At 46.5% G+C, this 144,179-nt stretch overlaps 1 protein-coding gene and 1 long non-coding RNA gene across 2 annotated transcripts; one reads left to right on the forward strand and one right to left on the reverse strand.

The window, feature by feature from the left end:
• The first annotated feature begins 36,071 nt into the window (after positions 1-36,071).
• LOC121004715 lies at positions 36,072-39,518 on the forward strand. The gene is made up of 3 exons (XR_005779818.1): positions 36,072-36,222; positions 38,554-38,577; positions 39,459-39,518. It is a non-coding gene; the product is annotated as an uncharacterized LOC121004715 (long non-coding RNA).
• Positions 39,519-44,325: 4,807 nt separating this feature from the next.
• Positions 44,326-114,040, reverse strand: LOC121003302 (ephrin type-B receptor 5-like). The gene is made up of 15 exons (XM_040435031.1): positions 113,978-114,040; positions 113,177-113,885; positions 82,337-82,495; positions 77,307-77,639; positions 71,093-71,217; positions 66,154-66,313; positions 64,885-65,002; positions 63,394-63,449; positions 61,065-61,184; positions 59,486-59,733; positions 56,619-56,792; positions 55,862-56,011; positions 54,203-54,396; positions 50,602-50,757; positions 44,326-44,877 (listed from the first exon to the last, which is right to left on the reverse strand). Exons 1-15 carry the CDS (start codon positions 114,038-114,040, stop codon positions 44,769-44,771), a joined length of 2,874 nt encoding a protein of 957 aa, XP_040290965.1. The 3' UTR covers positions 44,326-44,768.
• Positions 114,041-144,179: the final 30,139 nt, after the last annotated feature.

Below are 144,179 nucleotides of genomic sequence, written 5' to 3' on the forward strand. Positions count from 1 at the left end.
CGGATCCGTTTTTTTCCCAAAAGTGCATCCGCATCTTTTCCGTGTTTCCGCAAAAATCAGAAAAAGAAGGCGGAAAAGATGTTGCTAGGGTACCATAGAAAAAAAAAAAAGTCTATAAGAACAGAGGACATGTGCTTGTACAGTCGCCATTTTATTGTGCTTTTGGTGTCGTTCAGAGCTGTGTAAGAAACCTCTGCTTGGCTGGCATAGTTTTCTACTGATTTCTCAGCGATCATCATGGCAGAAGACATGGATAACGTACTATTTTACTGGCTTCTCTCTCGGCGATTCAGACGGCCGTCATCTATGCTGGATGAAGAACCGGGGAGGAAGAGGAGACGGCAGTGGGTCCATCCCATTGTTGCTCAGCGCCTTCAGAAAGGACAATTTCATAAGTTATACAACGATCTGCGACGTGACCCTATAAAGTTCAAAAGCTATTGCCGGATGTCCATGGAAGCATTCGATCATCTGCTGGTCTCTCTACATCCTGACCTTAATTTCCTGGACACCAGCATGAGGCGCTGCATATCTGCTGAACAACGCTTACTTGTCACCCTGAGGTAAGTGAATGTGCCATTTTTAGATACTATATATCAGTGATGGCGACCCTTTTAGAGATTGAGTGCCCAAAACCGCAACCGCAAAACCCTCTTATTTATCGCAAAGTGCCAACGTGGCAAGTTAACCTGAATCCTACAGTCCAATATAGTATATCTTTCATGTACTTTATCATGTAGTAGCTATAATAGCCTGTCTACAGTCAGTGCACTGCCTGTGCTGTTCATGGTGCGTCCTGTGCTGATGAATGGCAGGTAAGGTCATATTGGTACAGTCAGCCTTTTTCCAGGGTGTGGGTGCCCACAGAGAGGGCTCCGAGTGGCGCCTCTGGCACCCGTGCAATAGGTTCACCACCACTGATATATATTCAATATCAATATATTATAATGAAAGTTTGAACTTATTTTTCTTTCCTTTTTTGTATTTTTCAGATTCCTTGCTACTGGAAATTCATTCGCTTCGTTGCATTTTGAGTTTCTGCTTGGAATCTCTACAATCTCTGGGATCGTCTGTCATACCTGCAAAGTTATATGGCAGCGTCTCAGAGAAGCGGTGATGCCCACCCCCAAGGCGGAAGATTGGCTACGTATCGCCGAAGGATTTTACCAATCTGCACAGTTTCCTAACTGCATTGGGGCACTGGACGGTAAGCATATCCGTGTGAAGAAGCAGCCTCACTCAGGGTCCCGGTACTTCAATTACAAGCAATATTTTTCTGTAGTTCTGATGGCCCTTGCTGACAGTAACTACAGGTTTGTAATTGTGGATATCGGGGCCTATGGGAGCACTTCAGACAGCCGCATCTTTAGTGCTTCCAGAATGGGTGAACGGCTTCAGACAAACCAGCTTGCCCTGCCAGAGCCCAGTAGACTACCCGGATCTGCAGGTCCGCCGGCTCCATTTGTTATCGTGGCAGACGAAGGATTTGCATTGTCACCCCACCTGATGCGGCCCTTCCCTAGACGCGATCTGGATGACAGGAAGCACATTTTCAACTATCGATTGTCTCGTGCCCGTCGGTATGTGGAGTGCGCTTTCGGAATACTGTCCACTAAGTGGAGAGTATTCATGTCATCCATACAGATGAATCCGGACAATGCCACCCTGGTGATACAGGCTTGTGTACTGCTACACAACTTCACCAGGATCCACGATGCCTCAACAGATGCAGATTTGGGCCTAAATATGACATCTTCAGTCAGTTTAGACCTGAGCCGGCCTGGACGCCCTGGAACAGCTGGACTAGCTGTTTGGGAACTCTATGCCGACTACTTCTGCAGTCCTGAGGGGGCATTGTCGTGGCAGTTGGATGCCATCCGTGGAAGACGCTGATTTCAGCTGGAATCTGGTTTAAATTGTTGAAAAATGGAAATTACTTAGTTTAGTTAGATCCCCTGTTGTTAGTTTAGAATAGGGACTCGCAAGATAATGAGGACCCTCGACGTGGGCTTGCGGGCTGGGGTATTGTGCCAAATCCAAATTTTAAGTGAAATTTGGGGTAAATACCTTCTAATACCTCATTTCTAATTCCGTCTATAAAAAATTTTTTGACAACTTTTACATTTGTTCATGTCCTCACAGCTGAATACGAACATGTCCCATTTTTAATAATAAAATGGTATATGTATGTATGGTAAATGGTATATGTCTGCGTTTAGCTTTCAACAAGGACAACAACAGACGTAATCTGGCCCGCAATTCACAGAGCAAATCCTTCTACGCAGAAAAGGTAGGTATATTACATCATAATTAGGGATTCGTATAGTTCGGGTTCGGTGTTCGGCGCTTTCTTGGCGCTTTTTGAAAGGCTGAAAAGCAGCCAATCAACAAGCGTCATACAACTTGCCCCAAGAGGCCATCACAGCCTTGCCTACTATTGGCATGGCTGTGATTGGCCAGTGCAGCATGTGACCCAGCCTCTATATAAGCTTGGGTCACGTAGCGCTGCACGTCACTCTGCTGATTCAAGCATAGGGAGAGGTTGCAGCTGCGACGTTAGGGCGAGATTAGGCAGATTAACTCCTCCAAAAGACTTCATTCTGTGATCGATCTGCAGCTGTGGATCATTGAAGTGCTAATATCGACTTGCTCACTTTTTTGAGGCTGCCCAGAGCGTTTTTAGATCACTTTTTTCTGGGGTGATCGGCGGCCATTTTGTGACTTGTGGTGCGCCAGCACAAGCTATCACCAAGTGTATTTAACCATCAATAGTCTGGTTATTTTTTGTTATATCCTACATCAGCTGCAGGCTGAGCCTGTGTCACCGAAGTGCATTTAACCATCAACAGTCTGGTTATTTTTTGGCCATATACTACATCAGCTGCAGGCTGAGCCTGTGTCACCGAAGTGCATTTAACCATCAACAGTCTGATTATTTTTTGGCCATATACTACATCAGCTGCAGGCTGAGCCTGTGTCACCCAAGTGCATTTAACCATCAACAGTCTGGTTATTTTTTGGCCATATACTACATCTGGTGCAGGCTCAGCCTGTGTCACCCAAGTGCATTTAACCATCAACAGTGTGGTTATTTTTTGGCCATATACTACATCAGCTGCAGGCTGAGCCTGTGTCACCCAAGTGCATTTAACCATCAACAGTCTGGTTATTTTTTGGCCATATACTACATCTGGTGCAGGCTGAGCCTGTGTCACCCAAGTGCATTTAACCATCAATAGTGTGGTTATTTTTTGGCCATATACTACATCAGGTGCAAGTTGAGCCTGTCACCCAGTGCCTAAAAAATAGACCTGACATTTCTATTCAACCAAATTTGTACTGTTTTAGCTGGTCAAGTTATTTGTAGTGACCGTAAAAGCACACTTTTTGTTCTGGGTTGAAAAACTATTCCCAAATTTGCCATTCTCAAAATAACTAGTTTATGCTATATGAGGCCTACTTGAAATCTTACATTGAAGGTGCTGATAGTGTCATTCAGAAAAACCTAACACACACGCTACCGTGCAGATACAAGTCTAATTCTGTGATTAAACCTATACCTGTCACACAGCGCAAAAAAAAACAGGCCTCACATTTCTATTCAACCAAATCTGTACTGTTTTAGCTGGTCAAGTTATTTGTAGTGACCGTAAAAGCACATTTTTTGTTCTGGGTTGAAAAACTATTCCCAAATTTGCCATTCTCAAAATTGTGGTGAACGGGAACAATGAGGAAAACATCTAATAAGGGACGCGGACGCGGTGGTGTTAGTGGACCCTCTGGTGCTGGGAGAGGACGTGGCCGTTCTGCCACAGCCACACGTCCTAGTGAACCAACTACCTCAGGTCCCAGTAGCCAGCAGAATTTACAGCGATATTTGGTGGGGCCCAATGCCGTTCTAAGGATGGTAAGGCCTGAGCAGGTACAGGCATTAGTCAATTGGGTGGCCGACAGTGGATCCAGCACGTTCACATTATCTCCCACCCAGTCTTCTGCAGAAAGCGCACAGATGGCGCATGAAAACCAAGCCCATCGGTCTGTCACATCACCCCCATGCATATCAGGGAAACTGTCTGAGCCTCAAGTTATGCAGCAGTCTCTTATGCTGTTTGAAGACTCTGCTGCCAAGGTTTCCCAAGGGCATCCACCTAGCCCTTCCCCAGGGGTGGAAGAGATAGAATGCACTAACGCACAACCACTTATTTTTCCTAATGATGAGGACATGGGAATACCACCTCAGCACGTCTCTGATGATGACGAAACACAGGTGCCAACTGCTGCGTCTTTCTGCAGTGTGCAGACTGAACAGGAGGTCAGGGATCAAGACTGGGTGGAAGACGATGCAGGGGACGATGAGGTCCTAGACCCCACATGGAATGAAGGTCGTGCCACTGACTTTCACAGTTCGGAGGAAGAGGCAGTGGTGAGACCGAGCCAACAGCGTAGCAAAAGAGGGAGCAGTGGGCAAAATCAGAACACCCGCTGCCATCTGGGACCGAGCACCCCAAAGGCAGCTTCAAGGAGTTCCCTGACATGGCACTTCTTCAAACAATGTGCTGACGACAAGACCCGAGTGGTTTGCACGCTGTGCCATCAGAGCCTGAAGCGAGGCATTAACGTTCTGAACCTTAGCACAAACTGCATGACCAGGCACCTGCATGCAATGCATGAACTGCAGTGGAGTAAACACCTTAAAAACAAGGAACTCACTCAGGCTCCCCCTGCTACCTCTTCTGCTGCTGCCGCCGCCTCGGCCTCTTCTGCTGCTGCCGCCGCCTCGGCCTCTTCCTCCGCCTCTGGAGGAACGTTGGCACCTGCCGCCCAGCAAACATGGGATGTACCACCAACACCACCACCTGCGTCACCAAGCATCTCAACCATGTCACACGTACAGTGTTCATTTTAGGACATGGTCAGATATCATAGTCAAGTATCAAAATAATGCCAATGTGACACCTGACCCTGATACCTGACTCTGACACCTGACCCTGATACCTGACTCTGACACCTGACCCTGACACCTGACCCTGACACCTGACTCTGACACCTGACCCTGATACCTGACTCTGACACCTGACCCTGACTCCTGACCCTGACTCCTGACCCTGATACCTGACCCTGATACCTGACCCTGACACCTGACTCTGACACCTGACCCTGACACCTGACCCTGACACCTGACCCTGACACCTGACTCTCATATCTGAGTTTGACTTATGCTCTTCATAGGTCAGGGTCAAAGTGAGAATGAGTTATAGATATATATTATGTATTTGTATGCTAAATCACACAACCAAAGTATGTCTATTGCTGAGCTTATAGCTCTGTGCCTAAAATTCTGTAAGCTAACACATTACAGTGTTATGAGCGCATAGCTGATAGCTCAGTGGTAAGGAAGGGAGCAAAGGATTTTAGGTTTACTGTGGTTTTGAATGCTACATCACATAGATGAACAAAAAGCCAAAGCTCATACAAGGCAAGCTGGTAGCTCAGAGGTAATGCTGTTGCCCCATGTCCAGGCTTTCTGAGTTCAAAGCCCCTTTCAGCCTCAAAAAAAATATTTACATTTTATTATGCCCTAGATAAGAGGCAAATTTAAATGATGTGTGACGCTGACGTGTGATGCTGATATCTCACGTCCTTCACTTCTCAGTGTCACAAAACATTTTAGGTTTACTGTGGTTTTGAATGCTACATCACATAGATGAACAAAAATCACAAGAATCACAAGCTCATACAAGGCAAGCTGGTAGCTCAGTGGTAATGCCGTTGCCCCATGTCTAGGCTTTCTGAGTTCAAAACCCCTTTCAGCCTCTAACAAGGGTTTATATTTTATTATGCCCTAGATAAGAGGCAAATTTAAATGATGTGTGACGATGATATCTCAGTCACGTCCTTCATTTGTCAGTGTCGCAAGGGATCTTAGGTTTACTGTTTTTTGCTATACTACATCTCATAGATCAAAACAATCACCACCTTTGGTGTCTAGAGCTATAGCTCAGTGGTAAAGACCCTTGCTTTGCATGCAGTGTTCATGAGTTCAAAACCCCTTCCAGGCTATTAATAAAATTTATGTTTTATATTTTATTGAGCTCTAGATCAGAGTCAAATTCAAGTGGTGTGTGATGTAAGTAGTCCTTTTTTTATTTTATTAAGAGTACATGGGCAGCACTATAGTAAAGGGGGCCCTGTATACAGAGCTGTATCCTGGATTTTACATATCTACTGTATATATGTGTATTATACACACTGTGTGCTATAGCTTCACCACACTGAGATCTGCTCAGAAAGCTGATATACATATTACTGGTTTATCCATAGACACGATATATGATCATACAGATGGCAGTACTATGTGATAGCTTCTAAGTATAGAAAAACCATGTGGTAATGTTATAGCTTGGAGGTTACATTACTGGCTTTGCAGGTTGAAGTCCCCAGAAAGACATATGTTTTTTTCTTTAATAGCATATACTATAATAAATAATATGTCATTAGCCCATAGGATACCAGCGCTGTACATGTAGGTCGCTGGAAACACTGTCACAAATCCCAGCGCCATACAGGTACAGCGCTCTGATCACAGGAGCTACTCCAGCCCGATCAGCTGCAGGGGTCCGGCAGGCACTAATAGTTGGACCCCTGCTGTATGCACCGGCATCTGTGAAAACACTGATGCCTGCTTATTAACCCTTGCACTGTCGCGGTCAGCGCTGACGGCTGCATGTGCGGTATCCCCGTGGTGCTGTGACGTCAGCCTGGTGTCTAGCCCTGTCAGTCAATGGGGGGAGGGGTGTGTGTGCAGAGCACAGGGGGTGTTAAAGAGCATTGCTCAGAATATTCAGCCCCGCCTCTGAGGGCTCAAATTGTTTATTTGCATATGAATCTCTGCAGCTATTTATCATACAAAGTCAGCATAATGAGCCCTACCAGGCAGTACGTATGGTCTAATAGGGTTGATTCTGGTGACAGAGCCTCTTTAACCTCTTATGGACACAGGGCGTACCTGTGTATTTCCGATCACCGCTGTGCGGCGGGCAGTGTTAGGAACGGTGCGCCTGCTGAAATCATTCAGAAGGCACCCTGTGACAATGCCGAGGGAGGGTCCTGTGACCCCCCCCCCCCCCCATACCGGCGATTGCTGCTAACCGCAGGTCAATTCAGACCTGCGGTTTGCAGCATTTCCAGGTTATTCAGGTCTCCGGTGACCCGGAATAGGAGGGTGATCAGTGGTGTAATATACACCACCAATCACCCTCCGCAGATCCTGTGAGGTGGAGGTGACGGAGGATGAGGGTGAGGATCGTCTGTGATTGGTTGGAGGGACTGACCTGGAGATAACGTCCTGGAGCTCCTCTCTCCCCACCCACAGAGGTGCGCTGAATGTGGCCGGCACTCTTAGCTGTAAAAGAGCGCCTGGCCACTGTTAGCGCATCGCCCACCCCACCGCGGATCAGCGAGTTTTTGGGCTGTGAGCAATCTTTCGGGGATTCTGTTAGGTTAGGGTGGGTTAGGGTAGGGTATACATAAAAACACACTGCCCCCCACACACACACTAAATAAAGTTTTACACACACACGCACTCCCCTTTAGCGTTCTAAGATGGCCCGCCGGATGTTCTCGGCTGAGGAGGCATATGCCCAGCTGCTCTCCGACTCCGAGAGCCCCAGTGAGGACGAGGATGACCCCACTTTCCTGTTGTCATCCGCATCCTCCTCATCATCTAGTGATGATGATGAGCCCCAAGGCGACGGAGACACCGCCATGCGGAGCCAGGAGCCCCCCGTGCCAGGAACCCTGTGGCCCACACTAGTATGAGCAGCCCTGGGGCTCGTACTAGTTTTCCGCTGGAGTACCCCAGAGGATTTTGAGCCCTTTATTCCTGACTTTGTTGGCCAACCAGGAATCCAGACACAGTGGGCTTCACTGAATATGACATTTTTTGTTTTTTTTCAGTGAACAATTTGTGAATCTGATGGTGGCGCAAACAAACTTGTTCACCCAACAGTTTATAGCCCAATTTCTCCCGAGTCAGAAAATACCTCATATGTGGATGTAGAGCGATCTGCGGGTGAACTACGCGGCTCAGAAGACAAAGAGCGCTATTGGGATTTTAGACAACCAAAATCGCAATGGCGCTACTTCTCTTCTGAGCCATGTAGTCAGGGCCATCTTTAATATTGATTGGACCCTGGGCAAGAATTTACTTGGGCCCCCTGGATCCCGCCTTACCACACCTTAAAAAAAAGCGAAAATTTTATACTCACCTGTTTCCTTTCACTGGCGCTCACTAGCTGCTGGTACGGCGAGGGATGGTGCAACGCAGACGCGCACACCTCACCGCGTCCTGGCACAGGCGGGCGTGATGACATCATCACGCCTGCCTGCGCTGGGATTTCACTACCAAATAGACCTCAGGCCTGTAGTCTATGACAAGACTTGTCGCCATCTGCAAATTTTAAGGCACATTGGCGACCATTTTGCTCGCCATCTGGAGCGCTGTATTGCATCAGTGACATGAACACTCTCCACATATAATGATATATTACATCAGTGACATCACCGCTGTCCACATATAATGTTATATTAAATCAGTGACATCACCGCTCTCCACATATAAGTGATATTTTACATCAGTGACATCACCGCTCTCCACATATAAGTGATATATTACATCAGTGACATCACCGCTCTCCACATATAATGATATATTACATCAGTGACATCACCGCTCTCCACATATAATGATATATTACATCAGTGACATCACCGCTCTCCACATATAAGTGATATATTACATCAGTGACATCACCGCTCTCCACATATATGTGATGAGCGGTGATGTCACTGATGTAATATATTACTTACCGGTATATGTGGACAGCAGTGATGTCACTGATGTAATATATTACTTATTTGTGGAGAGTGGTGATGTCACTGATGTAATATATCACTTATAAGTAATATATTACATCAGTGACATCACCGCTGTCCATATATAGGTGATATATTACATCTGTGACATCACCGCTCTCCACATATAAGAGGCATATTACATCAGTGACGTCATCCCTTGGTGCTGGGGTGCGCAGCCAGGGCCAGCCTTAGGTGTTCAGGCGCCCTGTGCGAGCTAACCTTGTGGTAGTGTTACCTGCAGTCCTATGTAAAACCACAGATAACACTAGTGCTAAATAATGTAGTAGTGTTACCTGCAGTCCTATGTAAAACCACAGATAACACTAGTGTAGATCATGTGGAAGTGTTACCTTCGTCCTTAGTGTGCCTCCCTGTGTCTATCGCACGGACTCCATGCTGGCGCTGCCTCCTCTTCCATCTTCTTCCTCTTGTCCCGCACAGAACGTTCTGAAGCAGCTGCGTCAAGACATAGGAACACTGTGGGCATGGTGATACACACAGGGAGAGACACACACACACAGGGACAGACACACACACACACAGGGACGGACACACACACAGGGACGGACACACACACACACACAGGGACGGACACACACACACACATGGACGGACACACACACACACACACACAAAGGGACAGACACACACACATACACAAAGGGACAGACACACACACACACACAAAGGGACAGACACACACACACAGGGACGGACACACACACAGGGACAGACACACACACACAGGGACGGACACACACACACACAAAGGGACAGACACACACACACACAGGGACGGACACACACACACACACAAAGGGACAGACACACACACACAGGGACGGACACACACACAGGGACGGACACACACAAAGGGACAGACACACACACACACAGGGACGGACACACACACAGGGACGGACACACACACACAGGGATGGACACACACACAAAGGGACAGACACACACACAAAGGGACAGACACGCACACACACAAAGGGACAGACACGCACACACACAAAGGGACAGACACACACACACAAAGGGACAGACACACACACACAAAGGGACAGACACACACACACACAAAGGGACAGACACACACACACACACAGGGACGGACACACACACAGGGACGGACACACACACACACAAAGGGACAGACACACACACACAGGGACAGACACACACACACACACAGGGACGGACAGTCACACACACAGGGACGGACACACACATCAGCAGCAAGGAGTTAAAGTCCAACCCTTAATGGCCCCCAAGATCCCTGGGGGGGGGGTTGGTGTAGTAGCAGGAAAGCACACACTGTCCCCCTGTCCTATATGAGCCCCCCCCTTTCCTATATGAGCCCCCCCCTGTCCTATATGAGCCCCCCCCCTGTCCTATATGAGAGCCCCCCCCTGTCCTATATGAGCCCCCCCCCCTGTCCTATATGAGAGCCCCCCCCTGTCCTATATGAGAGCCCCCCTGTCCTATATGAGCCCCCCCCTGTCCTATATGAGAGCCCCCCCCTGTCCTATATGAGCCCCCCCCTGTCCTATATGAGAGCCCCCCCCCTGTCCTATATGAGAGCCCCCCTGTCCTATATGAGCCCCCCCCCCTGTCCTATATGAGCCCCCCCCCCCTGTCCTATATGAGCCCCCCCCCTGTCCTATATGAGAGCCCCCCCCCTGTCCTATATGAGCCCCCCCCCCCCCCTGTCCTATATGAGCCCCCCCCCCCCATGGCTACCAAATACCTGTAAGTTCTGTTAGTTGAACTTGCTTGGCTGGCTCAGGCTGTGTCTGTTGTGGCTGCCGGCTGGGGCCCCGCCCCCTCCTCACTCAGTCTCTTTCTATAGTCCGGTCCGGACCGTGACTTTGTTATGTTACATGGCCGGCGGGCGGCGGCGGCAACAAAATATAGGGGGCCCAAGTAAAATCCAAGTAAAATGCTGCTTGGGCCCCCCAGGAGCAACTGGGCCCGGGGCAGCTGCCCCTTTTGCCCTGCGGTAAAGACGGCCCTGCATGTAGTTCCCCCGCAGAGCACTTTACGTCCACATATGGGGTATGTCCTTACTTGGGAGAAATTGGGCTACGAATTTTGGGGCGCGTTTTCTCCTATTACCCCTTGTAAAAATGAAATAAAAGGGGCTACAAGAACATGTTAGTGTAAAAAAAGGAGATTTTGAATTTTCTCCTCCACTTTGCAGCTATTCCTGTGAAGACGTTGAAATAAATTAAAATGGGGGAAGGGCAGGGGCGGACTGAGAACCCTCAGGGCCCCCGGGCAAAATAAATCAAGGGCCCCCTTACAGGCCCCACCCATGTTCTGCTGCAAGCCCCACCCTTGTCCCACCTCCATGCCCCGCCTCCAGCCACACCCTACACAATTATTAATAAGATTTCAAAGTTAAAGCAACACAAAAGGCACCCAGACCCCTTCAGCTCATTGACGTGGTCTGGGTACAGTGTCCCTTTTGCAAATCGAGCTGCAATGTTCTAGAGAAGCTGCATTGTTTACGTCCCAGCAATAAGTCCGCCTCTAGCCGCTGGCAGCCACCTGAGGGCTTCCTGGAGTAAAACAGACCTTTGGTCCGGTATCTGACGCTGGACGTCCTCACACTCTGCATGATGACCTCCAGGGTCAGATTTTTCCCCATAGGAAAGCATTGATTCAATGCTTTCATATGGGGTGATCTAATCTCAGCGTCCATTAGTGAGCCTCTGTTAGAAACAGTCCCCTCCACCTTGTACTTGTTCCACTGATCTGCTACTTGCGGGCTACGTGGGCATGAGTTCAGTCACTTCGGCGCGTGATCCCGCGAGACCCAGGACCTACAGCGGCGGGTCTCGCGGGATCACGCGCTGCAGGACGGGATAGCGCACCGAAGTGACTGAACTCATGCCCGCGCAGCCCACAAGCAGCGGAACAATTACAATAGGGGTGGGGAATAGCCAAATTTAAAAATATTTTGAACCAAAAGGTGTGCTTTTGGTGGGTTTTGAACTAATGGTGGTCTGTGGATGGCACTGTTATGGGGGCTCTGTGGTTGGCACTGTTGTGGGGGCTCTGTGGATGGCACTGTTGTGGGGGCTCTGTGGGTGGCACTGTTGTGGGGGCTCTGTGGATGGCACTGTTGTGGGGGCTCTGTGGATGGCACTGTTGTGGGGGCTCTGTGGATGGCACTGTTGTGGGGGCTCTGTGGATGGCACTGTTGTGGGGGCTCTGTGGATGGCACTGTTGTGGGGGCTCTGTGGATGGCACTGTTGTGGGGGCTCTGTGGATGGCACTGTTGTGGGGGCTCTGTGGATGGCACTGTTGTGGGGGCTCTGTGGATGGCACTGTTGTGGGGGCTCTGTGGATGGCACTGTTGTGGGGGCTCTGTGGATGGCACTGTGGGTGACACATTCATAGCACCTTATGCTATATATGTGTCATCCACAGATACCCCCATAACAGTGTCCTGTGAGTGAATGACCCCCAATACAGGGTCTGGGGGCCGGCATCTGGTGTTGTAATGGCAGCGGGGCCCGGTGCAGTCGCTGTATTCTATCGCACCGGGCCCCGCTCACTGTAATACTAATTTTCATATGTGAACAAGAACAAGAGAAATCCTCTGCGATCCTCTCCCTCTCTGTACTCACAAACTCAGTAGCAGGCAGGCCGGGCGGCAGCGCAACTCACTGACGTCACGCGCCTGCTCCTCCCACTTTATGAATGAAGCAGGCGGAGCAGGCGCGTGACGTCAGTGAGTTACGCTGCCGCCCGGCCTGCCTGCTACTGAGTTTGTGAGTACAGAGAGGGAGAGGATCGCAGAGGATTTCTCTTGTTCTTGTTCACATATGAAAATTAGTATTACAGTGAGCGGGGTCCGGTGCGATAGAATACAGTGACTGCACCGGGCCCCGCTGCCATTACCACCATTACCAGGCCAGCATAACATTCGGAATCGGGGCGCTGGGCATAATACATTATGCTATTCTGTGGCGGGCCCCCATCCCGGCCGGGCCCTCGGACCATGTCCGAAGTGCCCGACCGGTCAGTCCGCCCCTGGGGAAGGGGATTATAAATTTAGTACTCCATGGAAGTGTGGTACTCCCTGAAGCAACCGTCAATACAGAGGCCTGGATGATCGGGGCACGTGTCACACTGAGTGGTGGTGTCCTTCCGTTACCCCCTCCTGTTACACACGCTGCACTTTTTTTGGGACCGTCCCTTCTTTCCAGTATGGGGGAACCACACCTTGAAAGTGTTGGCCACTGACGATCCGGGCGCCTCCAATTCCCGAGGTACTCCGGCCTGCTCTTTCCCGGTCAGAAAAGATCAGGTCCTTGAGGACTGCCTCATAGAACTGAAGGAATTTCCCTGTGTTGCCAGCGCTCCGTGACAGCACAAAAGAGTTGTACAAGGCAACCTGCACCAAGTAGACCACAACTTCTTTGTACCATGCTCGGGTTTTGCGCATGGCGTTTAGGGTTGCCACCTTTTCTTCAAGCCAAACCCGAACAGAAGGGAGGGAGGGCCCCCTTCCAGGCCCCACCCATGTCCCGCCTCCAACCACGCCCACGTCCCACCTCCAGTCACACCCGTGTCCCGCCTCCAACCACGCCCATGTCCCACCTCCAGCCACACCCGTGTCCCGCCTCCACCCCTGGTCGCTGTCGCACCACGATCGTTACGCCCCTGATCCCGTCACTACAGAAATACAGCCCCACATACCTCTTACATCCAGTGACATCTCTTTGATGTAGATGTTCTCTTTCCCCATCTTCTCCCTTCAGACCAGACACCATTTTTCAGCCATTTCTCGTCTCTGCAGTTTGACAATAAAAATCTTAGTTTACTACTTTTCCATCATTCTCCCATCTTCTGGACAAATCATCCTACTACCCCCAATACTGTGCCGCTGTGCTCCCAATACTATACTGCAGAAACAGATAAACCCCCTGATAATAGTAGTACCACACAGAGCCCCCCATATAAAATACCCCTTCTTTGTGGCCTCAGTAGAAGCCCCCAAATAATGTGCCAGTAAGAAGTGCCCCCCATAGATGCCCCCATGTGTCAGTAAGAAGTGCCTCTTTTCTCCCGCCCAATATATGCCAGTATAAAGTGCCTCTTCCCCCCCCTTCCCTTATATGTGCCAGTATCAAGTGCCTCATTTCCCCCCCCAATATGTGCCAGTATAAAGTGCCTCTTTCCCTCCCTTCCCCCCCATATGTGGCAGTTTCAAGTGCCTCATTTCTCCTCCTCCCCAATATGTGCCAGTATAAGGTGCCTCTTTCCACCCCTTCCCCCATATGTGCCAATTTCAGGTGCCTCTCTTCTCTAAAAAAAAAAAAAAAAAACCTTCTACTTACCTCCAACGAAGCGATGCAGGCGTCTTCCCGGCCTGTGCACCGTGCTGTATGGCTCAGGCGGCGTGATGACATCATCGCGCCGCCTGCACCAGCCTCTGATAGGCTGCAGGCACAAGGTCCGCAGCCTATCAGAGGAACAGGGGAGGGAGACGCCTCTCCCTCCCCTGCCCCGCCGCAGCACAGTCATCTGTATCGCTGTCCTGAGGACGGCGATACAGATGACTATGGGGATGAGCGCTTCCACAATGGAAGCGCTCATCTCCCTGTGCCCAGCCGCCGCCATCATTCACAGCTGATCCTGTGCCCGGGTCTGACAAAGGCTTGTACCCGGGCACAGGATTGCAAACCCGGACTGTCCGGGTCATTCCCGTATGGGTGGCAACCCTATTCTGAGCAATGCTCTATAACACCCCCTGTGCTCTGCACACACACCCCTCCCCCCATTGACTGACAGGGCAAGACACCAGGCTGACGTCACAGCACCACGGGGATACCGCACATGCAGCCGTCAGCGCTGACCGCGGCAGTGCAAGGGTTAATGAGCAGGCATCAGTGTTTTCACCGATGCCGGTGCATACAGCAGGGGTCCAACTATTAGTGCCTGCCGGACCCCTGCAGCTGATCGGGCTGGAGTAGCTCCTGTGATCAGAGCGCTGTACCTGTATTGCGCTGGGATTTGTGACAGTGTTTCCAGCTATCCTACATGTACAGCGCTGGTATCCTATGGGTTAATGACATATTATTTATTATAGTATATGCTATTAAAGAAAAAAACATATGTCTTTCTGGGGACTTCAACCTGCAAGGCCAGTAATATAAAAAAATGACTACTTACATCACACACCACTTGAATTTGACTCTGATCTAGAGCTCAATAAAATATAAAACATAAATTTTATTAATAGTCTGGAAGGGGTTTTGAACTCATGAACACTGCATGCAAAGCAAGGGTCTTTACCACTGAGCTATAGCTCTAGACACCAAAGGTGGTGATTGTTTTGATCTATGAGATGTAGTATAGCAAAAAACAGTAAACCTAAGATCCCTTGCGACACTGACAAATGAAGGACGTGACTGAGATATCATCGTCACACATCATTTAAATTTGCCTCTTATCTAGGGCATAATAAAATATAAACACTTGTTAGAGGCTGAAAGGAGTTTTGAACTCAGAAAGCCTAGACATGGGGCAACAGCATTACCACTGAGCTACCAGCTTGCCTTGTATGAGCTTGTGATTTTTGTTCATCTATGTGATGTAGCATTCAAAACCACAGTAAACCTAAAATGTTTTGTGACACTGAGAAGTGAAGGACGTGAGATATCAGCGTCACACGTCAGCGTCACACATCATTTAAATTTGCCTCTTATCTAGGGCATAATAAAATGTAAATATTTTTTTTGAGGCTGAAAGGGGCTTTGAACTCAGAAAGCCTGGACATGGGGCAACAGAATTACCTCTGAGCTACCATCTGGCCTTGTATGAGCTTGGGCTTTTTGTTCATCTATGTGATGTAGCATACAAAACCACAGTAAACCTAAAATCCTTTGCTCCCTTCCTTACCACTGAGCTATCAGCTATGCGCTCATATAACACTGTAATGTGTTAGCTTACAGCATTTTAGGCACAGAGCTATAAGCTCAGCAATAGACATACTTTGGTTGTGTGATTTAGCATACAAATACATAATATATATCTATAACTCATTCTCACTTTGACCCTGACCTATAAAGAGCATAAGTAAAAATCACATATGAGAGTCAGGTGTCAGGGTCAGGGTCAGGTGTCAGGGTCAGGTGTCAGGGTCAGGTGTCAGAGTCAGGTGTCAGAGTCAGGTGTCAGAGTCAGGTGTCAGAGTCAGGTGTCAGGTGTCAGGGTCAGGTGTCAGGGTCAGGTGTCAGGGTCAGGGGTCAGGTGTCAGAGTCAGGTGTCAGAGTCAGGTGTCAGAGTCAGGTGTCAGAGTCAGGTGTCAGAGTCAGGTGTCAGAGTCAGGTGTCAGGGTCAGGTGTCAGAGTCAGGTGTCAGAGTCAGGTGTCAGGGTCAGGTGTCAGTGTCAGGGTCAGGTGTCAGGGTCAGGTGTCAGGTGTCAGAGTCAGGTATCAGGGTCAGGTGTCACATTGGCATTATTTTGATACTTGACTATGATATCTGACCATGTCCTAAAATGAACACTATACACACGGCAGCGTTCAGCTCTCCATCTCACAAACATTTGAGGGAAAGCGTAAATTCCCACCTAGCCACCCTCGATCCCTGGCCCTCAATGCCAGCATTTCTAAACTACTGGCCTATGAAATGCTGTCATTTAGGCTGGTGGACACACACAGCTTCAAACAGCTCATGTCGCTTGCTGTCCCACAGTATGTTGTTCCCAGCCGTACTACTTCTCCAAGAGAGCCGTGCCTTCCCTGCACAACCAAGTGTCGGATAAAATCAAGTGTGCACTGCGCAACGCCATCTGTGGCAAGGTCCACCTAACCACAGATACGTGGACCAGTAAGCACGGCCAGGGACGCTATATCTCCCTAACTGCACACTGGGTAAATGTAGTGGCGGCTGGGCCCCAGGCGGACAGCTGTTTGGCGCACGTCCTTCCGCCGCCAAGGATCGCAGGGCAACATTCTTTGCCTCCTGTCTCCTCCTCCTCCTACTCAGCTTCCTCCTCCTCTTCTTCCGCCTGCTCATCCAGTCAGCCACACACCTTCACCACCAACTTCAGCACAGCCCGGGGTAAACGTCAGCAGGCCGTTCTGAAACTCATATGTTTGGGGGACAGGCCCCACACCGCACAGGAGTTGTGGCGGGGTATAGAACAACAGACCGACGAGTGGTTGCTGCCGGTGAGCCTCAAGCCTGGCCTGATGGTGTGGGATAATGGGCGAAATCTCGTTGCAGCTCTGGGACTAGCCGGTTTGACGCACATCCCTTGCCTGGCGCATGTGCTGAATTTGGTGGTGCAGAAGTTCATTCGCAACTACCCCGACATGTCAGAGCTGCTGCATAAAGTGCGGGCCGTCTGTTTGCGCTTCCGGCGTTCACACCCTGCCGCTGCTCGCCTGTCTGCGCTACAGCGTAACTTCGGCCTTCCTGCTCACCGCCTCATATGCGACGTGCCCACCAGGTGGAACTCCACCTTGCATATGCTGGACAGACTGTGCGAGCAGCAGCAGGCCATAGTGAAGTTTCAGGTGCAGCACGCACGGGTCAGTCGCACTGCGGATCAGACCCACTTCACCACCAATGACTGGGCCTCCATGCGAGACCTGTGTGCCCTGTTGCGCTGTTTCGAGTACTCCACCAACATGGCCAGTGGCGATGACGCCGTTATCAGCGTTACAATACCACTTCTATGTCTCCTTGAGAAAACACTTAGGGCGATGATGGAAGAGGAGGTGGCCCAGGAGGAAGAGGAGGAAGAGGGGTCCTTTTTAGCACTTTCAGGCCAGTCTCTTCGAAGTGACTCAGAGGGAGGTTTTTTGCAACAGCAGAGGCCAGGTACAAATGTGGCCAGACAGGGCCCACTACTGGAGGACGAGGAGGACGAGGATGAGGAGGAGGTGGAGGAGGATGAGGATGAAGCATGTTCACAGCGGGGTGGCACCCAAAGCAGCTCGGGCCCATCACTGGTGCGTGGCTGGGGGGAAACACAGGACGATGACGATACGCCTCCCAAAGAGGACAGCTTGTCCTTACCTCTGGGCAGCCTGGCACACATGCTGCAGTGCCTGCGCAACGACAGCAGAGTTGCCCACATTTTAACGTGTGCGGACTACTGGGTTGCCACCCTGCTGGATCCCCGGTACAAAGACAATGTGCCCAACTTACTTCCTACACTGGAGCGTGATAGGAAGATGCGCGAGTACAAGCGCACGTTGGTAGACGCGCTACTGAGAGCATTCCCAAATGTCACAGGGGAACCAGTCGAAGCCCAAGGCGAAGGCAGAGGAGGAGCAAGAGGTCGCCAACGCAGCTGTGTCACGGCCAGCTCCTCTGAGGGCAGGGTTAGCATGGCAGAGAAGTGGAAAAGTTTTGTCACCACGCCACAGCTAACTGCACCACCACCTGATACGGAACGTGTTAGCAGGAGGCAACATTTCACTAACATGGTGGAACAGTACCTGTGCACACCCCTCCACGTACTGACTGATGGTTCGGCCTCATTCAACTTCTGGGTCTCCAAATTGTCCACGTGGCCAGAGCTAGCCTTTTATGCCTTGGAGGTGCTGGCCTGCCCGGCGGCCAGCGTTTTGTCTGAACGTGTATTCAGCACGGCAGGGGGCGTCATTACAGACAAACGCAGCCGCCTGTCTACAGCCAATGTGGACAAGCTGACGTTCATAAAAATGAACCAGGCATGGATCCCACAGGACCTGTCCATCCCTTGTGCAGATTAGATATTAACTACCTCCCCTTAGCAATATATTATTCTACTCCAGGGCACTTCCTCATTCAATCCTATTTTTATTTTCATTTTACCATTATATTGCGGGGCAACCCAAAGTTGAATGAACCTCTCCTTTGTCTGGGTGCCGGGGCCTAAATGTGTGAAAGTGGCCTGTTCCAGTGGTGGGTGACGTGAAGCCTGATTCTCTGCTATGACATGAAGACAGATTCTGTGCTGACATAAGGCCAGATTCTCTGTTACGGGACCTCTCTCCTCTGCCTGGGTGCCTGGGCCTAAATATGTGACAGTGGCCTGTTCCAGTGGTGGGTGACGTGAAGCCTGATTCTCTGCTATGACATGAAGACAGATTCTGTGCTGACATAAGGCCAGATTCTCTGTTACGGGACCTCTCTCCTCTGCCTGGGTGCCTGGGCCTAAATATGTGACAGTGGCCTGTTCCAGTGGTGGGTAACGTGAAGCCTGATTCTCTGCTATGACATGAAGACAGATTCTGTGCTGACATAAGGCCAGATTCTCTGTTACGGGACCTCTCTCCTCTGCCTGGGTGCCTGGGCCTAAATATGTGACAGTGGCCTGTTCCAGTGGTGGGTGACGTGAAGCCTGATTCTCTGCTATGACATGAAGACTGATTCTGCGCTGACATAAGGCCAGATTCTCTGTTACGGAACCTCTCTCCTCTGTCTGGATTCCGGGGCCTAAATATGTGACAGTGGCCTGTTCCAGTGGTGGGTGACGTGAAGCCTGATTCTCTGCTATGACATGAAGACTGATTCTGCGCTGACATAAGGCCAGATTCTCTGTTACGGGACCTCTCTCCTCTGTCTGGATGCCGGGGCCTAAATATGTGACAGTGGCCTGTTCCAGTGGTGGGTGACGTGAAGCCTGATTCTCTGCTATGACATGAAGACTGATTCTGCGCTGACATAAGGCCAGATTCTCTGTTACGGGACCTCTCTCCTCTGTCTGGGTGCCGGGGCCTAAATATGTGACAGTGGCCTGTTCCAGTGGTGGGTGACGTAAAGCCTGATTCTCTGCTATGACATGAAGACTGATTCTGTGCTGACATAAGGCCAGATTCTCTGTTACGGGACCTCTCTCCTCTGCCTGGGTGCCTGGGCCTAAATATGTGACAGTGGTCTGTTCCAGTGGTGGGTGACGTGAAGCCTGATTCTCTGCTATGACATGAAGACTGATTCTGCGCTGACATAAGGCCAGATTCTCTGTTACGGGACCTCTCTCCTCTGTCTGGGTGCCGGGGCCTAAATATGTGACAGTGGCCTGTTCCAGTGGTGGGTGACGTGAAGCCTGATTCTCTGCTATGACATGAAGACTGATTCTGCGCTGACATGAAGCCAGATTCTCTGCTATGGCATGAAGAGACTGATTCTCTGCTGACATGAAGCCAGATTCTTTGCTATGGCATGAAGAGACTGATTCTCTGCTGACGTGAAGCCAGATTCTCTGCTATGGGACCTCTGTCCAATTGATATTGGTTAATTTTTATTTTTTTAATTTTTATTTTAATTCATTTCCCTATCCACATTTGTTTGCAGGGGATTTACCTACATGTTGCTGCCTTTTTCAGCCCTCTAGCTCTTTCCTGGGCTGTTTTACAGCCTTTTTAGTGCCCAAAAGTTAGGGTCCCCATTGACTTCAATGGGGTTCGGGTTCGGGACGAAGTTTGGTTCGGGTTCGGATCCCGAACCCGAACATTTCCGTGAAGTTCGGCCGAACTTCTCGAACCCGAACATCCAGGTGTTCGCTCAACCCTACTTACCATCCTTAGAACGGCATTGGGCCCCACCAAATATCCCTGTAAATTCTGGCGGCTACTGGGACCTGAGGTAGTTGGTACACTAGGACGTGTAGCTGTGGCAGAACGGCCACGAACTCTCCCAGCACCAGAGGGTCCACTAACACCACCACGACCATGTCCGCCTCCGTTTCCCTTACTAGTTGTTTTCCTCATTGTTACCGTTCACCAACATAAGAAAAATATTATTTGGCCCAATGTATTGAATTCAAATTCAGGCCTTTTTTTACAGACACCTAACACTATCTGGCTATCTATTTAGGTACCGTATTACACTAATACAGGCACACCAGTAATGACAGATTTAGCTGAATATAAATTTGAGGCCTATTATTTAGGCGCTGGGTGACAGGTATACGTTTACGGACAGAATTAGACTTGGATATGCACTGTAGCGTGTGTGTGAAGTTATTGAGAATGACCCTATCAGCACCTTGAATCTAATATACCCTTTTATGGATAGATTTAAATAACCACACTATTGATAGTTAAATGGACTTTGTGGCAGCTTGCCCTTGATGTAGGATATAGCCAAAAAATAACCACACTATTGATGGTTAAATGGACTTGGTGACAGCTTGTGCTGGCGCACCACAAGCCACAAAATAGCCGCCGATCACCCCAGAAAAAAGTGACTGAAAAACGCTCTGGGCAGCCTAAAAACAGTGAGCCATTGAATAGCAGTTCAATGATCCACAGCTGTAGATCGATCACTGTCTTAAGTGTTTTGGAGGAGTTAATCACTGCCTAATCTCGCCCTAACGTCGCAGCTGCAACCTCTCCCTATGCTTCAATCAGCAGAGTGATGTGCAGCGCAACGTGACCCAAGCTTATATAGAGGCTGGGTCACATGCTGCACTGGCCAATCACAGCCATGCCAATAGTAGGCATGGCTGTGATGGCCTCTTGGGGCAAGTAGTATGATGCTTGTTGATTGGCTGCTTTGCAGTCTTTCAAAAAGCGCCAAGAAAGCGCCGAACACCGAACCCGAACACTTTTTTTTTTTAAATGTTCGGGTTCGGGTCCGTGTCACGGACACCCCAAAATTCGGTACGAACCAGAACTATACAGTTCGGGTTCGCTCATCCCTAGTGTTGACCTAACAACAACCTCAGTTATTGACAACTTTGTCTCATCCTCATCATCAACCTTTTGAGACACTAATTGCGGTTGACTTATTAGCAACTGTGTCTCATCATCATCATCCACCTCGTGAAACACTAATTGCCTTTCCCACCATCATCTTCTTGTGACTGTGGATGCTCAAGAGTTTGGGAATCAGGACACAAGATTTCCTCATGTCCCTCTTCAAGCGGCCTTGGCGAGAGGGCCAAATCAAGGAATGGCGCTGAAAAGAGCTCCTCGGAATATCCAAGTGTGGGATCACTTGTTTGCCAAGACTCTACATGGTGGGAGGAAGGAGGATCAGGGTGATTATTCTGTTGACCAGACTCTTGGCTACAGGGACTGGACTTTGTGGAAGACAGGGTGGTGCTTAACCAACTGGAAGCATTATCTGCTGCGATCCAACCGACCACCTGGTCGCACTGGACTGACTTCAAAAGTGGTGTCCTGCACCCCCCTGCAAACTGGGACATGAAGCTAGGTATCGTGGATGAGTGTGTTTCTTTTGCTCTGGCAGCAGGTACAATTTCACCGCGCCCAGGGCCACGGCCTCTGCGTGCACTATCAACATCACGGCCACTTCCCTGTCCCTTACTGCTCGCCTTGCGCATATTAAATGGAATATATGCTAGCAAGTATGTCACACGTACAGTAGCGCAGGTTTTGTAAGTGTATGCGCAAATAAAGTACACAGAATGTCACAGATATTTTTAGGATCCGCACACGTTAAACAGGAGATGTAGAGCAGAAAATGTCGCTGTCCGCCGCGTCTATGAAAAAAGTACACTGACTATCACAGATAATTTTAGGATGCGCAAATGTTATACAGGAAGTATAGCTCAAGTAATGTCCCTGTCACAAGCGGCTAATAAAAAATTACACTGAATTAATGTCACTGATATTTCGGATTGACAAACACTATACAGGAGGTATAGCGCAGGTAATGTCGCTGCCACCAGCTTCAAAAAAATTAGACTGAATGTCACTGATATTTCGGATACGCAAACAATATACAGGAGATGTAGCGCAGGTAATGTAACTGTCCGCAGCGGACACAGTCTACGGAAAAAGTACACTGGATGTCACAGATATTTTTAGGCTGCGCACACGTTAGACAGGAGATGTAGCACAGATAATGTCGCTGTCTGCAGCGGCCATATAATTGCAAGCTATTTAGCGCAGGTTGAGCTAAAAATATATATTGCTGCCAGATACAACTATAGTCCTTAAAAGGACTTTTGGGTCTCTAACATGTTTTTTCAATAAAAATATTAGTATTTCACTCCCTACACTATCTGTCCATTCTTCAGCACAGTTCTCCCTGACTAAGACTGAGCCGAACACGAGTCATCGGGTGCTATATAGGAGGGTCTAATGAATCTGATAATAGAAATCGGCCAGAAGAGCCTGAAAGCAAAATAAAATAAAAACATAAAATGGTGGGCACTTACAGTATATGAGATGGCTGCTGCTATCTCAAAAGTAGTCTGCCTCTTGGCCCAAAGATCGGGTGGTGATCCTCATCCTCACTTGTCATCAAGCGGTAGTCTCCTCGGGGTTGAAGTCAAGTCATGGTTCCTCTCTTGGATCTCTGAGGTTTTGGAGTGCGAGGCATTTCCCAAGGGATAACTGTAGAGAGGTCAGGTAGTGTGGCTAGATCCTGCACAATTTCCCAATTTTCAATCGTCAATGGGGATAATTTGAGGTGGTCATACACCTTATCCAGATCACTGTAGGATGAAATAGATAGGCAGCGGCCATCATGGAGGAGGGAAAGGTCCATCTATACTATATCTATGGGAACGGAGCCAGTCAGTGAGCGGTTTCAAGGCGCTACATTTTTTGAAAGTAGACTGGGCTAAGTCCTGGAAGATGGTAATGGCATGATCTTCCCACATCAAAGATGGAGTGTTCCTGGCATAGGTAAGAATTTCCTCTTTCACGGGGTAGTGCAGGAACCTGCATATTACATCTCGAGGGGGCTCGGCCGTTTGTGGCTTCGGCCGGAGTGCTCTGTGCGCCCTTTCTATCAAGACTTCATGTGCTAAGTCTGGTCCCTGTAAGGATAGGCAAATCTGAACCACTGTTTCAGGCACGTCACTGGGGGCAACAGATTCTGGTATGATCTTCTAGCGCCATGGCCTGTTCTAGGTGAAATGGGGCCCTGGGGCGAAAAACAATAAGGCCCCCCCATCCACATGACACTTGGTGACTTTAACGTCTCCCCCCATCACTACAGAAATACAGCGCCCCATACCTCTTACATCCAGTGACGTCTCCTTTGATGTAGATGTCAGACCACCATTTTGTCGCCATTTTCCGTCTCTGCAGTTTGACAACAACAAAAAAAAATCTTAGTTTACTACTTTTCCATCATCCTCCCATCTTCTGGACAAATCATCCTACTACCCCCAATACCGTGCCGCTGTGCTCCCCAATACTATACTGCAGAAACAGATAATACTAGTACCACACAGAGCCCCCCATATAAAATACCCCTTCTTTGTGGCCTCAGTAGAAGCCCCCATAGTGCCCCATAATAATGTGCCAGTATCAAGTGCCTCTCTTCCACCCCCCATGTGCCAGTAACAAGTGCCTCTCTTCCCCCCCATGTGCCAGTAATAAGTGCCTCTCCATGCCCCCCTGTGCCAGTATGAAGTGCCTCTCCATGCCCCCCACGTGCCAGTAACAAGGGCCACCCCCCCATTTGCCAGTATCAAGTGCCAACCCCCCCATGTGCCAGTATCAAGTGCCAACCCCCCATGTGCCAGTATCAAGTGTCAAACCCCCCATGTGCCAGTTTCAATTGCCACCCCCCATGTGCCAGTATCAAGTGCCAACCCCCCATGTGCCAGTATCAAGTGCCAACCCCCCATGTGCCAGTATCAAGTGCCAACCCCCCCATTTGCCAATATCAAGTGCCAACCCCCCCCATGTGCCAGTATCAAGTGCCAACCCCCCATGTGCCAGTATCACGCTCCCCCCATGTAGCAGTAACAGATATTCCGGTATTATAAATAAAATAAAAACACTTATACTTACCTCCATCACACAACAATGTGATGCAGGCCTCTTCCGGCCTGTGTCCTGCACTGTACGGCTCAGGCAGCGCGATCACATCATCGTGCCGCCTACACCGACCTTTGATAGGCTGCGGGCCTTGTGCCAGCAGCCTATCAGAGGAAGGGGAAGGGACACGCCTCTCCCTCCACTCCCCTGCCCCACAGTACAGCCATCTGTATTGCTGTCCTTAAGGACGGCGATACAGATGACTATGGAGATGAACTCTTCCACAATGGAAGCGTTCATCTCCCTGTGACGTGCCGTTAGTTGCAGGCCGGCGCCGGTGTCGGGTGGTGGGCTTGGGGGCCCCTAAGGACTCAGGGGCCCAGTGGTAATTGCCCCCCTTGCCTATATGGAAGCGCCGGCCATGTCTAGCGCTTTATATAGAGAGTTTAGATGGGCCTGGCACATGACAATGCTGGAGGACACTGCGCTTTGGTGTACTATGACCGCCGACTGCGCCTACTCTAAGGCCTCAACCCTCCTTCCAATGTGGCGCACATCTTCTTTAATAGCCGTGAGATCTGAGCTGAGAGGCCCCAATGCTTCTGCCAGAGCCTCCCTCAAAAAAGTCAGTAAGATGGGGAGACTATCGGGCCCGGGGGATTCTTCCGTGCCTCTTTGAGCGTGTGATTTATGTCCCGAGTCTCATAGCGTTCCCAGCGCCATCTTGGTTTCGCGGGCTACATATGCAGAGGTCGATTTTTTTTATGAACTTCTCCATCTCCCCGGTCTGGATGGAAGGTCTGGTGGGATCAGGAGGGTCAGTGGGTTTGAGGCCACCAATCTTGACCATAGTGAGTCCGATAAGCTAGAACTAACAGGCTGTGAGGGTATAGAGATCAGCGGAGCAGCGCTTTTCACAGCCATCTTCCTCCAGCACAGGCTCCGCCCCCTTAATATTATATCTTGATCATGTATCTATGTGTGTATATGGATCAATTGATTAATTATCACAAATGCTGTTGATCATGTGTATTTGTATCTCACCATGGACATTGCTTGAGAAAGGCCTGATTGTGTTGGGCTTAAAAGTTGCTTGGGGTGAATAAAGCAGGTCCACACCCTTCACTTTATTTTAGAGTGATGCCACTTTTTTCTTCGATAGATAGATAGATAGACTCACCTCAGCTTGTCAGACTTCCTGTCTATACTATGTATGAGTACAATATCCAGGATCTCCTGTGTATTCTTTGAGCGGTAGAGTCACGTTGCTCCCCAATATACTTTCTTTGAGCCCTGTGTGCAGACTCTCCAGTGTATTCCTATGAGATGCAGCTTCACACCCTCCCTTGCCACCTGTTTGTGAGATCGGAGGAATCGGTATAAGCAGCGGCACAATCAGGTAAGTTCCAGATCGTGATTTGGTAAATAATATGTTTGTTGAAATAATCGCTTTATAGGTGATACATTTCAGGGCTGGATCGTCCCCTTAATCAGACCAAGAGCCCCAAAACGTGTCACCTATGAAGAGATTATTTCAATGAACATATAATTTACCAAATCCTGATCTGGATCTTACCTGGTTGCGCCATCACTGATCCCTCCTATTTTATCTTCAGTTCCTGTCCTTGCATGCTGTGCCTGGAGGGGGAAGCCTGGCAGCACCAGTATTTCTTCATATTTCTAGATGCCGATTCGGGTGTTGCGCTCCTAGAGCAACCCTGTCAGGTGAGCCTCTCTAGCCTGTAAATTAATTCATCTATCTAGAGGTCGTACCGATTAGTGATGAGCGGAAGGGGTCATATTCGAATTCATCATATTCTACGATTTTTTTACTGTTAATAACTAACAGGTGGAAACTAGGGATGAGCGAACCAGAACTGTATAGTTCGGGTTCATACCGAATTTTGGGGTGTCCGTGACACGGACCCGAACCCGAACATTTTCGTAAAAGTCCGGGTTCGGGTTCGGTGTTCGGCGCTTTCTTGGCGCTTTTTGAAAGGCTGAAAAGCAGCCAATCAACAAGCGTCATACTACTTGCCCCAAGAGGCCATCACAGCCTTGCCTACTATTGGCATGGCTGTGATTGGCCAGTGCAGCATGTGACCCAGCCTCTATATAAGCTTGGGTCACGTAGCGCTGCACGTCACTCTGCTGATTCAAGCATAGGGAGAGGTTGCAGCTGCGACGTTAGGGCGAGATTAGGCAGATTAACTCCTCCAAAAGACTTCATTCTGTGATCGATCTCCAGCTGTGGATCATTGAAGTGCTAATATCGACTTGCTCACTTTTTTGAGGCTGCCCAGAGCGTTTTTAGATCACTTTTTTCTGGGGTGATCGGCGGCCATTTTGTGGCTTGTGGTGCGCCAGCACAAGCTATCACCAAGTGCATTTAACCATCAATAGTGTGGTTATTTTGTGCTATATCCTACATCAGCTGCAGGCTGAGCCTGTGTCACCGAAGTGCATTTAACCATCAATAGTGTGGTTATTTTTTGCTATATCCTACATCTGGTGCAGGCTGAGCCTGTGTCACCCAAGTGCATTTAACCATCAATAGTGTGGTTATTTTTTGGCCATATACTACATCAGGGGCAAGTTGAGCCTGTCACCCAGCGCCTAAAAAATAGACCTGGCATTTCTATTCAACCAAATCTGTACTGTTTTAGCTGGTCAAGTTATTTGTAGTGACCGTAAAAGCACACTTTTTGTTCTGGGTTGAAAAACTATTCCCAAATTTGCCATTCTCAAAATTGTGGTGAACGGGAACAATGAGGAAAACATCTAATAAGGGACGCGGACGCGGACGTGGACATGGTGGTGTTAGTGGACCCTCTGGTGCTGGGAGAGGACGTGGCCGTTCTGCCACAGCCACACGTCCTAGTGAACCAACTACCTCAGGTCCCAGTAGCCAGCAGAATTTACAGCGATATTTGGTGGGGCCCAATGCCGTTCTAAGGATGGTAAGGCCTGAGCAGGTACAGGCATTAGTCAATTGGGTGGCCGACAGTGCATCCAGCATGTTCACATTATCTCCCACCCAGTCTTCTGCAGAAAGCGCACAGATGGCGCATGAAAACCAAGCCCATCAGTCTGTCACATCACCCCCATGCATATCAGGGAAACTGTCTGAGCCACAAGTTATGCAGCAGTCTCTTATGCTGTTTGAAGACTCTGCTGCCAGGGTTTCCCAAGGGCATCCACCTAGCCCTTCCCCACGGGTGGAAGAGATAGAATGCACTAACGCACAACCACTTATGTTTCCTGATGATGAGGACATGGGAATACCACCTCAGCACGTCTCTGATCATGACGAAACACAGGTGCCAACTGCTGCGTCTTTCTGCAGTGTGCAGACTGAACAGGAGGTCAGGGATCAAGACTGGGTGGAAGATGATGCAGGGGACGATGAGGTCCTAGACCCCACATGGAATGAAGGTCGTGCCACTGACTTTCACAGTTCAGAGGAAGAGGCAGTGGTGAGACCGAGCCAACAGCGTAGCAAAAGAGGGAGCAGTGGGCAAAATCAGAACACCCGCCGCCAAGAGACTCCGCCTGCTACTGACCGCCGCCATCTGGGACCGAGTACCCCAAAGGCAGCTTCAAGGAGTTCCCTGGCATGGCACTTCTTTAAACAATGTGCTGACGACAAGACCCGAGTGGTTTGCACGCTGTGCCATCAGAGCCTGAAGCGAGGCATTAACGTTCTGAACCTTAGCACAACCTGCATGACCAGGCACCTGCATGCAAAGCATGAACTGCAGTGGAGTAAACACCTTAAAAACAAGGAAGTCACTCAGGCTCCCCCTGCTACCTCTTCTGCTGCTGCCGCCTCGGCCTCTTCTGCTGCTGCCGCCGCCTCGGCCTCTTCTACTGCTGCCGCCTCCTCGGCCTCTTCTGCTGCTGCTACCGCCGCCTCGGCCTCTTCCTCCGCCTTTGGAGGAACGTTGGCACCTGCCGCCCAGCAAACATGGGATGTACCACCAACACCACCACCTGCGTCACCAAGCATCTCAACCATGTCACACGGCAGCGTTCAGCTCTCCATCTCACAAACATTTGAGAGAAAGCGTAAATTCCCACCTAGCCAAGTGTGCACTGCGCAACGCCATCTGTGGCAAGGTCCACCTAACAACAGATACGTGGACCAGTAAGCACGGCCAGGGACGCTATATCTCCCTAACTGCACACTGGGTAAATGTAGTGGCGGCTGGGCCCCAGGCGGAGAGCTGTTTGGCGCACGTCCTTCCGCCGCCAAGGATCGCAGGGCAACATTCTTTGCCTCCTGTCTCCTCCTCCTCCTACTCAGCCGCCTCCTCCTCTTCTTCCACCTGCTCATCCAGTCAGCCACACACCTTCACCACCAACTTCAGCACAGCCCGGGATAAACGACAGCAGGCCGCTCTGAAACTCATATGTTTGGGGGACAGGCCCCACACCGCACAGGAGTTGTGGCGGGGTATAGAACAACAGACCGACGAGTGGTTGCTGCCGGTGAGCCTCAAGCCCGGCCTGGTGGTGTGCGATAATGGGCGAAATCTCGTTGCAGCTCTGGGACTAGCCGGTTTGACGCACATCCCTTGCCTGGCGCATTTGCTGAATTTGGTGGTGCAGAAGTTCATTCGCAACTACCCCGACATGTCAGAGCTGCTGCATAAAGTGCAAGCAGTCTGTTCGCGCTTCCGGCGTTCACACCCTGCCGCTGCTCGCCTGTCTGCGCTACAGCGTAACTTCGGCCTTCCCGCTCACCGCCTCATATGCGACGTGCCCACCAGGTGGAACTCCACCTTGCATATGCTGGACAGACTGTGCGAGCAGCAGCAGGCCATAGTGGAGTTTCAGCTGCAGCACGCACGGGTCAGTCGCACTGCGGATCAGACCCACTTCACCACCAATGACTGGGACTCCATGCGAGACCTGTGTGCCCTGTTGCGCTGTTTCGAGTACTCCACCAACATGGCCAGTGGCGATGACGCCGTTATCAGCGTTACAATACCACTTCTATGTCTCCTTGAGAAAACACTTAGGGCGATGATGGAAGAGGAGGTGGCCGAGGAGGAGGAGGAGGAGGAAGAGGGGTCATTTTTAGCACTTTCAGGCCAGTCTCTTCGAAGTGACTCAGAGGGAGGTTTTTTGCAACACCAGAGGCCAGGTACAAATTGGCCAGACAGGGCCCACTACTGGAGGACGAGGAGGATGAGGATGAGGAGGAGGTGGAGGAGGATGAGGATGAAGCATGTTCACAGCGGGGTGGCACCCAAAGCAGCTCGGGCCCATCACTGGTGCGTGGCTGGGTGGAAACACAGGACGATGACGATACGCCTCCCACAGAGGACAGCTTGTCCTTACCTCTGGGCAGCCTGGCACACATGAGCGACTACATGCTGCAATGCCTGCGCAACGACAGCAGAGTTGCCCACATTTTAACGTGTGCAGACTACTGGGTTGCCACCCTGCTGGATCCCCGGTACAAAGACAATGTGCCCACCTTACTTCCTACACTGGAGCGTGATAGGAAGATGCGCGAGTACAAGCGCACGTTGGTAGACGCGCTACTGAGAGCATTCCCAAATGTCACAGGGGAACCAGTGGAAGCCCAAGGCGAAGGCAGAGGAGGAGCAAGAGGTCGCCAACGCAGCTGTGTCACGGCCAGCTCCTCTGAGGGCAGGGTTAGCATGGCAGAGATGTGGAAAAGTTTTGTCAACACGCCACAGCTAACTGCACCACCACCTGATACGGAACGTGTTAGCAGGAGGCAACATTTCACTAACATGGTGGAACAGTACCTGTGCACACCCCTCCACGTACTGACTGATGGTACGGCCCCATTCAACTTCTGGGTCTCCAAATTGTCCACGTGGCCAGAGCTAGCCTTTTATGCCTTGGAGGTGCTGGCCTGCCCGGCGGCCAGCGTTTTGTCTGACCGTGTATTCAGCACGGCAGGGGGCGTCATTACAGACAAACGCAGCCGCCTGTCTACAGCCAATGTGGACAAGCTGACGTTCATAAAAATGAACAAGGCATGGATCCCACAGGACCTGTCCATCCCTTGTGCAGATTAGATATTAACTACCTCCCCTTAACAATATATTATTCTACTCCAGGGCACTTCCTCATTCAATACTATTTTTATTTTCATTTTACCATTATATTTCGGGGCAACCCAAAGTTGAATAAACCTCTCCTCTGTCTGGGTGCCGGGGCCTAAATGTGTGACAGTGGCCTGTTCCAGTGGTGGGTGACGTGAAGCCTGATTCTCTGCTATGACATGAAGACAGATTCTGTGCTGACATAAGGCCTGATTATCTGTTACGGGACCTCTCTCCTCTGTCTGGGTGCCTGGGCCTAAATGTGTGACAGTGGCCTGTTCCAGTGGTGGGTGACGTGAAGCCTGATTCTCTGCTATGACATGAAGACAGATTCTGCGCTGACATAAGGCCTGATTCTCTGTTACGGGACCTCTCTCCTCTGCCTGGGCCTAAATATGTGACAGGGGCCTGTTCCAGTGGTGGGTGACGTGAAGCCTGATTCTCTGCTATGATAAAAATTTTTGAGGCACTCAGTCCGTAGGTTTTGCAATTCAAATAATTTTTTATTTTAATTATTCATGTTTTCTGCATCATCCATATGCCCGTAAAAAATAAGGAATGACAGATTTTTTCTGACCAGACGTTTCGGTCACGGAGGACCTTCATCAGTGGTCATGTTATCTGGAATATACATATTATAATATTTTTCATATAAATGGAAGGCAGAGCATGAAGTCACAAAATTAACAAAATAACATAGAACAATAAATAAATAGATTACAAGCAAAATTTCATAGTGTTATCACAGCAGAGTGAAGAATGTCCAGGGGGTTACTGAAGACACCTATGTGTGCAAAATCATGAAAAATGCACAAACAAAGCCCATCAGGTATAGCAACCTATTGTATATCCCATAAAGAGATGTCGTGTGGGCATGTGAGCATTCACAGATAAATAGATTCACATATTCATAGATTTATGGCATACTTAGTTGTGGCATAGCAAAAGCAAGACCAAAATATCAGGTATAGCAACCCGTTGTATATTCCATAAGGGATGTCATGTGGGCATGTGGACATTATTCACGGATTCACATATTCATAGATGTATGGCACACATTATTGTGGCATAGCAAGAAAAAGACTATACAGTTCCCTGAGCAGCATCATCCAGACATAAAGATACACAGGAATAGATACACATGAGTCACATGGACGCAGCATACTGGATCCAAGAGGTTAGTGGATCGAATTTCACAAAGGTAACCTGTGGAGAAAGGATTAGAGACTGTTATCTACCTGTGTGCTGGGTATAGGTTGGTCTGGGCGCTGGATGCAGGAGTGTGTGTGTTAGAAGCCGCTCTTTTAAATAGCACGCTGTCCGGTGATTCTGGTCATCTGACCGGAAGTCATGTGTCATATGGAACGCAAACATGCGTTCCAAAGGGCGGAAGTCTCGGCTGGAGCGTGGATCTTGATAATTCCGGTCACATGGCCGGATGTAATGAATTTCATGCGTTCCACACTATGTTAGGGGGGGCGGAGTTAATGCGTTTATGCGTTCCACTGCGCAAACATACCCAAACATTATATCATACTGTGTATGATTGGATATATGCAATATGGGATGGTGGAGTATGGTTGGAGGGGGATCCAATCTATACATATAACCATGTTGGTCTGGAAAAAGAGTGATAATAAAGGGGGGGGAATGAGTCATAACGATATGGAATGGTGATAGATCATTAAGGAGGTAGTGGGGGGAGGTGACATAAGTTTTTTCTAGGGATATTGAAAGGGAGAGGAGGAGGTTGGCCTCATGGGTATGACAGGTAATATGCATAGTACATTAAGGTATTCTGCAAGTAACACCTACATTACCTATAGTATCTATTATGATCTGGGGATAACTAGGAGCTAAATACATTCTGTCGTGACCTATGGATAACGCTAAATAGCGTAATATGAGGCTGTTTTGTGGCATATTCTAAACGTATGTACATGTGTAGTTATTAGGTCCAGAGGATATGTAGATAACATTGTCTTAATTAGACAGAAGGGTATAGATACAGTCTAGGTAGGGGAAGGAAAGGGCAGGGGGAAAGGGAAAAGGAACAAGGGGAGCAGAGGCCAATACATCACCCTCACCCGCTGTGGACAATTTCAGTGCGTCTGTAGAGAAAATGAGAGACACATATGTTAACAAACATCAACATTTTTACAAGTTTATAAAGAAATCACATTCGCGATTCAATCCGTGTGGTGTTAATGTCCCCAGTTTATGGATCCAGAAAGCTTCCCTTTGCCTAAGGAGGAGCGTCCGGTTTCCTCCTCGCCTCGGCTGGTCAATTTGCTCCAAAATTTGAAAACGTAATTGAGAAATTTGGTGTTTCTTTTCAATGAAATGGTGAGGTATAGGGAGGAAGGTATGGCCTAATCTGATCGTGGATTTATGTTTGCTTATCCGGTCCCTGATGTGTTGTGTGGTTTCGCCGACGTATCCGAGGCCACATGGACATTTTATTAAATAAACAACAAAGCTTGATTCGCAGGTGTAAAATCCTCTAATTGCCATCGCTTTTCCGGTGCGTGGGTGTGTGGCGTATTCGCCTTTAATAACACTGGAGCAATGGGCACAGTGTAAACACGGATATGTCCCTTGTCGTTTACTGCGTAGGAAGGTTTGTTTTAAAGGTCTTGTAAAGCTACCTACATCCGCTTTAATCAATTTGTCCTTAATGTTAGGTGGTCTTTTATAACAAGTCAGCGGATATTGTTGGAACTCTTTGATGTCCGGATAAGCCTTGGATAGTAGTGACCAATTCTTTTTGAGGGCCTGCTGTATTTTGGGCATAAGGGGATGGTAAGTGGTTACGCATGCTATCCTATTAGAGTTGTCCTGTTTTGTTTCCGGTAACGTGAGTGGGTTTTTTAGATCCAGGAGAGTTTTGTTCAGAATTACCGGCGGGTAGCCTCTTTGTATAAACCTGTCGGTCATGTTCTCGAATCTAGTGTTTTTAGTGGTGGTGTCTGTAACGATCCGATTTACCCGTGTGTATTGGGACCGTGGTAATGATTTTTTCGTGGCTCTAGGATGGCAGCTGTTGTAGAGGAGAAGGCTATTTCGGTCCGTGGGTTTATGGTACAGATCTATACTGAGAGATCCGGATTGATCAATTTGGATTAGGGTATCGAGGAAACTGATTTCCTCTTGACTGATGTGTGAGGTAAATCCTAGTTCGTTATGGATGTGATTCAGGTCCTGAATGAAGCTGTCTATGGTGGAGGTAGGTCCCTTCCAGATACAAAAAATATCGTCTATGAAACGAAGCCATATGTGGGCGTGTTGTTGGAACAGGGGATGTGTGTAGACGTGATCTTCCTCAAAGTTAATCATGAACGCATTTGCGTAGGGCGGGGCCACGTTAGACCCCATGGCGGTACCCCTCCTCTGGCCATAGTAAGTGTCCCCAAATAGAAAAAAGTTTTTTGTCAATACAATTTCAAGTAGTTTCAGGCAGCATTCCTGTTGTAGGTTACTTAAGGTGGAATGTTTACTGAGGAGAGTAGCTGTGGCCAGTATGCCTTTCTCATGTGTGATTGAAGTATAGAGGCTGTTTACATCCAATGTAAGTAAATGGCAATCTATTGGGACATCAGTATTTTTTAATTTTTGTAAGAAATCAGAAGTGTCTAGAATGAAAGATTTTGATGTTTTAATCAAGGGGGTCAGAATTTTTTCTAAATAAATTGCTAGGGGAGAGAGGATTGACTCGGTGGAGGCTACGATAGGGCGCCCTGGAGGTTTAGTAAGGTCTTTATGGATTTTTGGTAGTGTATAAAAAACCGGAGTGATGGGATCTTGTTTGGTTAGGAAACTGGCAGTTTTGGGGTCTAAGATACCCAATACCGAGTATGCATCAATAGTGTAGGAAATTAATTCCCGTATCTGTGGCGTAGGGTCTCTTGGCAATACTTCATATGTGTCGGTATCGGATAACTGTCTGTTGATCTCTGCAAGGTAGTCCCTCTTGTCCATGACAACAAGAGCCCCACCTTTGTCCGCGGGTTTAATGGTTATATCTTTATTAGATTGTAATGAGCTCAATGCTATTTTCTCCTCCTGAGATAAGTTATTGGAATGTCTATAGTGGCCCTCAGTGTTAGCCATAAGGATGTCGCCTACCAGTTTTTGGGAAAGAGAAATATACGTCTCAATGGGATGTTTGTTTTTAGGGGGCATAAAGGAACTTTTGTTCCTGAGTCCCAGGTTTTGGATGGAGAGGGGTCCCGGCGAAATGGTAATGGTCGGTCGTTCCGGTGTTAGCTCCTGGAAATGGGCTTTAAGTCTCACAGTTCGATAAAATTTTTGTAATTCCTGTTCTAACGAGAACGTGTTAAACGTAGGTGTGGGACAAAAGGATAAACCTTTCTGTAGAACCGTGATTTCTATTGGTGATAGGTTGGAAGATGAAATGTTAACGACTAGGTTGTCCTCCTTACCTGGGAACGAGTCTGGATGCGTCCTTCTTGATTTCCTCCCGCCCCTCCTGGTCCTCCTCTTCTTGATTTGCCCCTCCTTGGGGCGTTGCCTAAAAAACGCGCTTCGTAGTGCCCGGATCTGTCGCTGTCCGAAGAGCCAGAGTAGTGTTGATGTCTGTATCCTCGATAGAACTGTTGTTGCTGGTTTCCCTTCCAACGATAGACCCTGTCTAGTCTGTAGTCTTCGGCGTCCCGTATAAATTTCTGTCTTTTCCCTTGCTCTGCGTATTTTTTGTATTCCAGTAGCTGTTTGTCGATCCTTTCTTTGGTTGCAACTAACTCTTCTTCTGGTGTAGTTGAGGTCAATTGGGATTCGGTAGTCTTGATCTGTGAGGATAATTCGGTGGTTGAGGTCTGTAGTTCTTCTATGGTCAGTAGAATGAGGTCGAGGGAGCATTTATTTAGAATGCTCTCAAAGCGTTCACAAAATTCTTTCTTCTCCGCGAAGAGTGTTGGTCGGAGATGAGATCTCAGGCCTCTAGGGATCCGTTTGTTTTTATAGTATTCAGTAAGTGTGCTGCAGTGTAGTTCCCAGCCAATGAGTCGCTTTCGGTCACGTTCATACTCACGGATTTTCATCTCGTGGTTTGGTATGTGCAGGAACTCATTAGGTAGGTTAACCCTGGACACTATACTCTCTGCTGTAGTGGTATCATACGAGAAGGTATTCGTCATGCTTGTATGGAGGTGCTGGTATCCCACAGTAAATACGTAATCTGTAGAGAAATGAGGAACCGCACTCTGTTTAGAAGTAATATCACCGGTGCCAATCAAGGGCTTATAAGGCCGTATCCAAATGATAAAAATTACAGACTAGACAGGGTCTATCGTTGGAAGGGAAACCAGCAACAACAGTTCTATCGAGGATACAGACATCAACACTACTCTGGCTCTTCGGACAGCGACAGATCCGGGCACTACGAAGCGCGTTTTTTAGGCAACGCCCCAAGGAGGGGCAAATCAAGAAGAGGAGGACCAGGAGGGGCGGGAGGAAATCAAGAAGGACGCATCCAGACTCGTTCCCAGGTAAGGAGGACAACCTAGTCGTTAACATTTCATCTTCCAACCTATCACCAATAGAAATCACGGTTCTACAGAAAGGTTTATCCTTTTGTCCCACACCTACGTTTAACACGTTCTCGTTAGAACAGGAATTACAAAAATTTTATCGAACTGTGAGACTTAAAGCCCATTTCCAGGAGCTAACACCGGAACGACCGACCATTACCATTTCGCCGGGACCCCTCTCCATCCAAAACCTGGGACTCAGGAACAAAAGTTCCTTTATGCCCCCTAAAAACAAACATCCCATTGAGACGTATATTTCTCTTTCCCAAAAACTGGTAGGCGACATCCTTATGGCTAACACTGAGGGCCACTATAGACATTCCAATAACTTATCTCAGGAGGAGAAAATAGCATTGAGCTCATTACAATCTAATAAAGATATAACCATTAAACCCGCGGACAAAGGTGGGGCTCTTGTTGTCATGGACAAGAGGGACTACCTTGCAGAGATCAACAGACAGTTATCCGATACCGACACATATGAAGTATTGCCAAGAGACCCTACGCCACAGATACGGGAATTAATTTCCTACACTATTGATGCATACTCGGTATTGGGTATCTTAGACCCCAAAACTGCCAGTTTCCTAACCAAACAAGATCCCATCACTCCGGTTTTTTATACACTACCAAAAATCCATAAAGACCTTACTAAACCTCCAGGGCGCCCTATCGTAGCCTCCACCGAGTCAATCCTCTCTCCCCTAGCAATTTATTTAGAAAAAATTCTGACCCCCTTGATTAAAACATCAAAATCTTTCATTCTAGACACTTCTGATTTCTTACAAAAATTAAAAAATACTGATGTCCCAATAGATTGCCATTTACTTACATTGGATGTAAACAGCCTCTATACTTCAATCACACATGAGAAAGGCATACTGGCCACAGCTACTCTCCTCAGTAAACATTCCACCTTAAGTAACCTACAACAGGAATGCTGCCTGAAACTACTTGAAATTGTATTGACAAAAAACTTTTTTCTATTTGGGGACACTTACTATGGCCAGAGGAGGGGTACCGCCATGGGGTCTAACGTGGCCCCGCCCTACGCAAATGCGTTCATGATTAACTTTGAGGAAGATCACGTCTACACACATCCCCTGTTCCAACAACACGCCCACATATGGCTTCGTTTCATAGACGATATTTTTTGTATCTGGAAGGGACCTACCTCCACCATAGACAGCTTCATTCAGGACCTGAATCACATCCATAACGAACTAGGATTTACCTCACACATCAGTCAAGAGGAAATCAGTTTCCTCGATACCCTAATCCAAATTGATCAATCCGGATCTCTCAGTATAGATCTGTACCATAAACCCACGGACCGAAATAGCCTTCTCCTCTACAACAGCTGCCATCCTAGAGCCACGAAAAAATCATTACCACGGTCCCAATACACACGGGTAAATCGGATCGTTACAGACACCACCACTAAAAACACTAGATTCGAGAACATGACCGACAGGTTTATACAAAGAGGCTACCCGCCGGTAATTCTGAACAAAACTCTCCTGGATCTAAAAAACCCACTCACGTTACCGGAAACAAAACAGGACAACTCTAATAGGATAGCATGCGTAACCACTTACCATCCCCTTATGCCCAAAATACAGCAGGCCCTCAAAAAGAATTGGTCACTACTATCCAAGGCTTATCCGGACATCAAAGAGTTCCAACAATATCCGCTGACTTGTTATAAAAGACCACCTAACATTAAGGACAAATTGATTAAAGCGGATGTAGGTAGCTTTACAAGACCTTTAAAACAAACCTTCCTACGCAGTAAACGACAAGGGACATATCCGTGTTTACACTGTGCCCATTGCTCCAGTGTTATTAAAGGCGAATACGCCACACACCCACGCACCGGAAAAGCGATGGCAATTAGAGGATTTTACACCTGCGAATCAAGCTTTGTTGTTTATTTAATAAAATGTCCATGTGGCCTCGGATACGTCGGCGAAACCACACAACACATCAGGGACCGGATAAGCAAACATAAATCCACGATCAGATTAGGCCATACCTTCCTCCCTATACCTCACCATTTCATTGAAAAGAAACACCAAATTTCTCAATTACGTTTTCAAATTTTGGAGCAAATTGACCAGCCGAGGCGAGGAGGAAACCGGACGCTCCTCCTTAGGCAAAGGGAAGCTTTCTGGATCCATAAACTGGGGACATTAACACCACACGGATTGAATCGCGAATGTGATTTCTTTATAAACTTGTAAAAATGTTGATGTTTGTTAACATATGTGTCTCTCATTTTCTCTACAGACGCACTGAAATTGTCCACAGCGGGTGAGGGTGATGTATTGGCCTCTGCTCCCCTTGTTCCTTTTCCCTTTCCCCCTGCCCTTTCCTTCCCCTACCTAGACTGTATCTATACCCTTCTGTCTAATTAAGACAATGTTATCTACATATCCTCTGGACCTAATAACTACACATGTACATACGTTTAGAATATGCCACAAAACAGCCTCATATTACGCTATTTAGCGTTATCCATAGGTCACGACAGAATGTATTTAGCTCCTAGTTATCCCCAGATCATAATAGATACTATAGGTAATGTAGGTGTTACTTGCAGAATACCTTAATGTACTATGCATATTACCTGTCATACCCATGAGGCCAACCTCCTCCTCTCCCTTTCAATATCCCTAGAAAAAACTTATGTCACCTCCCCCCACTACCTCCTTAATGATCTATCACCATTCCATATCGTTATGACTCATTCCCCCCCCTTTATTATCACTCTTTTTCCAGACCAACATGGTTATATGTATAGATTGGATCCCCCTCCAACCATACTCCACCATCCCATATTGCATATATCCAATCATACACAGTATGATATAATGTTTGGGTATGTTTGCGCAGTGGAACGCATAAACGCATTAACTCCGCCCCCCCTAACATAGTGTGGAACGCATGAAATTCATTACATCCGGCCATGTGACCGGAATTATCAAGATCCACGCTCCAGCCGAGACTTCCGCCCTTTGGAACGCATGTTTGCGTTCCATATGACACATGACTTCCGGTCAGATGACCAGAATCACCGGACAGCGTGCTATTTAAAAGAGCGGCTTCTAACACACACACTCCTGCATCCAGCGCCCAGACCAACCTATACCCAGCACACAGGTAGATAACAGTCTCTAATCCTTTCTCCACAGGTTACCTTTGTGAAATTCGATCCACTAACCTCTTGGATCCAGTATGCTGCGTCCATGTGACTCATGTGTATCTATTCCTGTGTATCTTTATGTCTGGATGATGCTGCTCAGGGAACTGTATAGTCTTTTTCTTGCTATGCCACAATAATGTGTGCCATACATCTATGAATATGTGAATCCGTGAATAATGTCCACATGCCCACATGACATCCCTTATGGAATATACAACGGGTTGCTATACCTGATATTTTGGTCTTGCTTTTGCTATGCCACAACTAAGTATGCCATAAATCTATGAATATGTGAATCTATTTATCTGTGAATGCTCACATGCCCACACGACATCTCTTTATGGGATATACAATAGGTTGCTATACCTGATGGGCTTTGTTTGTGCATTTTTCATGATTTTGCACACATAGGTGTCTTCAGTAACCCCCTGGACATTTTTCACTCTGCTGTGATAACACTATGAAATTTTGCTTGTAATCTATTTATTTATTGTTCTATGTTATTTTGTTAATTTTGTGACTTCATGCTCTGCCTTCCATTTATATGAAAAATATTATAATATGTATATTCCAGATAACATGACCACTGATGAAGGTCCTCCGTGACCGAAACGTCTGGTCAGAAAAAATCTGTCATTCCTTATTTTTTACGGGCATATGGATGATGCAGAAAACATGAATAATTAAAATAAAAAATTATTTGAATTGCAAAACCTACGGACTGAGTGCCTCAAAAATTTTTTATCATTTGGATACGGCCTTATAAGCCCTTGATTGGCACCGGTGATATTACTTCTAAACAGAGTGCGGTTTCTCATTTCTCTACTGATTCTCTGCTATGACATGAAGACTGATTCTGCGCTGACATAAGGCCAGATTCTCTGTTACGGGACCTCTCTCCTCTGCCTGGGTGCCTGGGCCTAAATGTGTGACAGTGGCCTGTTCCAGTGGTGGGTGACGTGAAGCCTGATTCTCTGCTATGACATGAAGACTGATTCTGTGCTGACATAAGGCCAGATTCTCTGTTACGGGACCTCTCTCCTCTGCCTGGGTGCCTGGGCCTAAATATGTGACAGTGGCCTGTTCCAGTGGTGGGTGACGTGAAGCCTGATTCTCTGCTATGACATGAAGACTGATTCTGCGCTGACATAAGGCCTGATTCTCTGTTACGGGACCTCTCTCCTCTGCCTGGGTGCCTGGGCCTAAATATGTGACAGTGGCCTGTTCCAGTGGTGGGTGACGTGAAGCCTGATTCTCTGCTATGACATGAAGACTGATTCTGTGCTGACATGAAGCCAGATTCTCTGCTATGGCATGAAGAGACTGATTCTCTGCTGACGTGAAGCCAGATTCTCTGCTATGGGACCTCTGTCCAATTGATATTGGTTAATTTTTATTTTTTTAATTTTTATTTTAATTCATTTCCCTATCCACATTTGTTTGCAGGGGATTTACCTACATGTTGCTGCCTTTTGCAGCCCTCTAGCTCTTTCCTGGGCTGTTTTACAGCCTTTTTAGTGCCCAAAAGTTTGGGTCCCAATTGACTTCAATGGGGTTCGGGTTCGGGACAAAGTTCGGGTCGGGTTCGGATCCCGAACATGAACATTTCCGGGAAGTTCGGCCGAACTTCTCGAACCCGAACATCCAGGTGTTCGCTCAACTCTAGTGGAAACCTATCACAAGCAGGAGGCAGTAGAGACAGGCTGAAGCTGCATCACATAGTAACACTGAGACTCTGCAGAGCGAGTTCAGAGACAGAAGTTTTATTAATGATCTATAACTGGCTACATTTACATAAAGCCCAAGAGCAGAGCAAGTGCAGTGTCATGGGTCTCCACCTCCCTCCCCCCAGCAGGGCCATATTTACAACAAGGCGCATAAGGGCACATGCCTAGGGTGTCAGGATGGAGGGGGAGAGGCATTTCACTGAGGAAACTAATGATTTATGTTGATTCTTTCATCTTAGTGCTGCTTCTAAGGTCTCCTTATCACAAACATTAAGCCGGCGCCTGTATCAGTACATATGGGGGTCCCCAGACTCCTCCACATGGCACTGCACAGAAAACCTGCAAAGGAAACCAGTTACAGCGGGGACTGTAAAACAGACTGGGGGTGAGTGGGACACCAGCAAGACCACTACAGAAATGTACAGCATCAGCGGAGGAGAAGATCCTGTTGGGACAAGGCTCCCGCCCCCTCCAGGGGCCCCACAACGTCTCCAACTTCCATGAAACCCAATGGCATCTCACACCTTGTAGCTGGAAAATGCACATCAGGCAGTATCTCACATGACACACTTAGGTACACTGGACTCAATTGATAGTATCTCACATGATAGGCTTAGATACTCTTGGCTCAGCAGACAGTATCACACACAATTGCCTTAGATACTCTTGGCTCAGCAAACAGTATCACAAGGGTAGACTTACAGCTCATCCGATAGTATCACACATAATAGGCTTAGATACATCCTCTTAGGAGGCAATATAGCTGGAATAATCTACAGTATAGACATAATGTAAAAACACGTAAATACTCTAACCTGTAAAAAGTTTGTGCTTTCCCCCCCCCCCCAGTGTTAGAACCTGCCGCCTGTGGAGCATTAGATGAATAGAGAAGACGCAGGTCTAATAACGCATCGTATCTAATACTTTATTAATCTGTACAATACACAACAAATCGCCGTCAGCTCCGGATTACAGGACAGCTTGACGAGTGGCGAATCCTCCAGGCGTCAATGAGGACAGAAGTCATATGTCATTATGTGATATACTGCCCTCTAGTGACCATTCACTGGAGCTGCACACATTCATTTTATAGATGAGGGCCAAGTCACTTAAGGGACCCTTAGGGCTGGACATCTCCTCAGACAAGATGCTAAGAATTATTTGTGGTGAACCGCTAAGAAAATGTTATAGATAATGGAGAAACACTAAATTAAAAAAGTACCTAAAAAGTTGCAAAAACTTTCAATATACTGTACGGTCATTATTAATATGTAGTTCTGTGGGCACAAACTTTATAATAGAAGTCACTTTGTAACAATACTATAAAACTAATCCTGTGACTCCTCCAACAGAATAGTGAGTGCAGCTCTGGATTATAATGCAGAATGTACTGTAACTCAGGATCAGTACAGTATAAGTAATGTAATGTATGTAGACAGTGACGTTGCCAACAGAATAGTGAGTGCAGCTCTGGAGTATAATATAGGATGTAACTCTGGATCAGTACAGGATAAGTAATGTATGTACACAGTGACTTTACCAGCAGAATAGTGAGTGCAGCTCTGGAGTATAATACAGGATATAACTCAGGATCAGTACAGGATAAGTAATGTATGTACACAGTGACTGCACCAGCAGAATAGTGAGTGCAGCTCTGCAGTATAATACAGGATGTAACTCAGGATCAGTACAGGATAAGTAATGTATGTACACAGTGACTCCACCAGCAGAATAGAGTGTATACACTCACCTAAAGAATTATTAGTGCCCCCATACTAATACGGTGTTGGACCCCCTTTTGCCTTAATTCTACGTGGCATTGATTCCACAAGGTGCTGATAGCATTCTTTAGAAATGTTGGCCCATATTGATAGGATAGCATCTTGCAGTTGATGGAGATTTGAGGGATGCACATCCAGGGCACGAAGCTCCCGTTCCACCACATCCCAAAGATGCTCTATTGGGTTGAGATCTGGTGACTGTGGGGCCATTTTAGTACAGTGAACTCATTGTCATGTTCAAGAAACCAATTTGAAATGATTTGAGCTTTGTGACATGGTGCATTATCCTGCTGGAAGTAGCCATCAGAGGATGGATACATGTTCTCATTCTGTTTACGCCAAATTCGGACTCTACCATTTGAATGTCTCAACAGAAATCCAGACTCATCAGACCAGGCAACATTTTTCCAGTCTTCAACAGTCCAATTTTGGTGAGCTCGTGCAAATTGTAGCCTCTTTTTCCTATTTGTAGCGGAGATGAGTGGTACCCGGTGGGTTCTTCTGCTGTTGTAGCCCATCCGCCTCAAGGTTGTGCGTGTTGTGGCTTCACAAATGTTTTGCTGCATACCTCGGTTGTAACGAGTGGTTATTTCAGCCAACGTTGCTCTTCTATCAGCTTCAATCAGTCGGCCTATTCTCCTCTGACCTCTAGCATCCACAAGGTATTTTTGCCCACAGGACTGCCGCATACTGGATGTTTTTACCTTTTCACACCATTCTTTGTAAACCCTAGAAATGGTTGTGCGTGAAAATCCCAGTAACTGAGCAGATTGTGAAATACTCCGACCGGCCCGTCTGGCACCAACAACCATGCCACGCTCAAAATTGCTTAAATCACCTTTCTTTCCCATTCTGACATTCAGTTTGGAGTTCAGGAGATTGTCTTGACCAGGACCACACCCCTAAATGCATTGAAGCAACTGCCGTGTGATTGGTTGACTAGATAATTGCATTAATGAGAAATAGAACAGGTGTTCCTAATAATACTTTAGGTGAGTGTAGCTCTGGAGTATCAGTGACTGCACCAGCAGAATAGTGAGTGCAGCTCTGGAGTATAATACAGGATGTAACTCAGGATCAGTACAGGATAAGTAATGTATGTACACAGTGACTCCAGCAGCAGAATAGTGAGTGCAGCTCTGGAGTATAATACAGGATGTAACTCAGGATCAGTACAGGATAAGTAATGTATGTACACAGTGACTGCACCAGCAGAATAGTGAGTGCAGCTCTGGAGTATAATACAGGATGTAACTCAGGATCAGTACAGGATAAGTAATGTATGTACACAGTGACTTCACCAGCAGAATAGTGAGTGCAGCTCTGGAGTATAATACAGGATAAGTAATGTATATATAAAATGATGACTTTGATTGATATGAACGTATTGTGAATGTAGCTTTCAAGAAAATATTCAAAGTAGTTTATATCCTTGAATGTATAATGAACGTTTTTGCATCTTTCTAAGATATTTTTTTGTGAATGGATCACCAATGTTTCCAGGTAGTCGGACATTTTTCCTAGCTCCCCATCTTCGTTGTGATGTCATTGTGGCCTTAACCCCTTCCTTCCTCCGCTGATCTATTCCCAAGACCCAGTCAGTCACTATCTCGTCCTGACCTCCTTGGTTGAGTGCAGCTTCTCTTGTATTGTTCTTCTGTCTTAGTAGAAAAGTTTGATTCCTTGAAGATATGCCCGTGAGCGTCACCGTCTCCTGACTGTACCCTGGAGTCACCCTTCATCCAGCATCTGTTTTTATTTTCCTATTGGTCTCGGAGGTCTGTCCGTTCCTCAGACTTCCACCGGCTCCAGTGGTTGTAGATGAGCCTTCAGGAGCTGTATACTGCTAAGAATCTTCTTCTGGTGACCAGAAAGTGTCACACCGATTAGCTGGATGTCTCTGGAAAGGAAAGAAAACAAGTCAGATACAATAACGGGGCCAGAAAGGCGGGAGCGTATTTAAAGGGCAAGTATTCTAAATGTCTAAAACCAGCTGATTGTAGGGTGTGACGCTCAATCAAATCCTCCAAAGTTACCAGCAACCGAAAATATCCTCCTGTCACGATGTTCTGCTGTGATATCTGTTATAGAGGAAGCTGGGTGACTACCAGCTAGGACACAGTTACAGGTCTGACAACTTTTCTAGAATCTCGAATACCTGGTTACTCCAGTGATACAATATGGTCTCACTACATACGCTGTAATTAGGAAAATGTGCTTATTGGGAGCATTGGGAAAATGGGGGTCTAGCCTTCTAATTGACTGTAATCCAACTTTTCCAGAAACAGAAAAGGCTTCAGCCTGACAGAGGAGCACATCTCAATAGCTTTTAGTATTATATTTTATATGATAATCTCTTGGTTTAGGTGCCCCTTCTGAGTTGCATTATGTCTTCTACTCCAATCACATCCAAAGCAACATTTAAATTTCTGCTGACTGATACTTGGAGTCAACTATGCTGACAGAAATAAGGGGATTTCCGGGACTGCTATATTTCTGACCTATCCTCGGGATAGATTATCAATATCTGATCGGTGGGGATCTGACTCCTGGCCTGGTGCCGAACAGCTGTATGAGGAGGCTGTGGCGATCCAGTGAGTGCTGCCGACTTCTCTTTTCTCACCAAGCATAGCGCCGTACATTGTATTGTGGCTGTGGTTGGTATTGCAGCCCAGGCCCCCTTACTTGAATGGGACTGGGCTACAACAGGGCCATGTGACCGATGAACGTGATGTCACTGACCTAGGAAGAGGCCGCAGCGCTGACGGAAGCACCTCCACCGATCAGATATTGATGACCTATCCTGAGAATACATTATCAATATTCTACTCCCGGGTAGAGTTGAGAGGACACCTGGATGTTCGGTTTCGACGGGTTCGGCCGAACTTCAGAAAAAAGTTCGAGTTCGGGACCCGAACTTGACCCCGAACCCCATTGAAGCCAATGGGGACCCGAGCACTAAAATGGCTGTAAAAATGTCATGGAAAGGGCTGGAGGGCTGCAAATGTCGTCAAAATGTGGTTAAGAGCGTGGCAAGTGCTCTGCAAACAAATGTGGATAGGGAAATGACTTAAAATAACATAAAATACGTCAAAATAAGAAATTATAATCGAGCTAGGAGGACGAGGTCCATATGGAGAAGGAGGTTGAGGAGGCGGTGAATGTGGCGGTGTAGGTGGAAGCGGCGGTGGAGGAGGAGGAGGCAGCCAACACTGGTTTTTGGTTTTAAATTTTATTTTAAAAAATTAGGGTACACCCCAAAACATTGGGAAATATAACCTGTGATAACCCCCTCCAGTCGTGCTAAACACACGTTCAGACAATACACTGGCTGCAGGGCAGGCCAGCACCTCCAAGGGGTAAAGGGCAAACTCAGGCCATGTGCCCAATTTGGAGACCCAGAAGTTGCAGGGGCTGACCCCTGTCAGTCAGTACGTGTCTCGCATGCTGATTTGGAAGGGGGTGAGGTGAAAGACTGATGGACATCGGCTGCAGGTGCCAACTCTGATCTTTCAGCAGGAGACTGGGTGGGAGACAAAGTGAAGGAACTGGATCCACTGTCAGCAACTCAATCTACTATCGCCTGTACTTGTTCAGGCCTCACCATTCGTAGAGCAGCATTAGGCCCGACCAAATACCGCTGCAGGTTCTGTCGCCTACTCGCACCTGAGGAAGGGGTTTCACTTGTGCGTGTAACTGCCACAGATCGACCACGTCCTCTCCCTGCAACAGGAGCTCCACCAGCAGCACCACGACCTGGGCCACATCCCTTATTTGACGCTCTCCTCATATTTTTTAAATTTAGGTTCTTGCCCTAAATGGGTGTTTAATGAATAGTAGAATAGAACGACAGTATGTACAGGGTGTATCTCACACGGTCTAAACCATTGTAGGCCTCAATTAAAGATTTCTTTGCACAAAATGGCTGTATTTTAAATCCCTGAATCAAACCCCTGTATGTAGAGGGTGTATCTCACAGGGCCTGAACCAGTGTAGGCCTAGATTAAATATTTCTTTGCCTAAAATGGCTGTATTTTAAATGCCTGATTCAAACCTCTGTATGTAGAGGGGATATCTCTCACAGTCTGAACCAGTGTAGGCCTGAAGTAAATATTTATTTGCCCAAAATGACTATTTCAAATGCCTGAATCAAACCCCTGTATGTAGAGGGGGTATCTCACAATGCTGGTGCACTGAGCATGCATAAAATGGCCACCGCCGCCCACCAAACTAACAGAATTATAAAAGTTTTTTTTTTTTGGTCAATGGCCTCAGAGCAGGGTAAAACGATTGTGCCCTGCACCCACACAACTATTTCTAGGTAGATCGCTGAGTTAGATTCTCTCCTATTCTCTCCCTGGAATCACAAGTCCAGCAGCATCCTCTCCCTACACTTGTAACAGCAGAGTGACGTCAAGCGCTACGTGACTCCAGCTTATATAGAGGCTGGGTCACATGTTGCTCTGGCCAATCACAGCCATGCCATTAGTAGGCATGGCTGTGATGGCTTCTAAGGTCAGACAGTTAACCGCTTGTTGATTGGCTGCTGTGCAGCCTTTCAAAAAGCGCCAAGAAAGAGCCGAACACCAAATCCAAACTTTTACGAAAAAGTTTGGGTTCGGGTCCGGGGTTCAAAAATCCTAAAGTTCGGTACGAACCCGAACTTTACAGTTCAGGTTCGCTCAACCCTACTCCCGGGAAACCCCTTTAAAGGGGTTATATTGGAATTACGGATAGGTCATCAATATCAGAACGGCAGGGGTCCAACTCCCAGGACCCCCACTGATCAGCTCTTATAAAAGGCTCTTCCAAGACCATTTGATGTCACCGTACATCGCTCACATGGTGTATTTGCGGTTAAGTCCCATTCAAGTCAATGGGGCTGAGCTGCAATACCAAGCACAGCCACTATACGATGTACGGGGCTGTGCCTAGTAAGCTGCTGGGAGCCTGCATCACTCCCCGCTCCCTGAAACAGCTCATCGACAGGGGTACCAGGACTTAGACCCCCGCTGATGTGATAAGGATGACCCATCCTGAGCATAGCCCATCATTATCTTTACCCTGATAACCCTCTTAACAGCTTACAGCTCAGATCCCATATGTATCTTCAGGTGGATTGGGAACTTAAAGTGGCCCTAGAAAAAAGCCTAAAAAAAAGTGACTCCATGTTGTAGGCAAGTCTAAATTGACAGAAGGTGGGGCAACAGAAGTAGGCGAGGCTTGCCATACCTTCCGTAGAGCAGCACAAGATACAACCCCAGAAGAACCAAATCCAACAGTGCAGCATAAAATACTGCCCTACCACCATACTGAGGACAGTGATGCAGTTGTTGGCCAGGTACAAAAGTACCTGATGCTCCTAGTCTCCTACCATTCGTTAATGCCAAGAGCATCAGACCATTATGTACCTGGCCAGCGGCTGCGAGGAGAGCTCAGACAGTCCCCTGGGCATTGTCTTACCGGGATATCTGCCACCGATTGCATTCTGAGAGATGTACTATTATCTACATTATCAGATGTGCAAATGACATGATTGATAGTTTATCAAAGAAGTACCTGGTCTGTATAGACCTTACACAATCATGATGTGGCAAATTAAAGAAGACCTGTTAGAAATATACATGATGTAATCTGTAGTGAAGTTAATTTTCTTACCATAGACAATATTTCCTATAGACCCCTCCACAAATGTGTATGGGGACTCATATAGGTCTCCAACACTAAATAGGAGGGTATAATGGGAAATTATAGTACATAAAGAAATAACGTATGAATGGGAGTGTACTACTATATGGTGCATATGGAAGAAAATGGTAATAATTTAAACATATATATATATATATATATATATATATATAAGTTTTTAGCCATAATATATTTACATATATTATTGTATATTTAGAACATATAATATATTATAATATATGTAAATAAAACATCAGTAGTAGTTTTCCACATATTATGCATTCATATTCATGCACATATATATACACATTTTTTACAATTACAAAAAAATATATAAAATATAATTTAGCCTCTATTTCTGAAAAGTTTCTGATGGGATTTGAACTCACAACCTTCTACATTACAGCCCAGAATGTTAAAGGGGTTGTCAGAGTTATTTTTTTGTTCTTTCTATGTTCCTAACTAGGCTAATGTAACAGCTTTCCAATTAACTCACTTTATCTCCAGTGGCTGGTTTCTCAGATTTCACTGAGGGTCACATGACCTGTGATGTCAGCTTCTCTCCCTGCTCTGATAATGTTAGTTTACAAGCCTGTAAACGAGATGTCACTGTGCTGGCCACGCCCCCCTTCACTGCCTCTCTCCTAGGATTCTTAACCCCTTCAGCTGCACACACTGGGTATCTGCAGCAGTGACAATTCTGGGCACAGGAGCTGAAGGACTAGAGAGAGCATTGCACAAGAAGGTAGGGGGAAGATCCTGTGTGTATTAGCAGTGTCATTATACAGCTGGGACTTGTAGTTCTACACTTACAACATGCTGCAGAGTCTCCCAGCAGGCAGACATGTCACTCAGGGCAGCTCTTGTATTCACTCCCTTAGCAGAGCAGGGGAGGGGCAGAGATTGTTTTTATTGCATGTAAACAGAGGGCCAGAAAAGAACCAGGGAAATGAGGAAATTATATATATATATATATATATATATATATACACACACACACACACACACTCACCTAAAGAATTATTAGGAACACCTGTTCTATTTCTCATTAATGCAATTATCTAGTCAACCAATCACATGGCAGTTGCTTCGATGCATTTAGGGGGGTGGTCCTGGTCAAGACAATCTCCTGAACTCCAAACTGAATGTCAGAATGGGAAAGAAAGGTGATTTAAGCAATTTTGAGCGTGGCATGGTTGTTGGTGCCAGACGGGCCGGTCTGAGTATTTCACAATCTGCTCAGTTACTGGGATTTTCACGCACAACAATTTCTAGGGTTTACAAAGAATGGTGTGAAAAGGGAAAAACATCCAGTATGCGGCAGTCCTGTGGGCAAAAATGCCTTGTGGATTCTAGAGGTCAGAGGAGAATGGGCCGACTGATTCAAGCTGATAGAAGAGCAACGTTGACTGAAATAACCACTCGTTACAACCGAGGTATGCAGCAAAGCATTTGTGAAGCCACAACACGCACAACCTTGAGGCGGATGGGCTACAACAGCAGAAGAACCCACCGGGTACCACTCATCTCCACTACAAATAGAAAAAAGACGCTACAATTTGCACAAGCTCACCAAAATTGGACTGTTGAAGACTGGAAAAATGTTGCCTGGTCTGATGAGTCTCGATTTCTGTTGAGACATTCAAATGGTAGAGTCCGAATTTGGCGTAAACAGAATGAGAACATGTATCCATCATGCCTTGTTACCACTCTGCAGGCTGGTGGTGGTGGTGTAATGGTGTGGGGGATGTTTTCTGCGCACACTTTAGGCCCCTTAGTGCCAATTAGTGCCAGAAACTTTTCAGAAATAGAGGCTAAATTAGATTTAAATACACTGACTCGAGCCGACACTACAACACTAATCCAGATACATCTTTAAAATGAAGTACTGTGACACAAGCAGAACCTTCATGGACCTGAAAATCTGATTTCTTACTCTGCGGTCAGTCGGGAGACGGCGTCCAGTGTTGTATACCCAGCCTTGTCGAAGTTTTCTTTGTATCGTTCCATCTTTATTGCTTCCAGCCATTCGTGAGGTGATGAGAGGGAAGGGAAGTCTGGGGGACAGTTACTGAGGAGCGACTGTGAAGGTCTGGGGGAGAAGAGAAGGTAAAACACCTCAGTTTTCCACATGAGCGGGAGGCTTTTCACTATAGAAGTTGCAGATTTTAGATTGAATAATTTACATGGAAGACGAATATCACAATGAATAAAACAAAACCTTCTGTTACTGTTGTGCCTGACGGGCCCTTATAGCAGCAGGCCATGGAAAACCAAAAATAGTCTTTACCTAAAATTATCACTGCCATCTAACTCCACAGTGCAGGAGCTGTGGTGCTTTATCCAGATCCCTTTGACGCAGCTTAGAGATTTCCATTTACTTTAAATGCCCCTTTGTTTAACATGTGACTTCACAACTTTTTGGACCTCATCAATAGTCCACGTTCCGAGATTCCATTGATGGCAGAAGATCCTTTTTGGATTAATTTCTAATCTAAAACTAGGACTGCTTTGTTCTTGTGCTAGGTGGAGGTCTCCAGGGTCAGATCTTCTCCCTAAAAACACACAGTGATGGCCAAAGGTATAAAGTATGTACTATAGCACTGGAGCCTCGGAGAAGAGGTGACTGCCACCTCTGCACCCCCTATTACTGTGCCCCTGGTGATATGGAGGCCAACCATGATTACTCCTCAGTGTTAAAATTGCAACATCAAGAAAGCCGTTATGAAAATCGAGGAAGTAGTAGATGTCACTAAGGTCTGCAGATGATGACATTTTCCTGCACCTAGCTCCAATCAGTGAGATGTGAGAGGGGCATTAAAAAGCCATATTTTTCCACTCATACTTGATGCCACATAAATTGAGATGCTTTGAATATTTTGTTTCTATTCTTTTATTATTAGCATATCATCGATCCTGTGATTTCTAGAATTCCACAAATTATCCTTCTTGGTGTAGCAATGCCATTGTTGAAGGCTTTATATTCCAAGAATCTCTTTTAGGACCACTCCACATGATCCACATTTAATAGTCTACATAATTGCACATGTGGCACCTCAAAGCTCATGATGAAGCCCTAGATTTAAAGGGGAAATTCATCCAAAAATGATCTTCAACAGTGATGGAGACTATTTAGCTTAGAAAATCATCTACTCCCTATCCTCATCTCTTGGCCAGATGGAGAGTAGTAACAAAGAGTGTTTCTGTTTCTGGAGGACCTGTCCTGTCGTGTCATTGATGTGAATAAGCACTGTGTAGTATGTCAAAGTGATGAAATAAATTACCTTTATCTAGTGCAGCGATTCTCAACCTCCAGCCCTCCAGCTGTTGTAAAACTACACCTCCTACCATGCCTTGCTGTAGACCGATGGCTGTAGGCTGTCCAGGCATGCTGGGAGTTGTAGTTTTGCAGCGGTTGGAGGGCCACTGGTTGGGCATCGCTGACTAGTGTTTCCTCTTAAAATCAAATGAATTTTATTAAATAACTGAATCAAAGTAAAATAAAAAAGTTATTAAAGATAAAAAGTAACCATTGTGGGATTATCAGTCCAAATAACGGGTTTCGGGAACTGCTTTTTTTAGATGCAGGACTGTCATAACGAGTTGCATGGCAAATGTATATACCCCTGTAAAGGTAACAGACAAGCAGAAAAGGTGTAATAAAGCCTTCCATTACAAGGGTAATATATCCGTCTATGACCACCCTACAGATAATAGCTTGATGAAAGTGCTCCCTAGCTGGGTGATCGCTCTATAGAAAGCATCTGACTCAAGTCTGGCTCCTATACATGGAACTACGATATGATTTGGCGTCCTGTTACATATATATACTGCATATATAGCTATAGGGAAATCAGCTGCTTTGGAGCCCGAACTCAGAAAGAGGCCAACCAGTAGGAGGACTAACAGATTCTATTGTCAGGGCCTCCTCAACAGTATTATACAATGATATAATATACAGTATATACACATGTAGGAAACTGATAGAGTGGCTGCCGGGCTTCATGTAAGGGAGCGGTCTAGACTAGCCACAAAAGTTGGGGTTGTTGGAGATACAACAACTTACAGCTTAGTCTATTGCTGGATTGACTGCAGTTCATAGTTATAACACTAGATGTCGCTGTTACTAATGCTCACTTGTAGTCTCTCCATGCATTTCTACGATGTGTTGTATTTTCCTGTACGTTGAGGCGAACTCACCGATTTCCTTTTCCTGTCTGTGCCATTGACTATGTAAGGTGACCTTCTGTTATTGCATGGATGTCCCAATAAACCCAGTTCATGTTACTCCACAACGTCTGATCTGAATGGACTCTGCTGCACACAGCAATCATACTCTGCAACAGGGGTTGCACATGAGGAGGGGGTTGCAAAAAAGTTTCTGGGTGAGGGGGGGGGGGCTCGTTCAAAAACCTGCTGTGGGGCCCAGTCATTTCTAGTTATGCCACTGTATATATACAGTATATGTCATTGTAATCCAACTGACCTGCCCTGTACAATGGATATTGAAAGTTCCTAACTATTGTTCACATAAAAATGTCACTTGTAACTTCTTATTTTTTTTTAATGGATGTGTATTTGCCATTAGCTCCACCCCCTTGTCGGCAGTCCTGGCGCATTTTCTGCTTGTTTGTTACTTGAAGGGGTATATATGTTTGCCATGCCACTCTCTCTGACAGTCCTGCATCTAAAGAAGAGGCAGAGCCTTAAACCCATTATTTGGATTTACAATGCCACAAACCATTGTTATGGTTACTTTTTAGGTTTATTGACTTTTATTTTACTTTATTTGAATTATTTTTTAATAAAAGTGACTTGATTTTAACAGAAAGCGCTGCATACATGTCATCTATTTCATCATTTTGACATTATTTTCCACCTCTGGACCATCAGGACGTGGTGGACCAAGCTTCTCCATTCATGCTGATCTCAGCATGAAGCAATTACATTAGTTGTGACTTATTAAAACTCCCCAAGGTGAGCATATCTGCAATCACAAATTGCCTTGTGTTTGTTGGGTTTGACCCTATGGTCTCGTGCTCCACACAATTCATTTTCTTCCACTCTCGAGCATATTTCTCCTGTAGTGGTGCTGCAGGGAAACTGAACACTTAGGCTCAGTTCACACCTGAGCGTTTTACAGCGCGTTCCTACGCGCTGTAAAACGCTCAACAAGGAGAAACCAATGCTTCCCTATGGGAATGGTTCTCACCTGGGCGTTTTACAGCGCGTACGATCGCGCTGTAAAACGCCCGACGCTCAAACAAGTACAGGAGCGTTTTTTTGGGCGCTTGTCGCGCGTTCCCGTACATAGACTTTCGGGAACGCGCGACACTGTGTGTACGCTTGTCTCTGTATGCGCGATTGTAAACGCCCGTACAATCGCGCATACAGAGCGCTCCTTTCAGAACGCTCAGGTGTGAACTGAGCCTAAGGCCAGATTTCCCCACATTCTACAGTTTTTGATCAACATATTATCCAGAAACCTTTATTATACAAAGTGGAGAACCACTTCTAGACAATAACGCTGTGCTCACCTGCTGCTTGAAACGCCCACTGTTTTCAAGGAAGTAGGATTTCTAATCATTCGGTCCAAGGAGCTGACAATTTGCTCAAATCGAGGCCTCTGAGAACGATCACGCTGCCAGCAGTCCAACATGAGGAGGTGAAGCATGGTGGGGCAGTCCGGGGGAGGGGGGAGGCGATACTCCTGCTCTATGGCATCTAATACCTGGTGAATAGAAAGCAAAAGTAGATAAATGTGCCGAGGAAGGCAAAGAGTGTCAGCCCCTAGTTCCTTAACCTTTATTCTCAGGGGATTTCTTGTTTAATGCATTTCTGTCTGGTCTTGGACTAGAGGGAATAATATTATAGAGGGCGGGGGGGGGGGGGGGGGAATGGGGGGCGCTGAGCTTGAGGATATAATCATTTTTCAGGATTTTCCAAATAGATTTGTAAATAATATCAGCATTCATAGACAAAGCCTCGGAGTCCTGCCTCCCTAACAACTCAGAGAAAGCATGTGAGTCCTGCTTCTCCTGATCACCCATAGAGAAAAGCCTGGGAGTCCTCTTTCCCCTGCTAACCATCACCAGCTATTGAGTCCTCCTTCACCTGCTTAACATAGAGAGGCCTGTGAGTCCTACTTCCCCTGCCCATTCAGAGAGAGAGCCTGTGTAAACAGTCATAGAGGAAACCTCAGAGTCCTGTTTCTCCTGCCAACACACAGATGATAGCTTCCCTTGTCTACAAACAGAGTTGTAAATCATTCTTAGTGGGCAGGAGAAGCAAGACTCACAGGCATTTCCTTTGAGTGGGCAGAGTAAGCGGGGCTCAAAGGCTTTGTCTATGAGTGGGCAGTATCGTAGGCGTTCTTTTTGAGTTCATAGAACATGCAGGACTCATAGGGCTTCTCTATGAGTGGCTGGAGAATGTGAGACTCCCCGGCATTCTCTATCAGAGGCTGTAAGATTGAGGACTCACAGGATTGAGTGGGTAAAGGATGCAGGACTCATAGACTTTCTCTATGGGTTGACAGGAGAAGCAGATATCACGGTCTTTCTTTTTGAGCTGGTGGAAGATGCAAGATTCACAAGCTTTCTCTATGGGTGTCTGGAGGATGCAAAAAACTCACAAGATTTCTCTATGCATGGGTGGTGGACGCAGGACTCACAGTCTTTCTCTATGAGTAGGTGGAGGATGTAGGGCTCAAATGATTGAGCAGAGGAAGCAGGACTCAAAGACTTTCTCTAGGAGTAGTAGGTAAAGAAAAGATGGATTGACAGACTTGCTCTATGAGTCCTGGCAGTATACAAGCAACATTACAGGTAAAAATACCAAATCAAACCATATAAATCTACTCTATGTACAGTACCCTTGAGCTCACCGTATCCTCATCTATCTTGTTCTACCATTAGATGGAGCAGTGGATGGGTTTCCAAATCCTGCATGTAGTCTGAACCCCCAGTCATACTCCTTACCTGTTGCTAACCTATTGATAGCAAGAAGTAGAGGACAAAAGTTCAGATAACTGCAGTATCAGACTACACGCAGGATTTGTTGTTGTCTGTAACCATGGAAACATCTGCATATTACTGACACAATGTTACAAATAAAAAAAAACACATATTATAACAACAATTATTATATAATAACAATATATTGCTTGTAAAGAGCACAAGAATTATGGTGTTCACTTCTTGATTGGTCATGTCCCAGTAGGGTCGCTCCCCATAGGAGGTGACTTCCCACATGACAATTCCATAGCTCCACACATCACTGGCACTAGATAACTTGTGTTGCTGATGAGCTTCTGGTGCCATCCATCGTAGAAACTGTCTTCCGACCTGGAGGACAATGGCGGATATTCAATGACACTCAACAAAAAATTATTTAACCATATTATTGTAATTAATTAGAAGGGGATCCCATATCCCTTTTGTAATGGGTTAAGTAGACCATCCCAGGGATCCTGCTCTCATCTAAGTGAGAGGGAAACTTCCATATGTTTATGCCATTGTGGCATCTACGAGAGATTATGAGGAAGCACTGGGACCTCCTGTACTTGGATGAAGGGTATATGACAAAAAGGATACCCACTTTTCCATTTTTGACTATTTTTAAAGAGCACTAACAACCATTTATTAAAAAAAAAAAAAAAAAATGGTGGAGAATCTGGTTTATGCCATCCCTGTGATATGCAGGGTTGGTTGCAGGAGGTGTCAAACTGGGCAATTGCCCCAGGCCCCAATTTCCTAAAAGGCAGTGGACCAGGAAGAAATATGAGACTGTATGGCGGTATTATGTATACTGTATATGGACTATATATGCAGTGTAATGTGGAAATAGTATGCAACTTATGAAAAAAAACTGTCTATTTTGCCCAGGACCCCAATATCTATAAAACTAGCCCTGTCCCGATTAGATGGCATAACAGTACTACCGTCTTACCACGTCTAAAGGCCCACGTAGTCCTGACACCTTGCACACTAACTGTCCATTCACCAAGATACTGCGAGCTGCAAGATTTTTGTGGATGAAACTTCTGTCTGACAGATATCGCATGCCAGATGCCACGCCACGGAGCATTGAGACCATCTGTAGGGCGGACAGATTACCCTCACACTGCTGAGATACAAGAAGAAGGAGACACTCAAGTCATCGGGCAATTAAAGGAGGAATATACACTGTATCTACTAGGGAAGTAAGCGGAAGCGGCCAGTGTTAGATATTACTGGGGATGTAATCCATTTGAGTTCCATCAATTGGCCAAGCAGGTCACAATCTGCTCTCCACTAGTGATGAGCGGCAGGGGCAATATTCGAATTTGCGATATTTTGCGAATATTTGGGCAAATATTTGTCATATATTCGCGAATACGAGAATTCTCGATTATTTTCTTGATTGCAAAAATCGCCAATGTAATATGCGCGTATTGCGCCCGCAATACGGGCTTGGGTCACTGTTGCTACATTTTTCAAGCTGCTAGAAGTTTCCTGAGACTGGAGAAAATGGTTGGCACGGCAGAACATTAGAATAGCTTTATATGCAGATAGAGTGCTCCAATATACAGTGAGGGTCCGCAAAACACGGACAGCCACAATTTGCGGACCGCACATTGCCGGCACTATTGTTCTATTTTTTTCAGGATCGGAATTGCCGACCCGGAAGTGTGGGTCCGCAATTCCGGATCAGGGCCGCACCTTGTGCGGCCCCATAGAAATGTATGGGTCCGCAATTCCGTTCCGCAAAATGCGGAATGGAATTGCGGATGTGTGAATGGAGCCTGAGGAACAGAGGTGTTTGAACACCCTGCATTTTTGCAAGTTCTCCCACTTAGAAATCATGGAGGGGTCTGAAATTTACATTGTAGGTGCATTCCCAGTCTGAGAGACAGAATTGAAAAAAACAATCACATTTGTATGATATTTAAAGAATTTTTTTGTCTTGCACTGCTGAACATAAGTATTTGAACACCTGAGAAACACCAAGTATTCTGGCTCTCAAAGACCTGTTAATGTGCCTTTAAAAAGTCCACCTCTACTCCACTCATTAATCTAACTTAGCAGCACCTGTCTGAGCTCTTTAAAGACACCTGTCCACCCCACAGTCAGTCAGACGCCAACTACTACCATGGGCAAGACCAGAGAGCTGTCAAAAGACACCAGAGACACAATTGTGGACCTCCACAAGGCTGGAAAGGGCTACGGGACAATTGCCAAGCAGCTTGGTGAAAATAGATCAACTGTTGGAGCAATTGTTAGAAAATGGAAGAGGCTAAAGATGACTGTCAGTCTCCCTCGGACTGGGGCTCCATGCAAGATCTCACCTCGTGGGGTATCACTGATGATAAGAAAGGTGAGGAATCAGCCCAGAACTTTGGTCTAAACTTCACTCGTCGTGTTTGGAGGAAAAAGAAGGATGAGTTGCATCCCAATAACACCATACCTACTGTGAAGCATGGGGGTGGTAACATCATGCTTTGGGGGTGCTTTTCTGCGAAGGGGACAGGACGACTGCACTGTATTAAGGAGAGGATGAATGAGGCCATTTAATGTAAGATTTTGAGCAACAACCTCCTTCCCTCAGTCAGAGCATTGAACATGGGTCGTGGCTGGGTCTTTCCGAAGCACACAGCCAGGATAACCAAAGAGTGGCTCCGTAAGAAGCATATCAAGGTTCTGGAGTGGCCTAGCCAGTCTCCAGACCTAAATCCAATAGAACATCTTTGGAGGGAGCTGAAACTCTGCGTTGCTCAGCGACAGCCCCGAAACCTGACAGATGTAGAGGAGATCTGTGTGGAGGAGTGGAACACAACCCCTGCTGCAGTGTGTGCAAACCTGGTCAAGAACTGCAGGAAACGTTTGACCTCTGTAATTCCAAACAAAGGCTTCTGTACCAAATATTAACACTGATTTTCTCAGGTGTTCAAATACTTCAGTTCAGCAGTGCAAGATAAATACATTCTTTACAAATCATACAATGTGATTTCCTGAATTTGTTTTTTAAATTCTGTCTCCCAGAGTGGGAATGCACCTAGAATGTGAATGTCAGACCCCTCCATGATTTCTAAGTGGGAGAAAATTGCAGGGTGTTCAAATACTTCTGTTTCTCATTATATTCGGCAATTCATGATGCGCATATTTTGGCGCAATACGTGCAACTTCACATTTTAGCAGGTCTGACTACATATTACTGATTGGTGCACTAAATATTGTTGTGAACTTGTGACGTCACAGCACTATGTCTGTAGCATATATGTATGGACACTAATCCCTATCACACTACCTAACACCCTGCACTGGAACCTATCAGCTCCACTATATCAGGATATAACCTACACTGACTATCTCCCACTAACTATCTGTATTATATATATAAGCTAACTAACTATCTAATGTAATGACACAGTAAAGCACAGTGCACAGCAATGTCACTGCTGTCTCTCTCAGAACTGCAAAAAAATACAGAAAATGGCTGCTGGGGAGGTTCTTATATAGTGAGGGGTAGGCAACTTTCCTATTGGTTGCTAGGGATATTGCTAAGCTCAGACAAAGACATTGCAGCCTTCTCATTGGCCCACAAGCAAGAAGGGAGGTTACTGTTGAAAAAATAAATCTAGAATATTCACAAATACGAATATATAGAACTATATTGAAAATCTTTGCGAATTCTCGAAGTGGCGATATTCGCGATTCGGATATTCGCGCCCAACACTACTCTCCACATGGATGCATTGGACTAACAGCCCATGGTTCACATCCTAAAATTAAAATTCAGTAAACTGCAAGGTCCAGTGTCCTGTTCTACTCATCACCTACCCTGAGGTATGCATCCAGGGCTCCATTCTCCATGTATTCTGTGAGGATCATGATGGGGCGGCTGCGAGTCACGGCACCTTCTAGACGCACCACGTTGGGATGGTCAAACTGTCCCATGATGCTCGCCTCGCTGAGGAAGTCCCCCCGCCCTTTGTCACTGCTCCCTGAGCGTAGAGTTCGTATACACACTGCTGTGTCTCGCTTTCCGGGGAGGCATAAACGACCGCGGCAAACATCGCCGAAATCTCCTGCAGGAGGAAATGCACAAGAATGTTCTTCTTCTCTTCACTACAGCAGCGCTTTGTCCTTCAGAGAAGCATGCTCTTCTAACCTGTGTCTGCCATTGTGAAAGTTATGGAGAACTGTCTTTGGTCACTCAGTCACCCACACGCACGCCAGTAAACACAGACCCATGCTGCTCTGCCCTATGTCCTCTCCTCTCTTCATTATGTATCTGAGCAGCTTCAAGGGTGGTTACAGCACTCATCAGGAATCTGGCTGTTATGGGTGCTCGTCTGGAAATGTTCCTGACTCCACTTCAGGAGCAACACTTTGAGACTTAGTATAATCAGACATCACTCCAAATGATATGATGAAATAATTTGTGAATTTTATTTAGCCGGACATGATGCACAACAAATTATGGCAACATTTCGGGCTAAACAATAGCCCTTCATCAGGCCTAGTTCTGCCCACATAAGAGGAACGCCGGCACATTATGTATCAAGATTTTGTAACATATTTTTTCTTTACCTCCTTAAAGGGGTTATCTAATCCCTATAATGACCCCCACAATACCCGGGCCCCTGCTCTAGACGATACTCACCTGCTCCACGGCACTCGTGTCCCTCCGGATCTCTGCACGGCCGCTGGTGTATCACCCCGTCGCGTGGATCAAAACATCTGGTGATGGGTGGAGCAGCCAATAGCAGGCCATGATGGTGATGTGCCTCTCTAGGGAGCCTGGTCACCATAGAGGCCTGCAATTGGCTGCTCCCCCGGTTGCAGGATGTTTTGATCTGGGTGGCTGTGCAGGGATCCGGAGGGACTCAGGTGCCGGGGAACAGGTATCGTCTATAGAAAGGGCCCGGGCATTCTGGGGGTCATTATAGGGATTGGATAACCCCTCAAGAAGAAGCCATTTCAAATTTGAGGTTGATGCATCTACTAGACAGCCACCTGCAACTTTTTATTGGAACCCAGTCTCCAGAGAGGGCTACTTTTTATAACACTCCGAGGGTCATATACTAACCAGAAATATGCAGCACAAATTTGCAGCACAAAAGGTCCTTCATGCCGTAGTCTGCGACTTTTTCCTGCTCACGCCAGGTCTAAAAAAAGTGGGAGTGGAAGGGGAAGAGGGCGGCCCGGCTCATTTACCATCTTCTACACCTGGTTTAGGCAAAATGGTCTAAATGTAAGACAGCAAGGAAGCGGTCTTACATTAAGGAGTGGCGGTGGGTACATAACTCAGACGGATCCACCGCCAGTGCAGGGGTTATTAAGACTGGCATCTAAAACCCTGGTCTTAATAATTGACCCCCTCTATGTAGTGCAGCTATCCCATATTACACATTACCTGTTCCAGTCACCTCTTCTATCTTCACAAAAGACACATCAATCTCTCGAGCGAATTCCCGCACTGCTTCTGTAGGATCCTCATATGTGGATGGATCAATGTAATATTTTACTCCTAAACCTAAGAAAAACAACAACCATTTATATATCACATTTACTGAAAAACTACCCAAGATTGTTATATAAAAATAAATTATACCCCAGAGCTGCACTCACTATTCTGCTGGTGCAGTCACTGTACCGATCCTGAGTTACATCCTGCATTATACTCCAGAGCTGCACTCACTATTCTGCTGGTGGAGTCACTGTGTACATACATTACTTATCCTGTACTGATCCTGAGTTACATCCTGTATTACACTCCAGAGCTGTACTCACTATTCTGCTGGTGCAGTCACTGTGTACATACATTACATTACTTATCCTGTACTAAGCCCGAGTTACATCCTGTATTATACTCCAGAGCTGCACTCACTATTCTGCTGGTGCAGTCACTGTGTACATACATTACTTATCATGTACTGATCCTGAGTTACATCCTGTATTATACTCCAGAGCTGCACTCACTATTCTGCTGGTGCAGTCACTGTGTACATACATTACATTACTTATCCTGTACTGATCCTGAGTTACATCCTGTATTATACTCCAGAGCTGCACTCACTATTCTGCTGGTGCAGTCACTGTGTACATACATTACTTATCCTGTACTGATCCTGAGTTACATCCTGTATTATACCCCAGAGCTGCACTCACTATTCTGCTGGTGCAGTCACTGTGTACATACATTACTTATCCTGTACTGATCCTGAGTTACATCCTGTATTATACTCCAGAGCTGCACTCACTATTCTGCTGGTGGAGTCACTGTGTACATACATTACATTACTTATACTGTACTGATCCTGAGTTACATCCTGCATTATACTCCAGAGCTGCACTCAGTGTTCTGCTGGTTGTTTTTGGAAACAGTCAGCAAGATTGTAGTGCAGGAGATGCAGTTAGTTTTATCTATTTGTACAGATCTTGGGGTTCTAGATTCAAATCCTAAGGCCTCTTTCACACGGGCGTTGCGGGAACATGCACGATTTTTCCGCGCGAGTGCAAAACATTGTAATGCGTTTTGCACTCGCGTGAGAAAAATCGCGCATGTTTGGTACCCAAACCCGAACTTCTTCACAGAAGATTGGTGTTCTGTAGATTGTATTATTTTCCATTACAACATGGTTATAATGGGAAATAATAGCATTCTGAATACAGAATACATAGTACAATAGCGCTGGAGGGGGGGTTAAAAAAAATAAAAAATAGTTTAACTCACCTTATTCCACTTAATCGCGCAGCTGGCATCTCTTCTGTCTCCTTCTTTGCTGATTGCAGGAACAGGACCTGTGGTGACGTCACTCCGGTCATCACATGGTCCATCACATGATCCATCACCATGGTAAAAGATCATGTGACGGATCATGTGATTACCGGAGTGACGTCACCACAGGTCCTGTTCCTGCAATCAGCAAAGAAGGAGACAGAAGAGATGCCGGCTGCGCGATTAAGTGGACTAAGGTGAGCTAAACTATTTTTTATATTTTTTGAACCCCTCCAGCGCTATTTTACTATGCATTCTGTATTCAGAATGCTATTATTTTCCCTTATAACCATGTTATAAGGGAAAATAATAATGATCGGGTCCCCACCCCGATCGTCACCTGGCAACCGTGCGTGAAAATCGCACCGCATCCGCACTTGCTTGCGGATGCTTACGATTTTCACGCAACCCCATTCATTTCTATGGGGCCTGCGTTACGTGAAAAACGCACAAAGAGGAGCATGCTGCGATTTTCACGCAACGCACAAGTGATGCGTGAAAATCACCGCTCGTGTGCACAGCCCCATAGAAATGAATGGGTCCGGATTCAGTGCGGGTGCAATGCGATCACCTCACGCATCACATCCGCGCGGAATACTCGCCCGTGTGAAAGGGGCCTAAGAGTAGCTCTGTACAGACACTGAACAAGCAGGGAGTCTGGGAAATCAAAGTGCACATTCCAAGTACTTTACATCCTACATTCATTCGTCAGACATCTCACATATTCACATTATCTGCCATCCTGTGCTAGAATCTAGATGGGGAGCAGTTAAACAGTGAAGAGGACGTGGCGCTCGCACGAATGCCGCCGTCTCGTCAAACAGCTGACCGGCCGGGGGTGCTGGGTGTCCTGAGGATCGGTCATCAGTATGTAAGCACTGCACAGCCCCTTTCGAGCGATGTGACGTGATCCGTGACGCACATTCTGGCCGCTGATTTCCAGCGCCGTAGATGCCGCACTCACCTCTGGAGCTGATATAATGCTGCAGTCGGTCAGTGTACGGAGTCTCTTGTCTTTTACTACAATTACACAATAGAACAGATTAAAATGAATAAACATAAAGCAAACAGGAAATAGAATTCATATATAATGTAGGTTACGAAAAAGTATTCACACCCCTGGAACATTTTCATGTTTAATCACTTATATTTTTAAGGATCTCATCATAGGGGCTGTGACACCTTCCGAAGTTATACGCTGTCCACAGGATAGGGGGTAACCAGCTGATCGTGGGGGTCCGACCATCGGGACCCCACCAAACGTGAGAATGGGGGTCCTGTTACACTGAATGAACGGAGCAGCATTATTCTCTATGAGACTGCCAGAGATCACTGAGCACATCACTTCTCTGGGATGATCGGAGGGGCACAACCCGACAGTCCTCCCATTTCGAGGAGCGGGACCTCCCTTGTCATCCATCTCTAACCTATAGAATTTATATGTTTACTGGAATTTCTATACATTTCCCATTGGTTTTACCACCGGCTTCGGATAAGTGGGCTGTGGTCAGTAAGGGAGCGGCCTACGTTGAAAAGGGCGTGCTATTGTTTGCTCAGAGGGGGGCCCAAAAAGTAGTCACGTGGTCTTTAACTATCGGCCCCACTACCTTGAGGGCCCAGAGTCCATTCAATCACTGAAGTAACCTATAATTATGCAGTGACATGTGGAGTCATCAGTGGTTAGGTTGAGGGCCAAAGTATAGCTTTAGTCCCTGGGGCCCTAGATCTACGTTTGTCCACACACAGTGGAAATTGGAAGGCTAAGGTAGGCTATACCTTCTTTAGATTTTTGGTAGATCAAGTTTATCATTTAGGTCCTTAATTCCCCCCCTCCCCCAGAAGGTCATGCTTTTAGGAGCTCCTAAACATCTGAATAGGATATACTCAAATCAGACATGTTGGTCAGAGCTGGTTTTAGGGGGTGGCCATTGGGACAGCTAACCCAGACCCCATTTCTATTTGTTCAACCCCAAGGACTGGACCTTCAGGAGCAACTTGACTCTGAAACATGTAAACCTTCACTGCCCTAGACCACCAGGGACTTTACCATCCTATGCCAGTGTATCTCCAAAGCCAAATAACGCTTATGCAAACTAATTTCATCAACTACCTCCAAGGTTGTGATCAAGCACAGCATAGAAACACTTAATGAGTATGCACCAGAGATTTATACACCCCCCCCCCCCTCCCCAAACCAGGGCAAACCTGCTACAGCTTTAGATCCTAGCTAGACCACCAGCACAACATGAACATAATACAAGTCCCCCACCCTAGAGACACAGAGTAGAACCCCTGATACATGTTCTACACAATGAGAACTCTAGACGTTACCATTAACACCTTTACTATTTAGGTGTCATATGACAGTTATTATTTGGGCACTAGATGGCAGTATCAGATGAGCATTGTATGGCAGTATTATTTGGCACCATTCAATAAATGTCCCTGAAATAACCTTTTAAAGAGAAGTATCAGGACCAGGAGGATGGAGAGACCAATGAAGGCCAAAGCCCCAAGGCAGGACCCAACTATGAGAGGCAGTTTGTCTTGGGATAATTCAGATTTCTCTCCACCTGAAAAGAAAGATGTAATTATTATATATGAATATTACATTTGATTATTACACTATGTAGAATCTGGTGCATTATATTGCTATATCGTACAAGGATCTTCATAAACGATCCACTATGGACAGGTCTTCTGTATAGTGAAGATGGTCATATGTTTGTGGGATCTTCACCGCATGGAAGACAAGATATAACTTCTATCCATCAGGCAGTGTGCCCCATGATGACACCAGAAATAGTGCTGATACCAGGAACATGAATAATAAAACCTGAGTAGGACAACCAATATGGCTGCACCAGAGGTGTAACGTCTCACCAAGGGGCCCAACAGCACCGTATGGAATGGGTCCCATTTACTTTGGTCACTCTGTCCCATTTCTGTTTTTCTGTGCTCTACATTGTTACAGGGACATTTATGGCAGACTATGCCATGTTGGGCCCAGCCTTGGCCCTATCCATGGTTAAAGTGAATGTCCACCCTTGAGCGCCATTTTGCATCATTCTATGCAAATCATGTCTCCTGCGTAGACATAGAGGAACATGATAAAACTCTGCTACCTGCAGTCACCACCAGGGGGAGCTCAAAGCTTTCTGCAGACAGTGTTATTATAGAGTTCTATGCATTACCAGTATGCAGTACGCTCCCCAGCACCCTCTAGTGGTGACTGCAGGTAGCCAGCATTTTAGCATGTTCTTCTATGACTATGCAGGGGATTTGGAGCTCAGAAAAAATAAGACCTAAAAGATATCTCGGACCTAAAAACGACACGATGATAAAAAGGTAGAGGTCATTCTCAAGTTTCTGGTTGCGCGGGACCCTCAGCCTGGCCCCTCTTTCCAGACGCTGAAGCTGCTATGAGGCTGTCACAACAATTTTCTTCGAGTGCAGCCTCATATACATAATATATCACATCCTCAGCCTGGTGCTCGCGTCTATCACACAGAATTCATCCAGATGTGATGCGCATTAGGTTTGCATTATCGGAGCTGACATGTGTACTGCTCCCAGCCGGTGACGCTCCGCGCAGTAAGAGGGATCGGCTCTGGCTAATTGCTTTGCTTGTCTTTGTGTATCAGTGTGTTTTCCCGTGTTGCCGAGGCTCGTAATGAATTATTCAGCAGAGTATGGATTACCGGAGCGATGCCGCGCTGCTCACCTCCCAGCAGGGTCTGGAAGTACATGTTGCCGCTGTAGGCTCCGTAGCCCCGCTCTGTTCTGGCTCTCACCTGGAAGGAATAAATTGCCCCCGGGTTGAGTCCACCGACTGTTGCCGTGTTCGTTTCACTGATTAGAGAGAGAGACTCGCCCTCATCAGCCTGAGGGTCAGAAGATAAATGGATCAGGGGATGCGATCATGAAGGCGACAGGATAGCCATTGTGTTAAGCGGGCAGAAAAAAAATAAAAGCAAGAAATACTTACTATTAGGCAGGCAGCAGGTCCTCACGTCAGGCACCTGCATGTCCCAGGAGTGCTCTGCAATCAGCTCTTGCTGACCCGCTCCAGTTCTGATGCTTTCTAGTCCCCAGATGGTCTATACATCCTATACTTTCCGGTGCCTCTCGAAACGCAAGGAATGGCAATAACTTAGGGTACTTTCACACTTGCAGACAGTTCCGTCGCCGGAACTGCCTACCGGATCCGGCAATCCGGACGTAAACGTTGCAATACCGGATTCGTCTCTCCGGTGTCATGCGGAAAAACGGATCTGGTATAATTTTTTGGGCCATTTTTAAAGGTCAGCCGGATCAATTTTGCCGGAACACCTAATGCCGGATCCGGCACTATTACACTTCAATGTAAATTAATGCCTGATTAGTATTTTTGGCCGGAGAGAAAACTGCAGCATGCTGCGGTATTTTTTTCCGTTCAAAAAAAACGTAAGAGGGACTGAACTGATGTATCCTGAACGGATCGCTCTCCATTCAGAATGCATTAGGATAAAACTGATCAGTTTTTTTTCCGAGGACGGAACTCAATACCGGAAAACTTTAACGCAAGTGTGAAAGTACCCTTAGGTGGGTCACCACTATGGTCAGTAGGTTTCCCGGTGTGTCCAGAGGCACCAGGATGTATAGACCAGTACGCATCAAAACAGGAGTGGCAGGCTCCGAGGTCACTATTTATTTGTTTTAGTTTTTTTTTTAAACCATTCCGCTCCTTTTTTTAAAGATAGTTTTTTTTACCGATTTCATGCCACTTTCCTTCCGCCACAGCTTGGGTAGTCTCTACTTCCTGGTCTTGTCTTGACACACAGGAAACGTCAGGCTGACCCACCGCATCCAATGACTGGCTGAACAGCATTTCCTATGTGTCAAGACAGTACCTGTAAGTAGAGACCAGGGCTCTGCCCTATTAGCACATACAAAACCCGTCCTAACTCAAAGCTGGACGGGTTCGTTCAAAGCAGCTCTCCTCACAGCTCTGGCTGTCATGAATTACGATCCTACCCAAGGCTGATAACATCTTCAGCAATGTGTGTGTGGAAACCAGCAAAGTGAAAGTGCAGACAGGACAGGGAAGACTGGTGTGAGGCTGTGGGAGTGTAAGGCCTCTTTCACACGGGCGTTGCGGGAAAAGGTGCGGGTGCGTTGCGGGAACATGCACGATTTTTCCGCGCGAGTGCAAAACATTGTAATGCGTTTTGCACTCGCGTGAGAAAAATCGGCATGTTTGGTACCCAAACCCGAACTTCTTCACAGAAGTTCGGGTTTGGGATCGGTGTTCTGTAGATTGTATTATTTTCCCTTATAACATGGTTATAAGGGAAAATAATAGCATTCTTAATACAGAATGCATAGTACAATAGCGCTGAAGGGGTTAAAAAAATATATATAAATTTAACTCACCTTAATCCACTTGCTCGCGCAGCCGGCATCACATGGTCCATCACATGATCCATCACAATGGTAAAAGATCATGTGATGGACCATGTGATAAGAGGAGTGACGTCACCACAGGTCCTTTTCCTGCACACAGCAAAAAAGAAGACAGAAGAGAAGCCGGGCTGCGCGAGCAAGTGGATTAAGGCGAGTTTAATTATTATTTATTTATTTTTTAACCCCTCCAGCTCTATTGTACTATGCATTCTCTATTCAGAATGTTATTATTTTCCCTTATTACCATGTTATAAGGGGAAATAATAAGGATCTCCATCCCGATCGTCTCCTAGCAACCGTGCGTGAAAATCGCACCACATCCCCACTTGCTTGCGGATGCTTGCGATTTTCACGCAACCCCATTCATTTCTATGGGGCCTGCGTTACGTGAAAAACGCACAAAGAGGAGCATGCTGCGATTTTCACGCAACGCACAAGTGATGCGTGAAAATCACCGCTCGTGTGCACAGCCCCATAGAAATGAATGGGTCAGGATTCAGTGCGGGTGCAATGCGTTCAACTCACGCATCGCATCCGCGCGGAATACTTGCCCGTGTGAAAGGGGCCTAACAGAGTGCACCTGCTGCTGCTCATGAGCCACACTGCCCACCAGGCCGCCCTCTCCGCGTTTTCACTTCATTCGTTCCTGTACACACAGAGTTGAAGATGTTATCAGCTGTGGGTAGGATCGTAATTCATGACAGCCAGAGCGGTGAGGAGAGCTGAGGCAGCTTTTGAGCTTACTGCTTTGAACAAACCCGTCCAGCTTTCAGTTAGGACAGGTTTTGTGTGTGCTGATAGGGAAGCAGCCATTTTAGCTTTGAGTTAAAATTAAAATAAAATTTAAATGTATTGGCTCCATGTGGCCAAACTTCGTCTTGTCGGAAGTTGCGCAAGATTTTAGTGAATGACTGGTATTCCTATCTGCGTCTTTAAAAACATTTTAAATAGGAATCCGAAGTCGGCTTTGGTACTGGCTGGTACCTCGGTACCAAAGCCCACTCCTGATTCCTAATTGAAATTGTTTTTAAATACGCAGATAGGAATACCGTAGTAATTCACCAAAGTCTCGTGCAACTTCAGGCGAGATGAAGTTTGGCCACACGGAGCTGATAGATTTTAAGGCTACATGCACACACGACCGTGTGCCTCCCCCCCCCCCCCCGTGTCCGTATTGCGGCCCGCATACAGCGGGTCCGCAATACGCGGGCACCAGCTGTGTGCATTCGGCATCACGGACCCATTCACTCGAATGGGTCCGCGATCACGGAGATGCGGAACGGAGGCACGGATCGGAACCCCACGGAAACACTACAGAATGCTTCCGTGGTGTTTATGGCCGTGCCTCCGCAAGGCAAAAAAGTAGCGCATGCACTACTTTTTTGAGGTGCCGACCGTCAGATGTGGATCTCGTACCCCATTCAAGTGAATAGGTCCGCGGTCTGCATGCGGCTGTCCCACGGTCTGTGCCCGTGCATTGCGGACCACAATTTGCGGTCCGCAGCACGGGCACGGAGCCCTTACGTTCGTGTGCATGTTGCCTAATGCTGTACGGAAACAACATTAACAACAACGTTTTTGACTAAATCGATTTCAGATCCATGGTCCGAAGCTCAACTTGCTCAAGCCTACTTCTGAATTAGTCCGTTAGTCCCTGCACCATCCCAAACCACCAAGAGTTATCAATGGACAATCAGTATAAAGCACAAATGGGACCTTTGCTGTCTCCAACCCTTGGCAATTCCTCTTAAAGTTTTGCATTTCTCTTCGATGGTTCGGTCACGTCGGTCGATCAATGCTAGGATGCTGTTAGACCTTGCAGTATCTTTTTACTGCCAGTAGGTGTCACTGTTACCCATGTTAAAAGCAAACGTTATGGGAAAGGGGATATTTGGGCGGGTAAAATTCTGACGTTTTCAGTCTATAATTGGATGTCATTCAAAATACTAAACTTTGAGTTCAATAGTATCATCTTCATGCTTCTGTTACTTTACAAAATTCAGGGATGGACAACCTGAGGCTCTCCAGCTGTTGCAAAACTACAACTTCCAGCATGCCCAGGATGCCTACAGCTATTAGCCTACAGCAGGGCATGGTGGGAGTTGTAGTTTTACAACATCTGGAGAGCCGCAGGTTGGCCATGCCTGCTTTACATAGTTTATAACTTCTTACTGCCCTGTTATAAAATGGTACTTGCAATTCCACCTCTGTCCACATGGAGTGCTGTCTAAGTACTCTATGCCTCTATGTGGGACATTTGGCAAACAAACCGTTATTTGTCCATAAGAATGAGAATATTCTAGAATTGCACCGTTTAGTGATAAGACTGGTAAATGCAAACTGCAGAAGATATGTCTGAGAGCGCTTCAGAAAATAGAGCGCTGCAATGTTCTGCTTTTAACGCTCGGATTTCTTTCTTTATTCGCAGCAGAGCTTTATATTTGATGTTTCAGAGCCACAAGTCGTGTCCTTCCCTTCATGCAGCCATCGTACTGTCACCCGCATCCACCCCGAAGGGGGTTCTATATACTGGACATATCTATCTATCGAAAAAAAATATATGAAAATCTATTATCTATTTAAAATAAAAAAAATTCCACGGCGGGCCATGGAATTTTTTAAAATTTTATTTTATTGGATTTTGGATCGCCACTCTGTGTGCTGTCCGCATCCGTTGCCTGGCAAAAATTATGAGTCATGTCCTATACTTGTCCGTTTTGCGGACAAGAATGGGCATTTCTATAATGGGCCTCCTGTTCCGTTAATTGCGGAAGGCACATGGGCGGTTTCCGTTTTTTGCGGACCGCATAAAACGACACGGTCGCATGCATGTAGCCTTAGGCTACATGCACACGACCGTATGTGTTTTGTGGTCCATAAATTGTGGATCCATTGTAACAATGTCTAAAACGGACAAGAATAGGACATGTTCTATTTTTTTTTCCAGGGCTACGGAACGGACAAACGGATGCGGAAAGCACACAGTATGCTGTACGCATTTATTCGGACCCATTAAAATGAATGGGTCCGCCTTGTATCTGCAAAAAAAAAACGGACACAGAAACAAACAACGTCCGTGTGCATGTAGCCTTAATCTATCTCCCTTGTACACGGCACATGCACGGCTCTGCCCAGGTGGTTTGTACAGGACGCGACCCCCAGATGTCTCCCGGAGCAGATGTTGCCGGTGGTCGCAGTCACACACGAGCAGCAGGTACCTTTTCCCGGTAACGCAGCTGATAATCCAGAATCTTCCCGTTGGGCTGCTCTGGCTCCGGCCAGGTCAAGGTGATGCTCTGCATGGACCGGCTCACCTGGTGAATGATGGGAACGGCAGATGGGACTGGAATGGAGAAGATGAGACATAAGTGGAGAGAAGAGAGAAGCGGCGGCGCGCGCGGGGGGGGAAGGGGGTGTCAATAGAGCGGAGGAGATGAGACAGAACATATTTTCCTGTGTATCAAACATACACAACATGGAAATCCACAGAAAGCCTGCGCTCCGCGCGGCGACATGTGACTGCGGGGAGGGGGGGACGCTTGGCCGGAGCTGTCACTTTGAATTTGGGTCAGGGCATCACCGCCTCTTACGAGACCCCCTCACACGGTACAGAGGAAGCGTCACAAAGACAAATTCTGTGAGAGTGCAAGGCCGGGGGGAGAAAGAGACGCGCAGCGAGAGAGCTGCAGATATCAAGTGTTAACCCCTGCCGGACCCGGCGAGCTTGCTGGGAGTTGTAGTATGCCACGCAGGAGACTCCTGGATACTTTAGCTAAGGCTCCAATGGCGACTTTTGGGGCTTTGCAACCGTTGCTGAATCTGTTAAGTTGCGCCGCGGCTTCAGGCTAGGGCTACACGGCGACAATAAGTCGCACGACACATAGGGTACAACTACATGCGTCAATCATGATAGTCTACGGCGTCGCACAGCCACTTGCAACCTGTTGCGACATCTCGGATGGACTTTTTTTGCGAATGTCGTGTCGCAGTTGCAGCATGTCCACACCATAGACTATCATTACAAAAATTGTCGCGCGACTTTTATGCCATAAGAAGTTCGCCGCGTAGCCCTAGCATTGACGCCCCATTTGTAATCTGTAACCATGGAGACACATAGGTTTGCACGCGGACTGTATACATAGAACTCTAGCCGGTTTATAACCAAGACCAATAGCAAAGAGGCTTCATTTATTAAATACATTTTTAACAAAAATACTCGAAAAAAAATCATTGATTTGTGACCTAATCCTTTTCGGCTGTTGTAAAACTACTTTCCCCCTGCTTGCGATTCTCCAGGCATGCTGGGGGTTGTAGTGTCAAACCCATGGGAAGACAATCGGTTGTGCGCTCCCGCTTTTGCGCAGTGAAGTATCACAAAGTGCGCCTGGTGTGGTTTAGGCTGTATGTATTTTGTGGTCCGTAAAACATGAATCCGCAAAAAAAAAAAAAAAAACGGATGACATCCGCGTTGCACCTGTTTTTTTTTATTTTTGCGGATCCATTGTAACACGTTCGTGTGCAGGAGCCTTTAGGGCTCGTTCAGACGAACGTATTTTGTGTTCCGTTTACCGGCCATTTTCTGCATACCGCATACGGTCCGTACACGGAACCATTCATTTCAATGCGTCCGCGAAAATGTCTGTTTTGCGGACAAGAATAGGCATTTCTATATTTCTATAATGGGCCTCCTGTTCCGTTCCGCAAATTGTGGAAGGCACACGGGCGGCATCCGTTTTTTTTTGCGGATTTGTAGTTTGAGGACCGCAAAAAATGGCACGGTCGTGTGAACGAGGCCCTTAAGCCTCCTGCACACGACCGTATGGCTTTTTCAGTGTTTTGCAGTCCGTTTTTCACGGATCCGTTATTCCGTTTTTTTGTTTCTGTTGTGTTTCCGTTCCGTTTTTCCGTTCCGTTTTTCCGTATGGCATATACAGTATACAGTAATTACATAGATAAAATTAGGCTGGGCATAACATTTTCAATAGATGGTTCCGCAAAAAAAAAACGGAACGGAATCGGAAGACATACGGATGCATTTCTGTATGTGTTCCGTTTTTTTTGCGGACCCATTGTCTTAAATGGTGCTACGGAACGTGATTTGCGGGCAATAATAGGACATGTTCTATCTTTAAATGAAACGGAAAAATGGAAATACGGAAACGGAATGCATACGGAGTACATTCCGATTTTTTTGTGGAACCATTGAAATGAATGGTTCCGTATACGGAACGCAAAAAAACGGCCAGTAAACGGGGGGAAAAAAACGGTCGTGTGCAGGAGGCCTTATCCTGAGATTCCAGGTTTAAGAATAGAATGATAGAACTACAGTGAAGACTGACACCCCCATCATCATGAATTGGTAAACCCAGCATCTTTAAGGATAACGATCTTTACACGCCATTCAGGTTCTATGAAAAGCTGGGTGGTGGCGCTGATGACCCCTATGGGCGCTCATATAAATGGATGATTTTTTTTATATTTTTAGGGGTGGAATACTCATTAACCCCCCCCCACTCCAAATCAGTTACAGGACGGCTCATCCGGACTCTCAGCTCCGCTCTAAGTGTGAACATATCACAGACACAACAAGTAGGCGACATGAGAAAGGACTTCACAGATCTGCTGGGGGGGGAATTCTCGCTTCTCGGGTCCAGCCAGGCGTGAACGTTCAGGCCTCCCATAATCATGGATCCAGGCGCCGATAAGCAAAGGGCGGCGAAGAGACGGCAAATTTATGTCATTTTTGTGCCAAGCTTGTCATGGTAACCCCCTATACACAAACAATATCCGTCAGAAAAAACAAACAAACAAAAAAAGTAACTATTTCTACTTAATGGATACAAAATAATCATAACAATGAAAAGGTAACATAATAACAAGGAGTCTGAACGTCCGCGACCAATACTTTTAACGCTTGACTAAAAAAGAAGCAACTAATTAATTTAAAAAATCTCCCCCGTTTTGTGTATACAGCTCCCATAAACAATGACGTGTCTCCGTGGTTACAGACTATAAGGGCGGTGACCGCTTCAATCCTTCAAGGCTCCACGAAGCCGCGTCAGCGCAATGGGGAGGAAATTGTAAGGCCTCTTTCACACGAGCGAGTATTCCACACGGGTGAAATGCGTGACGTGAACGCACTGCCCCCGCACTGAATCCTGACCCATTCATTTCAATGGGGCTGTGCACACGAGCAGTGATTTTCACGCATCACTTGTGCGTTGCGTGAAAATCGCAGCATGTTCTATATTGTGCGTTTTTTCACGCAACGCAGGCCCCATGGAAGTGAATGGGGCAGCGTGAAAATTGCATTGCGAGTGCGGATGCAGTGTGATTTTTCACAGATGGTCGCTAAGGAGATGAGGGATGAGCGACCCGGGACCCCATTTACTTTATTATTTTCCTTTATAACATGAATGCTTAAGGCCTCTTGCACACGGCCGTTTTTTTTCCCCGTTTACAGGCAGTTTTTTGCGTTCCGTATACGGTTCGTATACGGAACCATTCATTTCAATGGTTCCGCAAAAAAAACGGAATGTGTTCCGTATGCATTCCGTTTCCGTTTTTCCGTTCCGTTTTAACATAGAACATGTCCTATATTTGGCCGCAAATCACGTTCCGTGGCTCCATTAAAGTCTATGGGTCCGCAAAAAAACGGAATGCATACGGAAATGCATCCGTATGTCTTCCGTTTCCGTTCCGTTTTTTGCTGAACCATCTATTGAAAATGTTATGCCCAGCCCAATTTTCTCTATGTAATTACTGTATACTGTACATGGCATACGGAAAAACAGAACGGAAAAACAGAACGGAAAAACAGAACAGAAACGGAAACACAACGGAAACAAAAAACGGAACAACGGATCTGTGAAAAACGGACCGCAAAACACTGAAAAAGCCATACGGTCGTGTGCAATAGGCCTAACACAGAATGCTAAGTAAAAGGTCCATTGAGGGTTAAAAAAATAATTTAAAAAAATTACTCGCCTCATCCACTTGATCACGTAGCCGTTATCGTCTTCTTTCTTCTTCTTACAGGACCTGCGCTGACGTCATCGCGCTCGTGCGTGCCTTCCGTTTCCGTATTTCAGTTTTTTCCGTTCTGTTCAAAGATAGAACATGTCCTATCATTGTCCACATTGCGGACAAGGATAGGACTGTTCTATCAGGGGCCAGATGTTCCGTTCCGCAAAAAAACGGATGCCATCCGTGTTTTTTGCGGATCCGTTTTTCAAGTTGAATCGGTCCAGACCGCTGCACAGATGTTGCACGTGCATTGGGGACCGCAATTGCGGTCCCCAATGCACGGAACGGCCGCACAACGGCCGTATGCATGAGGCCATACGGATGCATTTCCGTATGTGTTCCGTTTTTTTTTTTCCGGACCCATTGACTTGAATGGAGCCACGGAACGTGATTTGCGGGCAATAATAGGACATGTTCTATCTTTCAACGAAACTGAAAAATGTAAATACGGAAACGGAATGCATACGGAGTACATTCCGTTTTTTTTTTTTGCGGAACCATTGAAGTGAATGGTTTCATATACGGACCGTATAAGAAACGCAAAAAAATTGAAAAAATAAACTGTCGTTTTGGCGGAACCGTCTATTGAAAATGTTATGCCCAGCCCAATTTTTTCTATGCAATTACTGTATATGCCATACGGAAAAACGGAAACGGAAACACAACGGAAACAAAAAACGGAACAATGGATCCGTGAAAAACAGGCCGCAAAACACTGAAAAAGCCATACGGTCGTGTGAAAGAGGCCTTAGGCCTATTGCACACGACCGTATGTCTTTTTCAGTGTTTTGCGGTCCGTTTTAAACGGATCCGTTGTTCCGTTTTTTGTTTCCGTTGTGTTTCCGTTTCCGTTACGTTTTTCCGTTCCGTTTTTCCGTATGGCAAATACAGTATACAGTAATTTCATAAAAAAAAAATGGGCTGGGCATAACATTTTAAATAGATGGATCCGCAAAAAACGGAACGGATACGGAAGACATACGGATGCACTTCCGTATGCATTCCGTTTTTTTGCGGACCCATAGACTTTAATGGAGCCACGGAACGTGATTTGCGGCCAAATATAGGACATGTTCTATGTTAAAACGGAACGGAAAAACGGAAAAAACGGAAACGGAATGCATACGGAGTACATTCCGTTTTTTTTGCGGACCCATTGAAATCAATGGTTCCGTATACGGACCGTATACGGACCGCAAAAAACGGCCAGTAAACGGGAAAAAAAAACGGCCGTGTGAAAGAGGCCTTAGCGCGATTCTTCCTGTAGCAGAAACGCAGGGTCAAGGGGCCTCTATAGCGGGCAAACATAGACCCCTACCAGTGTGGGCTCTTAAAGGGGTCCTTCGCTTTAGGGCTCGTTCGCACAAACGTATTTTACGTTCCGTATACGGGCCGTCTTCTGCGTTCCGCATACGGAACCATTCATTTCAATGGGTCTGCAAAAGATGCGAACAGCACTCTGTGTGCTGTCCGCATCCGTTGCTCCGTTCCTGTCCTATTCTTGTCCGTTTTTCGATATTGGGCCTCCTGTTCCGTTCCGCAAATTGCGTAAGGCACACGGGCGGAATCCGTTTTTGGCGGATCCGCAATTTGCGGACCGCAGAAAACGGCACAGTCGTGTGAACAAGCCTTTAGACAGTCCTTTTTATAAGATACAGTAAGGACCCCCCCCCCCTTCCCTCATTAATAAGATGATCGCAGGGCGTCCCATTGACGTACCTCCAGCGATCAGTTTAAATGGGTGGTCTGAGATTTTTATATTGATGACCTGGGGGGGGGGGGGGGGGTCCGACATACGAGGCCAGTGACGCCAGGCTCATCAGTAACCTGGCCTCAGTGCAGCTCAGTCACATTGAAGTGAATGGGGCTGAGCTGCAATACCAAGCACAGCCACTATCCAAAGGGTGGCGCTGTGCTTGTAAAGCTGCAAGGAGAATGCAGCCTGATTGGGGGGGGGGGGGGCGGGTGATGGACCCCTGCAGATTTGATATTGAGGAACTATCCAGAATTTCGGAAAACCCCTTTAACTTGGCAGCAAGTGTTCAATATCCCAACAGCGCCTCCACAGGGGGAATGAAGTATTACAAAGATTTCATTGAAATCAATGGGATAGGGACATGCTGGGTCCTCCCAGAGACACATGGTTAATATTGATGGTGGGAAAATGTTACTTTCTAACATAAAACTTCTAACTCTTTTTTTCTGCTCTCTGAATGGAGACAGCAGTGTAAAGAATGGGGGTTTCAATTCTTGTTGCCATGACTGCAATTATTCTTTCCTCCATGTATACGCTATCACACATGAAATATATGTGAATGTTCTTGCCCTCCATTCTTTACACTGCAGGCTGCCTCCACAGAACTGGATAGAAATGGACCTTCCTGTAGATGACAGATTCCCACTGACCTGATTGGCTGATGCTGAGGTTCAGTGACGCGTACTTGGGTTGTTCGACGCTCATCTCTGACACCCGATTGGTTGCCTGCACCTCTAGAGTGTAGGCCACCCCGGGCAGAAGTCCTGACAGCTGCACCCGAGTCTGGGCGAGCCCCACCTGTCCAGGTCTGAATGTCACCCCATCTCCGCAGCGGAGGCAGCGCCCGGTCACACACTCCTTACACGCCACCGAGTACACGAGCTCCGGGCGACCCCCCATGTCTTTCGGGGACCTCCAAGTCAGAGATACGGATCCAGGACCGGTGACTTCATAATTCAGGTCCCAGGGGGCTGACGGGGGTCCTGGAAACGGCCAAAGGGGATCATTAATTATAGACATTCAGAGCTGTAATCGTTCAATCACAACTACTACTACTATTACTAGAATCTGATGGGGGTTGTCACCCAGCTTTCCCAAAATCCTGAATGGCAGACTCTGAAGGGCTGGGGGGCACTGTGGATGACACCGTTAGGGGGGCGCTGTGGATGACACCGTTAGGGGGGGCGCTGTGGATGACACCGTTAGGGGGGGGCGCTGTGGATGACACCGTTAGGGGGGGGGGCGCTGTGGATGACACCGTTAGGGGGGGCGCTGTGGATGACACCGTTAGGGGGGGCGCTGTGGATGACACCGTTAGGGGGGGCGCTGTGGATGACACCGTTAGGGGGGGGGGCTGTGGATGACACCGTTAGGGGGGGGGCGCTGTGGATGACACCGTTAGGGGGGGCGCTGTGGATGACACCGTTAGGGGGGGGCGCTGTGGATGACACCGTTAGGGGGGGCGCTGTGGATGACACCGTTAGGGGGGGCGCTGTGGATGACACCGTTAGGGGGGGCGCTGTGGATGACACCGTTAGGGGGGGGCGCTGTGGATGACACCGTTAGGGGGGGCGCTGTGGATGACACCGTTAGGGGGGGCGCTGTGGATGACACCGTTAGGGGGGGCGCTGTGGATGACACCGTTAGGGGGGGCGCTGTGGATGACACCGTTAGGGGGGGCGCTGTGGATGACACCGTTAGGGGGGGCGCTGTGGATGACACCGTTAGGGGGGGCGCTGTGGATGACACCGTTAGGGGGGGCGCTGTGGATGACACCGTTAGGGGGGGCGCTGTGGATGACACCGTTAGGGGGGGCGCTGTGGATGACACCGTTAGGGGGGGCGCTGTGGATGACACCGTTAGGGGGGGCGCTGTGGATGACACCGTTAGGGGGGGCGCTGTGGATGACACCGTTAGGGGGGGCGCTGTGGATGACACCGTTAGGGGGGGCGCTGTGGATGACACCGTTAGGGGGGGCGCTGTGGATGACACCGTTAGGGGGGGCGCTGTGGATGACACCGTTAGGGGGGGCGCTGTGGATGACACCGTTAGGGGGGGCGCTGTGGATGACACCGTTAGGGGGGGCGCTGTGGATGACACCGTTAGGGGGGGCGCTGTGGATGACACCGTTAGGGGGGGCGCTGTGGATGACACCGTTAGGGGGGGCGCTGTGGATGACACCGTTAGGGGGGGCGCTGTGGATGACACCGTTAGGGGGGGGGGGCTGTGGATGACACCGTTAGGGGGGGGCGCTGTGGATGACACCGTTAGGGGGGGCGCTGTGGATGACACCGTTAGGGGGGGCGCTGTGGATGACACCGTTAGGGGGGGCGCTGTGGATGACACCGTTAGGGGGGGCGCTGTGGATGACACCGTTAGGGGGGGCGCTGTGGATGACACCGTTAGGGGGGGCGCTGTGGATGACACCGTTAGGGGGGGCGCTGTGGATGACACCGTTAGGGGGGGCGCTGTGGATGACACCGTTAGGGGGGGCGCTGTGGATGACACCGTTAGGGGGGGCGCTGTGGATGACACCGTTAGGGGGGGCGCTGTGGATGACACCGTTAGGGGGGGGCGCTGTGGATGACACCGTTAGGGGGGGGCGCTGTGGATGACACCGTTAGGGGGGGCGCTGTGGATGACACCGTTAGGGGGGGCGCTGTGGATGACACCGTTAGGGGGGGCGCTGTGGATGACACCGTTAGGGGGGGCGCTGTGGATGACACCGTTAGGGGGGGCGCTGTGGATGACACCGTTAGGGGGGGCGCTGTGGATGACACCGTTAGGGGGGGCGCTGTGGATGACACCGTTAGGGGGGGCGCTGTGGATGACACCGTTAGGGGGGGCGCTGTGGATGACACCGTTAGGGGGGGCGCTGTGGATGACACCGTTAGGGGGGGCGCTGTGGATGACACCGTTAGGGGGGGCGCTGTGGATGACACCGTTAGGGGGGGCGCTGTGGATGACACCGTTAGGGGGGGCGCTGTGGATGACACCGTTAGGGGGGGCGCTGTGGATGACACCGTTAGGGGGGGCGCTGTGGATGACACCGTTAGGGGGGGCGCTGTGGATGACACCGTTAGGGGGGGCGCTGTGGATGACACCGTTAGGGGGGGCGCTGTGGATGACACCGTTAGGGGGGGCGCTGTGGATGACACCGTTAGGGGGGGCGCTGTGGATGACACCGTTAGGGGGGGCGCTGTGGATGACACCGTTAGGGGGGGCGCTGTGGATGACACCGTTAGGGGGGGCGCTGTGGATGACACCGTTAGGGGGGGCGCTGTGGATGACACCGTTAGGGGGGGCGCTGTGGATGACACCGTTAGGGGGGGCGCTGTGGATGACACCGTTAGGGGGGGCGCTGTGGATGACACCGTTAGGGGGGGCGCTGTGGATGACACCGTTAGGGGGGGCGCTGTGGATGACACCGTTAGGGGGGGCGCTGTGGATGACACCGTTAGGGGGGGCGCTGTGGATGACACCGTTAGGGGGGGCGCTGTGGATGACACCGTTAGGGGGGGCGCTGTGGATGACACCGTTAGGGGGGGCGCTGTGGATGACACCGTTAGGGGGGGCGCTGTGGATGACACCGTTAGGGGGGGCGCTGTGGATGACACCGTTAGGGGGGGGCGCTGTGGATGACACCGTTAGGGGGGGGCGCTGTGGATGACACCGTTAGGGGGGGCGCTGTGGATGACACCGTTAGGGGGGGCGCTGTGGATGACACCGTTAGGGGGGGCGCTGTGGATGACACCGTTAGGGGGGGGCGCTGTGGATGACACCGTTAGGGGGGGCGCTGTGGATGACACCGTTAGGGGGGGCGCTGTGGATGACACCGTTAGGGGGGGGCGCTGTGGATGACACCGTTAGGGGGGGCGCTGTGGATGACACCGTTAGGGGGGGCGCTGTGGATGACACCGTTAGGGGGGGCGCTGTGGATGACACCGTTAGGGGGGGCGCTGTGGATGACACCGTTAGGGGGGGCGCTGTGGATGACACCGTTAGGGGGGGCGCTGTGGATGACACCGTTAGGGGGGGCGCTGTGGATGACACCGTTAGGGGGGGCGCTGTGGATGACACCGTTAGGGGGGGGCGCTGTGGATGACACCGTTAGGGGGGGCGCTGTGGATGACACCGTTAGGGGGGGCGCTGTGGATGACACCGTTAGGGGGGGCGCTGTGGATGACACCGTTAGGGGGGGGCGCTGTGGATGACACCGTTAGGGGGGGCGCTGTGGATGACACCGTTAGGGGGGGCGCTGTGGATGACACCGTTAGGGGGGGCGCTGTGGATGACACCGTTAGGGGGGGCGCTGTGGATGACACCGTTAGGGGGGGCGCTGTGGATGACACCGTTAGGGGGGGCGCTGTGGATGACACCGTTAGGGGGGGCGCTGTGGATGACACCGTTAGGGGGGGCGCTGTGGATGACACCGTTAGGGGGGGCGCTGTGGATGACACCGTTAGGGGGGGCGCTGTGGATGACACCGTTAGGGGGGGCGCTGTGGATGACACCGTTAGGGGGGGCGCTGTGGATGACACCGTTAGGGGGGGCGCTGTGGATGACACCGTTAGGGGGGGCGCTGTGGATGACACCGTTAGGGGGGGCGCTGTGGATGACACCGTTAGGGGGGGCGCTGTGGATGACACCGTTAGGGGGGGCGCTGTGGATGACACCGTTAGGGGGGGCGCTGTGGATGACACCGTTAGGGGGGGCGCTGTGGATGACACCGTTAGGGGGGGCGCTGTGGATGACACCGTTAGGGGGGGCGCTGTGGATGACACCGTTAGGGGGGGCGCTGTGGATGACACCGTTAGGGGGGGCGCTGTGGATGACACCGTTAGGGGGGGCGCTGTGGATGACACCGTTAGGGGGGGCGCTGTGGATGACACCGTTAGGGGGGGCGCTGTGGATGACACCGTTAGGGGGGGCGCTGTGGATGACACCGTTAGGGGGGGCGCTGTGGATGACACCGTTAGGGGGGGCGCTGTGGATGACACCGTTAGGGGGGGCGCTGTGGATGACACCGTTAGGGGGGGCGCTGTGGATGACACCGTTAGGGGGGGCGCTGTGGATGACACCGTTAGGGGGGGCGCTGTGGATGACACCGTTAGGGGGGGCGCTGTGGATGACACCGTTAGGGGGGGCGCTGTGGATGACACCGTTAGGGGGGGCGCTGTGGATGACACCGTTAGGGGGGGCGCTGTGGATGACACCGTTAGGGGGGGCGCTGTGGATGACACCGTTAGGGGGGCGCTGTGGATGACACCGTTAGGGGGGGCGCTGTGGATGACACCGTTAGGGGGGGCGCTGTGGATGACACCGTTAGGGGGGGCGCTGTGGATGACACCGTTAGGGGGGGCGCTGTGGATGACACCGTTAGGGGGGGCGCTGTGGATGACACCGTTAGGGGGGGCGCTGTGGATGACACCGTTAGGGGGGGCGCTGCGGAGGTCACTGTTATGGGGGCACTGTGGATGACACTGTTAGGGGGGGCACGTTGGTTGTCATTTATGTCATACGTCCAGGTACTGTGTGCTCCACGTTCTGACCATGGCATCTCCGTGAAGTTGCTCCCCTAGGCAGATGCCACGTTGCCTGTAGGATACCCTGGTTCTACTAACACTAATAATAAGAACCATCATTAATACCGGAGACGCTGGGACGACCTGCGACTCACCAGTGCACTGCGACTCCGGAGGTTCCTCCGCCATGCGGTAAAATCCCTTATTACAGACGCAGCTAAAGGCCCCTGAAGTCGTCGTGTTGCTGTTGGCCGGGCAGACATGGCAGTGAGCAGCCGCTGCATCTGGAGAACTGTAAGTCCCAGGTGGGCAGGCTGTGGAGGGAAAGCAAGACATTCAGTATCCTTTGCCAACATCACAGGTGTAGCAGAGTTGAGATTGTCAATTACCAAGAGGATCTGCTGTCTTCAATTGCACAAGGGAAAACCTATTCCATTAGGGGTGTTATTAAAAGAAGCACACCACAGCAAGCTCAGCTCTGCTACATCTGTACCTCAATGTATACTCTTTTCTGATCATAGGCAAAAGCCCCTCCATTGTTTGCATGAATAATGTTAGAGAGTTAAAGGGGTTTGTGCTGACGCTGCAATATCTTAAATGCAGTATATTGGTAACTGGTATATTTGCGAGTTTGTGACAACCTTTGTGCAAACGACACGTTTAGCTCTGCTACATATGCAAAAGCTAGCTACTTCTGACAAGCTCAGCTGTAAATCAATTGACAAAAATGCCTGTGCTAGATCAGACAAACTCATCGGCCCTACACTTGATAAACCCAGATCTGCTTCATCTGATCACTTCAGCCTTGTTCCTTTGGAAAAGCTCAGCAATTCAAGGACAAGGACAGCTCTGCTACATCAGACACAACTCAGCTCTGCTACACCAGAGAATCACAACAATAGTATGTCTATCAAATTCAGTTTCTTCATATCAGAGAAGATCAGGGCTGATGGTAGAGATGAACTCAGCTCTGTGCATCTGACAAGTTCCTAAAGGGTTTCAGCTTAGTTACAGGTGACAAAGTCATCTCTGCTGCATCTGACAAGCTGCACACTGCTACTTCTGCAAACTTGGTTCTAATTCTTTTTAACAGACCTGACCCTTCTACAATAAGAAAAGCTTGCCACTGCTACATTAGAGCAACTCAGCTCTGCTACACCTGAGAAAAACAGTAGTGGCACGTACCGGTATGTCACATTCAGCTCTGCTACTTCACACAGAGTTACCACATGTATTTAGCTCCTGGGCCCCAATGCAACATTTGTAACAGGGCCCTTGTACCGTTGGTGCCATTTTATGTGGTAGCACAGACTCTGCCACCGGGTGCGACTGCAACCTCCGCACCACAGGAGATGCCCCCCAATAATTCGGCACATTTTCCTCCGACAAAATCAGCTACATTGGGCAAGCTTTGCAGCACACTTTCTTCTGACAAGCTCAGCCCTGCTATTTCTGACAAGCTCAGCTCTGCTACTTCTGACAAGCTCAGCCCTGCTACTTCTGACAAGCTCAGCTCTGCTACTTCTGACAAGCTCAGCCCTGCTACTTCTGACAAGCTCAGCCCTGCTACTTCTGACAAGCTCAGCCCTGCTACTTCTGACAAGCTCAGCCCTGCTACTTCTGACAAGCTCAGCCCTGCTACTTCTGACAAGCTCAGCCCTGCTACTTCTGACAAGCTCAGCCCTGCTACTTCTGACAAGCTCAGCCCTGCTACTTCTGACAAGCTCAGCTCTGCTACTTCAGACAAACTCAACCCTGCTACTTCTGACAAGCTCAGCCCTGATACTTCTGACAAGCTCAGCCCTGCTACTTCTGACAAGCTCAGCCCTGCTACTTCTGACAAGCTCAGCCCTGCTACTTCTGACAAGCTCAGCTCTGCTACTTCTGACAAGTTCAGCTCTGCTACTTCTGACAAAGCTCAGCTCTGCTAGTTCTGACAAGCTCAGCCCTGCTACTTCTGACAAGCTCAGCCCTGCTACTTCTGACAAGCTCAGCCCTGCTACTTCTGACAAGCTCAGCTCTGCTACTTCTGACAAGCTCAGCCCTGCTACTTCTGACAAGCTCAGCCCTGCTACTTCTGACAAGCTCAGCTCTGCTACTTCTGACAAGCTCAGCTCTGCTACTTCTGACAAGCTCAGCCCTGCTACTTCTGACAAGCTCAGCCCTGCTACTTCTGACAAGCTCAGCCCTGCTACTTCTGACAAGCTCAGCTCTGCTACTTCTGACAAGCTCAGCTCTGCTACTTCTGACAAGCTCAGCCCTGCTACTTCTGACAAGCTCAGCCCTGCTACTTCTGACAAGCTCAGCTCTGCTTCTTCTGACAAGCTCAGCCCTGCTACTTCTGACAAGCTCAGCTCTGCTACTTCTGACAAGCTCAGCCCTGCTACTTCTGACAAGCTCAGCCCTGCTACTTCTGACAAGCTCAGCTCTGCTACTTCTGACAAGCTCAGCCCTGCTACTTCTGACAAGCTCAGCTCTGCTACTTCTGACAAGCTCAGCCCTGCTACTTCTGACAAGCTCAGCCCTGCTACTTCTGACAAGCTCAGCTCTGCTACTTCTGACAAGCTCAGCTCTGCTACTTCTGACAAGCTCAGCCCTGCTACTTCTGACAAGCTCAGCCCTGCTACTTCTGACAAGCTCAGCTCTGCTACTTCTGACAAGCTCAGCTCTGCTACTTCTGACAAGCTCAGCCCTGCTACTTCTGACAAGCTCAGCCCTGCTACTTCTGACAAGCTCAGCTCTGCTACTTCTGACAAGCTCAGCTCTGCTACTTCTGACAAGCTCATCCCTGCTACTTCTGACAAGCTCAGCCCTGCTACTTCTGACAAGCTCAGCCCTGCTACTTCTGACAAGCTCAGCTCTGCTACTTCTGACAAGCTCAGCTCTGCTACTTCTGACAAGCTCAGCCCTGCCACTTCTGACAAGCTCAGCTCTGCTACTTCTGACAAGCTCAGCCCTGATACTTCTGACAAGCTCAGCTCTGCTACTTCTGACAAGCTCAGCCCTGCTACTTCTGACAAGCTCAGCCCTGCTACTTCTGACAAGCTCAGCTCTGCTACTTCTGACAAGCTCAGCTCTGCTACTTCTGACAAGCTCAGCCCTGCTACTTCTGACAAGCTCAGCCCTGCTACTTCTGACAAGCTCAGCTCTGCTACTTCTGACAAGCTCAGCTCTGCTACTTCTGACAAGCTCAGCCCTGCTACTTCTGACAAGCTCAGCCCTGCTACTTCTGACAAGCTCAGCCCTGCTACTTCTGACAAGCTCAGCCCTGCTACTTCTGACAAGCTCAGCTCTGCTACTTCTGACAAGCTCAGCCCTGCTACTTCTGACAAGCTCAGCCCTGCTACTTCTGACAAGCTCAGCTCTGCTTCTTCTGACAAGCTCAGCCCTGCTACTTCTGACAAGCTCAGCTCTGCTACTTCTGACAAGCTCAGCCCTGCTACTTCTGACAAGCTCAGCTCTGCTACTTCTGACAAGCTCAGCCCTGCTACTTCTGACAAGCTCAGCCCTGCTACTTCTGACAAGCTCAGCTCTGCTACTTCTGACAAGCTCAGCTCTGCTACTTCTGACAAGCTCAGCCCTGCTACTTCTGACAAGCTCAGCCCTGCTACTTCTGACAAGCTCAGCTCTGCTACTTCTGACAAGCTCAGCTCTGCTACTTCTGACAAGCTCAGCCCTGCTACTTCTGACAAGCTCAGCTCTGCTACTTCAGACAAACTCAACCTTACCACAGCAACCAGTTGACCTCTAATACCTAAAATGAATTTCCGTGACAAAGTCAGCTCTACTACTTGAACAAGCTTTGAATTCCTCCACATAACAAACTCAGCTCTGCTATATCTGAATACATGTTATTTTCAGCTCCCAGGATCCTCATATAAATAATTGGGCAGTGCCAGGACGCGGCTGCCCGGGAATCCCCCACTGCCTCAGCATTAATTAACGCTCGGTCTGGGGCGCTTCCATAGTCCGGGGATGGGTCAGGCAGGAGTTTTCCATCTGAGTAATCGTCAATGACCGGGGGGCACTGCCCGCGCTAACTGCCCCCCCCAACAGCCTCTAATTACAGCAATTAATACAAGGTTCAGTGCAAATCACTGCAAACTGGGAAACACTCAGCTTTTCATGAAGCTTCTATGTAAGGACTGCCAACCTGCGGCTCTCCAGCTGTTGTAAAACTACAACTCCCAGCATTCCCTGCTGTAGGATAATAGATGTAGGCAGCCTTGGCATGCTGGGAGTTGTAGTTTGGCAACAGCTGGAGGGCCTCAGGTTAGCCATCCCTGCCTTAGGCCTCTTTCACACAACCGTTTATTTTTCCCCGTTTACGGGCCATTTTTTGCGTTCCGTATACGGTCCATATACGGAACCATTGATTTCAATGGTTCCGCAAAAAAAACGGAATGTACTCCGTATGCATTCCGTTTCCGTTTTTCCGTTCCGTTAAAAGATAGAACATGTTCTATTATTGTCGGCAAATCACGTTCCGTGGCTCTATTCAAGTCAATGGGTCCGCAAAAAAAACGGAACACATACGGAAATGCATCCGTATGTCTTCCGTATCCGTTTCGTTTTTTGCGGAACCATCTATTGAAAATGTTATGCCCAGCCCAATTTTTTCTATGAAATTACTGTATACTGTATATGCCATACGGAAAAACGGAACGGAAAAACGGAACGGAAACGGAAACACAACGGAAACAAAAAACGGAACAACGGATCCGTTTAAAACGGATCGCAAAACACTGAAAAAGCCATACGGTCGTGTGAAAGAGGCCTTAAAGGGATTCTCCAGGTATTTTTTATTTTTTTTAGATAATTTCATTTTCAGGTCCGGTATTCTGCAGGGAAAATATTTTATTATATCTTTATAGCAAGCAAAGTTTTATTTTTATTTTTTTCTGATACAGAGCTCCAAAACTTCTGCATAAGGCATACAGAGGAATAATAAACTTCTGAGTAACTGCAGCTACCACTAGGGGGAGCTCAAGAGCCGACTTCAGCAGCAGGATGGAATAGGAGAATGCTGACAGTGCAGTACAGAAATACTGCAGTGTGTTGTACAAGTGATCTCTGGTTCAAGTCCCCTAGCGGGAGTAGAACAAAGTGATAACATTTGCAAAACAATAAATAAATAAATAAATAAAAATACAGATATTAAAAGTATAAAAACATTCCCACCCCAAAAAAACGAAACAATAAAAACCATGAACAGAATCCATGCAAAATATCACATTATTCATCCTGAAACCTCCTGCACCCCAGGCATTGTGAAACTACATCTCCCATCATGCACCCTCGCTTGGCTGTTCTCTCAAGTGAAAGGAACATGCTGGGAGTTTTAGTTTCACAGCAGCCGAAGGTTGCTAATTCCTGTGGTGAAGAACGGCAGAATTCCTGTTTTATGGTCACTTCGATTTCCCCCAAAAATGAAATAATAAGGCCCCGGGCGAGTATTCCGCGCGGATGCGATGCGCGAGTTGAACGCATTGCACCCGCACTGAATCCGGACCCATTAATTTCTATAGGGCTGTTCACACGAGCGTTGATTTTCACGCATCACTTGTGCGTTGCGGGAAAATCGCAGCATGCTCCTCTTTGTGCGTTTTTCACGTAACGCAGGCCCCATAGAAATGAATGGGGTTGCATGAAAATCGCAAGCATGTGCGGATGCGGTGCGATTTTCACGCACGGTTGCTAGGAGACGATCGGGATGGGGACCCGATCATTATTATTTCCCCTTATAACATGGTTATAAGGTAAAATAATAGCATTCTGAATACAGAATGTATAGTAAAATGGTGCTGGAGGGGTTAAAAAAACTAAAAAAAATATAGCTCACCTTAATCCACTTGTTCGCACAGCCCGGCTTCTCTTCTGTCTTCATTTGTGAGCAATAGGACCTTTGATGACGTCACTGAGCTCATCACATGGTCCATCACCATGGTGATGGACCATGTGATGAACGCAGTGACGTCACCACAGGTCCTATTCCTCACAGATGAAGACAGAAGAGATGCCGGCTGCGCGAACAAGTGGATTAAGGTGAGTTAATTTTATTTAATTTTTTTTTTAACCCCTCCAGCGCTATTGTACTATGCATTCTGTATTCAGAATGCTATTATTTTACCTTATAACCATGTTATAAGGGAAAATAATACAATCTACACTACAATTAACCCAAACCTGAACTTCTGTGAAGAAGTTCTGGTCTGGGTACCACAGTCGTTTTTTTATCACACGCGTGCAAAACACATTGCACCCGCGCGATAAAAACTGAACATCGGAACACAATCGCAGTCAAAACTGTGTGCCTACTCGCGCGGGTTTGCTGCAATGCACCGGGATGCATCCAGACCTAATCCGGACACGCTCGTCAGCAAGGGGCCTAAGTGAAATTGTACCAATAAACCCAAGGCTTTACTAAAAATAGTAAAATTTCCGTAATCACAGTAATCCACAGAATAAACGTTTCTTTTTTAGTGTTTTTTTTTTCCATTCCGCCCCATTAAAAAATTATTAGAAGTTCTCAATCCATTATACTGTACAATGCATTAACCCATTCACTACGTGCACGTACGATGTAAGTTGGTGCTTTAAAGATGGCTACTCAGAAGCTGAGCGGGCGCCATAGCTGCTGGTTACCCGCTGTAAGTCGCAAAATGCCCAAACTAACCAAATAAAAAGTTTCTATCCAGTGAACTGGGGGCACTTTAAGGACTGGAGGCCCTACCGGGGCACTATAAAAACTGGTGGTACTACAGGGAAGCACTGGGAGTAAGGACTAGGGGTACTGGGGGTATTTCACGGGGGGCATTATAAGAACTGTTGACAGTACAGGGGGCACTATAAGGACTGGGAGTACTACAGGGGTGCACTATAAGAACTTTTGGCACTACAGGGGGCACTATAAAGACTGGGGGTACTACAGGGGGCACTATAAGAACTGTTGCCACTACAGGGGGCACTATAAGGACGGGACAACAGGGGAGCACTATAAGGACTGGGGGCACTACAGGGGGCACTAGAGGAATGTGGGCACTACAGGGGGAAGTTTAAGGACTGGGGGCACTACAGCGGAACACTATTAAGACTGTTGGCACTACAGGGGTGCACTATAAGGACTGGGGGCACTACAGGGGGTCAGTTTAAGGATTGTGGGCACCACAGAGTCTTACTATAAGGTTTAGGGGTACTATAAGGTCTGGGGAACAAAGAGGGGACAGTTTAAGTACTGCAGTCACTACAAGGGAGCACTATAAGGACTGTGGGCACCACCGGGGGATACTATAAGGTTTGGGGCACTATAAGGTCTGGGGACACTACAGGGGACACAGTAGGGTGGGACAGTAAGGGCTTGGGGCACTATAGGGGGCATCTTAACTACTTCTGGGCAATATAGGGGGCATTAAAATTAGTGAGGGCATTATAAAAGGGGTTATCCAATTTCACAAATAACCCCCCCCCCCCATGTGCTGGGCCCCTCATAGGTAATATACTTACCTCACTCCCTGCGCCGTTCCTGGTCCCCGCACCGCCGCTGCTGCTTCTCCCTATACCCGGATAAAAACATCCGCTGTTGGGGGGGAGCAGCCAATGGCAGACGGGGACAAGCCTGCCTAACGTCATCCGCGATTCTAGGGAGGCTCATTCCCGCCTGCCATTGGCTGCTCCCCCCCCCCCCCCCACATCCGTGTACAGGGAGACGCAGCAACGGCGGTGCGGGTAACAGGAGCGGTGCAGGTAGCAGGGTACGGTGAGGGGCCCGGCACATGGGGGGGGGGGCTGTTTGTGAAATTGGATAACCCCTCTAAGGGGACCTAATACTATTGGGAGCTCTATAGGGGTGCCTTATTAATATGGAGGAAGGGGGGGTATAGAGGGGCCTTATTATTAATACTGGATGCACTATGGTGGGCATAGTGGTTGACTTAGAGAATAAATGGGTCATATGCATTGAGGCTTGGACCCCAGACCCTGAACAAGTCAATCAGTCCTACAATCTGTAAGCAACAGGATCTAATCAGTGTTCATAGAAAGCACCTTCCAGCGCCAGATACTGTGCCCCCAGTTCCAGCCGAACTGACCCCACAGTCAGACACAGATCTTTATCATCAATCAATCAGAAAATGAAAGCAGGACTCTGACTTCTCTAAGTCCCATCATCCCTGTGTTAATATAGGTTGACCTGAAATATTTTAGCAATTTAGCTCATGAGAACAGATTTTGGAGACCACAGGGACAGGACGTCTTGTATGATTGACATACAGAACATACACACACATTGTCCTATACAAACTGGGACTCGTCACTCGTCTCACATTACTCAGCTGCAGGGACAGTATGCAGATCTCATAGGGCCCCATAGCAAAACATAGTATGAGTCACCCAGTTTCACAGTATACGTGAGTCATTCAGTCCCAGGCAATGCAAAGCGCCATATTTCTGACAAATTAGCATTTTTTTTAAGCAGAAGAAAATGTAATATAAAATAAATAAAAATGTGAATAGATGCTTTATAAGTATGGTGATCATTCTGGAAATCATTTTTATTAATTCACACCAGAAAACTGGCAAAAATACATTGACATCTGCTTTCCATAAAAGCAGGCCGCCTGCAGCCACCACTAGGGGGAGCTCAGGGTATAAGGATGTATACAGTTATTTTTTACTGGAATAGAAAATATCTCATTACATTGAGCTCCCTCTAGTGGGGGCTGAAGGAAGATGCAATGTTTTCTTCTTGGGAAAAAGGTGTTCAACAAAAAGCCAAAAGTGATGTCCCAGCTCACATTTTTTTGTATGAATTTTAACCCAACATATAGTCTCAAATAATATACAATATGCAAATGATACTGCCACCATATAGTGCTCGATTTACAGTATACAGATAATGCGGCCATCATATATTGCACAAATATACAGTATATAAGTAACACTGCCACCATATAGTGCCCCCATTATAGAAAGTATACAAATAATAGTGCCTCTACTCTATATAACACAAATTGTGGCACCCCCTTTTATTTGGGGTTCTGCAGCAGGGTATACGTTGAGGTCACATTAATTCTGGGTGGCATCTCCCCTTGCTGTGATATAGACTGCCCCTCTGAGATGGTAGCAGTCATACTGATGCTGGATATCCTCCTTTGGTAGGGATCATACAGATAGATGGATATCCTCCTGTGGTAGCGGTCATACAGATGCTGTATATCCTCCTGTGGTAATGATCATACAGATGCTGCATATCCACCTGTGGTAACAATCATACAGATGCTGGATATCCTCCTGCAGTAGCGGTCATACAGATGCTGGATATCCTCCTGCAGTAGCGGTCATACAGATGCTGGATATCCTCCTGTGGTTGTGGTCATAGAGATGCTGGATATCGTTCTGTGGTAGCGGTCATACAGATACTGGATATCCTCCGGTGGTAGTGGTCATATAGGTGATGGATATCCTTCTGTGGTAACGATCATACAAATGCTGGATATCCTCCTGTGGTAGCGGTCATGCAGATGCTGGGTATGCTCCTGTGGTAGCGGTCATACAGATGATAGATATCCTTCAGTGGTAGCAGTCATACAGATGCTGGATATCCTCCTGTGGTAGCGGTCATACAGATGATAGATATCCTTCAGTGGTAGCGGTCGTACAGATGCTGGATATCCTCCTGTGGTAGTGGTCATAAGGATGCTGGATATCCACCTGTGGTAACAATCATACAGATGCTGGATTTCCTCCTGCGGTTGCAGTCATAGAGATGCTAGATATCCTCCTGTGGTTGTGGTCATAGAGATGCTGGATATCCTCCTGTGGTTGTGGTCATAGAGATGCTGGATATCGTTTTGCAGTAGCGGTCATACAGATACTGGATATCCTCCAGTGGTTGCGGTCATACAGATGCTAGATATCCTTCTGCGGTAGCGGTCATACAGATACTGGATATCCTCCAGTGGTTGCGGTCATACAGATGCTGGATATCCTGCTGTGGTCATTCCAGCCCTTTCATCTTGGTGCTGTAGTTCAGACAAGGTGGTTGTCGGCTGCTGTACATGGGAGATCCATCACCCCATCCAGTCCTAGACATTCTCCATGGGGGAGATAACTGGTGATTTATCTGGCTATGGGAACTGCTGGAGACCCTCATGCAGCAGCGTATCAAGGCGGGGGGCATTTGGGGCACTCTCCCTGGGCGCAGAGCCTGGGGGGGCTACGCTCACCTGCCAGGCAGTTAATTTCCATTGTGCAGCAGGGAGCCGTCTGCTCCCTGCTTCACCGTTCTGCTGATCTCCAAAAACAAGAATGAACCTGGATCACACCTCCTCGTGCTATGCTTTGATCTAATAACTTCTTCTCAGCGTCATAATTAGTATATCGCCCCCTATGTTGCATGCTTACATGAGGCATTAGAACACATTTTGATCAAAAAGCATCAGCCCAGTCACCACGACAAGGTACCTCCTCGAGTTGGTTCTTTCATTTATTGCATGGTGCACTGGTACCGCTGTGTTACCTAGGATAGATTTTATTAGTTGGGCCTTGGTGAGTTTAGTTATGCACTGGGTGGAGTTAGAAGAGTGGCTTAGTGTAAAAAAAAACACACTTGTGGCGGCACGTTATGCGCACCACTGAACTTTTCCCACTTTATGTGCGTGTGAGTGGTAAGTACGGGGAAGGGGGGGAGCGCTATGCTAAATTGTTACCCAAGTTACTGGAAAGCCTAACTACACCTCTAACCTGAAGAGCACATTATGCAGCGTAGATAGTGTGTATCAGTGTTTTCTTCGAAGGAACTCCTTGTCTTCAGAGTCTACCGAAGGCTGGTCAATGTTTCCTCCACAAATACCAGACTGGAACGGTCATGGTAGGTAATGGAGCCCCATGACACCTAGGGTTGGTCCTGTGTGTCTTTGCACTATATTTGATGGCAGTAGGTGCTCTCCAGCCCTGCTGTAAACTGTGATGCAGCTATCATTAGTACCATGGCAGAACCTGATCTAGGTGTCCTTTTTTGTTTCATTTTTCCGTATGCAATATGTAGTGTTCACATAATACTGCTGTCATACAGTGCCCAGTAAATATACATTAATGATACTGCCACCATATAGTGTCCACCTAAAGCGGTTGGTCCATCTCACACATTGTTGGCATATTGATAGGATATGCCACCAATGTCAGATAGGTGAGGGTCCCCATAGTGAACGAGTGCGCAACACCCCAATGCAGCCACCTCTCCATTCACCTCTATGGGAGTTCTGGAGATTAGTGATGAGCGGCATAGGCAATATTCGAATTTGCCATATTTCGCAAATCTTTGGCCGAATATTCGCCAAAAATTAGCAAATGCGAGAATTTGTGATCTCCAGTCATTGTTTACTTGTAATATATTCGCGATAAATTTGCGATTAGGATATTCAACACTATTTGCGAATACGAATATATGTAGCACTATACTCAAAATATTCGCGATTTCTCGAAGTGGCGATATTCGCGATTAAAATTCGCGATTCGAATATTCTCACTCAACACTACTGGAGATAGCCAAGACGGTGCTCGGCTCTTTTGTGAGCTCCCATAGAAGTGAATGGAGAGCATGCTGCGCTTGCGTGGTGCACCCTCATTCACTTTGGGGACCCTGTTCTACAGACATGTGCCGATCCCCGAGGTGGGTTAGCGATATGCCACCAATGTGTGAGATGGGTCCTTTAATATGGAGTTTTCAAACAATACTTTGTAGAAGAGTACATATAATGCTGCCATATACTTCCAACTTCCAACATAATACCACAGTTTTAATTTGCCCCTAAAATAGGGGGCGACAAAGAGCACCAGAGAAAGCTATATCAGCGTGAGAGGAAGCCATGATGGTCGGGATCATTCTCCTCCTGCAGCCATTGGTGTTGATAGGAAATGCGTCTGGAGAGGTTCAGTCTTCTGCCGTCTGATCGTCTCTACAAATAAGAGAATTGCAATCTCCACAGCACATTGTGCGTTTCGGCCGGAACTGAAGCCTCGGTGACATTTTATTCTTTAGAGAAGCAGAAATCTGTTCACGCTTTGGGGCCTATGACCTAGATTCATCATCGGAAGATAAATGCTTCAGGTTTTTTTCTTTTTTCCCCCTTGCCATAGGGAATACAGGAAGAAAAGAAGCGGACCGCGCTCTGCCTGATGTTGTGATCATGTAAAGCAATGAAGGCATGAATATTTTATACAGAAAAGTGGAGTTTAACACCGTGTAGGCCTGTTTGATTCATCTTGGTCGATGTGTCAAAATTATGGGGGAGGGGGTTTCTCGAAATTGCTAAATTACAAAGGAGAAGTTTTGCGAATGCGTAACAGATGAGTGAACAACTGCAACGAGCCTGGTCTGTAAGTAAGACATTGAACTTAAAGGGGTTCTCTGGTTTACAACACCCGTTTTCAAATACTAGAGAATTCTGGGTTTCTAAAGAGGGGGTAGGACTGCAGAGAACCTGCTAAGAAAGCCTCTCACTCTGGAGAACCCGGCACGTCCATGTTGTTCTGATCCCAGGTATGGACTTTGCTGCAGAAGGACCCCAGGGTCACGGTCCCCAGAATAGTGACAGATGCGGTGCTGATGCAGTAGAAGAGTAGTCAGGACAGGAGCCAAGGGTCATCACCAGGAAAGCGGTCAGGAAGCGACAGGCTGATGGACGAGATAGGAGTGTAGTCAGGAATAGGGCCAAGGGTCAGGACCAGAAAAATCAGGTATCAGATAAAGTATCCAAGGGTCAAGGAGGAGGCATTTTTTATAATCATGGCCAATCAGGAGTCAAAACCGGGAACAACAGAACAAAGAATGACAGGCAGGACAAGGTGATGAACCTCCATCAACAGGCAAGGACGTCATTTTTTGTGCACAGTTGTATTAGCAACCTGATGCCACCTCCTAAACCAGATGGTACATGGCAGAGGACAGGAGCAAAAATCAGAAGAAGAGGGAGTGCCTGGTTATCAAGTCAGGATGCAGTGCTCTAATTAGTGCAGCATAATGCTTCATTTAACATATGGTGGCGCTGCAGGGTAATTCAACACTTTCTGTCAAGTACCATCTCAGATCACAACTGAACGATGGAGCAAGCTGTCATTTGCTTATTATATATATACAGTACAGACCAAAAGTTTGGACACACCTTCTCATTTAAAGAGTTTTCTTTATTTTCATGACTATGAAAATTGTAGATTCACACTGAAGGCATCAAAACTATGAATTAACACATGTGGAATTATATACATAACAAACAAGTGTGAAACAACAGAAAATATGTCATATTCTAGGTTCTTCAAAGTAGCCACCTTTTGCTTTGATTACTGCTTTGCACACTCTTGGCATTCTCTTGATGAGCTTCAAGAGGTAGTCCCCTGAAATGGTTTTCACTTCACAGGTGTGCCCTGTCAGGTTTAATAAGTGGGATTTCTTGCCTTATAAATGGGGTTGGGACCATCAGTGGCATTGAGGAGAAGTCAGGTGGATACACAGCTGATAGTCCTACTGAATAGACTGTTAGAATTTGTATTATGGCAAGAAAAAAGCAGCTAAGTAAAGAAAAACGAGTGGCCATCATTATTTTAAGAAATTAAGGTCAGTCAGTCAGCTGAAAAATTGGGAAAACTTTGAAAGTAAGGGCTATTTGAGAGTGATGGGGTGCTGCGCCAGATGACCTGGCCTCCACAGTCACCGGACCTGAACCCAATCGAGATGGTTTGGGGTGAGCTAGACCGCAGAGTGAAGGCAAAAGGGCCAACAAGTGCTAAGCATCTCTGGGAACTCCTTCAAGACTGTTGGAAGACCATTTCAGGGGACTACCTCTTGAAGCTCATCAAGAGAATGCCAAGAGTGTGCAAAGCAGTAATCAAAGCAAAAGGTGGCTACTGTGAAGAACCTAGAATATGACATATTTTCAGTTGCTTCACACTTGTTTGTTATGTATATAATTCCACATGTGTTAATTCATAGTTTTGATGCCTTCATAGTGATGAAAATAAAGACAACTCTTTGAATGAGAAGGTGTGTCCAAACTTTTGGTCTATACTGTATATACACTGCTCAAAAAAATAAAGGGAACACAAAAATAACACAACCTAGATCTGAATTAATTAAATATTCTTCTGAAATACTTTGTTCTTTACATAGTTGAATGTGCTGACAACAAAATCACACAAAAATAAAAAAATTGAAATCAAATTTTTCAACCCATGGAGGTCTGGATTTGGAGTCACACTCAAAATTAAAGTGGAAAAACACACTACAGGCTGATCCAACTTTGATGTAATGTCTTTAAAACAAGTCAAAATGAGGCTCAGTAGTGTGTGTGGCCTCCACGTGCCTGCATGCTCCTGATGAGGTGGCGGACGGTCTCCTGAGGGATCTCCTCCCAGACCTGGATTAAAGCATCTGCCAACTCCTGGACAGTCTGTGGTGCAACGTGACGTTGGTGGATAGAGCGAGACATGATGTCCCAGATGTTCTCAATTGGATTCAGGTCTAGGGAACGGGCGGGCCAGTCCATAGCATCAATGCCTTTGTCTTGCAGGAACTGCTGACACACTCCAGCCACATCAGGTCTAGCATTGTCTTGCATTAGGAGGAACCCAGGGCCAACCGCACCAGCATATGGTCTCACAAGGGGTCTGAGGATCTCGGTACCTAATGGCAGTCAGGCTACCTCTGGCGAGCACATGGAGGGCTGTGCGGCCCTCCAAAGAAATGCCACCCCACACTATTACTGACCCAATGCCAAACCGGTCATGCTGGAGGATGTTGCAGGCAGCAGAACGTTCTCCACGGCGTCTCAAGACTCTGTCACGTCTGTCACATGTGCTCAGTGTGAACCTGCTTTCATCTGTGAAGAGCACAGGGCGCTAGTGGCGAATTTGCCAATCTTGGTGTTCTCTGGCAAATGCCAAACGTCCTGCACGGTGTTGGGCTGTAAGTACAACCCCCACCTGTGGACGTCGGGCCCTCATATCACCCTCATGGAGTCTGTTTCTGACCGTTTGAGCAGACACATGCACATTTGTGGCCTGCTGGAGGTCATTTTGCAGGGCTCTGGCAGTGCTCCTCCTGTTCCTCCTTGCACAAAGGCGGAAGTAGCGGTCCTGCTGCTGGGTTGTTGCCCTCCTACGGCCTCCTCCACGTCTCCTGATGTACTGGCCTGTCTCCTGGTAGCGCCTCCATGCTCTGGACACTACGCTGACAGACACAGCAAACCTTCTTGCCACAGCTCGCATTGATGTGCCATCCTGGATAAGCTGCACTACCTGAGCTACTTGTGTGGGTTGTAGACTCCATCTCATGCTACCACTAGAGTGAAAGCACCGCCAGCATTCAAAAGTGACCCAAACATCAGCCAGGAAGCATAGGAACTGAGAAGTGGTCTGTGGTCACCACCTGCAGAACCACTCCTTTATTGGGGGTGTCTTGCTAATTGCCTATAATTTCCACCTGTTGTCTATCCCATTTGCACAACAGCATGTGAAATTGATTGTCACTCAGTGTTGCTTCCTAAGTGGACAGTTTGATTTCCCAGAAGTGTGATTGACTTGGAGTTACATTGTGTTGTTTAAGTGTTCCCTTTATTTTTTTGAGCAGTGTATATATATATATATATATATATACAGGGAGTGCAGAATTATTAGGCAAGTTGTATTTTTGAGGATTCATTTTATTATTGAACAACAACCATGTTCTCAATGAACCCAAAAAACTCATTAATATCAAAGCTGAATATTTTTGGAAGTAGTTTTTAGTTTGTTTTTAGTTTTAGCTATTTTAGGGGGATATCTGTGTGTGCAGGTGACTATTACTGTGCATAATTATTAGGCAACTTAACAAAAAACAAATATATACCCATTTCAATTATTTATTTTTACTAGTGAAACCAATATAACATCTCAACATTCACAAATATACATTTCTGACATTCAAAAACAAAACAAAAACAAATCAGTGACCAATATAGCCACCTTTCTTTGCAAGGACACTCAAAAGCCTGCCATCCATGGATTCTGTCAGTGTTTTGATCTGTTCACCATCAACATTGCGTGCAGCAGCAACCACAGCCTCCCAGACACTGTTCAGAGAGGTGTACTGTTTTCCCTCCTTGTAAATCTCACATTTGATGATGGACCACAGGTTCTCAATGGGGTTCAGATCAAGTGAACAAGGAGGCCATGTCATTAGATTTTCTTCTTTTATACCCTTTCTTGCCAGCCACGCTGTGGAGTACTTGGACGCGTGTGATGGAGCATTGTCCTGCATTAAAATCATGTTTTTCTTGAAGGATGCAGACTTATTCCTGTACCACTGCTTGAAGAAGGTGTCTTCCAGAAACTGGCAGTAGGACTGGGAGTTGAGCTTGACTCCATCCTCAACCTGAAAAGGCCCCACAAGCTCATCTTTGATGATACCAGCCCAAACCAGTACTCCACCTCCACCTTGCTGGCGTCTGAGTCGGACTGGAGCTCTCTGCCCTTTACCAATCCAGCCACGGGCCCATCCATCTGGCCCATCAAGACTCACTCTCATTTCATTAGTCCATAAAACCTTAGAAAAATCAGTCTTGAGATATTTCTTGGCCCAGTCTTGACGTTTCAGCTTGTGTGTCTTGTTCAGTGGTGGTCGTCTTTCAGCCTTTCTTACCTTGGCCATGTCTCTGAGTATTGCACACCTTGTGCTTTTGGGCACTCCAGTGATGTTGCAGCTCTGAAATTTGGCCAAACTGGTGGCAAGTGGCATCTTGGCAGCTGCACGCTTGACTTTTCTCAGTTCATGGGCAGTTATTTTGCGCCTTGGTTTTTCCACACGCTTCTTGCGACCCTGTTGACTATTTTGAATGAAACGCTTGATTGTTCGATGATCACGCTTCAGAAGCTTTGCAATTTTAAGAGTGCTGCATCCCTCTGCAAGATATCTAACTATTTTTGACTTTTCTGAGCCTGTCAAGTCCTTCTTTTGACCCATTTTGCCAAAGGAAAGGAAGTTGCCTAATAATTATGCACACCTAATATAGGGTGTTGATGTCATTAGACCACACCCCTTCTCATTACAGAGATGCACATCACCTAATATGCTTAATTGGTAGTAGGCTTTCGAGCCTATACAGCTTGGAGTAAGACAACATGCATAAAGAGGATGATGTGGTCAAAATACTCATTTGCCTAATAATTCTGCACGCAGTGTATATATACACTCACCTAAAGAATTATTAGTGCCCCCATACTAATACGGTGTTGGACCCCCTTTTGCCTTCAGAACTGCCTTAATTCTACATGGCATTGATTCAACAAGGTGCTGATAGCATTCTTTAGAAATGTTGGCCCATATTGATAGGATAGCTTCTTGCAGTTGATGGAGATTTGAGGGATGCAGATCCAGGGCACGAAGCTCCCGTTCCACCACATCCCAAAGATGCTCTATTGGGTTGAGATCTGGTGACTGTGTAGGCCATTTTAGTACAGTGAACTCATTGTCATGTTCAAGAAATGATTCGAAATTTGAAATGATTCGAGCTTTGTGACATGGTGCATTATCCTGCTGGAAGTAGCCATCAGAGGATGGATACATGTTCTCATTCTGTTTACGCCAAATTCGGACTCTACCATTTGAATGTCTCAACAGAAATCAACACTCATCAGACCAGGCAACATTTTTCCAGTCTTCAACAGTCCAATTTTGGTGAGCTCGTTCAAATTGTAGCCTCTTTTTCTTATTTGTAGTGGAGATGAGTGGTACCTGGTGGGGTCTTCTGCTGTTGTAGCCCATCCGCCTCAAGGTTGTGCATGTTGTGGCTTCACAAATGCTTTGCTGCAGACCTCGGTTGTAACGAGTGGTTATTTCAGTCAACGTTGCTCTTCTATCAGCTTGAATCAGTCGGCCCATTCTCCTCTGACCTCTAGCATCCACAAGGCATTTTTGCCCACAGGACTGCCGCATACTGGATGTTTTTCCCTTTTCACACCATTCTTTGTAAACCCTAGAAATGGTTGTGCGTGAAAATCCCAGTAACTGAGCAGATTGTGAAATACTCAGACCGGCCCGTCTGGCACCAACAACCATGCCACTCTCAAAATTGCTTAAATCACCTTTCTTTCCCATTCTGACATTCAGTTTGGAGTTCAGGAGATTGTCTTGACCAGGACCACACCCCTAAATGCATTGAAGCAACTCCCATGTGATTGGTTGACTAGATAATTGCATTAATGACAAATAGAACAGGTGTTCCTAATAATTCTTTAGGTGAGTGTATATATAGTCCATAAAAATGAACAGCACTCCAATGTATCATAAAAAAATAAGATCTCCTTTAATCACCCGTGCGGTGCAACGTTTCGGCTCAATGCTAGAGCCTTTTTTGGCTTGAAAAAGGCTCTAGCATTGAACCGAAATGTTACACCGCACGGGTGATTAAAGGAGTTCTTATTTTTTTATGATACATTGGAGTGCTGTTCAATTTCTGGACTATAATTGGGGTAAGAAGCCTATTCCCTCAGGAACGTGCACCCAGACTTGCTTATTGGCCTGTGCCGCCATTTTTCATTGTTATCTATATATATATATACAGTACAGACCAAAAGTTTGGACACACCTTCTAATTCAAAGAGTTTTCTTTATTTTCATGAATATGAAAATTGTAGATTCACACTGAAGGCATCAAAACTATGAATTAACACATGTGGAATTATATACATAACAAACAAGTGTGAAACAACTGAAAATATGTCATATTCTAGGTTCCTCAAAGTAGCCACCTTTTGCTTTGATTACTGCTTTGCACACTCTTGGCATTCTCTTGATGAGCTTCAAGAGGTGGTCCCCTGAAATGGTTTTCACTTCATAGGTGTGCCCTGTCAGGTTTAATAAGTGGGATTTCTTACCTTATAAATGGGGTTGGGACCATCAGTTGCGTTGAGGAGAAGTCAGGTGGATACACATCTGATAGTCCTACTGAATAGACTATTAGAATTTGTATTATGGCAAGAAAAAAGCATCAGGTCAGTCAGAAATGAAGGTCAGTCAGTCAGCCGAAAAATTGGGAAAACTTTGAAAGTAAGGGCTATTTGACCATGAAGGAGAGTGATGGGGTGCTGCGCCAGATGACCTGGCCTCAACAGTCACCGGACCTGAACCCAATCGAGATGGTTTGGGGTGAGCTGGACCGCAGAGTGAAGGCAAAAGGGCCAACAAGTGCTAAGCATCTCTGGGAACTCCTTCAAGACTGTTGGAAGACCATTTCAGGTGACTACCTCTTGAAGCTCATCAAGAGAATGCCAAGAGTGTGCAAAGCAGTAATCAAAGCAAAAGGTGGCTACTTTGAAGAACCTAGAATATGACATATTTTCAGTTGTTCCACACTTGTTTGTTATGTATATAATTCCACATGTGTTAATTCATAGTTTTGATGCCTTCATAGTCATGAAAATAAAGAAAACTCTTTGAATGAGAAGGTGTGTCCAAACTTTTGGTTTGTACTGTATATATATATATATATATATATATTTTTTTTTTTATTATTGTTATTATTATTTTTTTTTTTTTTGGTTGGGGGCCCGTTCTTTTAAAAAGTTATTGAAAAAATGGAGGTCTCTTGTCAGCAGCATCTCTTGTCTAGCTATTTCACCACATAAAAAAAAAGAGCAGAAATGATCAGAAGTGCTGCATTCCAGGAAATTTCTATGAATCCAAGGATAACTCACTTAGGCACTTACTGTATTTTTCGCTCTATGAGACACACTTTTTTCCCCAAAAAGTGAAAGGAAAATGGCAGTAAATCTTATAAAGTGAATACTAATGAGCACTTAACATAGTAACATAGTAACATAGTTTATAAGGCCGAAAAAAGACATCCAGTTCAGCCTGTTATCCCGCAAGTTGATCAAAAGGATGGAAAAAAAAAATCTGTGAGGTAGAAGCCAATTTCCCCCACTTAAGGGGAAAAAAATTCCTTCCCAACTCCAATCAGGCATCAGAATAACTCCCTGGATCAACGACCCCTCTCTAGTAGATATAACCTGTAATATTATTACACTCCAGAAATACATCCAGGCCCCTCTTGAATTTCTTTATTGTACTCACCATCACCACCTCCTCAGGCAGAGAGCTCCATAGTCTCACTGCTCTTACCGTAAAGAATCCTCTTCTATGTTTGTGTACATACCTTCTTTCCTCCAGATGCAGAGGATGTCCCCTCGTCACAGTCCTGGGGATAAATAGATGATGGGAGAGATCTCTGTACTGTCACCTGATATATTTATACATAGTTATTAGATCTCCCCTCAGTCATCTTTTTTCTAAAGTGAATAACCCTAATTTTGATAATCTTTCAGGGTCCTGTAGTTCCCTCAGTCCCGTAATTACTTTAATTGTCCTCCTCTGAACCCTCTCCCGCTCTGCTATGTCTGCCTTGTTCACAGGAGCCCAGAACTGTACACAGTACTCCATGTGTGGTCTGACCAGTGATTTGTAAGGTGGCAGGCCTATGTTCTTATCACAGGCATCTATGCCCATTATCTTATTGGCCTTGGCAGAAGCTGCCTGACACTGGTTTCTTCAGCTTAGTTTGCTGTTCACTAAAATTCCTAGATCCTTTTCCATGTCAGTGTTACCCAGTGTTTTACCATTTAGTATGTACGGGTGATTTGCATTATTCCTTCCCATGTGCATAACCTTACACTTGTCAGTGTTAAACCTCATCTGCCCCTTCTCTGCCCAAGTCTCCAATCTATCCAGATCCATTTGTTATGGAAGTCCACTGGAGGTGGTGAGCTAGCTCTGCTAGCACTGGTATTTCTACAGTATCAGGATGTAGTACACAAAAGCATGCACCATCACCTGATATTGAGCGATCTCAGGTCAGAGTGCAGCCCTACAGGAAGAACGTGCTGGATCTCCCGAGTGGTGGCGCTGTCCAAAGCAGGAGAGGTAATTTGTTTTATTTATTTTCTGTTTAAAGAAGTTTAAGGGTGTGAGGTCTGATGAGGAATAGGGGTCTTATCTGAGGTCTGATGAAGATTGGGGGTCTGATCTAAGGTCTGATGAAGATTGAGGTTCTGATCTAAGGTCTGATGAAGATTGGGGGCCTGATGAAGATTGGAGGTCTGATCTGAGGTTCTGATGAAGATTGAGGGTTTAATCTAATGTTTTAGGAAGATTGCCAGTCTGAATTGGGGGTATGATGAAGATTGGTGGTCTGATTTGAGGTCTGATGAAGATTGGGGGTCTGATAAAGATTGGGGTGTGTGATTTGAAGTCTAATGAAAAATATTTTTTTCTTATTTTCCTCCTCTAAGACCTTGGAGAGCCTTATGGTCAGTTGTGTCTTATAGAGCAAAAAATACAGTAAATTGCCAGCAGCTAAACCTTGGTTTTCACCCCGACACCTTCACAGTCCATTTTCCACTGTCTTCAGAAAGGACATACATTATATACATAGGAAAAGCCCACATAGCATCAATGGGAGCCCCTGGGAAGAGGGTGCCTATTCCAAACTGATCCTTCCCTCAATTTAATGAGTGGTTAAAACCTTCACTGAAATGTGGATTCAAAACTTAGGCATCACAGCTTTACCATGGAAATGGGATGCAGAACAAAAAATGAAGTATATTGTGGCAAAACACAAGAGAGGTGAACAATATGAAGACTTGTATTCCTTCATCTACCTAATGTTGCTCATGGATTGGGCAGAATCAAGACTGAGCCAGGATCAGCTGGAAAGAATGGATTTTGAAGAGGATTCTCGTACACCGGTATAGAGGTCAGACAGCTGCTACAAAAGTCAACAATTTTTTTATACCAACCCCGACTATCAGTAGAGTATAACCATTGAACTGTCAGAAACAACAGGCTGAAGATTGGCAGACGACCAAAGACATTCATGTTAAGTCTTAATGGTGTCATAGTAAGGGTAGAACTGAAGCGGCAATTTGAGATGGCAGAGGAGTTGCATGACAAAGGAGAGGTACCATCAATTTGCCATGGCAATGGGGTTCTTCTCAACAAGTGAAGAACACTGTGCATAAACATAGTTCTAGATGCTTCTTGGGGCTGTTACAAGTTATCCCCCCATGAAGATCACAAGAATGGGGAACCAGAATGAGAAACCCATACACCTCAGAGCTCTGAAATGAACAGACCAGCAGGTTGGCTACTGCTGCTCCATTCATCATTACGGTAGTTATAGAGACAGCTGAGTACAATGCTCAGCTATTTCCAGAAGCCCCATAGAGATGAAAGAAACATCAGTGTGCATGCCGATCCATTCATTTTCAAAAACTCTGAGGGGTATGGGTTCCCTATTCTTGTGATCAGTAGTGCTGAGACCCCCTCCGATCTAATAGTTCCTATACTGTGGTCAAGTAGCTGCCACAAAAGCCAACAATTTGGTAAACCTAGATTGACCCCCAATACAGTAATGAAACCATCAGGTGTGCCTTACTACACATTTAAATTTATCGTTCCATCTTATCATTCCATCCAAAAACACATCATATATCAGCCCCACCCTCCATGCTGTAACCAATATTTAGCCTGAACTGCTCAGTATAATATTACTGTTTTATTTCCGATCTATAATAATGAATGTTTAATGGAAAATTTAAAATTTTTGTAGGAGTAATAAGCCAACATTTTTTTGTAAAAGGGACCCCTATGAAACTAAACAACAACTTCAAGTCACAACAACTGTGGAAAGTGTCTGATTTTGTGCTCAAACATTACAAAATTAAAATTTAAGGAAGGGAATTTTCTGCAAAGTTGAACTCGACCTCACATGAGCCTTCAAGACTTTTAACAAATTAAAGATGCAGAGAATTAAATAAAAGTATTTGTCTCCTTACCCGCCGGCCTCCTCAGACCCCCTCCTCTGTTTTTCTTTATTGGGTGCATTTGTCATTAAAAATCAATTCTAGGTCACATGGAAAATTAAAAGTAGAAATTGTTGTAAATTTAAGAGAAGATGTATGTATTGAGGAGAATGGATTACACGCACAAGACGTGGGGAGGGGGATATGATGTTCAGAGGCTGAAGCACGAAACGGGAGGGAATAATTTGGAGATGTAAGGAATACATCGCCAGCGGCAGAGTACGCTGCTATCTTTTCATTCCGCCAGTGAATGTGTAAATATGTGTTTTACTGCACCCCCAGATTCACCAGAGACAGACGATCATCAGATAATTGAGAGCAAAATACTGAAAAAGAAATAACGAGGGAGAAAAGGGATGGAGAAACAGAAAAAAAGACTATACTGTATCATAAAAAATGTAAATAACAATGTATGAAGTAATTACAATAAAAGTCATATGTACGATCTCTATTTACAAACCTGACACTATCTCTCCGCCAGCACCTGTTTGTCCTGTCCAGACGGTTTGAGACTTTTTTTTAAGGTAATCACCCTGGGCAAAACAACAATTCAGTGATAATATGGGGCTGCTGGCTCTAATGAGCCCTGATAGGTAGAGGCAGAGATTTTGCTCCGAAAAAGGTGGCCCCACACGGGAACCTGTCCCTATAACACTGTACAGTGTAATTCTAAGCCTATTGATCTCACAAATATTTAAAAAATCTACATAGAAAGCCCTGCCTCAAAGCATCTCACCCAAAGAGTTCATCAGGGGACTATTGGGGGAGTGTAGACAGAACATGTCTTACAATCGTCCTCTAGCATATCGGGTACATACACAGGGTTTCATGCAGAACATGTGCAAAGCAGAAAATAAAGGAGGGTGGAGAGTTATCAAATTATGAGCACTCCTCCCAGCATCCGGAATAATGCAAAACTGTACAACGTGTGTTCTATCATCGATCTAGCCTTTTAAACCTTAGTGAAACACTTGAAATACTAGTGCAAACTCCATGTCAGGGCATCTCACATAGATTGTTCAGTTTAATTGAACCAGAATAGGTGATCACTACATCAAAACACATGGTAGTGCATAAAATTATCTGTGACTAACAATGTGAAATTAAGCGTCAGGTCTCAATGATCCATTTCTGTTTATTTCTTTCTCCATGTTTGGAATTTAATTTTTTGGGAAGGATTGCTAAATTTAAGTAAACCAGCATATATGTGATCAGAATAACAATACAAGGGGTAGTGCACACAATTATCTGTGAGTGATAATGAATTTAGGCCTAAATCCTTTTTACTTTACTTCAGTTTCCACATGGTTCCAATTAATTTTTTGGGGAATGTTGAATTTATTCAAATAAGCCTATATATGTGATGTCACAAGGGTGTCACGATTTTGTCATGCACGAGACCGCCTTAGCAGCAGAGAGCATGTGTTGTTTCCAGGTCGGCAGTGGCAGCAAATGCCATTCATGCTGCAGTTGATCCTCATCCCCCTCATCTGTATTTTTGAAGAGATGCTGACGCTCATGCAACAGGTGCCCAGTAGCTGTTAGGGACCACAATGAGAAACTCAGATGAGAGAGGAGGAGAAAGTGCTGCCACTGGAGGAGAAAGAGGAGTCCGATTTGGACCAGCAAGAGGATGATGATGACGACTGTGACATTGGTCACAACACCCAAAGTCTAAGTGGGTAGCGGAGTTGGAAGAAACTGGCTCCTCGGGCAGGCTGCCAGAATGGCAACCTGTAGACTCAGTTGCTTACACAGTGACAGGCAGATTGGTGATATCAAGCAATCTGATGTTTACCTGATAGCCATGCTTTTAGACAGTCACTATCAAAGCAAAATGGGAAACGCTTTCCTGCAGAAGATACAGAGACCAAATTACATTACACTGTGTATGCAGCTTTCCACAGCTTACAGCGAACAAAAAACAGCCATCAGCATGTCTGAATAGGAGGCTCCTCTCCATCCCCTGCAGAGTCACCTGCAGTGTCCCACTTATGTGTGTATAAGTGGTCCCTTTAAAATTCTGTATACGTATTTAATGTATTATATTTCCTAATATCAGGCTGGCATTGTCATTATATCTAGTCGCCCCTAGGTGGTGCTGGTGCCGCATATTATCTAGAACTTGTGGTGTGCTAATAAGGAAGTAGTAGGAGGGTGTTAAAGGAAGTGTGTAGAAAGGAAACAGAGAGGAGAAGCAAGTGTATGGAGGAGCAGAGCAGGCTCAGTCCAAGATGTAGCTGCCTTTCTTTCCTCTGGGCCCTGATCAAGCCTGGAGAGGACAGACCAAGTAGTCACAGCAGCCCAGCACAGACAAGTGAGTCTATGTACGAATATAGAGAAAGACCAGTGAAGATTAGAGCTAAGTCTAGCCAATGGAATTCACAAGCACCAGTGACTAAGGGGAACTTAAAGGTACCTGGACACAACTGGATGATTAGTGCGCAGAATTATCCTTTTTCACTCAATGCCTTCTGGGACATAATGAACCTGAATATTTCAGTAGAGCATCCTGCATAAAATAATGTAGCAGAGAGTTTGCCTGACACGAGGGAGAACGCCCTTTTTGGATTGCTTAATATAAAGTAAGGAAACCATTATATTCAGCACCTGAGTGCTAGAGATTGGACTTAAAGTTGAACTATCTAATGTAAAGTAACAGCATTAGGAAAACTCCTCAACTGACAATTGCCAGACCTGTTGTAAGGATTATAGCTAAACTAATTTCTGAATCCTCCTTGATGCAATATAAGTGCACTGTACTGATGAACTGTACCAACAGTCCTGAGACATTTGATTTAAGTAAATGTACAACTGTTTCTACTACAACTGACTCCTCATCCTTTCTGCTACCTTCAACATTTGCACCTTAAGGTGCCGGTGTCACGAACACAGGGGCCTAGCCACCAAAGCACCTTAAACACCTATACCATCAAGGGCACCTCAACTTCCATCTGGCTGGTGTTCCCTGCAATAAAGGGTGCCTCGGAGGATCTAGTGCTGTCCTTCCCTCCACTGTACTGCGTGAGTAAATGAACTACTATCCCCATCGGCCCACCGTAACTCATGTATTGCCCCTGCAGTCCGGCTTGCTGCACACTCACCTCCACAAGCAGCAGAAACCACAGCGGCAGCAGCCATTTCAGTCTCCTGAACACGATGGAACAGTTTTTCCATGTAACGTGCCAGGCTGAGGCCAGTCAGCAAGCTGACAGTTCTCGCCAATGCCCAAGTTCAGGCCTACTTACACTGTGGCCAATCTCTGGTGCATACCCTGTTCCCTGACCCCTTGGATTCCTGGGCAGGCAGGCAGACTGGGACAATGGCCCAAACTGGCACAGCACACTCTCTTTCTTGTCAGATCTGACAAGATCTCGTCTGATCTCAGAGAGGGTTTATAGTGCTGCAGGGGGCATGGTGACAACCCAAACAGACCAAGTTGTCCTCCAGCAGTGCAAAACATCATTTTTGTCAAAATGAACCAAGGCTTGGTTTAGGAGGATTTTCACCGGCTGGCCTTGCTGACGGTGCCAAATATTGACATACTGTAGTTGCTGTCTGCCTGCCTGACTCCATCATGCCACTGCTGTTGCCTGCCAACAATCATTTTTGCATGGCCTCTGCCTCCATTATGCCACCTACACCATAATGTCACTGCTGTGTCCTGCCAACCATCATTTTCTGTATGGCTGCTGCTGCCTTCATCATGCCGCTGCCTGACAACATGTACCATATGACTGCTGCTGCTTCCGCCACTGCCTCAGCTGCTGCTGCTCCTTGCTGCTAATTCACTTACTGTTACTTTAGTGCCCTGGAGCAGGGGCACTTTAAAGTCTGACATTTGTTGACATTTGCCTATTTCCCCTTGATGGGGCCTTACTTTAACTCACTTTAAAGGGTTAACTTGCAATGAGGCATACTGTTTAATACTGTGTAACTGCATTTCATATGTTTAATGTGATATATACCTTGTTCATTTGTAAAGCACAGTGGAAAGGGTTAATGGACAATGAGATGCAGGAGTTGGAACACTGTATTTGTTTGGGCTGAGCTTCTCCACTCCACCCCTCCACTAGAAGGTTCTAGTTCAGCTAGAAACTGTGTATAAGGAGGACAGTCAGAGCCCTTAGTGTTTTGCAGTTAGGGACCAGTGCTTAGAAGAGGAGACTCCTCCAAACTATTGAGTGACCAGAAGAAGACGCTGAGATGCTTTGGCCAGGGTACCAGCCTTCTGAAGCGAGAGAGGGTCAGCTAGTTCAGGCCTTTCCTGAACATCAATCCCTGCCAGGAAGGAGACCGGAGAAGCCACCACTATGCCTCGCCTGTGTTGTTTTACACCTGAATTCCTCCAGTAAAGAAGCACCCTGGTTATTGCAGACCCTGACTCTCTGGGTTTAAATACACTGTATGTTAGAGCCATCAAACATACAGTACATTTACCCATAGCTATGTTTGTCAGTGTCACTCGGATATCATTTAAGGCAGGTTCGCATTCGGTTATGGAATTCTGTTATAGGGTTCTGTTATAACAGAGTTAAAACGGAATAGAACAGAATTTTTTGGACAGAATGCAAAATGGAAGCCTTTAACTCCTTAAGGACACAGCCTTATTTCACCTTGAGGACCAGGCCATATTTTGCAAATCTGACCAGTGTCACTTTAAGTCGTGATAATTTTAAAACGCTTTGACTTATCCAGGCCATTCTGAGATAGTTTTTTCGTCATATATTGTACACTGGTAAAATGAAGTAAAAAAGATTCAGTTTTATTTATAAAAAAATACAAAATTTAGCAAATTGTTTTAAAAAATTGCAAATTTCCAAGTTTCATTTTCTCTACTTCTATAATACATAGTAATACCTCCAAAAATAGTTATTACTTTACATTCCCCATATGTCTACTTCATGTTTGGATCATTTTGGGAATGATATTTTATTTTTTGGGGATGTTACAAGGCTTAGAAGTTTAGAAGCAAATCTTGAAATCTTTCAGAAATTTTCAAAAACCCAATTTTTAGGGACCAGTTTAGGTCTGAAGTCACTTTGCGAGGCTTACATAATGGAAACCACCCAAATGACCCCATTCTAGAAACGACACCCCTCAAGGTATTTTGCGGGATGAGGTGACAGTTAGATTGGTACTATTTTGGTGGGCAAACGCCTTTTTGATCGATTGCTGTTGTACTTTTTGTGATGTAAGGTGACAATTTTTTATTTTATTTAGCACAGTTTTAATTTTTTGTGTTTTACGGTGTTCATCTGAGGGGTTAGGTCATGTGATATGTTTATAGATACGGTCGATACGGACGCGGCGATACCTAATATGTATTTTTTTTTCTCCTATTTTTTACCAATTTTTTTAACTTTATATGGGGAAAAAGACGTTTTGGTTTATTTTTACTTGAAACTTTACATTTTTTGGGGGGAAAACTTTATTTTTTTAACTTTTTTTCTCACTTAATTTTTTGTCCCACTTTGGGACTTGAACTTTTTGGGGTCTAATCCTTTACAATGCATTCCAATACTTCTGTATTGGAATGCATTGGCTGTATGAGTAATACTGTGCGTATTACTCATACAGCTTCCGGCCTGTGAGATCCAGGGGGCTGGATCTCACAGGCTCGTCACCTGAAGACAGCGCGATGCCTTCCTTAGACATTGCGCTGCCTTCCATGCCATCGGGTCCCCCCTACAGACACATGGGGACCCGATGGCACCGCCCGCCGCACCAGGTAAAAGCCGCAAACCGCAGGTCTGAATTGACCTGCGGTTTGCGGCGATCGCCGACATGGGGGGATCACGGGACCCCCCCCCCCCCCCGGGCATTTAGCCGAGGTGCCTGCTGCGCGGCGGTGATCAGAAATACACAGGGCGTACAGGTATGCTACACTAAGTACCAGGACATAAGGGAGTACCTGTACGCCCTGTGTCCTGAAGAGGTTAAGAGGGATTTGGTTTTGCTCCGTCCTAATACATGTCTGTGGGGACAATTAACATTTCTGTTTGGTTCCGTTATACATGACAGATAAAAATAGTCCTGAGACTGAACTTAGTTATGTTTCCCCTAAATATTAAAAAGAAAACTTCCCTCATTATATTTAGATTTGTATTGACTACTTTGTCTAACAGTAATGATCGGGCACATGGTCTTCTCTTGTGAAGAAAATATAGACTCCCTCATAATTTCACTTTAATCAGAATTTTCCAGCCAGTTCTCAATCTTCAATTGAAGTGAAACTGATTATATTAGTAGGGATTTAAGGGATTACATCGGTATAATCTGAGCTGCAACTTTCTATATGCAGACAATGGAGGAAAGAGCAGAACGTATGTATACTGTCTACTGAACGTACTATGAATCTGAAGCCTCCTTGATGACTAGATTTATGGTACAGAAGATCTCCAGGCTTCTCTTTCTTTTTATGACTTGTTTCTCGAGTCGATGATCGTCTGTTTCCTGATAATCTCCTTTCTCTCACTCTTGGTTTAGCCGCCTGATCTTCATAATTATTCTATTCAGGCTGTGAAGGAAATCAGTTTTCCATACACTGACCTCCTGGTGAGCATGTGGTGTGCTTGTGCTGTTCAAAATGTGAATTATCAGTTATTGTCGTATAAAGAATAAGGGACAATCAGCACAGCGACCCGACCTTTTCACGATACTGTGAGTGGATTGTGAACTAAAGTTCTTCACCTGCGAGGGGCCATTCCTGCTGCTGAAGAAGCTCCCTCGTGCTACCTGATTGACAGGGCCAAATATCTCGCCCGGCCCTGAAAATTTTTGTGGTAGCACAAGTGCAGAGGATCTGCTTCGACCTTTGGACCTAGTGCTACTTGGAGCAGCGGTGCAGACGTAAAATTGTCAGGGCCGGGCAAATCCGTTTGCTCATCTTATTTCCGACCCAGCACCAACAGATAATGCAGATGAAATGATGTCCCTTATTAGACCATCAGTAATGAGCGGCATGGGCAATATTCTAAATCAAAATATTTTGCTAATTTTTGGGTGAATATTCGTCATATATTCGCGAATTCGAGAATTCGTGATCTCCAGTCATTATTTTCATGATTGCGAAAATCAGCAATAGGAAAATTCACGATAAAAATTTGCGATTTGAAAATTTGCGCTTAACACTATAGACCATATTACAGTCCTGTACCAATTTAGAGCACTAATATGATATACAAAGAAAGCTATGGAGCCACATAGTACTTTCAGATCAAGCCGTACAGAGTGTTTTTTGTATTAAGGTTCATCAGATGACGTACTGCATTGCTTTAGGGGGAGGATACCACAGTAACGTGGTGTCACATTGTGCAATGGTAGCACATTTTATGGAATTGTAGGAACTCCCTTGTGCTGCCATAAGGCTTTGTGTATGCTCAACAATAGTTGTATTTAGTATAATCCTTGATGTGCCCTATGGTGGTTTTCAGATTGTAATTTCTAAACACCAGCCCAGGTCTATATCAATAATGGCAAGCCGTAAACTGACAACTATCAGAGAAACAATTATGTGGTGCCTATAGAGTGGTCACTGCCTTTCTTCCATAAAAGTCTTAAGGATGTAGGTACTGTATCTATTCTAGCCGTAGTTGAAAATAGTTTTACTATGATAAGTCATGGACCTGATTTGGGACCCATTTGAAGATCCTGCAAAGTGTCATTTAAGTTGAGTACATACAGGATGATGGGTTTGAGAAATATTCAATCGGAATGGCCAACAATTCACTTAAAAATATGTCATCATTTCCTGAAGTACCAACTGGAGTCTGTAACTAAAAAATCCACATAATCAGGGATGTACATTGGGATCTATGATAAAAATTTACTATGGCACTGTGTTGGCTTATGCCTTTACATGCCTCCCATTGGGGTTGAGTACCCAATCCGTGTTCAAACACCCAAATATGCATCCTTTTAGGTGAGAGGGTTCAGAAAAGGCATCCTTGGACTAGTTTCCTACTCTCGTATTTGCTAATGAAGGAGGACAGTTTCACTCTTTGGGCACTTTGACCATTACAACCTCTAACAGAAGCATGTTATGGACACGCATAGTGGAGTGTGGTGGGTCTGTTTAGCCACATGGTATGGTGCATGTATCTTACCCCAACATTCAGTTCCTTTTTCATTTTCTTCTCTTCCTGGGTTACAGGCACAGCTTCCACTTGACACCATCCACTCGCCCTCTCCCCCGCAATGTAGACTGAGCCTTGTGGTACCCAGAAGATGAGCGCCAATTACACAGTTACCTATGGCTTCTGCTAGCGATGCCCCTCCTTCTCCACTTGATGGGGTCTCAGGGAAGGATGCCAGGCTCCTGACAGTAGCCGGACACTTATTAAAATAAACTCTTACTCCAGCCAAAGATAGACAAGCCCCTGAATCCACAAAAGCCAAGTGAAATCCATTTCTATTTATTGGTCCAAAGTCTATAGTTCTCTCATCCATCCGAGGACCCTGCCCTCCTTTTCCAGGTTCTCGTGTGAAGCTTTTACCAGCTCCAATGGTATCAACTTTTATCCAAGACTCTTCTGACCATTCCCATTCCTCGGCTTCCATAGCACTATCCACTTGGCGATAAAACAGGGTAAATGTTTCTCTGCAAGCCAGGTGACGGCGAGATGGTGGTGGCCGCAGGCTGGCACAGTCTCGTACTGAAAAACGTAATTTGACATATACACGTCGAGCACCACGGCTTGTAATGTATCCTGTGCGCAGCCAGTTACTCTGGTTGGAGCGCTGAGCATACGAGTTGCAGACTTCATAGGTACGCAGTAGGCGTCGCTGGCCATCTAAAACACTGACTTCATCCCACTAGGGAAATAAAAAAAAGGGAGAAAAATAAAAATAGGAAAGCTGGGTGACAACAAATATATTCTCCAGTGAAACTCACTCGGGATACTCACCCCTCCGTCTGGGTGGGTTGACCAGCCAATCTCTGAGGTTTCTTGTGTTGTATCAAGTAGCATCTCTGTAATACAAGAAAATACAATAAAGCCTATAGGATTAAGCCATGGAAAACAGAAGCTCAACATACAACTGAATATGGGCCCTTACATTCTGATGTTGTACCTCTAAAGTCTTGCACTACACCTTGAACATCTGTGGCTGCTGCTCTACCACATGAGTTTCCTCCTCTACCTTTGTTGACTGATCCTTTACAATTTATGATTGAATCTCAACATCATGTGGTTGCTCCTCTACCTTATTCAGTATGAATGCATTTTTACCATTGGAGGTTGAACCTTCACATAAATTACTATTCCTCTGCTATTTGAGGTTTTACCTCCTTTATCTGAGTTTGCACATCTACCATTTGAGATTGCACCTCTGAAGTCGCTTGCTGAAACTCTACCATTTATGATTGCATCTCTCATGTACTATACTGCATTATAGCACGATTACACCATTTGAGATTATAGCTCAACCTTAGTGGCTGATGACCCTCTTTCATTTGAGGTTATACCTTAACCATAAACGGCGGAAGTCACTTTTTCACCATTTGAGACTGCACCTGTAATGATTGCACCACTAACATCTATGATGGCCCCTCCATCATCAGTGGCTACTACTCTAACATCTAAGTTTGAACCTCTGATATCTGCGGTTGCACACCATTGGAGATTGCATCTACATATTCAGTGAATGTTCCTTTATCATCTATGATTAAACCTCTACCATTTGAGGTTGCCCTATAAAACCATCAATGGTTGCCCTTCTGTCATCTGAGATCACACTTTTACCATTTAAGATTGCACCTTTATCATATATGATTGTACCTTCACCATCTATGATGGCACATCAGTGGCTACCTCTGTAGCATATAATGCTGTATCTCTGATATCTGAGGTTGCATATCAACCCTTGGCCATCCATGGCTTCTCATCTGTTATTTGGTGTTACAACTCAACCATCAGTAGCTGAACTCCTGCCATCTATGATCGTACCATCTACCATCAATGGCTATCAGAGTACCATCTGATGTTGAACCTTAACCATCAGTGGTTGCACTTCTATTATCTGGGGTCACAATTTTACCATTGGACCTACATCATCAGTGATTGCTCCTTCATCATTTATGATAACACGTCTACCATTTGAGGTTGCACCTTAACCATCAGAGGCTGCATTTCTATCATCTGGGCTCACAGTTTTACTATTAGAGATTGCACCTCTACCATCTGAAGTTCTCTCTCCATCATAGGTGCACATCTAACATCTATGATTACACCTCTGCTATCTAGCATTAACACACCAAAGGGAAGCTTACATTTAGTGTATCATGTTTAAGGCCCTTTTACATGAGCCAAGGATTGGGAGAATTATTGGGGAATGAACATTTACAATGATGCATATTTCTGACAATTGTTCCATGTTAATTATATATATATATATATATATCCAGAAAACATAAATATCAATTTTTTTCAGTTTTTTATCCAAGGAGTGCTGCGTTATATTTATTTTGATTTTATATATATATATATATATATATATATATATAGACAGTATATATTGTAAGAAAGTACAAGGAATCATTGTGGATGATAGGTATGTGTCTCCGAGGTTCCTGACCTCGGTGGAGTAAGAGCCAGTTTTCATGTGTCAGCAGCAGTTGCTGTGTGACACCTTGCTATCTAGTATGGCTTTAAATAGCTGATCCGGGATGACTTTTACTGGGAGTAGTCAAAGTGCTGAGTGGGTGACTACTCCCCACGGTTCGGGCCAGGTTTTTTACAGGCCAGCAGTGTCAGGTGGGTGGATTACTCCTCTCTGACACTGGAGCTGTGTGAAACTCTGCTGAGATCTGAGACCTGTGTGTGGGCTGAAAGCTGAAACAGTGTGTCGGGCGAGCAGGCCGCCTAAAGCCTGCAGGTGGACTTTCTGAGGCTGAGCATTCAGCCGGGTGTGGATTAAACACCCAGGATAAAAGGTGAATGTTTTTCTGTATGAACTGTTTTGGGTGTGAACTAACACTAATACTGAAAATGGACTGTCATACTGTGAACCTGCAACTAGTGTGAATAAACACTGCAGTTTTTGAGTTATAAACTTGTCTTTGCCTCTATGCTGCACCCACTTGTCCTGTCTACCAGAGCGAATCCCCACAATATATATATTAAGGTTTATTGAGCCAGAGGGATTGAGCAATAATTAAGAATGAATGGTAGCTTTCCCAATCATTGCCCAGGGAATAGATCTATATGAATGGGCCCTAATGGGTAGAGGAGTATTAGTTGCACTCAAGCCCTGGTGACTCAAGTGAGACCAAAAACACATAGTAGGTGGTGGACCTGCTGCAGATTTTGCAGTTTGTCTCAATATATAGTTTGATTCTATTTTTTTCCATCTCCGTGGCTTCTGACTGATGCAGTTGTTCGTAGTCTTGCCCTTTAAGAAATCTGTAATGCAATTTTTTTTTCTTGTGCTTTTCTTCGTCTCTCTCAGCATTTCTTTTTTGGAGTGTTGTGTATTTTTTTTAATCTGCAGGATCAGAAAGTAGGTCATACAGTATGCATGTAGCAGCTGAGACCGACCCCAGTCTGTACCGCATTGTTTTATGGCCACTGGCGTGCAGTGCTGGTGACGTCTGACATGCATTCTGACATAGAGCTCTCCTCATTGAGGGATTCTCGCACGGAATGTCATGTGTCAGTGACACACTTTCCCTTCTCACCTCATACAAATCTAGAGGGAAATTAAGGACAATACTTCAAGTACCAGATAGCGAGACATGTAACCACTTAGTTCATTCAATGAACTGGAAGATGTTATAGCCTTGAGACCAGAATATCTAACTTAGGTTCACACTCGTGTAAAAAAAAAATCAAAACCGGTCTTCAAAAATTTACATTTATGTCTCTGTTACATCATTCTAAAAGCTGGATCTGCAATATCGATCCAGGAAAAGAAAATACATGATGTACTTTATGTTAGCCACTGCTTTAACTTTAGGTATGTGACGGATAGGATTCCCCAAAGATGTTCTACAAGTTTAATTAGTAGATGTTGCCTTCCAGTCAATTATACCAATGAATATGTGGGTGATTCCCATATCAGAAATCTGTCTGTGAATTCTGTCTGCTGCCCAAGGCTCCCAATAAAGTGGACAATTTTGGTGGATCATGGTGTGGGTGGGAGGTGTAAGATAGATTGTACAGTGATTGGAGAAGCTGTTGAATTGAAAGCCACCTATTTACCATTAGTGGCCATCAGGCACTCTGGAAAAATGTCAATCTGGCCATGCCTTAAATTCACCTAATCCAATTGATTGATGTCAACAAGGACAAGGCATATTAAGATCACCTACTTTCCCACTTATATCTTCTACTTCTGATGCTTGCTTAGTGAAGCTGAGTATACTTGGCTTCATCAACACACTATCATTTCTACAGATTGGTTATTTCATGGACTTTCAGAAGTCCACTTCCAGGAAGTAGATGTCTGGGAGCTACCAGTATCAGCCATATGGAGTCATTTGCTCTTTTAGGTTCTCTCAGATGGCAGTCAATAATATTACCATCTACCATCTCTTTCACTTTTCTGAAGCATGCATGATTGAATTTCTATCTATGTATAAATATAGGTACCTAAATGTTGATTTGAGGGAAATGAGGGATGCGTAAGATATGCCAACGTCTTCACCCTCAAGTCTTCTTCTCCTGCTTGATTCTATAAACTATAAAAATGTAGCCTTGAACACTTTTACTTTTCATTTTTTAAGGTGTTTTCTAACCTAGTACATAGTAAAAACAGGACAAGATATGTATTTTATTTCACCATTTAAGAGTTGCCTATTGGTCAGTATTGTGGGGTCCCCCTTTTTAGGAGCTGGGTTCTCCACCAGGTGTTAGCATAGGTTCCGTGTTGAGATGTTGAAAAGGGATGTCCAACATGAAAAATAAAAAGTCATATGCACCTCACCAATTTCCCTGGTTCCCCTTCTGACACTTCTTGGATTCCATGCTGGTTTCTACTTCTTCGTCCCCCTTGACACTGGAAAGGCGACTGCTCAGCCAGTAACTGGCCATAGCATTGACCCACCTCAACCAGTGATTAGTTGAGTAATCACATTAAAGCTGCCCATACACATTCAATAGCTGTTGGCCAAACGAGCATTCCGCTGACAGCTATCTTTCATCTCTCCTTCCCGGCTTCCCCATACACATACCTGTTCGGCTCAGCCAAATGTATATGTGTATTCTATGGGGAGATAGCTGTCACGGACGTTCCAGCGACAGGTGGCAGGAGATCGGTGAGACTGGCCACACGTGGTTTGATCTGTTAATATTTTCTGTTTGGATCAAATGATATCTGTGTTGTTTCTAATGCTGTGCGGTTTATAGCTTTTGTTTGGACCTTTTGGATAGATTGTGGTTGGATCTCTGCTGAGTTCCTGGTGCTTCCATTGCTCCTTTCAAGTTAAGTCTTTCCTTTCCCTTTTGTATTTTGTTTGGGTTCTGTGTGTTGCATTTCCCTATTGTTTGTATTAGGCCTGAAGGAGACTCCTGTTCGTCCTTCCTTTTGGAGGAACAGGTAGTCTCGTCCATGCCATTAGTACCAGGGTCCTATAGGGCTTGATAGGATTCTAGGTATTCCTGCGTATGAACTCACCTACCTTTGGGGTCTGTTCATACTGGCAGTCAGTCAGGATTTTGGTTAGGGTTTTCACTAGGAGTTGTCCATTTTCCTTCCTTAGTTCTCATGCCTGATTCCCTGTTCCCTCCTTCCCTCCTAGGCTTGGTGTGGTGTTTCCCTCCCAAACCGAAGTGTGACAATAGCCAAACAGTTCTAGCTGTGGCTTCTCTCCCAGGAGAATAAAAGGATCTGGTGAAAATATTCATTTTTCCCAATCCTTGTCTCCCCTGAGCCTGTGGATAGCCTGATGAAGGGCATGCTTTTTGCCCGAAATGTTGCCTCAGTCCCAAAAAGGACCTCTATGTCGGCAAATAAAAAGAATTAATCTAATACTGGAGTGCTGTCTAAATTATTCTATTACTTACTAGTTCCGAGAGGTGGAGCAAGGAACGCACTTAGACGCGCACCCTAAACCTATCAGCCTTAGATAGAGTGCCGTGATCATCTCGTGATTTCTATATCTGTCAGGAGAGAGTCGGGAGCTCCCCACACATTGTTGGCTGGACCCACCATTCTTGGTGGGTTTGGGCAACAAAACACTAGTGTGTATGGTACGTTTAACATGTTGAAAAGGAACAGAAACTAGAGACGAGAGGTGCCCTGGAAGTGCCAGAAGAAGACCGGGGCAAATCAGCAAGGTGAGTATTAATTCTTTCATTTTTTAAGACATTGAGACCTCTTACTGGCTGGACAACCCCATTAAAAGACACCTTTTTTCCAACACCTGGCAACATTTATTCATCTTTTTGCAAACCATCGAGCTGGTGAGATTTGCCTTATTACTTTTTTAATGCTAGTAAAATGTGCAACTTTTTTGATATAGATAGAACATGACCAATCATAGCAAACTTCTCATCCAGATACTTCCTATAAACCCGTCAGCTACATCGTGTATTTGGATGTGCATTGATATCTGATGCTGCTTTTCCAATTTACAGAGTATAGATTCATATAAAGTATTTGGGATCTGTACTCCGCACACTGTAAAAGCAATTAAGCAGAGCCGATGAGAGCTCTGCTGCACCTTTGTGGCTTCAGTAAGGGTTTAGGTCTCCTTTAACATATCTTTATATTGGGTAAAGCTCAGTTGTTGTTTTTTTATATACAGTTGCAAGAAAAAGTATGTGAACCCTTTGGAATGATATGGATTTCTGCACAAATTGGTCATAAAATGTGATCTGATCTTCATCTAAGTCACAACAATAGACAATCACAGTCTGCTTAAACTAATAACACACAAAGAATTAAATGTTACCATGTTTTTATTGAACACACCATGTAAACATTCACAGTGCAGGTGGAAAAAGTATGTGAATCCCTAGACTAATGACATCTCCAAGAGCTAATTGGAGTGAGGTGTCAGCCAACTGGAGTCCAATCAATGAGATGAGATTGGAGGTGTTGGTTACAGCTGCCCTGCCCTATAAAAAACACACATCAGTTCTGGGTTTGCTTTTCACAAGAAGCATTGCCTGATGTGAATGATGCCTCGCACAAAAGAGCTCTCAGAAGACCTACGATTAAGAATTGTTGACTTGCATAAAGCTGGAAAGGGTTATAAAAGTATCTCCAAAAGCCTTGCTGTTGATCAGGCCACGGTAAGACAAATTGTCTATAAATAGAGAAAGTTCAGCACTGCTGCTACTCCCCCTAGGAGTGGCCGTCCTGTAAAGATGACTGCAAGAGCACAGCGCAGACTGCTCAATGAGGTGAAGAAGAATCCTAGAGTGTCAGCTAAAGACTTACAAAAGTCTCTGGCATATTCTAACATCCCTGTTAGCGAATCTACAATATGTAAAACACTAAACAAGAATGGATTTTATGGGAGCATACCACAGAGGAAGCCACTGCTGTCCAATAAAAACATTGCTGCACGTTTATAATTTGCACAAGAGCACCTGGATGTTCCACAGCAGTACTGGCAAAATATTCTGTGGACAGATGAAACCAAAGTTGAGTTGTTTGGAAGAAACACACCACACTATGTGTGGAGAAAAAGAAGCACAGCACACCAAAATCAAAACCTCATCCCAACTGTGAAGTATGGTGGTGGGGGCATCATGGTTTGGGGCTGCTTTGCTGCGTCAGGGCTGGATGGATTGCTATCATCAAAGGAAAAATGAATTCCCAAGTTTATCAAGACATTTTGCAGGAGAACTTAAGGCCATCTGTCCACCAGCTGAAGCTCAACAGAAGACGGGTGTTGCAACAGGACAACGACCCAAAGCATAGAAGTAAATCAACAACACAATGGCTTAAACAGAAGAAAATACGACTTCTGGAGTGGCCCAGTCAGAGTCCTGACCTCAACCCGATTGAGATGCTGTGGCATGACCTAAAGAAAGCGATTCACACCAGACATCCCAAGAATATTGCTGAACTGAAACAGTTCTGTAAAGAGGAATGGTCAAGAATTACTCCTGACCGTTGTGCACATCTGATCTGCAACTACAGGAAACGTTTGGTTGAAGTTATTGCTGCCAAAGGAGGTTCAACCAGTTATTAAATCCAAGGGTTCACATACTTTTTCCACCTGCACTGTGAATGTTTACATGGTGTGTTCAATAAAAACATGGTAACATTTAATTATTTGTGTGTTATTAGTTTAAGCAGACTGTGATTGTCTATTGTTGTGACTTAGATGAAGATCAGATCACATTTTATGACCAATTTGTGCAGAAATCCATATCATTCCAAAGGGTTCACATACTTTTTCTTGCAACTGTATACAGACCTCCAAATCTTCTGAATAGACATAAACAATACGATCCACGTGCAGTCACCATTAGGGAGTGTTTCATGAATACTTTTTATACACTGAACTCAATAATAATAATATGCTCCCCCTAGTGGTGGCAGCAGGCAGACAGATTTATATCATGTATCTCTATGTCTAAGCAGAACTTAGTGTCAGGAAAATGGAGCTCAAAACACTATACTAAAATGATAGACCTAATAAGAATGTTGACGTTCACGTTAAGTAAAATTCCAGAACCTTTTATGCAGGAATATTGTGTTCGGAGCGTCCTGTTGTAATATTGCCTCGGTCATACTTCAATAAAAATTCAGTCTATTGTATTCTACTGGAATCACAGATGTCTAAAACATGCAACCCCTTCACCCAAGTACTTATTCTACTCTACAGAATGATAGCTCCCATGCAGCACAGACAGCTACAAGTGTTGAGTGAAGACATGGAAATAGGTCATAAAGAGCAATTAACACGATTGAGACACTCACCCTGAAGGAGAGATGCAAGAGGCAGCAAGAAGAAGATGCAAATGAGTCTCCTAATGGGCATCATGATATCAGTGCTCCAGCTGGGCAGGTATCTGAGCCTTGTAAGGTGCCCACAAGTAATGGTGTTGGAAGAGACGAGCTTGTCCCCTCATGACCTGATGTTGGAGCAGATGACGGTGCCAGCAGCATTAGACATGCAGGAATAAGATGCTTCACATTTGCTATAATCATCCATATTAGATTTATGTGCCCATCCCTGGCCGCTTCTCAGGGGTCTACCTGATCATTGCAGCCGTCTGTCCAGACTTTGCAGGTTCCTGAGTTATGGATGCCTCTGCTCCTGCAGTTAGGGATCTAGTGGAGACCGTCTCTGCTCAGAGCTATACCCCCCCCTCTTGTTCCCTCCCCAGCTGTCTCACTAATCTTTCCACGCTCAGTGCCCCTCACTCTCTACCAGTTGGTAAATCCTTGCAAACATCTCTGTACCTTCTGCACTGATTCTGATGGATCATACTTAGCACCTGTTACTATGTACATGGAGACGTCTTGTAAGGCACAGATTCTGCGCAATAAGTACAAAATATTTCTCTTAGGAATACTGGAGTGACTCAAACAATTGCTTTGCTGGCTGCATTCATAATTCACTAAGGGGCAGCATAAAAAAGGGCAAATTAGGGGCAGTAAACTGCATCTAAACCTTTTCTCATTATGTGATTTTGTACTGATTATTATTTCATTAATATATCCCTATAATAGTCAGAGCTCAACTTTTCTGATACAGCATTCCAAATCCCATTCTGCCTCCACTAGGGGGAGCTAACTGTATACTGTGTTATTATGGATTTCAAAGGATAAACTGTCTGCAGCAAGCTCTTATGCTCCCCAAAGTGGTGGCTTCAGGAAGTGGAATTTCTTTATGTGCAAGATGCATTACTGTATAAATGAATTAAGAGTAAATGTGCCTTTTTTTAAGTACCGATAAATGGCAATCAAGGATAGACATTCACTTTCAATTTAAGGCTAAGTAAGTTCTTGACGCTACGCACGGGTCTCTAGGATAAATCACTTCATAAGGGGAAAACCATCATCCAAATAAAAACACAGTATCGCAAAATCATGTTGTTTTGAAAAGCGGGTCATCTCATGGTGCACATATCAGGACATGCCAAGAGGAAAGGTAAGGAAGGGCACATCTGTATACTTTTATAATATTGGCCCTGCCCCTTCCAATATGGCACTGGGGTAGAAATATGTCCTCAGCCACCATGATGAATGAGGAATTACATGCTAGTGACCCCTATAGCATGAATGTGCATAGGTGTAGGGGCGCTGGATGAGATTATAAAAGGTATTGTCCTTTTACCATGGGTGGTCATGATGGGTACTGTGCCCCTGTGTTATGTGGTGGGTTCTGGCCATAGCCTGAGAGGAGACTGTGGAGAGGCTAGAAGCTGGTGTGAAGGATGCTTAGTATGTGCTGCGGTTCGGGTGGTAATATTAGCTATATCTTGACTGAGGAGGAGGTTGTTGTTTGCTGAGTACAAAGAAAGTGACTTTGCATCCCTGTATCAGGAAAGAACAAGAATCTGCACCCAGAGAGAACCACTGCTGCTATCTTGTGAGTTGGACTCTTTGGACATGTAAGATTTGGGCCTCTCCTGTGAGAAGATTTGTGGCTTATCCACAAGTGGCCGGTGATCCAGATTTTGGCTTTGACATTCTACCATTCCGCAAAGAAAAGTGGTCTGCTGTTTTTCACCACCTGCTACCAAGACATGTTGCAAATTTCCCAGCAGTTTAGCTTTGAGAACATTTTTCTAGACTTCTAAGAATTCCACGTCGATCCACGTCTGGGTTGCATATGGATTTATGCAGATATACCGTACAAAGGGTCATTTATTAGGACCGGTGTTTTAGACCACTAGAATGTCCACTAGAGGGCAGCTGTGGACTTCAATTGTATAAACATTGTGTCAGGCCTTGGATTGTACATCATTGTTGCCCTGTCAAAAAGATAACTATTCTTTTTCTGTTTGCTACAAATCCGTACAAAATGTACAGGTTTATAGAAGGTTGTCATTGTGAGATGAAATCTGTTTATTGATAGTTCCAGTTTTTCTGGATAGTCTTTCATTGCACATTCGAATCTTCCAACCAGACAGGCCAGGAGAGCTCCATTACACGTCGCTGCTCATCATCTTATGTATTTGGTTAAAGCTGTCATGTACTTTAAATACTGTAGCTGTGAGATGACATCTACTACTGTATATAACTCCCGATTCCCCTATTCCTCAGGATGCCAAGCATGCAAGTGTTTTTCAATGGTGAAAAAAAGAATAAGACGCCTGTATGGAGGCAGATCTCACTTATTGGCCAGTGAGTGGTGTTTGAGGCACTGCACTCAAGGATGGTAGAAGAAAGCAGGAGGATACATGCGAAACAAGCTTATTGGCCTCAAAGTCTCTATTTGTGACATCAGGCTTACTTGCATTCAACTCAATGGTTGTCTACATTTTTGCTCTGGAGTCTCCCTCTGGTGGCAGTAATGAAGATGGTTCTTTGCTGCTTGTTCTAGGCTGTGGTTATTCTCCATGTGGTGAGCACTCTAAACAGGTGTCACGGTCCCGCCTGTGACAGAGACTAGAAGATCGAGGAGACTGGCTGCACGTGATTGACAGCCTCTTGGATTTCACTTTTCTGTGTTGTTGCTGGGGATGACCACACCTCCTGTCGCCGGAACTGCCTGCCGGATCTGGCAATTTTTTTGGCTGGTCTGTTCCTCTTGATCTGGACTGTCACAAGTCCTCCGAACACTCATGGTCAAGTGGACTAGGGAACACTATGGTTAGCTGCTCCAACTCAACAGGTCCCCTCAGCTTAGTTTTTCAGTGCTCTAACCTCTATCTCAATTCATGAGTTGTCCAATGTGCATGGGCACCTTTCAAGCTATCTGCTGGTTGAACTGGTTTATTAGACATTTCCATTGATGAGAGTCAAAGAGCATTGTTCCCTATGAGCAGTGCTTCTGGAAAGGGTTAACAAAACATACTAATGAGATAAATAATCCCAAGGAGCGTCTGAGATCCCTAGAAAAGTGCTTAAAGAGGTTCTCTGGGCTCAAGATAGGTCATCAATGTCAGATCGGTGGTGGTCAGACACTAGGCTGCAGTGGTGCTAACAGTCTAACATTGTATGGAGCAGAAGCCGATGTCTCTGTACCCTGTTTTTCTGTAGTGTGTTGGCGTAATATCCCATTTACGGCTGAGCTGCGTTACCCCAATACAGCCACTACACAGTTCAAGGCGCTGTCTGCCTCCAGCAATGTAGACTGCATAACTTCCGGCACCGTGGCTCTCCAAGACATGGGGGTAACTGATCTGATCTATGTGAGTAACGGATCTGGTATTGATGACCTGAAGATAGCTCATAAATATCTGTAGCCCGGAGGACCCCTTTAATGCAGATGACCCAGAAGATCATGTTTCCATATTGCTGCTTGAAATCAATGTGTCCATTTAATAGTATTGAAATAGTAATTGAAAAGCCATTCAGTGACCATGTCTATACAGGACTACTGTATGTAGGATCATTTCGCTGAGATCAGAATTGGTCAAGTCACCTAGAATACCTTAGGATCCTTCAGTAGTCCAGGAGATGAAGGCTCCTTCACATGATAATGGACCTAAAACTCCAGCAGAAGACAAACCTATTTGGTGGTGACTTTGGAGGGTCTGTTACTTCTAGTATGAGTCTGAAATAACCCATTCAATTCAGATTATGATAAAGTTTAAAGTGGATGTGTGCAAGTTGATTATAGAAGGAGACTTGGAAGTATCTTTTATGTTGGGCCCAACAAATCACAGTGCAACACTGGTCCAGAGCCTCCAGAATGAAAATAATGAAAGTGGAGAAAGTCTTTCAAAGTCTGGACCATCTGGTGACACCTCTAGTAGGAGTTGTGATACTCTTTCTCCTACTGTATATGAAGATGACTGATGGAATTATGAGTTTGAACCCCTTCCTCAAGACAATATTTCTCTCCAGTCTTTTCTGTACACGAGGGTTTATTGTCCGGATTCATCTTGTCTTCCTGCTGTGAAAACCAGTTTTCCAGTCTGTTGTTTTCATCTGTAATAAATTATTGAAGAAGAAATAAATGAATGGAGATTTCCATAAAGCTGAGGTATCACCAGAGGACGGAATTATATGGTCTTGAGATGTTTTCTGCAGCTTGGTGGGGCCAGGAAGTTAGTGAATTTATTTGCAGTCCTCATGAAAGATCAGTCAATTTGTGAATCACTTTTTGCCATAGTTTGCCATAATATTTTACCAGCTCATTGAAACATTGATTCAGGACAATCTGCAAGTTCAACAGCATTACTCTCTAAGTTGGAGACAACTTCAGTGTAGCCAAAAACTGTGCCATATGGCAATTTAACAGTAAAGTGGTGCAGCGCTGAAGTTGACCGGTAATGTCATTGTGGCTGTGATAAATCACACAGTTTTACCTGTAAAGATACTGTACATGCTAACTTGCAATGCCATTCATGTCCCAGGTTTATAGGAATGTTGAGTGCTGGGGTGCGGCCTCAGTAGTTTCTGTGTGTCACAGTCTTCCTACCTGGATACCGTCCATCCCCAAGGTTAGGCTCCAGGACAATAAAGGGGTGGAGGTGGAAAATAAGTCATATCCAGACTTGGTGAAAGTTCAACCAGTTTAATTGAATTAGCTTGCATCCAGACAATATTTGGTCTTTCTCTTGGTTCCAGTAGGTTTTGGGATAAGCTGGCAGGCACACTTGAATACCATGCTTTATCTCTCTGCTGTGCTAAACTTGGCTTCTGTCTGATAACTGGACTCTGTAGCAGGTCTGGTACCTTTGGAGTGGGGTGCCTTGGACTGTTGACCCCCTTACAATACTCTCTTAATCTGTAAGGAGTCATGGGGCTCTATGAGCTGCTTCCCTGGGAGACTCCTGCTGCAGGAGGGGGTCCCTTCCCCTCACTTCTACATCTTGACTCGTCTGCTCCCATCACTAGATTTACACTAACTAGATGTCAAGATCAGTGTGGGGGAAAAAATTCCACACTAAACACAGGAGGGAAGGGAAACAGTAACTGGGCCTGGAAACTAGGGAAGGAACAGGTCACCTTCTAAACAACCCTAATACGGGCCCTAACTACCTATCAATATGAATAGACCTTGAAGGTAGGATTATTCATATGCTGTATACCTAGGCCCTTATATCCCTATAAGGCCCTGGAATGAGGTTAGGACCAGAGACAAACCATTCCTCCCCAGATGGACGAATGGAAGTCTCTGTCTCAGGCCCAGATACAAACAACAGGGAATATAACAAACACAAAACAATAAGAAAAGACAAGACTTATCTGAAAGTAGAAAACTGGCAACTCCAGAAGCACCACAGAGTACAACCGACCAGCTAGTTAGAAGGCAGGAAGAAAATCTATAAACCGCCAGGGGCGGACTGACCGGTCGGGCAATATTCCTATGTGAACAACTTGAAATCCCCTGCGATCCTCTCCCTCTCCCTCTCTGTACTCACAACCTCAGTAGCATAGAGGCAGCAGCAGGCAGTGTAATAGGAGCCGACAGTGGAAGCTAGCCCCGCCCCTCCCCGCCCTCCAACCAATCAGAGGCAACCAGCAGTCCAGCACTGACTCACAGTCGCAGGGACTCAGAATCGTCTGAGTTTATTAGTTAAAAGAATCGAATGAGTCAGAGACTGTGTCACCGAGTCCCTGCCAGGCTTCCTGCTCTGCGGCTCCCTGTCTCCTGACAAGTCCGTCCGGGGGGGTGGTATAGTATTGCATGTAGCAGAGCTGTGTGTGTACAGTGTGCTTGCAGCAATGTAGCAGAGCTGTGTGTGTACAGGGTGCTTGCAGCAATGTAGCATAGCTGTGTGTGTACAGGGTGCTTGCAGCAATGTAGCATAGCTGTGTGTGTACAGGGTGCTTGCAGCAATGTAGCAGAGCTGTGTGTGTACAGGGTGCTTGCAGCAATGTAGCAGAGCTGTGTGTGTACAGGGTGCTTGCAGCAATGTAGCAGAGCTGTGGGTGTACAGGGTGCTTGCAGCAATGTAGCAGAGCAGGAAGCCTGGCAGGGACTCGGTGACAGGATTATTTTAACTCAAAGAATCAAATGAGTCTCTGACTCATTTGATTCTTTTAACTAATAAACTCTTAGACCATTATCTAAATCCCTGCAATAACTATACAGTGTAATTACATCAGTCTGCTCCACTGCATTCACTGCAGCAGAGCTGTGTTTGCCAGGAGCGAGTCCCTCCAGACCTTCGGTTCACTTGAGAGCCGACTCAGCAAGTGAAATGAAGATTCGATGAGCTGAGCATGTGCATTGATCTTCAGTTCACTTGCTTCTGCCGGCTCAGGAAGTAAACCGAAGATCCGATTCATGAAAAAGATCCGAACTTCCCATCTCTAAAACTCAGTAGCAGGCCGGGCGCAGAGCATCTACAGAGCCCCCCCACAACAGTGTGTCATCCACAGAGCCCCCCCCCCACAACAGTGTGTCATCCACAGAGCCCCCATAACAGTGTGTCATCCACAGAGCCCCCATAACAGTGTGTCATCCACAGAGCCCCCCCCACAACAGTGTGTCATCCACAGAGCCCCCATAACAGTGTGTCATCCACAGAGCCCCCCCACAACAGTGCGTCATCCACAGAGCCCCCATAACAGTGTGTCATCCACAGAGCCCCCATAACAGTGTGTCATCCACAGAGCCCCCATAACAGTGCCATCCACAGATCCCCCCATAACAGTGCCATCCACAGATCCCCCCACAACAGTGCCATCCACAGAGCCCCCATAACAGTGCCATCCACAGATCCCCCCACAACAGTGCCATCCACAGAGCCCCCAAAACAGTGCCATCCACAGATCCCCCATAACAGTGCCATCCACAGATCCCTCCATAACAGTGCCATTCACAGATCCCCCCACAACAGTGCCATCCACAGATCCCCCATAACACCTTTTGGTTCAAAATATTTTTTTATTTGGCTATTCCCCACCCCTCTTGTAATTGTTCCGCTCAGGGCTTTTTTTCTGGCGGAACGCACCGGAACGGCGTTCCGCCACCTTTTGACATCGCAAGCTGCGATGTATCAGCGGGGAGGGACTGGGAGGAGGAGCTGGGGGCCGGTGCGTTCACTGTGCTCCGGCCCCGCAGCTCCAGTAGAGACTTATAAAATGTTTAATTAAATGAATAATGATTCCTGCTGCCCCTCAGTAGTATAATATTCAATGTATTGTACTCACAGCCGGCTACTGACATCGTAATCCAGGCCGGCCGGGTAGACGAGCGGCAGCGTCACTGACTGACGTCACCTGCCTGGGCCGCCTGCTTCATTCATAAAGTAGGCGGCGCACTCACGTGACGTCAGTCAGTGACGCTGCCGCTCGTCTGCCCGGCTGGCCTGGATTACGATGTCAGTAGCCGGCTGTGAGTACAAATACATTGAATGTTATACTACTGAGGGGCAGCAGGAATCATTATTCATTTAATTACACATTGTATAACTCTACTGGAGCGGCAATGGGGGGATCTGTGGATGACACTGTTATGGGGTGGGGGGGGGGTTCTGTGAATGGCACTGTTATGGGGTGGGGGGGGTCTGTGAATGGCACTGTTATGGGGTGGGGGGGGTCTGTGGATGGCACTGTTATGGGGTGGGGGGGGTCTATGGATGGCACTGTTATGGGGTGGGGGGGGGGTCTGTGGATGGCACTGTTATGGGGTGGGGAGGGGTCTGTGGATGGCACTGTTATGGGGTGGGGGGGGTCTATGGATGGCACTGTTATGGGATGGGGGGGTCTGTGAATGGCACTGTTATGGGGTGGGGGGGTCTATGGATGGCACTGGTATGGGGTGGGGGTGTCTGTGGATGGCACTGTTATGGGGTGGGGGGGTCTGTGGATGGCACTGTTATGGGGTGGGGGGTTCTCTGGATGGCACTGTTATGGGGTGGGGGGGTCTGTGGATGGCACTGTTATGGGGTGGGGGGGTCTGTGGATGGCACTGTTATGGGGTGGGGGGGTGTGTGGATGGCACTGTTATGGGGTGGGGGGGTCTGTGGATGGCACTGTTATGGGGTGGGGGGGTCTGTGGATGGCACTGTTATGGGGTGGGGGGGTTTGTGGATGGCACTGTTATGGGGTGGGGGGGGGTGGATGGCACTGTTATGGGGTGGGGGGGGGTCTGTGGATGGCACTGTTATGGGGTGGGGGGGTCTGTGGATGGCACTGTTATAGGATGGGGGGGTCTGTGGATGGCACTGTTAGAGTATGGGGGATCTGTGGATGCCATCCCCAGATCCTCCACCCCATAACAGTGCCATCCTCAGATCCCCCCATTAACAGTGCCATCCCCAGATCCAGTGCCATCCCCATCTGGGGGGTTTCTTTGCCTGGCTGGACTTTTATAGTAACCCCCCCCCACCCCCAAATTTTACTTGCGGTCCTAGGGTTGGGTAGAGGGGGCAGTCCTAGGGGTGGGTAGGGGCGTGGCCAGGGGAGGGGGGGTGAGTTCCACCACCTTTTCTCTGAGAAAAAAAGCCCTGGTTCTGCTACTTGTGGGCTGCGCGGGAATGAGTTGAGTCACTTCGGTGGCCAATCCCGTCCTGCAGCGCGTGATCCCGCAAGACCCGCCGCTGTAGGTCACGGGTCTTGCGGGATCACGCGCCTCAGGATGGGATTGCGCACCGAAGTGACTGAACTCATGCCCATGTAGCCCGCAAGTAGCGGATCAGTGGAACAAGTACAAGGTGGGTGGGGGGATGATCTGTGGGGTTGCCCAGACGGCTAGGCCCTTCACAGTAGTTATTAACCCCTTTCAGCAGTCCCCCATTCACTGAAGGGGAGACTGCTGAAAGGGATTAATAACTACTGTGAAGGGCCTCCCCCCCTTTCACAGTAGTTATGCCCAGATATGTGCCCCCTTCACAGTAGTTATGCCCACACTGCTTCTAACAGAGGCTCACTAATGGACGCTGAGATTAGATCACACCATACGAAAGCATTGAATCAATGCTTTCCTATGGGGAAAAATCTGACCCTGGAGGTCATCATGCAGAGTGTGAGGACGTCCAGCGTCAGATACCGGACCAAAGGTCTGTTTTACTCCAGGAAGCCCTCAGGTGGCTGCCAGCGACTAGAGGCGGACTTATTGCTGGAACGTAAACAATGCAGTTTCTCTATAACATTGCAATTCGATTTGCAAAAGGGACACTGTACCCAGACCACTTCAATGAGCTGAAGTGGTCTGGGTGCCTTTTGTGTCACTTTAACTTTGAAATCTTATTAAAGATTGTGTAGGGTGTGGCTGGAGGCGGGGCATGGAGGCGGGACAAGGGTGCGGCTTGCAGCAGAACATGGGTGGGGCCTGTAAGGGGGCCCTTGATTTATTTTGCCCGGGGGCCCTGAGGGTTCTCAGTCCGCCCCTGTAAACCGCACCTCCAAGAGTGAGAAGCAGCTACTTATGGGAAAAGTAAATTACCAACAAGCAACACCTGAAGCAAGGGGTGGGGCATTCACCAAAACACAGACACAATAAGATCCACAGTGAGCTTGTTAATTTAACCCACATGTTGCCAGTCTCTCCAATCTCCTGGTACCTACTACGGGAACATCCGTGACAGTACCCTCCCTTTTACGGGTGACCTCTAGGCACCCAGGACCAACCTTATCCGGGTGAGATCTATGAAAGGCATTCACTAAACGATTGGCATTAACATCGGATGCCGACACCCACATCCTCTCCTCCGGTGCATAACCTTTTCAGTGGACAAGATATTGAAGAGAACTCGAGAGTCAACTATTTTCGCGATCTCGAATTCAAAATTACCGTCCACCATGAAAGGAGCGGGTGGCATGGAAGATGGCTGTAAAGGTTCCACATATTTTTTCAACAAAGACCTATGGAACACATTATGAATTTTCAGGGCCTGAGGAAGCTCAAGACGAAAAGCTACAGGATCAATAATGGCCGTGATCTTATATGGGCCGATAAACCTTGGACCCAGCTTCCAGGAAGGTACCTTCAGCTTAATGTTTCTTGTGGACAGTCACAGAAAATAATGCACTATATTAATAGATGCAAGCATAACATATGGACTAAGCCCTCACTGAGACACTTGGTCAATACATTTTGATCAAAACACATCCAAGCCCACCTACCAAGCGACAAGGTGGTCTCAGTTCAGGCGGGTCCAACGCTAAACTTGCCTATGCCGTTATGCATTTATGTTTAGGAGCGCAGACCCTGCACATATAGTGTGTTGCTCCTAGTTACCTCCATGTGCAGCAGCAGCATCCGGTAGGAGGAGGAGAACACACAACTATATTTACCACCTTAATCAAGGACGCCTATTAGATAGGTGGGGCAAAAGTGCACATGAATACTACTCCCAAGATAGGAGCGTATTCACAAATAAAGGTGCCACTCCTTCAAAACAAGTTAAACAAACTACGAACAAAAAATATATAAAACATCCTGCACGATATGATAATGAATGTGGCGGATGTACATGGCTACATTTTTATTTACTTATTTCATCTAACAGTATGTCAGACAGAGAAGTTTAAGGCCCTGCACAGGGGAGGGACACACGCCTAAATGTTTCTGGCACAGGCACAGGTCACAGCAGAGAAAGGGGGAGTGGCAGCCAGGGTCACTTTCCGAGGCCTGAGCTCCCACTGTCAGCTAGCAGTAGTGTCTTGATCACCAACCCAGCGGTTCTTGAATGGTTTACTCGATCTTCAACTTTGTCCCTGTCCTCAACCTGCATCTGTCCTTTTCTGTTCCCTCGGCCAGAGAAATACCATATTCTGGGTGCTCAGCTCCACTATACAGCAAGGACGAGCTACTAGAGGACAGTCAGCAGCTACTGGCCAGCCAAGATCCAGAGGAGACAACCGCCGCTTCCTCCGATAGGGGGGCAAGTAGTGAAGAGGAGAGTGGTGTGGGAGCTAGTGTTGCGAGTGGTCAGGCTCCTGTCTCAGAGACCGTTGAGGAGGACATTAGTGATGTCGATGATGATGTAGCCAATCGCAATTGGGAGTCGGGTGATGAAGGGGCTTCATCATCATTGGAAGAAGAGGGTGGCAGCTTGCACGTGAGGCAGCGGTGGAGCCAGCAAGTCGGTAGCGTGGCTAGGAGTCAGCAGGGTGGCAGCAGTGGGAGGTCGGGAGCCAAACGTGCTCGGGGTAGACCATCCGCATCGCAGGAGCCTACCGGCCTACAAAGTAGTGGTGCAGGGGTTAACGGAGGTAGTGGCAGTAGCAGTCAGTCAGTGCGGAGTGTTGGGGGTAAAATCACCTACTCTGTGGTGTGACAGTTTTTTGTTAAGCCGCTGGAGGAGGTGAACCTGGCCATTTATCGAAGGTGAAGCGTGGCCAGGGTGCCAATGTTGGCACCACTGCCCTGCTTCAACCTATGCAGTGAAACCATAAAGTAGCCTGGAAGAACCGTGGCTCCCATGTAGTGTTCCAGGCGCAGAAACAACCGCTGCATCACCCAGTGGCACACAACCGATTTCAGGCAGTCAAGGCTCCATCACCTCAGCCAAAGGAAGCTGTCTGTCCTTCCCATCATCTGCTAGTCCTGATGCTTCTGCTCCTCCTCCTCCTAGTCAGTCATTCTGTCAGCAATCGATCACCGAAGTGATTGCCAAGAGACAACAGTATGCGTGCACTCATCCAACAGCGCAGAAGCTGAACTTGCTCCTGGCCAAGTTACTAGTACTGCAGTCCCTCCCTTTCCAAGTGGTGGACTCTGCTCCTTTCAGAGAACTGATGGCTTGTGCCGAGCCGAGGTGGAAAGTCCCAAGCCATCATTTATTTGCCAAAAAGACAGTAGCAGCCCTGCACACACATGTAGAACAGAAGGTGGGCTAGTCCTTTAGCCTGTCGGTGTCTGCCAAACTGCACAGCAACGCCGACGTGTGGAGCTGTAACTACGGTCAAGGACAATACATGTTCTTTACGGACCACTGGGTAAATGTGGTTCCTACCCAGCCAAACCAGCAACTGCGCCAGGTGACGCAGCTTCCACCTCCACGTTCTCACGCCGTTGGTCCTGCGAAAATGTCAGCCTCTGCTTTCTCATCCTCCACTGTGTCCTCAGCCTCTGCTGCAGGGACAATTCAGAGTGTCCCTCCAGCATCCCACATGTGCAGGGCACGGTGGTGTCATGCTGTTCTGCACATACACTCATCTAAAGAATTATTAGGAACACCATACTAATACGGTGTTGGACCCCCTTTTGCCTTCAGAACTGCCTTAATTCTATGTGGCATTGATTCAACAAGGTGCTGATAGCATTCTTTAAAAATGTTGGCCCATATTGATAGGATAGCATCTTGCAGTTGATGGAGATTTGAGGGATGCACATCCAGGACACGAAGCTCCCGTTCCACCACATCCCAAAGATGCTCTATTGGGTTGAGATCTGGTGACTGTGGGGGCCATTTTAGTACAGTGAACTCATTGTCATGTTCAAGAAACCAATTTGAAATGATTCGAGCTTTGTGACATGGTGCATTATCCTGCTGGAAGTAGCCATCAGAGGATGGATACATGTTCTCATTCTGTTTACGCCAAATTCGGACTCTACCATTTGAATGTCTCAACAGAAATCGAGACTCATCAGACCAGGCAACATTTTTCCAGTCTTCAACAGTCCAATTTTGGTGAGCTCGTGCAAATTGTAGCCTCTTTTTCCTATTTGTAGTGGAGATGAGTGGTACCCGGTGGGGTCTTCTGCTGTTGTAGCCCATCCGCCTCAAGGTTGTGCGCGTTGTGGCTTCACAAATGCTTTGCTGCATACCTCGGTTGTAACGAGTGGTTATTTCAGTCAACGTTGCTCTTCTATCAGCTTGAATCAGTTGGCCCATTCTCCTCTGACCTCTAGCATCCAAAAGGCATTTTTGCCCACAGGACTGCGCAATACTGGATGTTTTTCCCTTTTCACACCATTCTTTGTAAACCCTAGAAATGGTTGTGCGTGAAAATCCCAGTAACTGAGCAGATTGTGAAATACTCAGACCGGCCCGTCTGGCACCAACAACCATGCCACGCTCAAAATTGCTTAAATCACCTTTCTTTCCCATTCTGACATTCAGTTTGGAGTTCAGGAGATTGTCTTGACCAGGACCACACCCCTAAATGCATTGAAACAACTGCCATGTGATTGGTTGAAGAGATAATTGCATTCATGAGAAATAGAACAGGTGTTCCTAATAATTCTTTAGGTGAGTGTAGTTTGCCAAGGTGAACGGAGTTACACATGGGAGAAACTGCTCCGTGTCCTTTAACAGAAATCAAATCCTGGCTTTCTCCGCGACAACTCAAAATTGGAACCGTAGGGACCGACAACGGGAAGAACATGATGTCAGCGCTGCATCAAGGAGGGCTTAGCCATGCGCCCTGCGTGGAGCACTTGTTCAATCTGGTTGTCAAGCGTTTCCTGAAGTCTTCCACCCATCTGCAAGACATCCATGCACTTCAGCCACACGTACACTGCCAAGCACACCCTCCTTGAGCTACAGAACGGAGAACGGCGCCCCCTAACATAGCCTGATATGTGACGTTTCCACCCGTTAAAATTCCACACTCCATATGTTGGACCTACTGTATCACCAGAGAAAAGCCATAAACAATTTCTTGATGATACAGGCGGACAGAGGTACTCCCCTGTGTAACTTCTTTGTTAGCCAGTGGCAGCTTATGTGTGACACCTGCCATTTGCTCGTGCCCTTTTAGGAGGCCTCTTTTTTTGTCAGTCGCCAGGACTACGGGATGAACAACTTCATTCCACTGATTCATATCCTGGAAATCCTATGTAGTGAGTTGGCTGCTGCCTATCTGTGCCATCGTCTATCCTCTCACAGATCTGACCGGGGGGGCCCTCTGCACTCACGTTCCACTGCCATGGCTGCTGGGCGGGGGGAGTGGCAGGAACAGTAACAGCTCCATCAGCAGCAGCCTGAGTCTAAAGTCACTGATGAGAAGCATTCTTCATCCGCATAGTGAAGAAACTACTCACCAGCAGCTAGACATAAAGCAGAACCTAAACCAGCAGGTGGTGGCATACTTGGAGTGCACCCTGGCAGCCATCATTGAAGATCCACTGGACTACTGGGCAGCCAAACTGGATTTGTGTCCGCAACTGGCCGAGTTTGTCCTGGAAAAGCTGTCCTGCCCGGCCAGTAGTGTGGTATTAGAGCGGGTGTTTAGTGCGGCGGGGGCCATAGCTACCCCAAGGAGAACTCACCTGTCCACCCAAAATGTGGAGAGACTGACCTTTTCCAAGATGAATCAGGCGTGGATCAGCCAAGATTTCCACCCACCACTGCCTGATGCATCAAATTAGATCATCCATGCTGCCTCACCCAAACCTTGATTAAAGAGACTGGTTTCTTCTGGTTACCTGCCTCAGCTACTATTCTGATGCTGCCACCCGCCTGATGCCACACATCTGATGCTAAGTGCTCTTTCTTACACCAACCATCGTCAGCGGGTACTGTTAATGCCACTCAACTCCCTACGGGTCACTCTGTGGTCTCCTGATGCTGCTGCTACCTCCACACTATGTCACCTTGCCACTCTGTGGCCTCCTCATGCTACTGCCACTTCCACACTCTGTCATTGTGCCACTCTGTGGTCTTCTCATGCTATAGCTGCCACCTCCACACCATGTCAACTTGCCACTCTGTGGTCTCCTGATGCTGCTGCTACCTCAACACTATATCACCTTGCCACTCTGTGGCCTCCTCATGCTGCTGCTGCCACTTCCACACTCTGTCATTGTGCCACTCTGTGGTCTCCTGATGCTGCTGCTACCTCCACACTATGTCACCTTGCCACTCTGTGGTCTCCTGATGCTGCTACCACCTCCACACTATGTCATTGGACCACTCTGTGGATTTCTTATGCTGCTGCCACCCTCCCCACTTCATGACTGGGCCACTATTTTGCCTTTTTGGCCTGCTTGACATAATTATTTATGCCACCCTTCTGATCTGTCAGAAAGAAGAAAAAATGAGACATACAACTGATTTTGTCTGTTTAGCAGCTGTAAGGCCTGTATGGTCCCATCAGAATTGGTTTATGATTTGGTAGCCAAAAGCAGGAGTGGGTACAAAACACAGAATACATGCAAATATTCCATTCACTTGTCATCTCTGTTTTGGATCCACTCCTGTTTTTCTTTTGGGCATTAGAATGCTAATGGATTACTGACCAAATGCTGACCGAGTGAAGGCGGATGCTGAACAGACAGGATCAGTTTTTTTGGGGGTTATTGTTCTGACGGATCGGAGCAAGGGCAAAATAATCAGTGACGTCAACACAAACTTACTCTGTCGGGGGGGGGGGGGACTCTACTCATATGAGCATTTAATAGAACAGGTTCTGTAGAACTCTATGTGGAATCAGCTGACGATGGTGTAAAAGGAGTGCGCTCTTTTACGCTATAGTAGGAGCTTGGGCCTCTGCATGGTTCTTTATACCTGACACTAACATTGAACTGTAAGGCTGAGTTCACACATGAGTTATTTGGTCAGTTTTGGCCCCGTGACTGCCCAAATAAGTGAAGTGTGCAGTGATTCTAAGAGAGACGCCTGTCATCTGTATGTCATACTGACTCACAGTATTATTTCACTACCACAGCAGACTCCCTATGCGTGTTACTGCAAGGCACAGTGTTCTACACCACTATGCAGGCTCTCTGCAGACAGGAAATACAGATGTAGCAGGGTTAACACTCAAACTCTTAACTCAAATTTAATAACTCATCATGTTATCTTGAAACAAAAGCCATTGAAAAGCAATTGAATGTGTTCGCTTAACGCATTTAGTTTAGATAACACATCTCATAAAGCTTGAGTGTTAACTCTACTACATCTGTAGCTGTTTTTTAACGCAATTGGCCACAAATTAATTCGGATTGAATCGAATCTTTTCGGAAAATTTGGCGAACCAACCGAATCAAATTTTTGAGAAATTCGCTCATCTCTAATCAGGGACAATAATCCATTTTTTTCGGTTTGGATACATTTTCTGAAATTTGCTCATCATTACCAGGGAAGCATTTAGGGAATTAGTAAGGTGACTATTACTCACTTCTGATGCTGTCATCACAAACTCAACTGGACAGATCTTTCAGTTGACATTTCCATTTAAAGTCATTGTTTCTTTAGGTCAGATCTCCAAATGTTGTGAGTAATGGACTTGACAGCTACATGAGAACATTCAGTATCCTCTCAGGTGCTAATGGATTATGGCTCCCCAATGCCACTATAATAAGGAGAGAACTGGAAATATGTTCTCACTATTGATTGGGCCATCTTGATTTCACTTAGTATTTTGTCTGCACCACTGCCCTGATCTCAGCCTCATTTGCAGATTTTTGGATAGAGCTCGCTGAACTTTTAGAAAAATTCTGGGAATCTCCTGCACGTTCCTTTAAAGATTTCTGCTTCAGCCATCCTGAAGGTCACTTCTGAACTGTAGAAGCAGAAAACTAAGGAACATGTGATTTACTGTATTTCAATAGTATGAATGCTGTATTGGTTGATCACCACTTGGGTGGTGGAGATGAGCACTTGGAGAAGGACTCATCACTTTGGCCGCCAAGAACGGGAAGTCAAGACATTGAGGAATTGAGACTGTTCATGTAATTTGTCACCAGAGATTGGGTAATACACCAACACCAAGATAAAAAAAGTAAATATAAAAATATTTATTATGCTCAATGAATGGCGTAACAGAAAAGAATTAAGATATGAAATTTGCTGTATAATGTCTTCTGACATCCCTCAACAATACCCTGCATACACAAGCCACACCACCCATTTCCAGCTCAGAACAGCCAGAACTTGCAGAGACTGTCTCTAAAAGTTAGGGACACTCCCTGAATATTTGGGACTGTTGGAAACAATTTTGGTGGAGTTTGTTGTTCTCTCCTGTAATCACTCTTAGGATGTTCTGGAGCATCTGAGGTGTGTAGCTTAGCTCCCAACTTTTGAAATCACAAAGATGGACAATATAAGTGTCTCGCCATGGCAATTTTTTTTCTTCAATAACATCACCATTATGGATTCCAATTTTGTTTTCCGTTATAACATGGTTATAACGGAAAATAACGGAGTCCATAAGATGGAAGTCAAAACTGAAGCCTTTAAGAGGCATTCCGTTTTTGCTTTCCGTCATAATAGAAGTCTATGGGCAGCATAATGGATCCGTCCTCTATTATGACGGATCAAGACAGAATGCCTCTTAAAGGCTTCTTATGGATTCCAATATTTTCTGTTATAACCATACTATAATGGAAAACAAAAACGGAATTCTATGCATATCTATACACCCCAATCCTGCCCAGTCCACTCAGTGCTCCCACATGGTAATTATTCCCCTATTGTGACCCCACTCAGAAGTTATACCTACATTGTGCCCCCTTCACAGTAATTGTGCCCACATTGTGCAACCACACAGGGTGCACCACCAATGAGGCGAGGTGAGGTGATTGCCTCAGGCAATGCCAGGTAGAGACACGTGGGGTGGGGGGCAGCAGAAGGTCCATGGGCAATGAGCGCTTCCATTGTGTTCTCAGGACAGCGATACAGTTGAATTGCTTAGCGGGGCACGGGAGTGATATATCCCTGCCCTACCATTCCCTCTAAGGCTACTTTCACACTAGCGTTCGGGGCTCCGCTTGTGAGCTCCGTTTGAAGGCCCTCACAAGCGGCCCCGAACTGATCCGTCCAGTCCTAATGCATTCTGAGTGGAGGCGGATCCGCTCAGAATGCATCAGTCTGGCTCCGTTCAGCCTCCGCTCCGCTCAGCAGGCGGACACCTGAACGCTGCTTGCAGCGTTCGGGTGTCCGCCTGGCCGTGCGGAGGCAAACGGATCCGTCCAGACTTACAATGTAAGTCAATGGGGACGGATCCGTTTGAAGTTGACACAATATGGCTCAATTTTCAAACGGATCCGTCCCCCATTGACTTTCAATGTAAAGGCAAAACGGATCCGTTTGCATTATCATGAACAAAAAAAAAAAATGCAAACGGATCTAAGCATTTGCATTATAGGAGCGGATCCGTCTGTGCAGATACCAGACGGACCCGCTCTGAACGCAAGTGTGAAAGTAGCCTAATAGTCTTTAGTCCTAGTGCATGTAGCCTATCAGAGGCTGGTGTCATCATCATCATCGCACTGCCTGTGCTGGGCTGCATACAACTCAGGGCACAGACCTGAAGAGGTCTGTGTCCTGCACCACATCGCTGACAGCAGAATGGATGTAAGTGAGTTTATTATTTTTATTTGGCAGCATGCTGTTGGGGTGGGGGTCATTATTTTGTAACTGAGGGAAGCACTATGGGGACACTTTTTGTACTGAAGGCACTAAAAGGGGGTAATGTTTTGGTACTGGCACATATTATAAGGATACATTTTTGTACTGTCACATTATAGGGGGATATTTTTTGTAATGGCACACATTATAGGGAAATTATTACTATTGTGGGCTTAATTTCTACTGGGGCACTACGAGGAACATGATTACTAGTATGGGCACTATGGGGGCATTATTACTTCTGAGACAAAATGAGGGGCATTACTACTATTGGGGGCACAGTTACCACATAGTGCACTCTTTTGGGAGGACTGTTACAGTTGGGTGCACTCTGGCACAGTATCAGCTTAGCACAATTATTTTTGGAGGACATTGTTTACGGCACTATAAGTGTCAAGGGTAGTATTTACTGGGCGCAGTTATTTTTTATGTCACTGTGTGCCAATAATTATTGAGTCGGGCACTATCTTCATGGTACTAGTATTTTCAGGGGAATGTTTCTGCAGTATAGTATTAGGGAGCACAGCAGGCACAGTATTGAGGGTGACAGGATGTTTTGTTCAGAAGGTGGGAAGGAGGATGGAAAAGTAGGAAACTAAAATATCTGCGTGACAACCTGTAGACAAGAGGTAGCTGAAATCATCATGGCGGTCTGCTCTGAAAGGAGAAGATGAAGAAAGAGAACATAAGAGACATGTGGCGCTGTATTACCCTGTATGTTTTGTAGTGCTGTATGTAATGTTTTCCAAGTATGCCTTTAACAGTATGGCTGAAGGAAAGGGAGTAAGTTGAGAATTTGGCATTGAAAAGGGGGTGGGGGAGTTGGCGCAGATTCGGTTTTCGCCTCAGGCAGCAAAAAGGCTAGGTGCACCCCAGCCACCATAGTAATACTCCCTATCAGCAATGCCATATCCATTAATGGAATAAAGCAAAAACACTGTGGGGATCATATATTAAGATCTGTGTTTTAGACACCAGTCTTAATAACCACTATATTGGGCGGTGGATCCACCCAAAGTTATGTAGAGGAGCACATCCAGTGCCAGTCTAAATGTAAGTCAGTTTCCTTGCTGTCTTTAGCAGCCAGTCAGGAGACTACTAGAGCCATTGCTCAGAGGAGAGGGGTTGAGGAAGGGGTTAAGGGAGAAGAGCTCAGGGCAAAGAACATGAATAGATTGCATCCAGGACACTTGTGATCATGGTGCAAGAGGGAATAAAAGGTGGGTTTCTTGGACACTGCTGCCCTGTCACCTGTCAAGTGCCGTCAGCAGTTATGAGTAGTGCTGAGCGCGAATATTCGAATTACAAATTTTTATCTCTAATATCGCAACTTCGAAAATTTGCAAATATTTTTAATATAGTGCTATATATTCGCTATTTTGAATATTCATCATTTTTTAACATCTGAAAACATGATTCCTCCCTGCTTCTTGCTTGTGGGCCAATGAGTCATTGGCCCACAAGCAACTTAAGCAGGGAGGAATCATCACTTTAGATGGGAAAAATTATGAATATTCTAAAAAACAAATATATAGCACTATATCGAATATATATATATATATTTTTTTAATATTCGTCTTTTTTTCCCCCAATCTGTACAGTTGTTCCACTTCGGCATGCTCCTCCCCGACAAGTGTCCCCGTCACTATGGGAACACCTGGGAGTTAGAATGTACCATCGGACTGAGATTGTGAAAACTCAGATCCGATGGTATATTCTAACCCCCAGGCGTTCCCATGGTGACGGGGACGCTTGCCTGGGGGTTAGAATATACTATCGGATAATGTAATGGACCATGTGATGAGCGCAGTGACGTCACCAAAGGTCGTTTTCCTCCCAGGTCATCAAAGAAGAAGAAAAAAGACAAGCCGGGCAGTGCGAACAAGTGGATGGGGTGAGTTTAATAAGTAAAAAAAAATAATTAACCCCTCCATCCCTATTTTACTAAGCATTCTGTATTAAGAATGCTATTATTTTCCCTTATAACCATGTCTGCACTTGCTTGCGGATGCTTGCGATTTTCACCCAGCCCCATTCACTTCTATGGGGCCTGCGTTGCGTGAAAAACGCACAATATATAGAGCATGATGCGATTTTCACGCAACGCACAAGTGATGTGTGAAAATCACCGCTCGTGTGCACAGCCCCATAGAAATGAATGGGTCTGGATTCAGTGCGGGTGCAATGCGTTCACCTCACGCATTGCACCCGGGCGGAAAACTCGCCCGTGTGAAAGAGGCCTTATGAATAACATATTCAAACTGAGCTAAAGCTTGGGAATGTTCATTTGGCATACGTTAACGTAATTATTTTTTTCTACCATGGAACTGTATGGTGAACGGACGCCACTGTACGGCATCGGTCTGAGGCATCTGTTAACGCAAACATTGGTATGCATTAAATGGATGGCAAAAATAGGATGTGAACCCAGCCCTAGTGTCAGAAGAAGCACCAGTACACAGAGGAGCAGCGTGGCGGAGAGAGGAGGCCGCCATGTACTGACAGAACACTACCTGGTCCTGGTGGTCAGGAATGAGGACTAGTGATGAGCGGCAGGAGCAATATTCGAATTCGCGATATTTCGCGAATATATGGTAGAATATTCGTCATATATTCGCGAATATTCGTATTCGAGATATTCGTTTTATTGCGAAAAATCTGTAATAAAAAAAAAAACGCATAATGCGAATTTGTATGCGAAAAAAAGGTGTTTGTCAAAAAGGAGTATATAGCACTACAGAATATATTGCTATTTATTCATTTTTAGAATATTCGTCATTTTTTCCATCTGAACAAATGATTCCTCCCTGCTTAAAATGCTTGTGGTTAATGAGTCATTGGCCCACAAGCAAGAAGCAGGGAGGAATCATCACTTTAGATGTTGAAAAAAGACGAATATTCTAAAAAACAAATATATAGCACAATAGCGAACATATTCATTTTTACATTTTTTAGAATATTCGTATTTTTTTTTTCTCCAAACAGTGCAGTTAAACCCCTTTGGCATACTCCTCCCCACAAGCGTCCCCGTCACCATGGGAACACCTGGTGGTTAGAATATACCATCGGATCTGAGTTAGATCGTGAAAACTCTAATCCGATGGTATATTCTAACACAGAGGCGTTCCCATGGTGATGGGGACGTTTGAAGTTAGAGTATACCAACAGGCACATACATACTGGCCCCCTGCTGCCCGGCGGCACCTGACCTCTGACAGGGCACTGTGATCCACACAATTAACCCCTCAGGTGCCGCACCTGAGGGGTTAATTGTGTGGATCACAGAACCCTGTCAGAGGTCGGGTGCCGCCGGGCAGCAGTGCACCCCCCCCCCCACTATTAAAATCATTCATGGGCAGTGCGCCCTAACCCCCCCTCACCAGTATTACAATCATTGGTGGCGAGTGCGGATCCCCCCCCCTCCGTATTAAACATCATTGGTGGCAGTGGTGACTTCCCTTTGGCAATTGATTTCAGGGTTTCCAAGACCTCTTTCTCCGATATTGATGCACATAATCGGCTTGCCTGTTCTATACCGCAGATTCCGCAGAAACTCAGAGGTGTAATTGTTTTTTACCTCTTCTGAGTCTGCCGTATTATTTTGTAGAGATTTGAGTAGAAGTCATGGAAAGCCTGAGGAATTGAGGTGTCATCTCTAAGAAGTTGTTTTCCACTTGACCTAATGGTAGAGATTCTAGATTTATGTTTGCGTTGGCGCTGTAAAGCCAGCATGAATTTTGTAGGTCTATTGCCATGAGCAAAGAACTTCTGCTTTATAGCCATATATAGTTTAGCCGATTGTGCATTAAGATGAGTTTTCAATTCTTCTCTG

This window comes from Bufo bufo, chromosome 6 (assembly GCF_905171765.1).
Source record: "Bufo bufo chromosome 6, aBufBuf1.1, whole genome shotgun sequence".
NCBI lineage: Eukaryota > Metazoa > Chordata > Amphibia > Anura > Bufonidae > Bufo > Bufo bufo.

Coding starts and splice junctions, on each gene's coding strand:
- LOC121003302 (XM_040435031.1), bottom strand. CDS start 114,040: ATGCTACTTGATACAACACAAGAAACCTCAGAGATTGGCTGGTCAACC. Junction 82,496..113,176: donor AAAAGGAACTGAATGTTGGG/GTAAGATACATG, acceptor TTCCCTCCACAG/CCTGCCCACCTGGGACTTAC. Junction 77,640..82,336: donor TCCGGAGTCGCAGTGCACTG/GTGAGTCGCAGG, acceptor GGCCGTTTCCAG/GACCCCCGTCAGCCCCCTGG.